Here is a 144,179-nt window from a genome sequence, read left to right as displayed (position 1 = left end):
ACCGTCCCTACGGTGAAGCATGGTAGCGACAGCATCATGCTGTGGAGATGTTTTTCAGCGGCAGGGACTGGGAGAGCGTTCAGGGCCTCTGACTGGGGCGAAGGTTCACCTTCCAACAGGTCTGAATACTATGTAATTGTGATATTTCCGTTACATATTTTTATACATTTGAAAAAATGTCTTAAAAGATGTTTTTGCTTCGTCATTATGGGGTATTGTGTGTAGGTGAGGAAAAAACATGATTTTAACCATTTTAGAATAAAGCTGTAATGTAACAAAATGTGGAAAAATTCAAGGCGTCTGAATACTTTCCGAATGCACTGTAGACTGACATTTCCTTTAAATAGAGGATCACTGGAAACGTGATTCAGAATAGATTACACACACACGCACAGGCACGCATTTACACACATATCCAGATAAGCTTTAGCTTACTGTACCACAAGTGCATTCAAAAAATCAAATCGCTACACCCGCAATAACATCTGCTAAATTTGATTTGAAAAGGAAGCTGGAAACCCAAGCATTGTAAGTTAATCCTCCTTCAAATTAAAAGTCGGGTAAAACCTCACCGTCCGATGAGGAAGTGTGGCAGAGCGATGATGAATGTTCCCACTGCCATCAGTACACAGCCCATTGCAATGATCTTGGGCCGATGCAGCTTTGCACCAAAGTAACTCACGAATGCTATCACCAACAGGTTACCTGGTAGGGGGATAGACAGACACAGAATTTGTCAATTCTCAAATTGACAAATCTGATGAATCGAGATTCAATTCACAAATTGGAAAAGTAACATGCATTTTCACTTAAGAGTTTTTCTGTTTACAACTCTATTTCGATTCCATTCCTGAATGCATTGTTGAATTGTCGAGTTGACATGGAACTGACCCCAGCTCTGACACAATGTCTGCTTGAATTTATTCTCAATCACAATGCCTAATTCCTCTCATTGATGTAAGTGTGTTGCCATGGTGAGTTTCAACATAGTGGCACTGTTGGTTTCCTAATTCCCACTATAGAGTGATTCCTCATGAAACCCAGACAAAAAAAGGACATTGTTGACATATATTTGTACCTAAAAGCATAATTTAGAAATAACGAATCAAAGTTGGTATATTGCTGACATTTTAGCCTCCCTTAAGACTGCATAATGTCTCATCTGCAAAAATTGGTGTCATGTGAAGCTTTATCGCTTGCTCTGTAATATGAGTAGTATTCTGATTTCAATAACACATTTTCTACAATAACATATTAATATAGAAAAATATAAACATGAATATACAAAAATGTTCCAATATATTGTTGAAAATAATATACAGTGCATTTGGAAAGAATTCAGATCCATTGACTTTTTCCACATTTTGTTAGTTTACAGCCTTATTCTAAAATGTATTAAATTGTCTTTTTCCTCATCAAACTACACACAATACCCCATAATGACAAAGCAAAAATGTTTTTTTTACATTGTTGACACACCTTTGGCAGCAATTACAGCATTGATTCGTCTTGGGTATGACACTACAAGCTTGACACACCTGTATTTGGGAGTTTCTCCCATTCTTCTCTGCATATCCTCTCAAGCTCTGTCAGGTTGAATGGGGAGCATTGCTGCACAGCTACTTTCAGGTCTCTCCAGAGATGTTCAATCAGGTTCAAGTCCAGGCTCTGACTGGGCCACACAAGGACATTCAGAGACTTGTCCAGAAGCCACTCCTGCATTGTCTTGGCTGTGTGCTTAGGGTCGTTGTCCTGTTGGAAGGTGAACCTTCGCCCCAGTCTGAGGTCCTGAGCACTCTGGAGCAGGTTTTCATCAAGGATCTCTCTGTACTTTTCTCAGTTCATCTTTGCCTCGATCCTGACTAATCTTTTTTTTATTTAATCAATTTTAGAATAAGGCTGTAATGTAACAAAATGTGGAAAGAGTCAAGGGGTCTGTACTCTACGGGCATATCAAAGTTCCAGAGTTGGATCTCTGCTAGTTTTAACGTTATGGCCCATTTAATAAAGAGAAATTGGCAAAGTAGGCAATGTAACCAATCACAGCCCTCCTTTTACTTATTTGGTGACCACTTGGAATCCATTTTCACATTCACTCTGTTGGGAATGCTTACAAATTGAATCATAAGAAAAGAAGAACCCTCCAAATCGAATGACCAAGGGCCAATTGAATGACTGTGCCGTGGCCTGGATAGAGAGAGGAGGGAGGGGGGTTGGGGTAGAGCGAGAGAGAGGGGTGTGTGAGTGAGAGAGAGAGGGGTGTGTGAGTGAGTGAGGGAGTGAGTGAGTGAGTGGGTGAGTGATAAAAGTGGGGGGGAGTTGAGAGAGGGAAACAGAAGGGGGGGGGGGAGGGAGAGAGAGAGAGAGAGAGAGAGAGAGAGAGAGAGAGAGAGAGAGAGAGAGAGAGAGAGAGAGAGAGAGAGAGAAAAAAAGGAGAGTGGTGGGCAATAAAAACTTTAAATGAGGTAAAAGAAAAGCAGCCATTTCATGATGGAACCAATTGTTGTTTTTCAAGGATGGAGGGATGACGTCCATTCCTTAAGGACCTCCATCCGCTCTCATTATTAAGAGGAGTGAGTAGGCTATTCTTCAAGGGTGCTGGATTTGGGAAGTACCACTTCAGAAACCTGCTGTAGAATGCCTAAACTTCCGAACTCCAGAAAGAACTGTTCTCTGACTAAGGCAAACCTAGCACTTGGAAATGCCAGATAGTTGAAGTGTTATTGTGACCCTTCGTTAGTTTAAAATACTGCTTAAGGAAAATAACTGTTTTGATTGTGCTGAGAGCTATTGTGCTGAAAACACCTGAACTGATGATCTCTGACTGTGAATGTGTTGATTTTTCCTTCATCCATTTAGAATACTGTGTGGACTAGAATAACTGCTTTGTTTGTTGCTAAGGGTTTCCCAAAAGGGAAACGTCTCTATGGTTGTAACAGGTCAAGAGGCACAGAGTACATCCTGCTATTAGAGAGTTGTTAAATAGAGAAAGGACTTCGAGGCTAGTCTATGGAGCTCTCCTGAGATGCTTCAGCACTTTCCTCTCTCCCTGTGGTTGGGGGCATTGGAGCCACGACAAGAGGCACACAGCGCATCCTACAGCAGGCTTCTCCAGGTTTCCATCTACTCTACGCAAAAAGGCCCTTGAGACGAGCTGAAGAGTGAAAAAAAAGATAACTAATGTAAAATATACTGTGTCCGTAAAATGTACATTCAGGTTCAGAACTTTTGTAGGTTCAGAACTTTTGTGAAACAGCACAGTTGGAAAATATATGGCAAAAAGAAATCAAAACGGGATGGTCTTCAGAGATAGATGTGAGGGGTTGAGGGTGAAGGATGGGACTAAAAACGAACTAAAGACAACTATTGTAAAATATAGTGTTTTTCTTTAGTTTTAATATTTTCTACATTGTGGAATAATAGTGAAGACATCAAAACTATGAAATAACACATATGGAATCATGTAATAACCCAAAAAGTGTTAAACAAATCAAAATATATTTTATATTTGAGATTCTTCAAAGTAGCCACCCTTTGCCTTGATGACAGCTTTGCACACTCTTGGCATTCTCTCTTGAAGGAGTTCCCACATATGCTGAGAACTTGTTGGCTGCTTTTCCTTCACTCTGCTGTCCAACTCATCCCAAACCTTCTCAATTGGGTTGAGGTCAGGTGATTGTGGAGGCCAGGTCATCTGATGCAGCACTCTATCACTCTCCTTCTTGGCCAAATAGCCCTTACACAGCCTGGAGGTATGTTGGGTCATTGTCCTGTCGAAAAACAAATTATAGTCCCATTAAGCGCAAACCAGATGGGATGGCGTATCGCTGCAGAATGCTGTGGTAGCCATGCTGATTAAGTGTGCCTTGAATTCTAAATAAATCACTGACAGTGTCATGCAGCAAAGCACCCCCACACCATCACACCTCCTCCTCCATGCTTCACGGTGGGAACCACACATGCGGAGATCATCTGTTCACCTACTCTGCGTCTCAGAAAGACACAGCGGTTGGAACCAAAAATCTCCAATTTGGACTCATCAGACAAAAGGACAGATTTCCACCGGTCTAATGCCCATTGCTCGTGTTTCTTAGCCCAAGCAAGTCTCTTCTTATTATTGGTGTCCTTTAGTAGTGGTTTCTTTGCATCAATTCGACCATGAAGGCCTGATTCACACAGTCTCCTCTGAGCAGTTGATGTTAAGATGTGAATGTTACTTGAACTCTGCGAAGCATTTATTTGGGCTGCAATTTCTGAGGCTGGTAACTCTAATGAACTTATCTTTTGCAGCAGAGGTAACTCTGGGTCTTCCTTTCCGGTGGCGGTCCTCATGAGAGCCAGTTTCATCATAGCCGCTTGATGGTTTTTGCGACTGACATTTTCCGGATTGACTGACCTTCATGTCTTAAAGTAATGATGGATTGTCGTTTCTCTTTCCTTATTTGAGCTGTTCTTGCCATAATATTGACTTGGTCTTTTACCAAATAGGGCTATCTTCTGTATACCACCCCTACCTTGTCACAAAACAACTTTGGCTCAAACGCATTAAGAAAGAAATTCCACAAACTAACTTTTAACAAGGCACACCTGTTAATTGAAATGCATTCCAGGTGATTACCTCATGAAGCTGGTTGAGAGAATGCCAAGAGTGTGCAAAGCTGTCATCAAGCCAAAGGGTGGTTACTTTGAAGAATCTAAAATATATTTGTATTTGTTCAACACTTTTTTGGTTACTACATGATTCCATGTGTGTTATTTCATAGTTTTGATGTCTTCACTATTATTCTAAATAGTACAAATAAAGAAAAACCCTGGAGTGAGTAGGTGTGTCCAAACTTTTGACTGGTACTGTATTTTAAAAAAGATATATTTTATATACATTACCCCAAAAATATATGGGGGATTGGAAATTATGCAGACAATTACATTGATGGAAGCCACAAGCTGATCTTATTGTTTTTGTTGCCGAGCTGAGCGTAGGGCAGCATGGTAAAAAAAATGCAGTACATATTGCTCATCTGATATTTCTTAATTTCTAGTTTTTGGGGGGCTAGAAACATAAGCATTTCACTGCACATGCGATAACATCTGCAAATCTGTGTACGCAACCAATAAACTTTGATTTGACAGTTTCTCAAAGAAGACACAATGGTAAGTTTGATAAGATTTCTGTAGAGGTGTAGGCAGAATGTGTTTCAGTGACTTTCAAACAAAAAATGCATGCCGCCTATAGTGAGTGCCACACACTGGCCGCACATTCTGCAAGATTGATTGTCTATTCAAACAATTTACATGCAAATGCTTCAGCCAACACTTCTAATCAAAAGACAAATTGTTGTTCAATATCTTGCTTATCAGTACATGATTGTGTTTAGATCTCTTGCCTTAGAATAGGCTCTGAGATTAAATAGGCTATGATGTCGCCCTCTTACCCCACAGCATTACTGTAGCCTACCCATATTGTCAAATATTTTAAGTAGGCTACCGGTCTATATACTTTTGAGCATGGTGCGCTATTGAATGAACGATAGATAAATGGTAGCCTAATATTTGTTCTGTAGCGGGAATAAACCAGTCATGTCAGAAAAAGAGAGACGCCCCACAATATGATTATGATTTAGGCTTATATAATAAAAGTTGAATAATTATATTAAGCTACATGCTGCTATGCAATCTTCTTACCAACAGCAAATGCATCTGTTTTATCATTAGGCCCACATTATAATGTTTTTATTATTCCCGTGCATCAAACACCATTTCCCCCATAAGAACAATATTTGCTTGCAATACAACTGATCCACCACTAGAAGTTGTGCGTACAAATGGTCTGAGCTGTACTTGGAGATACGCACACTTTCCCGCAAGTTCAAAATGGATAAATACCAACCTTTGTGGGAAATCTGGTGCACACAAGGTTTAGAGTTTTTTTGTGCACACACACCTTTGATAAATGAGGCCCTGATGACTTCCTGTAAGGCCTTGGTGACCCATTCATTCACATCTCTTCTCTTTCACAACAACATGGATAGAACGGAAGCCCAAAATAGCCCTGGGGATGAGGACGAGATGAGGACAGGGGGATGGGGACCTGTGACGCAAACACTTACTTACCTATCTCAAAGCTCCCATCGATGACGCCTGTTAGGTAACTGGGGATGTCAAAGCGCCTCTCCAGCTGGGTTATTGTGCTCTTCATGTAGCTGCCAGACAAGGCCTTGGCAAAGTAGGCAAACGATAGGGCCACAAGGAACATCTGAAGAGCATGAGGGGAGGAAGAAAGGAGAGGGAGGCGGCAGAAAGTGGGAGATAAAAGAAAGGGGATGGCGGGGAAGAGATATTGGTTATTAATAATTAATACATATCAGATTGTACTCGGATTGTATCCAGATTTTCATTGTCAGAGAGAGGGAGAGTTACCCTTGTGTTGCTCTGATGTACACCATAGCTCTACTCATTGGCTCATTAGCCTATTTTAGCTCCTGCTATCACATTTCCTATTTAATATTCTAACTAGGCCTACATCATAGAAGCACAGAGAGGAGGATAGAAGAGGGAAAGGAAAAGGGGGGATGGAGGATGATAGGGAAGGCAAAGTGTATCTGTAACTACAGGCTATTGAGGAAGACAGGGACAAAGAGAGGATTAAGAGTCTACGTCAGACTTAAGATGGCTCCTTATGTGAGAGAACGGTGACTCAACCCTAGCAACTGATGAAAAAAGGATTGGTTTTGACTAGGAGAAGGAACTTATACATTATGGATTGGCCTTCAGTCTTAGGGAAAAAAAGGTGCTATATAGAACCTAAAAAGGATCTTCGGCTGTGCCCATACGATAACCTACACGGATCCCAAAACGTTTTTTTCCTAGAACCCAAAAGGGTTCTACCTGGAACCAACAAGGGTTCTTTCTGGAACCCAAAAGGCTTTTACCTGGAACCAAAAAGAGTGAAGAACCCAGTGTGGGTCTCAGTCTGTTTCTGTTCTCCTTATGGAACTGTCGTGCCAAACATGTTTGGCGTGACAATTAGTGACAAGGTGTTGGCAAGATAGCACAAAAAGATTGGGGACTAGGCTAGGAAAGATGAGCTCTAGCATCCATTGCATCAGTCTTCCCACTCTGGGCCACTCACGACTAGCAACACCTCATTTCTCACAATGAGTAGGTTTGTCTTCTGACAGCGGCACGTCCACATTCCCATGGGCTGTTCCACATCAAAGACTAGCCCGGGAAACTACACGGTACATAAATATAAACGCAACATGTAAAGTGTTGGTCCATTGTTTATAAGCTGAAATAAAATATCTTAGAAATTGTCCATACGCACAAAAAGCTTATTTTTCTCAAATTCTGTGCACAAATCTGTTTACATCCTTGTTAGTGAGCATTTCTCCTTTGTCAAGATAATCCATCCACCTGACAGGTGTGGCATATCAAGAATGTCCACCAGAGCTGTTGCTAGAGAATTTAATGTTCATTTCTCTAACAACGTCGTTTTAGAGAATTTGGTAGTATGTCCAACCGGCCTCACAACCACAGACCATGTGTATGGCGTCGTGTGGGGGAGCGTTTTTTCTGCTGTCAATATTGTGAACAGAGTGCCCCATGGTGGCGGTGGAGTTGTGGTATGGGCAGGCATAAGTTATGGACAATGATCAAAATCGCATTTTATCGATGGCAATTTGAATGCACAAAAATATCGTTACGATATCCTGAGGCCCATTGTGTACCAGAAAGTACTCATTCGAGTCACATACTTTCCTGTTAAATAATCTACCAATACCAGTGGAAACAGTACGACGATATGCTAACGAGTAGAATATTGTGATATTTATTTATCAGAGCATTACAGTTCAAACAAACACCATAGAACCGTGAGCCACACCGTGAGCCACACTAACTAACAATCCTGAGAAACTGACCTTTTTCAACTTTGAACATACTTTAACAAACAATCTTATTTTAAGAGGCTTAGACACCATTGTCTCATGTAGCTTTAATCCTGAAGAATAACAAGCTGCTACTCTCTGATCTCTGAGGTGGATGTAAATCCTTTGTGTCAGGGGAAAGGATGTTTTTAGGCGATTAAAAGGCCCACTCCTTGATTCAAAAAACAACAAATTGCTAGCCCTTGCTGCCAATTGGTTTGCTATAAAGCTGAGGGATGGGGCTTCAAAATAGGTTGAAGACTCAGTGTTAATTTCGTCAACTAAAATAGTGACTAAAATATTCATCAAACACCTATTTTTCAGTGCCAGTTGACGAGACTATAACTGACTAAATAGAGCCAGAAAAACTAGAAGTAAACTAAAATGATTTTTCATTTCAGTTTACTAAAACGAGACGAGACAAAATTATCTCTGTGACTAACATCTGACTACTAAGTGTGGACTGGACAAGAGTTTTTGGAGAGATTGAGAGCTTTTCAATAATAATCATGATTAATATTAGCAGCACAGATGCTCAGTTCTGTTAAGCAGTGGGAAGGATGTGTCACACCCAGCAAACACAGCCTACATCAGCTGGTGAGCTGCTGGGGAGAAAGCGATGAGTGTGGGCAGAAAAGCAGACAGGCTCCGCTCCGGGTCCATTTATACACAAGGCGCAGGTGACTCTTGCTTCACTTTAGCTAACCAGTCACCACCAGCTTTCTATTTAGCTACCCTTTGCCTGGTTAAGAAACACACACTGCTTTACGGAATAAAAAACAATAGCAGCATTGAGTTTAATAGTAAAACAACAGTATATGTTTTTCTCTCCCTTGAGTAGGCTATAGAAAAGTAGGCTCTTTGAATTTGTAGTATTGCTCAACCCTCCCACTTTCACACTGCATTTCATATACAGGTTCTGTAGCCAATGTAGTCTCCCTCTTTTCCTGAGAGAAAATGGCTTGATTCTAGCCCTTAGGCTACTGTTCAAAGGACATGGCCCATAATACCACAGCTACATTTTTCTGTCCACTACGCTATATCTGACTGGGTAAATAACTTTATTTTGAGTTAATGTGGACCCAGTGGCTCAGACTTGAACACGTGGACCAGGCCTCAGACTTCAGCCATAGGGACTCGTGACTCGGACTCGATCCGTAGCTTATGCCTACCCATACCATAACCCCACACCGCCACCATGGCGCACTCTGTTCACAACGTTGACATCAGAAAACCGCTCGCCCACACAATGCCATACACATGGTCTACGGTTGTGAGGCCGGTTGGACATACTGCTAAATTCTCTAAAATGACATTGGAGGTGGCTTATGGTAGAGAAATGAACATTCAATTCTCTGGCCAAAGCTCTGGTGGACATTCCTGCAGTCACCATGCCAATTGCACGCTCCCTCAAAACTTGAGACATCTGTCGCATTCTGTTGTGTGAGAAAACTGCACATTTTAGAGTAGCCTTATAATGTCCCCAGCACTAATATGAGTCTAATATGTTAGTATTTGTTGCCTACTGCATGCATTTTTACTAAACAGTATGTTCTAAATTGTATGTAGTATGATAAGTACACAGTACGCAGTTTTAGTAAGTAATAGTAATAGGCAAGATAGATTTTTGTTTTACACGGCTATGGACTGTCAGTCTTTGCATCCACTGTGTCTATGAATTTGAGAGTGGCTCCAACATTTCCCCAGGCCCATTGCCTATCAAAAAGGCAGTTTTTATTAAAGGAATTTAAAGAGATCCAGAAAGAACCATCTGACTTGTTCCTAATGTGCTCTGTTGAGAGAGCAACGTCAGTCACTTTTCATGTTTCACTATGGCAACAACGTTCGTTGGCAGGTATTGGATTGACTGACATACTTTCCAGAGTGCTTCAGGAGAAAACAACAGAAATCCATCACCTGAGAGTGTAGAACTGAACTAATATCCTTGGGATATGGACCACTACATTGGCTCTCTCCGGATATATTGTCCCCATCCATACAGTCAGCGGGGTTCTCCGTTCATCGTGCGGACAGGAAGAAGGAACTTTCCGGGAAACACAAGAGGTGGAGGAGTATGTCTCATGATTAACAACATGGTGTGATTGTGGTAACGTACAGGAATAACCAATCTGGAATACCTCGTCAAATTCCGACCACATTAGCTCCCAAGAAAGTTTTGGGGGGTTATATTCGCTGCCTTGTATATTCCCCACCAAGCCTACACAGCGACGGCTCTCAATGAACTACACTGAACTTCGTGCAAACTAGAAACTGCATATCCTGAGGCAGCACATGCTTGACCATTGTTACTCTCCCTTCCGGGATGACTACAAGGCCCTCCCCACCCTGCCTTCTGCAAGGGAATGGAAACACTTCAGGAAGTGAAGCTGAGCAAAGAGATCTATTCAATCCACTAATACTAAACATGTGCTTGTATCATAGAAACATCTCTGATTTTAGTATTTTGATCTTGAACAATGTCTATTAGAGGTATGGGTAGCGCCATCTTGAAATGGCATAGTAATGACTGACACCCATGCGCCATTGGTAGGAGTGAGAAAATTGGGAATTTTGGCATGGAGACTGAAACTGAATGCTGCCACCAGGTGGCGCCTCACCTCTACTGGACCTGAACGGTTTCTCACAACTTGACAGCTTTGTCAGGACAACAATATTAAGGTAAGAAAATGCATACAATTCGTTTTTATGTTGGTAATTATAATATGTACATTTTAGAGTATTTTTCCAGATTGATAAGATGAGTCTGTGAAATGAAATTTTGATAACAAGCCGAGTAGACAATCAGCCAAAATGAGACAAGGTGGCTACTTGATTTAGCTCTTGTCTTGTCTTTTGGGTGTTAATGTTTTTTTATTGATAACTGTACGAAATGAAATACTCATATTGACAATTTGACGAGTTTTGTCTTTAGGTATGAGCTAGACCTAGCTAAAACGAACTGGCTAACGCTAGTGATTAGATATGAAAATAGCTAGCTAGCCAGGCAAAAGAGAGGGCTGCTGCATGATTGCTATTTTACCAGTAACATTTATGATTCCCATATAGCTAGGTAGCTACAATAATTATTAGCTCGACAACTAGCTCCATAGCTAGATATGTAGATATATTATGTTTCTTTTTTATCTGTGATAGCTACGATTCCTAAAAATAGTATGCCTGCTGGCTGTTGATTGCAGCCTGAAGCCTAACCCTGATAACTTGTACAATTGCCTTCCATTCATGATTCCTTTTTTTGTGCTGCAGGGTAATCGTTAACGTAAACTCACCCCATTCCGTACAAATGTGCGTAACCGCGACATTCAAACGAGGCTACAAAGAAAACTAATGGGACTGTAGCGACTGTGTTGACTTCAAAATCGGGGGTGTGAACTAGGTTTCTATTCAAGCATTGATCGACATGGTAATGGCTCTATAGTATTGGAGAAAAGTTGAAAAAACTGACCCTCCGTTACAACATGACGTGTCATGTCGTAACGTACAGCACGCATAAAGCAACTATTTCTGTCTTACAATCTCTCTCCACCAGGTGCAGCACTTCTCTCATCGTTTAAAAACAAGAAATGGACAGTGACGTGGGGTAAGGGGGGGATACCTAGTCATTTTTTTCCGTCATCATTGCATGCGATCATCATTCTCAAAGCCGCAGTTTACTTCTAAGATCACTTTAGCACCGCCCTAAAAACCCGATTCAAATTCGACACAAACCTTCAAATAGGTATGTAATGACACATTATATAAACTCTTTATAGTGTTTTATTTACATTTTAGAGGCTATAAGGTGATAAGTTGGATAGATCGAGTGAAAAAAGCAATTTTCCCACACGACATCTGTCCTTCTCACTATAACGCATTAGTTTCGCTTCCCCACCCGCCATTTTTAAAAAGACCCGAAGGGGATCATTGCCTGCTTGAATTATGCAGAAACGGGCAGTATTTAGGTCATGTAATTGATTTTGTTGGAAAGGGGAGAAATTGTGCTTTACAATGGTATTGACATTACAATTGATCTGGAAGTATTACGTTTTTGGGGCACTAAAATAAGGGCAATTGTACGGACCAAGGCGATGTACGAGTTTACGTGAGATTACGTTACTTGGGGAAGAAGAGGATGAGATTGAAATGGAGGAGCCGGAGGTAGTTTAGAAGCCACCACATGATGCTGATGCCTCTCAGCCAAGCTTTTTGACTGGAAGGTAAATGTCAATGATGTATTATTACTATGTACTATTAGGCAGGGGTGAAAGTAAATGTCACTTATTCCCGGTATGGGACCTCCTATTTGCGCATGCGCTTCTTAAAAACATGTTATGGTCCTAATCAAAGAATTACATATAGAATCCCCATTAATTTAATTAGATTTCAATGGGCCTAATAGTCAAGATTTGTCATTTACGTTTTACAATGTATTAGGCTACCTTTTAATGTTGCATAAACACAACCAGTCATGATGTTTTCATTGGATTGTCATTACTTCAAAAGGCTCATGTAGGCTACCTGCGCACAGTACTCAGCGAAAATGATTCTTAAGCCTCATTTAGATATTTTTCTGATTATCATTTCTGACATTTGGTAAGCTATTTGTTAGTCAACTTGTCTATAATTAGATGTTGCTTCTCTTCTGTCAATACTTGATGCTCATCTAGAATACTACAATAAAGCCTTGTTCACCAGAATGATGTCATAAATCGATAGAATGATCAATGCATCATTAACAATCTAGTTGACATCGGTAAAGTCTTCCCTTTAATTTCTGATTCTCTCACAGAGCAAGGACATTTAGGGACCAGGGGACCAAATGACATCACTTGGACCAGTTTTAAGAAAATGAAAAGCTGTGAAAACGATCCAACATGTTTCTGATATTATTTCAGTTCGTCTTGGATGCATACTGTTAGCTTTTATGTCGCTGAAAGAAATTGCACGTTTGGATACACAACAGGTCCCTAAGTGCGCATTCGCATTCCCTCAAGATGCTGAAAGAAAGAAATCATATACAGTATCTCCACTCCTGTTCCTGAGACAAAATTAACATTCTATAATTTTACTGTGAGTAACACTAAATTCTACAGGAGTGAATATTATAATAGGCTACATGTGAGGCCTACAGTCAGTGTCCAGACTTAAGTAACTATTCCAACTATTAGGCTAATCATTCTGGCATCTATACAGTGCAATTTGATAAGCGCAAAGAAACATCACTTACAAATCACCAAAAAGCGTTATGAATGACATTCGGTGATTGGCATTCATTAGGCCTTAACAAGTCTTATAACCTGAATTGATGCGTAGACTGCTGTCAGCGCACGTCTCGGGCTCCGCCACTCATCTCTGCCTTGGCATAAATTGCTCTTTATCATCAAACCACACCGCATTTTGGAGCGCATTCCACAAGTTTTCAAGTCTATTCGCAAATGTTTCATGCAACTGACATGCAGTAATAACAAATAGTGTAATAGCCTACAGTTGTCTTCTAATCTATGTTTTAATTACTGTGATAGGCTCATGTGCTACCTGTACAGCGTACCCGCACTATTTATTTTGACGATACTCCGTATTGGATCATTCCGGCTAACTTTCACCCCTGCCTATATATAAATGAGGTCTATATTTTTGTAAATACTCCCTTTTCTCTCACCTCTCTCTCTCCAGGACACTGTGGTGGACTGTCAGCTCTCAGACCTTTGTGAGGAGGACGACACTATAGACATGTCACCTGAGCTCCACAGTGACAAGGATAGGCAGGGGCTGGAGAGATTGAACAACATGCTACTGAGGCTGTAAACAGGGCTGAGGGACAATCACACCCTTACAGGACACATACATAGATATACATGCCATACATAGCTAGATACTAGTAAAAGGTATGTTAGTCTTCACCCAGTAGCTCAGATTGTCACTGGTCATTTCCCCGTTCTTGCATGCTTATAATTCTGACTCTTCGAGTATTAGGCTATAGGCCTAGAGGAATTTATGTAAGAAGAAACTGAAGTTGTAAAAGACCATCATTGTTATTTTAGTATATTCCTTATTCTTATAATATTTTGTAATTCCAGTTCAATTTTGATGACAATATCCCTGAGATGAATGTTGTATAAAATGTTATGGTTATGAAAGGATGATGCAACTTGCACCTTGTTTTCAGGTTTGAATAAGACAATGTACCCCCTTATCCTTATTCTTTCAATAAAGTTATTGTTTTATTAATATTATATTATTTGTGTATGTCTTTATCAAATGTAAGATTAAATGCCATTTGTAATATGTTTTAATGCATATACAGTGGATGCGGAAAGTATTCAGACCCATTGACTTTTTACACATTTTGTTACGTTACAGCCTTATTCTAAAATTGATTAAAATGTAGTTTTTTTTCTCATCAATCTACACACAATACTCCATAATGACAAAGCAAAAAAAGTTTTCGAAATTTTTGCAAATGCATAAAAAAACTGAAATATCACATTTACATAAGTATTCAGACCCTTTACTAAGTACTTTGTTGAAGCACCTTTGGCAGTGATTACATCCTCGAATCTTCTTGGGTATGACGCCACAAGATTGGGACACCTGTATTTGGGGAATTTCTCCTCCCATTCTTCTCTGCAGATCCTCTCAAGCTCTGTCAGATTGGGGGGGGGGGGGGGGGGCTGCTGCACAGTTATTTTTTTCAGGTCTTTCCAGAGATGTTCGATTGGATTTTAAATCCGGGCTCTGGCTGAGCCACTGAAGGACATTCAGAGACTTGTCCAGAAGCCAATACTGCATTGACTTGGCTGTATGCTTACGGTCGTTGTCCTGTTGGAAGGTGAACTTTCACCTCAGTCTGAGGTTCTGAGCGCTCTGGAACAAGTTTTCATCAAGGATCTCTGTACTTTGCTCCGTTCATCTTTCCCTCGATCCTAATTAGTCTTCCAGTCCCTACCGCTGAGAAACATTCCCACAGCATGATGCTGCCAATAACATTCTTCACAGTAGGGATTGTACCAGGTTTCCTCCAGACGTCACGCTTGGCATTCAGGCCAGAGTTCAATCTTTGTTTCATCAGACCAGATAATCTTGTTTCTCAAGGTCTGAGAGTCTTTAAGTGCCTTTTGGCAAACTCCAAGCGGGCTGTCATGTGCCTTTTACTGAGGAGTGGCTTCCGTCTGGCAACTCTACCATAAAGGCCTGATTGGTGGAGTGCTGCAGAGATGGTTGTCCATCTGCAAGGTTTTCCCATCTCCACAGAGGAACTCTAGAGCTCTGTCAGAGTGACCATCGGGTTCTTGGTCACCTCACTGACCAAGGCCCTTCTCCCCCGATTGCTCATTTTGGCCAGGAAGCCAGCTCTAGGAAGAGTCCCAAACTTATTCCATTTAAGAATGATGGAGGCCACCGTGTTCTTGGGGACCTTCAATACTGCTGACATTTTTTGGTACCCTTCCCCAGATCTGTGCCTCGACGCAATCCTGTCTCGCAGTTCTCCAGACAATTCCTTCGACCTCATGGCTTGGTTTTTGCTCTGACATGCACTGTCAACAGTGGGACCTTCTATAGACAGCTGTGTGCCTTTCCAAATCCTGTTCAATCAATTGAATTTACCACAGGTGGACTCCAATCAAGTTGAAGAAACATCTCAAGGATGATCAATGGAAACAGGATGCACCTGAGCTAAATGTTTTGTCTCATAGCAAAGGGTCTGAATACTTACAGTACCAGTCAAAAGTTTGGACACACCTACTCATTCAAGGGTTTTTCTTTATATTTACTATTTTCTACATTGTAGAATAATAGTGAAGACATCAAAACTATGAAATAACAGATACGGAATCATGTAGTAACCAAACAAGTGTTAAACAAATCAAAATATATTTCATATTTGAGATTCTTTGCCTTGATGACAGCTTTGCACACTCTTGACATTCTCTCAACCAGCTTCACCTGGAATGCTTTTCCAACAGTCTTGAAGGATTTCCCACATATGCTGAGCACTTGTTGACTGCTTCTCCTTCACTCTGCGGTCCAACTCATCCCAAAACATCTCAATTTGGTGGAGGTCGGGTGATTGTGGAGGCCAGGTCATCTGATGCAGCATTCCATCACTCTCCTTCTTGGTCAAATAGCCCTTACACAGCATGGAGGTGCGTTGGGTCATTGCCTTGTTGAAACACGAATGATAGTCCCACTAAGCACAAACCAGATGGAATGGCGTATCATTGCAAAATTCTGTGGTAGCCATGCTGGTTAAACGTGCCTTCAATTCTAAATATATCACAGACATTGTCACCAGCAAAGCATCCCCACACCTCCTCCTCCATGCTTCACGGTGGGAACCACATCAAAAAAACAAAAATCTCACAGTTGGACTCATCAGACTAGAGGACAGATTTCCACCAGTCTAATGTCCATTGCTCATGTTTCTTGGCCCAAGAAAGTCTCTTCTTATTATTGGTGTCCTTTAGTTGTGGTTTCTTTGCAGCAATTTGACCATGAGGGCCTGATTCATGCAGTCTCCTCTGAATAGTTGATGTTGAGATGTGTCTGTTACTTGAAGTCTGTGAAGCATTTATTTGGGTCGCAAATTCTGAGGCTGGTAGCTATAATGAACTTATCCTCTACAGCAGAGGTAACTCTGGGTCTTCATTTCCTGTGGCAGTCCTCATGAGAGACAGTTTTATCATAGCGCTTGATGGTTTCTGTGACTGCACTTGAAGAAACGTTCAAAGTTCTTGACATTTTCTGGATTGACTGACCTTCATGTCTTAAAGTAATGATAGACTGTCGTTTCTATTTGCTTATTTGAGCTGTTCTTGCCATAATATGGACTTTGTCTTTTACCAAATAGGGCTATCTTTTGTTTACCACCCCTACCTTGTCATAACACAACTGATTGACTCAAATGCATTAAGAAGGAAAGAAAATCTACAAATTAACAAGCACACCTGTTAATTTAAATGCATTCCAGGTTACTACCTTATGAAGCTGGTTGAGAGAATGCCAAGAGACGGATTACCAGGATGTGTACTCGGACCATGTGCGGACCAACTGGCAAGTGTCATCACGGACATTTTCAACCTCTCCCTGACCGAGTTTGTAATACCTACATGTTTCCAGCAGACCACTGTGCCCAAGAAAGCGAAGGTAACCTGCCTAGATGACTACCCCCCCCGTAGCACTCGGTAGCCATGAAGTGCTTTATAAGGCTGGTCATTGCTCACATCAACACCATCATCCCAGAATCCCTAGACGAACTCCAATTCGCATACCGCCCCAACAGATCCACAGATGTCGCAATCTCAATCGCACTCCACACTGCCCTTTCCCACCTGGACAAAAAGGAACACCTATTTGAGAATGCTGTTCATTGACTACAGATTAGCGTTCAACACCATATTGCCCACAAAGCTCATCACTAAGCTAAGGACCCTGAGACTAAACACCTCCATCTGCAACTGGATCTTGGACTTCCTGACGGGCCGCCCCCAGGTGGTAAGGGTAGGCAACAACACACCTGCCACACTGATCCTCAACACGGGGGCTCCTCAGGGGTGCGTGATTAGTCCCTTCCCTGTTCACCACGACTGCATGGCCAAGCACAACTCCAACACCATCATTAAGTTTGCTGACGACACAAGTGAGGTAGGCCTGATCACCGACAATGATGAAACAGCCTATAGGGAGGAGGTCAGAGACCTGGCAGTGTGGTGCCAGGACAACAACTTCTCCCTCAACGTGAGCAAGACAAAGGAGATTATCGTGGAATACAGGAAAAGTAGGGCTGATCACGGCCCCATTCACATCGACAGGACTATAGTGGAGCATGTAGAGATTTTCAGGTTCCTTGGTGTCCACATCACCAACAAACTATCATGGTCCAAACACACCAAGAATGTCATGAAGAGGGCACAGCAACTCCTTTTCCCCCTGAAGAGACTGAAAAGATTTGGCATGGGTCCCCATAACCTCAAAGTTCTACAGCTGCACCATCGAGAACATCCTGACCGTTTGCATCCCCGCCTGGTATGGTAACTGCTCGGCATCCGACCGTAAGTCGCTACAGATGGTAGTGCGTACAGCCCAGTACATCACTGGGGCCAAGCTTCTTGCCATCCAGGCCCTATATACTATTGTCAAAGACTCCAGTCCACCGGGGCCTCCCTACTGGCACAGCGATCTAAAGCACTGCATCGTAGTGCTAGAGGCATCACTACAGATCTAGGTTCGATCCTGGCCTGTGTTGCAGGCTAACGGGAGACCCATGAGGTGGCACATAATTGGCCAAGAGTCGTTCGGGTTAGGAAGGGTTTGGCCAGCTGGAATGTCCTTGTCCCATCGCGCTCTAGCGACTCCTTGTGGCGGCCGGGCGCATGCACGCTAACTTCGGTCGCCAGCTGTACGGTGTTTCCTCCGACACATTGGTGCGGCTGGCTTCTGGATTAAGCTAGCAGTGTGTCAAGAAGCAGTGTGGCTTGGCAGGGTCGTGTTTCGGAGGACGCATGGCTCTTGACCTTCGCCTCTCCTGAGTCCGTATGGGAGTTGCAGCGATGGGACAAGACTGTAACTACCAATTGGATATCACGAATTTGGGGAGAAAAAGGGGTAAAAAGTACCCAATTATTATTATTAAAAAAGGAAAAAGGCTGCTACCGCACAGCAAGCAGTAAGGCAGGTAGCCTAGTGGTTAGAGCATTGGGCCAGTAACCGAAAAGTTGCTGGATCGAATCCCCAAGCTGACAAGGTAAAATTCTGTCATTCTGCTCTTGAACAAGGCAGTTAACCCACTGTTCCTAGGCTGTTGTTGTAAATAAGAATTCTTAATTGACTTGCCTAGTTAATTAAAGGTTCAATTTAAAAAAGTGCCAAATCTAGTTCCAAAAGGCTCCGTAACAGCTTCTAGCCATAAGACTGCTGAACAATTAGTCAAATGGCCAGCTGGACTATTTGCATTGACCCCCCCTTTGTTTTTGTTTTTACACTGCTGCTACTTGCTGTTTTATCTATGCATAGTCACTTTACCCCTAAATACATGTACAAACTACCTCCAACAACCTGTAGCCCCGCACATTGACTCGGTACCGGTACCCCATGTATATAGCCTCATTATTGTTATTTTATTGTGTTACTTTTTTGATTTGTTATTTTTTTGTTTATTCAGTAAAAAGAATCTTAACTCTATTTTCTTAACTGCATTGTTGGTAGGGATAGGCGTCCCGTCAACGGGACAGTTGTAAATCATGCAGCGCCTTGTGTCACGATCGCAGATTTTAGAGAAACAACAAATGTTGGTATATATATAAGTGTCTTATATCGGCGGAAAGCTTAAATTCTTGTTAATATAACTGCACTGTCCAATTTACAGTAGCTATTACTGCGAAAAAATGCCATACTATTGTTTGAGGAGAGCTCCTAAAAAAACACTTTTTTCACCGCGATAGGTTTGATAAATTCACCTATGAAGGTGAAATATGTACTTATATTCTGAAATCTTGCTCTGATTTATCCTCCAAAGGGTCCCAGAGATAACATGAAGTGTCGTTTTGTTAGATAAAAATGTAATATCCTAAAAAGGTCCATATAGCATGCACGGTCGATTTTGTGTTTCCACTCGTTCAATTTGCAAAGAAAGGAATCTGTGAAAATCTCACCCTAAACATTGTTTCAACCAGTCAAATTACGTTCGTATGTATTCCTCAGAGATCCTAGAACGTAACCAGACTTCACTATATCATTAGGAGTGTAGTATATCCTATAGGACACCAAATTTGGTCAGAGAGCGATGCCTTCATGGCGCGCCGATGATGCGGGCAGTCTTCATTTGATTGACTGTAACTTTGTCAAATAAGCATTAATCGGAGAAATCCCGTAACTGTCGCACAATTTTGCTGCTAACCTTGTGCAACAGCAAGCCTTTTCCTTTTGGACAAAAATGGCAAGAATATGGAGAGTTATGAAGTTATGAAAACTGGATGTTTTGCAAATATTGAACTTACAATATGGCTACTAATACTGGAAAAGCTCAATCAAAGACCAAGTACACAGATTTGACAATATTCTTGTAGAAAAATGTTATTTCAATGTGAATGCGTCCTTCACGATTTGCCCAAATGTACCTGGGTGACTTCACACTAAATGTCATGTAGCTTGCTCATACTTCAAGTTATCAGTCTGAAATTTTGCACATACACTGCTGCTCTCTTGTGGACACCATCGGAATTACAACCAAGTGATGGCTGGATTTGGGACCATTCTGTTGCATTTTTTAAAAAATTGTTGTTTTTTTCTTTGTATTTTCTTCTACCAGATCTATTGTGTTATATTCTCCTACATCAATTCACATTTCCACAAATGTCAAAGTGTTTCCTTTCAAATGGTACCAAGAATATACATATCCTTGCTTCAGGGCCTGAGCTACAGGCAGTTAGATTTGGGTATGTCATTTTAGGCAAAAAAAATTAAAAAGGGGGCTATCCCTAATACCCTGACTACACCACTCGAGTCGTCTGCGCGAGCGTGGCAAAATACATTTCGAAATCTATATTACTCAATTATTGCACCCACACTGCTCGCGCTCGTCAACGAGCGTCTGCGTTGCCAAGGGCTAAAGTGAACCGACTGTCTCATGGTTCCAGTCTTCACTACCGACCGCTCTGGCCTCCCGGCTACAGCCACTATTAGCTCTCCCCCTCTCAGGTCCCCTTGTCCACTACTACAGCAGTGGCTCACCCCCTCTCTCTGCCAGTGATGACCCCTCCCCACCTCAGGCCCAGCCAGCGCATGACTGTTTCTCGCACAGTGACACACCCTCCCTCTCCACCAGTGACAAACTCCATCTTCGCCTCTGGTCCCACTCGTTCTGTGACCGCTACACTTGCAGTGCCTCACCTTCTCTGTCAGCGACGACTGCTCAGCCAGCTATATGTGCCTTCTGCTCTTGCTCCTCCAGCTGTGGCTTTGCCCCTATTCCTCACAGCTGTGACCTCTCAGTTCAGTGAGCCGATTGCCTCAATGTTCCAGTTTTCACTGCTGTCCGTAGCCCAGCCCTGCCCTCTTGCTCTCCATTCCCTCTTGACGGCAGACCTGGCTCTTCCTCCACCCAACACCCTCCACTTCAATTCAATTTGCATCCAGTCTTTTCCTCCCTTCGCCACGTGACCGCGGCAGCGTCTCTCCCCCTCTCTCTGCAAGTGAGGACCTCTCCTCAGCTCAGGTCCGTTCAGCACTATGAATGCTGCTCCAGCAAAGGCTCACCCACTCTCTGCCGACCACTCCCCACTTCAGGTCCCCCCGGCTTCCTCCCTGGCCTTCTTGTATTACAGAGACGTCGTCTGCTCAGCTCACCCTTCTCGCCGCTAGGATTTGGATGACTACTCCATTGTTATGGATCTGGCCGTTCGTTTTGGTGGCACTACAATCTACGAATGCCATTGCCTGTTTTTGATTGCCACTGCCTCCTGACAGAACCACAACAGTGTACCTGATCCGGCTAACATCTACCCTCAGCCCTTACCACCCACTCACTTACTTCCAACAGCTCAGACAATCTCAACATGCCTCTCCCTCCGATCCACTGTTCATCACCAAATCTGGTTCCATTCCCATCTGAGACATATACTATCACTGTATGGCTATCCTGCTGATCAATTCTCAGGACTTCTCCTTCCATGTCGGAGCTGCATCCATGGCAACTTCGACACAGCATGCCAGACCATACAACTTCTCGCACGCTGGTCCTCTCAAGCCTCTCATTCCTACATCTGCTCTGACATCCACATCAGGAGAGCACACAACATGCTCATCTCTCAGAACATGCATTAACTCAAGCACTGTTTTCTAGTCCCTGCCTCCTTTCACGGACACCATCTACCTCAAGCACCGACTCCTACCCAACCAGCCAAAAAATAGTTTTTTCCCCTTGCCACAGTCGCTTCTGGTTGCTCTTCTGGGGTCTAAGGTTGGATCATTCCGTGGGCATCTCATCCATACGCTGTACTACCTCAACTATATTGCCAACCATTCAGCACCTGCAGTCCAGAACAACTCACTTCCTGTCCAGGGTCTGACTAATTTGGAGTTCTTGTTTTGGGGATTGCATCACTACAGCAGGCTAACTACCATGGCCTGTTGTCTACAAACCAAACTTTACAGAGACCCCCCCCCCCCCCCCAAAAAAGAAATGTCTGGTCCTTAAACTCGTGCAACCCCTCTCTTTTTCGCCTGGTTCTGCATGTCATGGAAAAGTTCCCATCCCAAATCGGAAAGAAAGGCTATCGAGGCCCAATGTCATTAAACAACATGGTTAGCTAACAGGGTAGGAGAAACATGTAACATCCACACATGGTCTCACTGACTCACTTGGTCAAAAAACATCCCTTGTCAGGTGACAGAGTTCAGTATGGCTGCTCTTCCTGCCACAATAGAGATATAGTATACCTAGAGAAAGTTCCAGGTAGAAGGATATAGGGATATAGGATCAGCTTTACCCCCCCCCCACTAAATGCTAACCTTAACAGGAGAGGAGGTATGCAGAGAGGAGAGGTGGAGAGAGGAGAGGTGGAGAGGAGGAAGGAGGCAGAGAGGAGAGGAGAGATAGGACTCTATTCAATCTGTATTGCTGAAGCGGTACCAATTGTGTGATTAAAAATGTAAAGGTAATTTCCAATTGCACCGACATAAATGCAGTCTCGGCTAATGCGGGAACATTGCCTTTAAATTTAAATCGTGCTGTAACACTGAACTTCCGTAATAGGGTTTGAATAGAGCCCTTAAGTGAGTCAGAGAAAGTCTGAGAGAGTCAGAGGCAAAGAAAATCAGAGCGCGACAGAGGGAGGCCTAGAGATTCTGATCGTACCTTGAGGCTGGAGCAGGAGGAGCGTTGCTCCCTTGTAGAGGAGCTGCCTCCGTTCTCTGTCGTCCCTCTCTCCTTGGCCACCGGCTCCATCCTAGACAGACGGCTCTCGTTTTCCTTGGGCAAAGTTCCCCTAATGAAATTCCTTGGCATTGATGCATGCAACCCTGCAAATAGATCATTCAAGCATGTGACCCAGATCTCTTTCTATCCAGAAAATAAGTGTGTTTGCAGCAGCATTGCTCCAGTCCGAAGGCTAGGAAGGCCAGTGAATTAAATTAGTTTTAAGAGTTTTTAGAACTGCAGTCCACGGGCAATAAATAAATAAAACAGTATTTTATTAGAAAAACAAATGTTTTAGTAGCATATCATAGATTAAGACTATATATTGAGATTTGACACACTTTGGGCAACAACAACAAAATATCTAAAGGGGAGACTGCCTAAGTCCTAGAATCTTGCTCCTACTTCCAGGAATGTATTGATGAATCATTAATTCAACCAAAGAGCCTTATACATGAGAGAACTATGTGATCTAGACGCAACCTGTCCAGAGCACCCACCCACCTCTCTCTCTCGATCTCGCTCTCACACTCACTCACTCACTCACACGCGCAGACACTCTCTTTCTCTCATCCATTTCCCCCTCTTTCTCTCTCTCACACTCTCCCCTCCTTCTCCCCCTTCCCTGTCTCTCAGGAAGCCTACAACCTTATGAATAGTAAATAGCTTCCCCTCATCACACTCAAATGATCCAATCCAGATAGAAATATACTGTAGCTGCAAGCAGCCATGCTGGGGTTCAAGCTTTGGCCCTGCAGTGTAACCATCAGGACAAATTGGACACATCATTCTTGGATGAGCTACAATATATATATATATATATATATATATATATATATATATATATATATATATATATATATACACACATACAAAAGTATATATATATATATATATATATACACACATACAAAAGTATGTGGGCACCCCTTCAAATGAGTGGATTCAGCTATTTCAGTCACACCCGTTGCTGACAGGTGTATAACATCGAGGACACAGCCATGCAATCTCCATAGACAAACATTTGGCAGTAGAATGGCCTTACTCAGTGACTTTCAACGTTGCACCGTCATGGGATGCCACCTTTCCAACAAGTCAGTTCGTCAAATTTCTGCCCTGCTAGAGCTACCCCGGGCAACTGTAAGTTAAGTGCTGTTATTGTTTAGTGGAAACGTCTAGGAGCAGCTCAACCGCGAAGTGGTAGGCCACACAAGCTCACAAAGAGTAAAAATCATCTGTCCTCAGTTGCTACACTCACTACCAAACTGGAAAGCAATGTCAGCACAATAACTGTTCATCGGGAGCTTCATGAAATGGGTTTCCATGGCGGAGCAGCCGCACACAAGATCATCATGTGCAATGCCAAGCGTTGGCTGGAGTGGTGTAAAGCTCACCGCCATTGGACTCTGGAGCAGTGGAAACATGTTCTCTGGAGTGATGAATAATACTTAACCATCTGGCAGTCCAACGGACTAATCTGGGTTTGGCGGATGCCAGGAGAATGCTCATGTAGTGTACTTCTGTACTTCTTACCACGTTTCCCAAATAACAGAACTCAAAATCAAACAAGATAATCTAATATGCTTTTGATAGATTTTGGACCATTTAGTGATGTTGACTACTTGAAACGTCTTCTACTCGAGAACAGCTTGACCGATCTGCACCAATATATTCCAAGACTATAGTTCAAACAACATAGGCGTTTCAAGCCAACAACACCACCATGAGGCCAAACAGAACCAAACTCTACAGGTTTGCTAGACTCACATAGCTGAGCATGTGTGCCAAATTCCATGACTTTGTCAAACAAATCAAGAGATTGTTCTTGCATATGTTGAGTCTTGACAGTGTTGGGTACATGTGTATCACGTTTTGTTTCAATACGAATAACCATGTCTGATTTATATGCATTTATGTGTCAGGTCACACCCACTTGAATGTTTATTGGTCAGTACCTGCCATGTTGTTTGAGATGCTAGCCTGGAAACACATGCGTTGTGAGACCTTGGTCCATAGATGCATTGTGAGACCTTGGTCCATAGATGCCATGTGTCAAGCTTCGTGCAGATTGGTCATTCGGTGCCAGAGGAGTAGTGTTTTAAGTGTTTTTAATCAAATTCCAAATGGCGGAAAATTCCTCATGGTGGACCTTATGGGCAAATTTGTTATTTGTGAGTAGAGGGACTTATGTACAGAATTTCAGGAGTCTAGCTCAAACGGGGTGAGGGGCGTGAGCTTTCAAAGTATGCATTTTAAAATGCTTGTTATAACGCCACCATGTGGCCAATTGGCCTGGCATTGCATGAGAGGGTGTGACCCTTTAACCATCATGCAAGGTTGCAACCTCCTGGGCCTGACGATCTCACAGGAATTTGCTTTTTATTCACCAATTCGGCAGAAGAAGGGAAATTATAATCAACTCAACAAATACAGTAATGTTTCACCCAGCTTCGCTGCTTGAACCCCTAATTAGAGTCGACCAAGTAATAACCCACCCTACCTCAGAGGAAAAGCACAATGCTGAAAAACTGATAACCAATTACTGTTAGGTCACTACAGCCATCCCACCTCACTCTGTGTCCAAACACCACACATATTGGATCCTTAATGAAACCAAATAAGGCTTTCTGTCATTAAACATGTCTCATTATCTTGTCCGTTATCTGGGATGTAACATGGTCATTATTTGATATTTACATTAGCTGATGAAAATTGACATGGAGCCGGGGAGCGAGAGCGAGACCTCCCCATTAGTCATGTGAGAGCGCTATGCTGCATACAGCATGGTAAGTAGCTGCAGGGTGTCACTCAGCAGGCGATCAGAGCCTAGTGTTGATTGCAAAAGGCTTTTCTCTCTCTGATAAGAAAACAAATTCACTGGTAGGCCTACAGTGCTTACTTACAGGTCCTGATACAGACCTGGATAAACAGTCTGTATTTGAAGCTGTGGCCCACATTGAGTGAATTACTCAGGTTAGTCATGAAATTAAATCTTTCCAGCAGCGCTTTAATAAAGAAAAACAATATTCTACTTGTTGAGCAGGAGGGAGAAGAGACGCCAGCACACCACGAGTGCAATGATGGCTAGCCTGGAAGGTCATTCTCAAAGGAGGAAGATAATAGAGACAAACATAAATTGATTCACACCATGGTAACCTGTTACAGCTATCCTCCAATCCAATCTCTATCTGACTAACTACAGACTACAGAACTCCATAGACTGGAGCTCATGACTGCTTTACCAGATGGGCAGTTCCAGAGCACTCCTGTCTCCAAGGATAAGCTTATTATATTTCACCAATTTAGTAGATCCTCAGTGTTGTTACAATAGGATACATTAAGTCTGATTCACTTTGAATGAGATCTTATTAAGTTATAGGAACTTGGACCTTTTTGACATATTTCTGCCTGGCTCTCTGCATGCCTAACACTGAGTCAGGATAAAATGCTGCTGATTAATCCCTTATCGACAAAGGAATCAGAATTGAACAGGATTAGTAGCCTAAATTCTTTAATCATATTTGAGAAAACAGAACAGAAATGCTGTTGTTACTTATTTTCTCACTGTAACTGGTACTGGGTTCAATCAGTAGCCTAGCTGTCATTTTGACTTTCCTTGGGAAATAATCACATTGACCACTTATTGATTTTTTTCCTGCGGATGAACAAACCTGCTATGTAAACCAAAAAGATGTAAGCACAAGGTGTAGGGCACAACATGTGCTCATAAATCTTTCCATTATATATATTGTTTTATGCTGTTATAGGTCTTCCTTCTACAAGCATGGACATGGCAACGACTTTGTGTGCATTTGCTCACAGCAAATTGGCTATTGTTACCTAGTGTTGATTTTTCAGTAACATTTCTAGTGTTGATTCAGGAGTTAAATTAACTCTGTAAGAGTGTTATTTTACAGTAGTGTAAAATAACCCCAGTGTTGGTGTTAATAACTAGTGTTGAGTGAGAGTGTGATTGTGTCAGTTTTACTGTGGAGAGAAAAACGTTCTCATCAAAACCAAGCCCATCATCAGATTTTCCAGCATGCTATACTGCAGCTACACATTTTGGGGATTTTTTTAGTATCTCGGTTTTTGCATTTACATTGATTGATTGATTGATTGATTGATTGATTGATTGATTGATTGAATCTTATGCTACACAAAGATAACACATTTTTCTAAACCAATCCAATCAGTTAGTTAGATTTATTGCAGTTGTTCCAGTTTCAATGTTTTAGGTCGTCTCATCACAATGTCCCTAAACCTAACAGTCATTCTGAATGCAGGTTGTGGGAGAATAAAAATGCCAACTGTTGGATGGCCTAACATGCTGACCAAACCAGACGAAAGTGTGCGCCATCGCTCGCATGTTTGATTTTGTACCCCCACACCAGACACGATAAGGACACGCAGGCTCAAATATCAAAACAAACTCTGAACCAATTATATTAATTTGGGGACAGGTCGAAAAGCATTAAACATTTATGGCAATTTAGCTAACTAGCTTGCTGCTAGCTAATTTGTCCTGTGATATAAACATTGGGTTGTGATTTTACCTGAAATGCACAGTTCACTCGAAAAAGCAAGGCACACTGGAAAATTATATTGGAGGCGTGGTTTAGTGGGGGTGTGGCTTTCAATTCTTTGTTTTTAGCCACCTGTGAATGGAAGTGTTGTACCAGTCTAAGTGGTCTATGGTTATGTTAATTGAAAGTTTGAGCATGTCCACCGCCAGTCCTAAAGTCTTTGTAAATGCTAACATAACAGCTTTTGGCATTAAATATTTATAAATATTATTGTAATGTCCTTAATCCAAAACTAGTGATCTTGCCAAGAGGTCCTCTTCATGTAACGGTTAAAAATACTGCATAATGTACCACCATTAATGCAAACTATATTCACTTCCTACTGTTAAAAAGACGTATTGAGGTGTTATTGCTTTACACTAACAGTGTTAATTCCTTAACTGAGAAAGTGTAACAGCACTAAGCACAGTGTTAATTTAACACTGTAAAGTGTGGACTCGTATAGACATTTACCAATGTCAGTGTTGATTTAACACTGGGGAAGAGAGAGAGAGAGAGAGAGAGAGAGAGAGAGAGAGAGAGAGAGAGAGAGAGAGAGAGAGAGAGAGAGAGAGAGAGAGAGAGATTATGAGAAATGATGTCCAAACATATAGTGGTCCCTATAAACTTGGGGCTGCCATGAATTTGACAGTATCTTACAGGCAAAAAAAATTGTATTTCATATTACAGTACACATAATATAAATACAGTATCAAAACAAGTACTGTGTGATGACACACGGTACAATTCTGTAAAATTGTCTGTATTATACTGTGAAAAAGTAAATGCTACCGTAATCCGAATGAATGAATGGATGAATGAATATAATTAATTGAGGGGAGAGGTTTGTATTTTACTGTAATTACAAGGGATTGGTGCAAGCAGGTTGGCTACTTGATAAAGTGTTTACACATTACAACATATTAATGAATATTAGTTTTTTAAAATATCACTTGCACTTCTAGATGCTTAAACTGGCACCGACTACACAGCAAAACAGACCAAAAGGACATGGAAAAAATGCTCAACCATTTATGGTTTAAGACTTAATCTGCCACTCTAATCTGCCCCCTATACAGTGCTTCAGAAAGTATTCACACCCCTTTACTTTTCCCACATTGTGCTGTGTTACAGCCTGAATTTAAAATAGATTCCATTTAGATTTGTCACTGGCCTATACACAATAAATCAAATCGTATTTGTGAAATGCGCCGAATAAAACAGGTATAGACCTTACCGTGAAATGCTTACTTACAAGCCCTTAACGAACAAAGCAAGTAAGAAATTGATAAGAGAATTTTGTTCTCCAGGTACATAACCCAATTTAATTGTATTACTCAGTCTGCAAACCAGAATTTGTAAGATCCTGGTCGAATGAAACAGACGGAGGTCCAGCTACAATAGATAATCAAAAAGGTTTATTCACGGGAACGTCCTAAAGTCAGGAATACAAAACAATTCATTTTATACTGACTTCTCACGCCCACACATTCACACAACCATATGCACACACACACACACACACACACACACACACACACATGCATACAAACAGACGCACACACACACACACACATGCATACAAACAGACGCACACACATGTCCTGCTACCCAGCCGCCAGAGATTAGTGACCTTGTCCTTGAAACATATTCCCTGTTCTTCTCCCAAATCTCTAGTCAGGTCGGCACCAAGCTCAGACAGTCTGTGTTTATAATACCATAAAGACATATTGTCTTTACCCTAATTCTGACTAGACTACACATTTATTGATTATGATGTTATACATTCTAATCACTTCCATACAATTATATGTTTCAGGGCGGAATATTCTAATCATTCAATTAACCGATAATTCTCACCTAACAGAAACATTTGCTAAATAAACTAAAAGAAAAATAGTAACACAATAAAATAACAATAACATGGCTACATAAAAGGAGTACTGGTACCGAGTCAATATGCAGGGGTTTGGGTTAGTCGAGCTAATTGAGGTAATATGTACAGTGCATTAAATTCATTTCTTTACTCTTCAATCTACAATCAATACCCCATAATGAGAAAGCAAAAACAGGTTTTTAGACATTTTTGCAAATGTATTAAAAATGTTAAACTGAAACATCACATTTGCATAAGTATTCAGACACTTTACTCAGTACTTTGTTGAAGCACCTTTGGCAGTGATTCCAGCCTCGAGTCTTCTTGTGTATGACGCTACAAGCTTGGCACACTTGTATTTGGGGAGTTTCTCCCATTCTTCTCTGCAGATCCTCTCAACCTCTGTCAGGTTGGACGGGGAGCGTTGCTGCACAGCTGTTTTCAGTCTCTCCAGAGAAGTTCGATTAGTTCAAGTCCGGGCTCTGGCTGGGCCACTCAAGGACATTCAGAGACTTGTCCCGAAGCCACTCCTGCGTCGTCTTGGCTGTGTGCTTAGGGTAGCTTAGCATCCGATTCATCGGTCCACTTCCGTATTGAGCGCGTCACTAGTACTTCCTGATTGAGTTTTTGCTCGTAAGTAGGATTCAGGAGGATAAAGTTATGGTCAGATTTGCCAAATGGGCGACGGAGAGGAGAGCTTTGTGTGTGGAGTAAAGGTGATCCAGAGTTTGTTGTTTTGTCTCTAGTTGCACATGTGACATGCTGGTAGAAATTAGGTAACACTGATTTCTGTTTTCCTGCATTAAAGTCCCCGGCCACAAGAAGCGCCACCTCTGGATAAGCAGTGTCTTGTTTGCTTATGGCCTTATACAGCTCGCTGAGTGCGGTCTTAGTGCCAGCATTGATTTGTGGTGGTAAATAGACAGCTACGAAGAATATACTCTTTCGGTAAATAGTGTGGTCTACAGATTATTGTGAGGTACTCGAACGCAGGACGCAGCAAAACCTTTAGACCTCCTAATATTACAGATTGCGTACCAGCTGTTGTTGGTAAAGAAACACCCCCCCCCCCCCGATCTTACTGGAGGCTGCTATTCTGTCTAGCCGATCCACAGAAAACCCAGCTAACTGTATATTATCAATGTCCTTGCTCAGCCACGACTCTGTCAAATATAGGATATTATAGTTTTTAATAGGTACCATAGACTTGTATTGGATTTGTGCCACAAATATTGTACAATCCAGGTGTGCAAAATCTAGAGATTTGCCCAGTAAGACTCACAGCTGTAATTGCTGCCAAAGGTGATTCTAACATGCATTGAATACTTATGTCAGCAAGATATATTAGTGTCTTATTTTTCATCTATTTTTTACAAATGTTAGCATTTTTTTTCCACTTTGAAATTACAGAATATTTTGTGTGGATCATTGACCCCAAAAAATCACAATTAAATCAATTTTAATCCCACAACAAAATGTGGGAAAAAAATCTAAGGGTGTGAATACTTTCTGAAGGCACTGTACATTTTGAATTGATGAAGCACTTTAAATACATACGAGTTAAATTGTTGCAGCATCCTCACCCAGGGGTGCAACAAATATAGTCTCTTACAAAGCACAGATCAAAATATGTTAATGAGCCAAACGCTCTAACCACTAGGCTACCTGCTGCCATATATGGTAGGGCACTGTATTCGGTGGGGTGGAATTACAGTACCATTCGAAATACAGCAATTTCCCACAATGCACCATCATTTACAGTATGCTGCAGTGAAAGATTTCAGATTTTTTTTACTGTTGATAATACCTCAAATTACTGTATAATTTATAGTTTTTTTGTTACAGTGTAGGTAGGCAGGTTCCTCACTTAAATTCACTGTGAATCTTTGATGCATAAAAAGCTAAAATTACATGATTTGTGATGGGTACGAGTCATAGCTTTCCAAACACTGAATTCAAAACACACTCTGACTAAGTAGCCTAAATAAATAAACGCTAACTAAAATATAGTTGTCTTCCTGGTCGAACTATCTGACAGCTTCGGGTCTATTCCAGCTGTGATGCTCAGTATAAGTAAAGCGTCACTACAAAAGCTATCAAACACTTGTGTAGGAGAAAAAAATGTTGAGTCACTTACCAAGTCTACCATGAAACAATCGCCCTATATCTCCCAATGTGGTAATAGAACAACCTATGACAAAAACGCGCGTAATATTCCCGGTGGCAGAGAGTTTGGACAGCGCAGAGTGCGCGGCAGATGTCTCGAGCTCAGGGAAAACTTCTCATATGGATGAAGGGCAGTAAAGCCACCGGTTATTAAAGGTCATAGAAGAAGGTATTTCTCAAAAGTTCTTCTTCCCGCCTCTTGTCATCATCACAGTTCCAATTATCTAAATATTTGACCTCTATCAGACCGAGTTTTCACAACGTTCTCGCTGAGAAATTAAACAGTTTGGAACCTAAATGTGTTTGTGCAACCCTACACTGCTTGTAGAATTTAGCTCACGCACGTGATAACACTTGAAAGGGAGAGAAGCAGAGCGCGCGGTATGGTGATATATGTATCCTAGTTCCAGAATTGATTCGCTCCAACGCAAAGCTTCTCAATGGACAAAAAGACTAACGAAAATAAAACACCGTGCCGGGGTTATGTTGTTTTGAATTTGTTAACCGTTATTAGGTTGTGATTGAAAAGAGGTGAAGTGATGGTAAAGTCGTTCATTTTCAAAGGGGCGTTGCGGTGTTGGGCATGATCCTTTCACACAAGTTTAATACCAAAACATGTTCTAAGAATCCTAAATCATGCCAGACACTATTTAGCATGTGACGTCTGCAATGCAAGTTTGATGTCAGTGAGAGAAACAACAAGGCAAACAGATGTTATTGTGTGTAGAATTGTTACATAGAATTGTCACATAACAAGGCATAATACACCATAACAATTCTACTTATATAAAGTAGCCTAGTCCATATTATAATCTGGGTGGTTTGAGCCCTGAATGCTGATTGGCTGACAGCCATGGTATATTTAAGCAATAAGGCACGGGGGAGTGTGGTATATGGCCAATATACCACGGCTAAGGGCTGTTCTTAGGCATGATGCATTGGCCATATACCACAAACTCCTGAGGTTGTAATCAGTAATGTAACTTTTGGATTACCCAAACTCAAGTAACGCAATCTGATTACTTTGTTAGCTTTGGATTACTTTCCCATTAAGAATCAAAATCACCTTTATTCGCCAAGTACATTTACATATACTCAGAATTTTACTTGGTGATATGGTGCTGCTAGTGATAGACAACATTTAGAGACATACAGTTGTTCGGTATATGTCTCATCCCAAATCCTGATGTTACCAGGTTCTGACCACTAGATGATGCTGTTCCTGCTATTATCCCCCAACGTTAAAGGGATAGTTCCCCCACATTATGAAATTACATCGGTTTCCTTGCCATGTAAGCAATCTATTGACAAGTGTATGACAACAACCCATGCTTTGGTTTTGTTGGCCACTATTTCAAATGGTAACTTTTTTGCATTTGTGGCACAAATCCAATACAAGTCAATGGTACCTACAGTGCCTTCGGGAAGTATTCAGACCTCTTGACCTTTTCCACATTTTATTAGGTTACAGCCTTATTGTAAAATGTATAAAATCGTTTTTCCCCCCTCATCGGTCTACACACAACACCCCATGATCAAAGCAAAAATAATTGTAGACATTTTTGCTAATTCATAAAAAATAAAAAATGAAATATCATATTTACATAAGTATTCAGACCCTTTACTCAGTACTTTATTGGAGCACCTTTGGCAGCGATTACAGCGTTGAGGCTTCTTGGGTATGACTCTACAAGCTTGGCACACCTGCATTTGGGAAGTTTCTCCCATTCTTCTCTGCAGATCCTCTCAAGCTCTGTCAGGTTGAATGGGGAGCGTTGCTGCACAGCTATTTTCAGGTCTCTCCAGAAATGTTAGATCAAGTTCAAATCCGGGCTCTGGCTGGGTCACTCAAGGACATTCAGAGACTTGTCCCGAAGCCACTCCTGTGTTGTCTTGGCTGTGTCTTGTCCTGTTGGAAGGTGAACCTTCGCCCCAGTCTGTGGTCCTGAACACTCTGGAGCAGGTTTTCATTAAGGATCTCTCTGTACTTTGCTCTGTTAATCTTTTTCTCGATCCTGCCTAGTCTCCCAGTCCCTGCCGCTGAAAAACATCCCCACAGCATGATGCTGCCACCACTATGCTTCACCGTAGAGATGGTGCCAGGTTTCCTCCAGACGTGACGCTTAGCATTCAGGCCAAAGAGTTCAATCTTGGTTTCATCAGACCAGAGAATCTTGTTTTGCATGGTCTGAGAGTCTTTAGGTGCCTTTTGGCAAACTCCAAGCGTACTGTCATGTGCCTTTTACTGAGGAGTGGCTTCCGTCTGGCCACTCTACCATAAAGGCCTGATTGGTGGAGTGCTGCAGAGATTGTTGTCCTTTTGGAAGGTTCTCCCATCTCCACAGAGGAACTCTAGAGCTCTGTCAGAGTGACCATCGGGTTCTTGGTCACCTCCCTAACCAAGGCCCTTCTCCCCCGATTGCTCAGTTTGGCCGGGCGGCCAGCTGTAAGAAAAGTCTTGATGGTTCCAAACTTCTTCCATTTAAGAATGATGGAGGCAACTGTGTTCTTGGGTACCTTCAATGCTGCAGAAACGTTTCGGTACCCTTTCCCAGATCTGTGCCACGACACAATCCTGTGTCGGAGCTCTAAGGACAATTCCTTTGACCTCATGGCTTGGTTTTTGCTCTGACAGGCACTGTCAATTGTGGGACCTTATATAGACAGGTGTGTGCCTTTCCAAATCATGTCCAATCAATTGAATTTATCACAGTTGGACTCCAATCAAGTTGAAGAAACATCTCAAGAATGGTCAATGGAAACAGGGTGCACCTGAGCTCAATTTCGAGTCTCATAGCAAAGGGTCTGAATACTTATGTAAATAAGGTATTTCTGTTTTTTATTTTTAATACATTTGCACACGTTTCTAAACCTGTTTTTGCTTTGTCATTATCGGGTATTGGGTGTAGATTGCTGAGGAAATATTTGTACTTAATCCTTTTTAGAATAAGGCTGTGATGTAACAAAATGTGGCACTGTATATTAGCATTTTCAAGCTTCATGTTCAAATCATCATGAAAGTATCTAAACATTTATTGTGTAACTCAATCATGTTACTTATAGATGATTTGGAAATTAAGCAAAACAATGCTAATAAAGGTATCATTGACTTGCATTGGACAAAGTGGCCAGAGAAAACCAAAGCATGGGTTGCTGTCATACCTTGTCCATAGACTGCTTACAGGGTAAGGAAACCAATATGTCATTTTGTAATTTGGGTGAACAATCCCTTTAAAATTGAGAAGAGGGGGTTCTTTAAAAATCACCTAATAGCAGGAACAGCACCAATCTGAGATGGTGGGTGTCATGGCTTGCTGAAATGACATGGAACGACCCAGTAGCAAACAGACAGCACGGTATATTAGAAGTTGGATGTGTGTCATTATGTAATGACTGTATTATACTGTTAAAAAAAAAAAAAAAAAAAAAAAAGTAGATGCAACCATAATCAAAATGAATTAATGGCCATTTATTGAGGGGAGCGGTTTATTTTTCACAGTATTTTACTGTAATTACGGGGATTGGTGCAAGCAGGTTGGCTGCTAGGTAAAGTGTTTGCACATTACAGTATATTAATGAATATTTGGTGATTTATATCACTTGCACTTCTAGAGGTCATAACAAATTATTCCTAACTGGCAGCTACTACAGGGCAAAAACAGACCAAAAGGAAGTGGCAAAATGCTCAATCATTTAAGATTTAAGACTTGCTGCCACTCCAATCTGTCTCCTACACAAATTGATGGGGCGCTATAATCACATACGAGTTAAATTGGTACAGCATTCTCACTCATGGGTGCAACAAATACGGTGTATCCTCTTACAAGACACTCCTCAAAATATGTTAATGAGCCAGAAACAACAACACCATGCACCTAGTGGTCAAAAGGTTTTTGGTGCTCTAAAGATACGGTACGGTACTGTATTCTGTGGGGTGGTATTACAGTACCATTGCAAATACAGCAATTCTATGCCCGCCCACAACCTTTTCCCACAACGCACCATCATTTACAGAATGCTGCAGTAAAATGTTTCAGGGTATTTTAATGTTGATAATACCCCAAATTACCATATCATTTACAGTCATTACAGTGTAATCAGATTACATGTAATCAGTTACTCCCCAACCCACACACATCTTTGTTTTACTATCCTTGTGGGGACCAAAAAATGTATTCCCATTAAAATCCTATTTTCCCTAACCCTAATTGTAACCCTAAACCTAACCCTTTAAAGGTGTGTATCAATTTAACCTTTAGTTTTTTGGAAATTATTTCTTGCTGATATGAAAGATAAGGTCCTTATGCTTCCAAAACTGTACCGCAAGCTTTGCATGTCAATGTTCAGACCGAGTGTTGGGGCTTTAACAAAACTTTGTACAAAAGACTCTGTCCAATATAATGGAACGGAGACTCATGATCAAGGGCCAATTAAAAATTAGCTAGCAACAGCAAGCTAGCTAAATGTCCATGAATGTTTCATGTGTGTTTCAACCTGGCCCAAATTAATAGTTGGTTCACAGTTGTTTTTTGTATTTTAACCTGCGTGTCATGAGAACATCTGGAGGGGATAGGCAAAAATCAACATGTGCACGATTTGGTCAAGGTGTAAGCCTAAAGTAGCCTTTTTCCTCATGGGAACCAGCGAAATGTCCCCACTTGTCCTTGCGAAGACTTCTGGTCCCCACAATGATAGTAAAACCACACACACACACGCACACGCACACGCACACGCACACACACACACACACACACACACACACACACACACACACACACACACACACACACACACGGGTCTAATGGTGTTTCCTGTGTTGTCGGTATGTTATGCCTTATCATTAAACTGATTGACAATGCACTGCACATTCATGGGATGACCCTAAATGTAATTCACCTCAGTATTGTAAAGGACATGTAGGGCTTACTCATGCTGGAGATAAATGACATTCCTGAACTTCGACTCAATGAGACGTGTCTGGAAAATGTGTCTACAAAGCAACTCTGACGTCAATGGGACCAAGCTGAAGAAAATGTGAAATAGATAGAGGTTCTAAATGGGCCTAGATATTTGTTCCTAGCAAACAGAAGCATTATTCATCTCCTGGTCATTAATCTGCAGTCATCTGCATCTGATCTACCCATGTCTTGAACATATCCCCTACATGGTTCTATGTCTACCAACATTGTATGTAGACCAAAAGACTGTCTCTGAATTGTGCTGAAGGGTGCTATACCAGGTGCTCTATAGGCTTAGTATTTACAACTCAATCACACCTACAGCGTCATTGTATTTTGGTACATCAGAAGGTCATTTATTTCCTAGGGAATGCTGCATTTGCCTTGCAACATTGCGTAGCATAGGCAGTTGCAGTGCGTTCTGTGTGGTGCGTATGTTGGATTGATCGAATGCATGCATCAAACTGTATGCTTAGATGGCTTGACAGAAATGGTAGCAGAAGGTGAATGTTGAATTTTTGTTGCACATACAGTACCAGTCAAAAGTTTGGACACCCCTACTCATTTACGGGTTTTTCTTTATATTTACTATTTTAAACATTGTAGAATAGTAGTGAAGACATCAAAACTATGAAATAACACATATGGAATCATGTAGTAACCAAAACATTTAAAAAAAGATTATTCAAAGTAGCCACGCTTTGCCTTGATGACAGCTTGGCATTCTCTCAACCAGCTTCATGAGGTGGTCACCTGGAATGCATTTCAATTAACAGGTGTGCCTTATTAAAAGTTCATTTGAGGAATTTATTTCCTTCATAATGAGTTTTAGCCAATCAGTTGTGTTGTGACAAGGTAGGGATGGTATAAAGAAGACAGCCCTGTTTGGTAAAATACCAAGTCCATATTATGGCAGGAAACAGCTCAGATAAGCAAATAGAAACAACCGTCCATCATTACTTTAAGACATGAAGGTCATTCAATGCAGAACATTTTAAGTACTTTGAAAGTTTCTTCAAATGCAGTTGCAGAAACCATCAAGCGCTGTGATGAAACTGCCTCTCATGAGGACCGCCACAGCAAAGGAAGATCCAGAGTTACCTATGCTGCAGAGGATAAGTTAATTAGAGTTACCAGCCTCAGAAATTGCAGCCCAAATAAATGCTTCACAGAGTTCAAATAACAGACACATCTCAACATCAACTGTTCAGAGGAGACTGCGTGAATCAGGCCTTCATGGTCAAATTGCTGCAAAGAAAACACTACTAAAGGACACCAATAATAAGAAGATAATTGCTTGGGCCAAGAAACACGAGCAATGGACATTAGACCGGTGGAAATCTGTCCTTTGGTCTGATGAGTCCAAATTTGAGATTTTTGGTTCCAATGTCTTTGTGAGATGCAGAGTAGGTGAACGGATGATCTCTGCATGTGTGGTTCCCACCGTGAAGCATGGAGGAGGTGGTGTGATGGTGTGGGGTTGCTTTGCTGGTGACACTGTCAGTGATTTATTTAGAATTCAAGGCACACTTAACCAGCATGTCTACCACAGCATTCTGCAGCGATACACCAGTGGCACCGTCATTTGTTTTTCTAAAGGACAATGACCGAAAACACACCTCCAGGCTGTGTAAGGGCTATTTGACCAAGAAGAAGAGTGATGGAGTGCTGCATTAGATGACCTGGCCTCCACAATCACCCGACCTCCACCCAATTGTGACGGTTTGGGATGAGTTGGACTGCAGAGTGAAGGAAAAGCAAGGTCATTACATAGATTCACCTTGTGCTGGGGACAATAAAAGGGCACTCTAAAAAATGTGCACTTTTGTCACACAACAAAATGCCACAGATTTTTGAGGGAGGGTGCAATTGGCATGCTGACTGCAGGAATGGCCAACAGAGCGAGTGTTTCTGTCTACCATATACCGCCTCCAACGTCATTTTAGAGAATTTGGCAGTACGTCCAACCAGCCTCAAAACTGCAGACCACATGTAACCACGCCAGCTCAGGACCTCTAGGTCCGGCTTATTCACCTGCGGGATTGTCTGAGGAGGGGGCGTTCTGAGGAGTATTTCTATCTGAAATAAAGCCCTTTTGTGGGGAAAGACACATTCTGATTCTGATTGGCTCCCCAGTGGGTGAGCCTATGCCCTCTCAGGCCCACCTATGGCTGCATCCCTGCCCAGTCATGTGAAATCCATAGATTCGGGCCTAATTCATTTATTTAAATTGACTGATTTCCTTCAATGAACTGTAACTCAGTAAAATCTTCAAAATTGTTGCATGTTGCATTTATAGTTTTTGTACAGTATACCTACTAACACATATCAATTAAATTGTTACAGGACTCTTACTAACGGGTGCAACAAATATAGCCACTTACAAGGAACGCCTTAAAATATGTTAATGAGTCAGGGATTCTTTCTCCTCCCATAATATTTCTCCACAATGCACCATCATTTACAGTATGCTGCAGTAAATATATAGCAAAACAACTATACAGTACTTTATTTATGAATTGTATTCTAAATGAATTCAGCAATTGCTAATAGTGAATATTTAACTGTATATTACAGCATGCCAACTGATATTGCAAATTAGGCCTTAACAAAGGCTTCTAAACTGACAGTGACTACAGAGCAAAAGGATATGGTTTGCTTAAAGGTTTGAGACTTGCTGCCTCTCTGATCTGTCTTCTACATAAATGTAATTGCTAGGGAACCACTACCACATATCACTTTAATTGGTACAGCACTGAAGTGTACAACAAATATAGCCTCTTACAAGACGTCTCAAAATATGTTAATAAGTGAGAAACAACAATACCACGCACCCCCTACTGTTCAAAAGGCACACAAAAAATGCGGTATGGTACTGTATTCTGAATTACAGTAAATCACTGGCAGCAATTGGCCAGTAACTTACTGTAGAGTTACAGGACAATATTTGTAGAATTCCAAAAATATAGTATATTACCGTATTCTGTGGGGGTACAGCATTCTCACTCACGGGTACAACAGATATAGCCTCTTACAAGGCACCATTATACCAGGGGCCCTATTCAATCTGTATCGACCAAGATGGCGTAGCAGTCGGACGTGTGTTTGTCTTGTCTTGTCTTGTCCCGCGTAAATAGTCCTCGTTTTTTTTCCGTATGCATTTCGTATATATTTTAATTTCACTTTCCATTTAGGAACTGAATATACATTCCGCCTCACCCAATGTGGTACGGATCTGCTATTTCTTTTATACTTTAGAACCGTAACCCCAATCAGAAGCTAGCCAGATAACTAGCTAGTAGTCAGTTAGCCACTGCTGCGGTCTTCACCCTTAACTCGGACACCAGCCAGCTTCAGCTCGGGCCAATACCTGCCAGTCTGCAAGCGCGATATCAACCCAGAGCATATAGGACTGCTTTTTCACTACCACATCACCGGATTTTTTTTCTACTTCATCACCGGATTTCAGCCGCAGGCTCTGGACATTTGCACCTTGATCTCGCAGCTAGCTAGCTGCAAACCGTGTGACTATTGGCTTACGTCGATCCCGGAGCAAACGTAATTTATTCCGGAGCCAGCCAGCTGAGGAGTTCCATCAGCCATTCCTGGGCTACAGTCACCTATCCGGACCCGTTTCTTGTTGTTGTTGTTGTTGCTGCAGATACGGAGCCCCACCGGGCCTTCACGACTGACTGGCGGCGTTATCTGCCCGAGGGAGCTATCCAACTGGCACCCCCGTCCCGACGTTACCTGAACGCTCATCTGGGGCCCGCTAATCGTTAGCTGTCTTATCGGCTGCTATCTGAATAAGTATATCGGACAATTATTATTATTATTATTTATTTATTTTATTTTTTTCTTGGGTCACTATATCTATTTTGCCAATTTGGATTGATCCCCTCTACCACACGGAACCCCACTAACCTACCGACGGAAACGCACGAGGTATCTACAATTAGACCTCCATCCTATGCTATCTTGCTACCGATAGCCATCTACCCGGCCTGCTGTCTGGATCGCCGTGACCCCAACCAACCTCTACTCACTGGACCCTTATTGATCACTCGATTAAGCATGCCTCTCCTTAATGTAAATATGCCTTGTCCATTGTTGTTCTGGTTAGTGTTTATTGGCTTATTTCACTGTAGAGCCTCTAGCCCTGCTCACTATACCATATCCAACCTCTCAGTTCCACCACCCACATATGCGATGACATCACCTGGTTTCAATGATATTTCTAGAGACAATATCTCTCTCATCATCACTCAATACCTAGGTTTACCTCCACTGTATTCACATCCTACCATACCTTTGTCTGTACATTATTCCTTTAAGCTATTTTATCGGCCCCAGAAACTTCCTTTTACTCTCTGCTCTAGAAGTTCTAGACGACCAATTCTCATAGCTTTTAGCCGTACCCTTATCCTACTCCTCCTCTGTTCCTCTGGTGATGTAGAGGTGAATCCAGGCCCTGCAGTACCTAGCTCCACTCCTATTCCCCAGGCGCTCTCTTTTGATGACTTCTGTAACCGTAATAGCCTTGGCTTCATGCATGTTAACATTAGAAGCCTCCTCCCTAAGTTTGTTTTGTTCACTGCTTTAGCACACTCTGCCAACCCTGATGTTTTAGCCGTGTCTGAATCCTGGCTTAGAAAGACCACCAAAAATTCTGACATTTTCACCCCCAACTACAAGATTTTCAGACAAGATAGAACGGCCAAAGGGGGCGGTGTTGCAATCTACTGCAAAGATTGCCTGCAGAGTTCTGTTTTACTATCCAGGTCTGTTCCCAAACAATTTGAACTTCTACTTTAAAAAAGTCTCTCACCGTTTCCGCCTGCTATAGACCACCCTCTGCCCCCAGCTGTGCTCTGGACACTATATGTGAACTGATTGCCCCCCATCTATCTTCAGAGCTCGTGCTGCTAGGCGACCTAAATTTGAACATGCTCAACACCCCAGCCACCCTACAATCTAAGCTTGATGCCCTCAATCTCACACAAATTATCAATGAACCTACCAGGTACCACCCCAATTCCGTAAACACGGGTACCCTCATAGATATCATCCTAACAAACTTGCCCTCCAAATACACCTCTGCTGTTTTCAACCAAGATCTCAGCGATCACTGCCTCATTGCCTGCATCCGTAATGGGTCAGCGGTCAAACGACCTCCACTCATCACTGTCAAACGCTCCCTGAAACACTTCAGCGAGCAGGCCTTTCTAATCGACCTGGCCGAGGTATCCTGGAAGGATATTGATCTCATCCCGTCAGTAGAGGATGCCTGGTCATTTTTTTTAAATGCCTTCCTCACCATCTTGAATAAGCATGCCCCATTCAAGAAATTTAGAACCAGGAACAGATATAGCCCTTGGTTCTCTCCTGACCTGACTGCCCTTAACCAACAGAAAAACATCCTATGGCGTTCTGCATTAGCATCGAACAGCCCCCGTGATATGCAACTTTTCAGGGAAGCCAGAAACCAATATACACAGGCAGTTAGAAAAGCCAAGGCTAGCTTTTTCAAGCAGAAATTTGCTTCCTGCAACACAAATACAAAAAAGTTCTGGGACACTGTAAAGTCCATGGAGAATAAGAACACCTCCTCCCAGCTTCCAACTGCTCTGAAGATAGGAAACACTGTCACCACCGACAAATCCACTATAATTGAGAATTTCAATAAGCATTTTTCTACGGCTGGTCTGTTTGTTGACTTGGCTTTCGAAGACCTTAGAAAGGCAGGGTAGGATAGATATAGGTCTGTAGCTGTTAGGGTCAAGAGTGTCCCCCCCCTTTGAAGAGGGGGATAACCGCAGCTGCTTTCCAATCTTTGGGAATCTCAGACGACACGAAAGAGAGGTTGAAGAGGCTGGTAATAGGGGTGGCAACAATTTCAGCAGATAGTTTTAGAAAGAAAGGGTCCAGATTATCTAGCCCGGCTGATTTGTAAGGGTCCAGATTTTGCAGCTCTTTTAGAACATCAGCTGACTGTATTTGGGAGAAAGAGAAATGGGGAAGGCTTGGGCGAGTAGCAGAGGGGAGGGCAGTGCTGTTGTCCGGGGTGGGGGTAGCCAGGTGGAAAGCATGGCCAGCCGTAGAAAAATGCTTATTGAAATTCTCAATTATATTGGATTTATCGGTGGTGACAGTGTTTCCTGTCCTCAGTGCAGTGGGCAGCTGGGAGGAGGTGTTCATATTCTCCATGGACTTTATAGTGTCACAGAACTTTTTTGAGTTTGTGTTGCAGGAAGCAAATTTCTGCTAGAAAAAGCTAGCCTTGGCTTTTCTAACTGCCTGTGTATATTGGTTTCTAGCTTCCCTGAAAAGTTGCATATCACGGGGGCTGTTCGATGCTAATGCAGAACGCCATAGGATGTTTTTGTGTTGTTTAAGGGCAGTCAGGTCTGGAGAGAACCAAGGGCTATATCTGTTCCTGGTTCTAAATTTATTGAATGGGGCATGCTTATTTAAGATGCTGAGGAAAGCATTTAAAAAAATAACCAGGCATCCTCAACTGACGGGATGATATCAATATCCTTCCAGGATACCCCGGCCAGGTCGATTAGAAAGGCCTGCTCGCTGAAGTGTTTCAGGGAGCGTTTGACAGTGATGAGTGGAGGTCGTTTGACCGCTGACCCATTACGGATGCAGGCAATGAGGCAGTGATCGCTGAGATCTTGGTTGAAAACAGCAGAGGTGTTTACATCTACCCTAAAAGGTACCGAATAATAAAATCTGCGATATGTGTACCTCAAAGTACATTATGTATGTGTATTTAGATCTTTTTGTATACCTGCGAACAATACTCTACACCAACCATACCTTTTTTCTGAGAGTGTATGTTGTTATGTATCTTATACATACAAACCAGTCACCACATATGAAGTTAACTCTTAGGAAATAAAAGTTATTTATATTGAATCACATAGGGCTCACCACCTTCTAATAATTTATCAGCATATTATTATAATATTTTTTTTAACCTTTATTGAACTAGGCAAGTCAGTTAAGAACAAATTCTTATTTACAATGACGGCCTACCCCGGCGACACTGGGCCAATTGTGCACCGCCCTATGGTACTCCCAATCACAGCCGGATGTGATGCAGCCTGGTTTCAAACCAGATACTGCAGTGATGCCTCTTGTACTGAGATGTGGTGTCTTAGACCACTGCACCATTTGGGAGTATGCATACTTACTGAGATTAATTTCACTCAAACTGTCATTTAAGAAGTAGGGACATGACTTAAAACAACCATAGGAGTTGGCAAGAGAGCACAAACATATCTGGGACCACCATCCCATGCTACTGTAGGCAGGCCTATAGGCATCACACTCAAATACTTGTGATTTATTGTTTTGAACCAGAGCTGTTTACAGAACTTTCAAGGATCACATAGATGCGGTATAGAGGTAGCCTAGTGGTTAGAGTGTTGGGCCAGTAACTGAAAGGTTGCTAGATCAAATCCCCGAGCTGACAAGGTAAACATCTGTCATTCTGCCCCTGAACAAGGCAGTTAACCCACTGTTCTTAGGCCGTCATTGTAAATAAGAATTTGTTCTTAACTGACTTGCCTAGCTAAATAAAGGTTAAATAAAAAGAGGTCAATGGAAACTTGTAGGGGAAAGATCCTGACTATCCTCACTGCCCCCCAGCAAAATGTGGCTATTGTTTATATGTGTATTTCATACTATGTTCAGGTAAAAATAGGACCGACGTTGACTACCACCACTGATTTCGCTAAGCTACCGGCTTAATCGAATGGGACTACTTCTACATGTTATGCATCGAAAACAGCCAAATATATCAAAACTGGACTTTAGTAACCACATTGGGCCTGTTACAATAAATCAATCATGACGGATTTGACAAATACATCAGTTTGTTGAATGTGCGCCAAACCGGCATCCTTCTGTCCACCATGGTCTGCGATCCGTTGACCTCTTTACCGCATCTATGGAGTTGCAAGTGTGTCCTGTGTTTCTCTGCTGCCATGGTGACCATGAGTGAGAATTTGTGGGTTGGAATAAGTGGGTCTGTCTGATTGCATAGGATGCATTTCTGTTTCTGCCAATCCATGATCATCACCCTTAAAGTATTCACTGACTCTTATCCATGTTGGCCCATCTTTACGATGCCAGGTTCAGAGGGGAAAAGCATGATATGCAAAGCTGTATTCAGGGCGTGCACCGGTGTGGCTATAGTTGTGTGGTTATCAAGGCGCCCTGCTGTGCATTAAGCAGGGATCCCTAGAGAGGGATTTGAGCAGAGATTAAACCTGTCAAGCCTCTCTCTTCTACAATACACTGGAGGAATAACCTCCCCTCAGCCAGCAGCCATACAGAAGAAAGCTAATTTCCCACCCTACTCCGCTCCCCTCTGTGCTTTCACTCAACGTTGAATTCTGACAAGGATGTAAGTCATTGTCTCCTACTGACAACACTACTAATTGTGGGTTATTTAACTGATTGCTAAAATCCGACAAGGATCTTTCTATATACTGTAGTGTAATTTGTCTCCTAGAGATATAGCCTATTCTTCATACCTTGCAGACAAATCCAAATTATTAGATACGTACAGGTTTCAGCGCATACTGACTGAATACAAACTCTATGTTAAGTGAATCACCCCTGATCAAGCTGCAAATTGTCATCTTGTTGCCAAATACTCCCATTCACCATACTTGGGTCCAATAGATAAATCAAGTGCACCCCAAGTTTTTGAAATGAATTGTATTTGACCAAGTTCTATTATTCATATAGCATGATAAGCTCAATATGTTCGGAGTTCCAGTTCACTCCCACTTCCTCCACATATGTTGCAAGAGAAGGGAAGCATCTTGGGCCCCTTGTGTTTTACAGTATAATGGCTTTCTGTGGGGGACAATGACGCTCTGTTCCAGACAAGTCAACAACCACCTTCTGTCAGTACTGTGGTTTTTCTTTCTTTTTTTCCTTCTTCTTTTTTTTAACCCACCGCCACCACTGCCCTTTTCCGGACCACAACTTCATTAGTAAATGCTTCGTATCTCGTTACAGAGTGAACACGAGGATCTGGCAAGCGCACGTGACATTTAGTGCACATCTGGAGATGACTATAGGCCTATGCTCAATCAGGTGCGTCTAGATTATTATGGGATGGAAACCACAGGCGGCTGGTGGCACCTTACTTGGGGTGGATGGGCTCATAGGAATGGCTGGAATGGAATAAATGGAATGGCATCAACACATCCAACACGTCGTTTCCATGTGTTTGATAGCATTCCATTAAGTTCATTCCAGTCATTATTATGAGCCATCCTCCTGTGGTGGAAACCGAATACCTATTTGACCCAGGTCTGAACAAAAACTCTTAGAAATTTGATGTTTTTATTTGACCTTTATTTAACTATGCAAGTCAGTTAAGAACAAATTCCTATTTACAATGACGGCCTACCCCGGACGATGCTAGCCCAATTGTGCACCCCCCTATGGGACTCCCAATCACGGCCAGATGTGATAGAGCCTGGATTCAAACCAGGGACTGTAGTAACGCCTCTTGCCCTGAGATGCAGTGCCTTAGACCGCTGCGCCACTCAGGAGAAACTTCTAAATTTGACAGTTGGAGAATGTGGATGAAAGTCTAATTCTGCAGCGAGATAAATCTTGTTGGCATAGGTGGGTGCAAGTGTGTGTGCGGCCATACATGTGTGGGTGTGCATATGTGCTCTCCTCCGTACATGAATGTGTGTGTGTGCCTTCGGAAAGTATTCAGACCACTTTACTATTTTCCACATTTAGTTATGTTACAGCCTCATTCTAAAATGAATTAAAGAAAAGTTTTCCCCCTCATCAATCTACACACAATACCTCATAATGACAAAGCAAAAACACGTTTTTATAAATTTTTTGCAAATGTATAACAAATAAAAAACTGAAATATCACATTTACATAAGCATTCAGACCCTTTACTCAGTACTTTGTTTGTATTTGGTATTTGGTATTTTATTAGGATACCCATTAGCTGTTGCAAAAGCAGCAGCTACTCTTCCTGCGGTCCACACAAAACATAATACAGAATGACATAATACAGAACATCATTAGACAAGAACAGCTCAAGGACAGAACTACATACATTTTTAAAAAGGCACACGTAGCCTACATATCAATGCATACACAAACTATCTAGGTCAAAGGCGTTGTGCCACGAGGTGTTGATTTATCTGTTTTTTGGAAACCAGGTTTGCTGTTTATTTGAGCAATATGAGATGGAAGGAAGTTCCATGCAATAAGGGCTCTATATAATACTGTACGTTTTCTTGAATTTGTTTTGGATTTGGGGACTATGAAAAGACCCCTGGTGGCATGTCTGGTGGGATAAGTGTGTGTGTCAGAACTGTGTGTAAATTGTCCATGCAAACAATTTGGGATTTTCAACACATGAATGTTTCTTATAAAAAGAAGAAGTGATGCAGTCAGCCTCTCCTCAACTCTTAGCCAAGAGAGACTGGCATGCATAGTATTTATATCAGCCCTCATTACAATTAAGAGCTAAATGTGCCGCTCTGTTCTGGGCCAGCTGCAGCTTAACTAGGTCTTTCCTTGCAGCACTGGACCACACGACTGGACAATAATCAAGATTAGACTAAACTAGAGCCTGCAGAACTTGCTTTTTGGAGTGTGGTGTCAAAAAAGCAGAGCACCTCTTAATTACGGCTAGACCTCTCCCCATCTTTGCAACCATTGAATCTACAGTTGAAGTTGAAAGTTTACATACACTTAGGTTGGAGTCATTAAAACTAGTTTTCAACCACTCCACAAATGTCTTGTTAACAAACTATAGTTTTGGCAAGTCGGTTAGGACATCTACTTTGTGCATGACACAAGTAATTTTTCCAACAATTGTTTACAGACAGATTATTTCACTTATAATTCACTGTATCACAATTGCAGTGGGTCAGAAGTTTACATACACTAAGTTGACTGTGCCTTTAAACAGCTTGGAATATTCCAGAAAATGTCATGGCTTTAGAAGCTTCTGAAAGGCTAATCGACATAATTTGAGTCAAATGGATGTGTACCTGTGGATGTATTTCAAGGCCTACCTTTAAACTTAGTGCCTCTTTGCTTGACATCATGGGAAAATCAAAAGAAATCAGCCAAGACAATTGTAGACCTCCACAAGTCTGGTTCATCCTTGTGAGCAATTTCCAAACACCTGAAGGTATCACATTCATCTGTATAAACAATAGTACGCAAGTAAAACTCCATGGACCACGCAGCCGTCATACTGCTCAGGAAGGAGACGCGTTCTGTCTCCTAGAGATGAACGTACTTTGGTGCGAAAAGTGCAAATCAATCCCAGAACAACAGCAAAGGACCTTGTGAAGATGCTGGAGGAAACAGGTACAAAAGTATATATATCCACAGTAAAACGAGTCCTATATCGACATAACCTGAAAGGCCGCTCAGCAAGGAAGAAGCCAGTGCTCCAAAACTGCCATAAAAAAAGCCAGACTACAGTTTGCAACGCACATGGGGACAAAGATTGTACTTTTTGGAGAAATGTCCTCTGATCTGATGAAACAAAAATAGAACTGTTTGACCATAATGACCATCGTTATGTTTGGAGGAAAAAGTGTGAGTCTTGCAAGCTGAAGAACACTATCCCAACCGTGAAGCACGGGGGTGGCAGCATCATGTTGTGAGGGTGCTTTGCTGCAGGAGGGACTGGTGCACTTCACGAAATAGATGACATCATGAGGTAGGAAAATTATGTGGCTATATTGAAGCAACATCTCATTACATCAGTCAGGAAGTTAAAGCTTGGTCGCAAATGGGTCTTGCAAATGGACAATGACCCCAAGCATACTTACAAAGTTGTGTCAAAATGGCTTAAGGACAACAAAGTCAAGGTATTGGAGTGGCCATCACAAAGCCCTGAACTCAATCCTATAGAAAATGTGTGGGCAGAACTGAAAAAGTGTGTGTGAGCAAGGAGGCCTACAAACCTGACTCAGTTACACCAGCTCTGTCAGGAGGAATGGGCCAAAATTCACCCAACTTATTTTGAGAAGCTTGTGGAAGGCTACCCAAAACGTTTGACCCAAGTTAAACAATTTAAAGGCAATACACTCAATTAGTTTTTGGGTAGCATGTGAACATCTGACCCACTGGGAATGTGATGAAAGAAATAAAAGCTGAATTAAATCATTCTCTCTACTATTATTCTGACATTTCACATTCTGAAAATAAAGTGGTGATCCTAACTGACCTAAGAGGGAATTTTTACTCAGATTAATTGTCAGGAATTGTGAAAAACTTAGTTTCAATGTATTTTGAAGTTCCGACTTCAACTGTATATGTTTTGACCATGACAGTTTACAATCTAAGGTAACGCAAAGTAATTTAGTCCCCTCAACTTGTTCAACAGCCACACCATTCATTACCAGATTCAGCTGAGGTCTAGCACTTAAGGAAGGATTTGTACCAAATACAATGCTCTTAGTTTTAGAGATGTTCAGTACTAGTTTATTTCTGGCCACCCATTCCAAAACAGACTGCAACTCTTTGTTAAGGGTTTCAGTGACTTCATTAGCTGTGGTTGCTGATGCGTATATGGTTGAATCATCAGCATACATGGACACACATGCTTTGTTTAATGCCAGTGGCAGGTCATGTAATCGCTGCCAAAGGTGTTGAAGCACCATTGGCAGTGATTACAGCACCGATGCGTCTTGGGTATGACGCTACAAGTTTGGCACACCTGTATTCAAATCAAATCCAATTTTATTGGTCACATACACATTGTTAGCAGACATTTATGCGAGTGTAACGAATTTGGGGAGTTTCTCCCATTCTTCTCTGCAGATCCTCGGAAGCTCTGTCAGTTTGGATGGGGAGCGTTGCTGCACAGCTATTTTCAGGTGTCTCCAGAGATGTTTGATCTGGACCACTCAAGGACATTCAGAGACTTGTTCCGAAGCCACTCCTGTGTTGTCTTAGCTGTGTGCTTAGGGTCGTTGTCCTGTTGGAAGGTGAACCTTCGCCCCAGTCTGAGGTCCTGAGCACTCTGGAGTAGGTTTTCATCAAGGATCTCTCTGTACTTTGCTCAGTTCATCTTTGAGATGGTTGTCCTTCTAGAAGTTTCTCCGATCTCCACAGAGGAACTCTAGAGCTCTGTCAGAGTGACCATCGGGTTCTTGGTCACCTCCCTGACCAAGGCCCTTTTCCCCCGATTGCCCAGTTTGGCCGGGCGGCCAACTCTAGAAAGAGTCTTGGTGGTTCCAAACTTATTCCATTTAAGAATGATGGAGGCCACTGTGTTCTTGGGGACCTTCAGTGCTGCAGAAATGTTTTGGTTGAATTTACCACAGGTGGACTCCAATCAAGTTGTAGAAACATCTCAAGGATGATCAATGGAAACAGGATGCACCTGAGCTCAATTTTGAGTCTCATAGCAAAGGGTCTGAATACTTATGTAAATAAGGTATTCCGGTTTTTGCATTGTCATTATGGGGTATTGTGTATAGATTGCTAAGGATTTTTATTTTTTAATCCTTTTTAAAATAAATATTAAATAAAAACATGAACAGTTTTCCAAAATGTGAAAAAAGATCAGAGGTTGTGAATATTTTCCAAAGGCACTGTATGTGTGAGTCCTTAATTACCAGGCATATGTGATCTTATGACTGATGCTCCCATCTCTCAGTCTCTCTACATCTCTTGCCGGGCCCATTCCCATGGTCATTAACAGTATTTCTGCTAGATCTCAAGAGGGGAAGAGATTAGAGCAGAGGATGAAGTGAGGAACACAAACTATCTGAGAGTGAGAGAGAGTGGGGGAAGAGAGGAAGGGAAAGAAAGCAGCAGGCTACAGAGTGAGAGGGAAAGGGGGTCGGAAGGGTGAGAAAGCGAACAGGGAGAGAGAAAAAGAAAGACAGAGAGAGAAGAGGGTGCGAGAGGGCAGGGAGAGCAGACCAGAGAGAGAGAGAGAAGAGAGAGAGCTAGGGAGAGAGTGGTAGACAGAGAGTCATGTGATGTCTCACTGCAGACTAAATTTGATTGTCAGACACAGCTTTCATTATTCCACGTTCTTCAAGAATAATTACGTTAACCCTAGAAGCTAATCTTAGCTCAGGCTTGCTCACCCCCACCCTAATGGTTAGGGATAGGAATTGGGGATTGTAAACTGATCCTAGATCTGTGCCAGCTGCCTGACATGCTGACCAGACCAGACCAGACACCTCGCGTGCGGGAGCATCGCAAAATACATTTAGAAATCCATGTTATTCAATTATTGCACCCACACTGCTCGCGCGCGTCTGCGTTGCCAGGGGCTAAAATAGAAGTAATTCCTATTTCTGACGCAGATCGAGCTGAAAGTCCTGCCTCTCCCATCTCCTCATTGGTTATACCCACGTGGGTGATTGAAAGACGAACTTTGTTGCCGGTTGTCGTGGTAATACAATGAAAGTTTAGATGCGATCACCATATAAGTTCAAAGATGAAAAAGCCTGGAAGGAGGAGAGATGACTAGAAACGATTCGGTGTGCCGTTTTATGTGTGGATTAATTGTCAGAGTAGAGGTCCTTATGCATTTCAGGTAAAATAACAACTCAATGTTTATATCCCAAGACAAATTAGCTAGCAACCGCAAGCTAGCTAAATAGGACAAATTAACGTTAGCTAGCAAGTGCAAGCTAACTAGCTAAATTGCCATAAATGTTTAATGCTTTTCGACCTGTCCCCAAATTAATGTCATTGGTTCAGAGTTTGTTTTGATATTTTAACCTGCGTGTCGTGATCGCGTTTGGTGTGGGGGGACAAATGTATGCACGATGCGCACGCGCGCAGCCGGTTTGGGTTCCGTGTAAGGGCTTTACCTAACCTCTGGGAAGTCCTCCAGTGAGTGTCAGGCAGGGCAGCACAGCCAGTAACATGTCTAGATAATTACTTTTTAGTTACCAAAGTAATTACAGAGCAATTACAGTACCAGTCAAAGGTTTGGAAACAGCTACTCATTTCAGGGTTTTTATTTATTTGTACTATTTTTTACATTGTAGAATAATAGTGAAGACATCAAAACTATGAAATAACACATATGTAATCATGTAGTAAAATATTTGAGATTCTTCAAAGTATCAACCCTTTGCCTTGACAGCTTTGCACACTCTTGGCATTCTCTCAACCAGCTTCATGAGGTAGTCACCTAGATGCATTTCACCTAGATGCATTTCAATTAAGAGGTGTCCCTTGTTAAATGTTATTTGTGGAATTTCTTTCTTCCTTAATGCGTTTGAGCCAACCAGTCTTGTAGGTAGGGTTGGTAGGTAGGGTAGGGTTGGTATACAGAAGATAGCCCTGTTTGGTAAAATACCAAGTACATATTATGGCAAGAACAGCTCAAATAAGCAAAGAGAAACGACAGTCCATCATTACTTTAAGACATGAAGGTCAATCAATCCGGTACATTTCAAGATCTTTGTCAGTCGCAGAAACCATCAAGCGCTGTGATGAAACTGGCTCTCATGAGGACCACCACAGTAAAGGAAGACCCAGAGTTACCTCTGCTGCAGAAGATAAGTTCATTATTTTTTTATTTAACCTTTATTTAACCAGGTAGGCCAGTTTTTACAACTGCGACCTGGCCAAGATAACTCAAAGCAATGCGACAAAAACAACAACGCAGAGTTACACATGGGATAAACAAACATACAGTCAATAACACAATAGAAAAATATATGTAAAGTGTGTGCAAATGTAGTAAGGTTAGGGAGGTAAGGCAATAAATAGGCCATAGTGGCGAAATAATTACAATTTAGCATTAACACTGGAGTGATAGATGTGCAGATGATGATGTGCAAGTAGAGATACTGGGGTGCAAAAGAGCAACAACAACAAAAATAACAATATGGGGATGAGGTAGTTGGGTGTGCTATTTACAGATGGGCTGTGTACAGGTACAGTGATCGGTAAGCTGCTCTGACAGCTGATGCTTAAAGTTAGAGAGGGAGATATAAGTCTCCAGCTTCAGTGATTTTTGCAATTTGTTCCAGTCATTGGCAGCAGAGAACTGGAAGAAAAGGCGGCCAAAGGAAATGTTGGCCTTGGGAATGACCAGTGAAAAATACCTGCTGGAGCGTGTGCTACGGGTAGGTGTTGCTATGGTGACCAGTGAGCTGAGATAAGGCAGGGCTTTACCTAGCAAAGACTTGTAGATGACCTGGAGCCAGTGGGTTTGGAGACGAATATGTAGCGAGGGCCAGCCAACGTGAGCATATAGGTCGCAGTGGTGAGTGGTATAAGGGGCTTTGGTGACAAAATGGATGGCACTGTGATAGACTACATCCAATTTGCTGAGTAGAGTGTTGGAGGTTATTTTGTAAAGGACATCACCGAGGTCAAGGATCGGTTGGATAGTCAGTTTTACAAAGGTACAGTGGGGAGAACAAGTATTTGATACACTGACGATTTTGCAGGTTTTCCTACTTACAAAGCATGTAGAGGTCTGTAATCTTTATCATAGGTACACTTCAACTGTGAGAGAAGGAATCTAAAACAAAAATCCAGAAAATCACATTGTATGATTTTTAAGTAATTAATTTGCATTTTATTGCATGACATAAGTATTTGATACATCAGAAAAGCAGAACTTAATATTTGGTACAGAAACCTTAGTTTGCAATTACAGAGATCATACGTTTCCTGTAGTTCTTGACCAGGTTTGCACACACTGCAGCAGGGATTTTGGCCCACTCCTCCATACAGACCTTCTCCAGATCCTTCAGGTTTCGGGGCTGTCGCTGGGCAATACGGACTTTCGGCTCCCTCCAAAGATTTTCTATTGGGTTCAGGTCTGGAGACTGGCTAGGCCACTCCAGGACCTTGAGATGCTTCTTACGGAGCCACTCCTTAGTTGCCCTGGCTGTGTGTTTCGGGTCGTTGTCATGCTGGAAGACCCAGCCACGACCCATCTTCAATGCTGTTACTGAGGGAAGGAGGTTGTTGGTCAAGATCTCGCGATACATGGCCCCATCCATCCTCCCCTCAATACGGTGCAGTCGTCCTGTCCCCTTTGCAGAAAAGCATCCCCAAAGAATGATGTTTCCACCTCCATGCTTCACGGTTGGGATGGTGTTCTTGGGGTTGTACTCATCCTTCTATTCCTCCAAACACGGCGAGTGGAGTTTAGAGCAAAAAGCTCTATTTTTGTCTCATCAGACCACATGACCTTCTCCCATTCCTCCTCTGGATCATCCAGATGGTCATTGGCAAACTTCCGACGGGCCTGGACATGCGCTGGCTTGAGCAGGGGGACCTTGCGTGCGCTGCAGGATTTTAATCCATGACGGCGTAGTGTGTTACTAATGGTTTTCTTTGAGACTGTGGTCCCAGCTCTCTTCAGGTCATTGACCAGGTCCTGCCGTGTAGTTCTGGGCTGATCCCTCACATTCCTCATGATCATTGATGCCCCACGAGGTGAGATCTTGCATGGAGCCCCAGACCGAGGGTGATTGACCGTCATCTTGAACTTCTTCCATTTTCTAATAATTGTGCCAACAGTTGTTGCCTTCTCACCAAGCTGCTTGCCTATTGTCCTGTAGCCCATCCCAGCCTTGTACAGGTCTACAATTTATCCCTGATGTCCTTACACAGCTCTCTGGTCTTGGCCATTGTGGAGAGGTTGGAGTCTGTTTGATTGAGTGTGTGGACAGGTGTCTTTTATACAGGTAACGAGTTCAAACAGGTGCAGTTAATACAGGTAATGAGTGGAGAACAGGAGGGCTTCTTAAAGAAAAACTAACAGGTCTGTGAGAGCCGGAATTCTTACTGGTTGGTAGGTGATCAAATACTTATGTCATGCAATAAAATGCAAATTAATTACTTAAAAATCATACAATGTGATTTTCTGGATTTTTGTTTTAGATTCCGTCTCTCACAGTTGAAGTGTACCTATGATAAAAATGACAGACCTCTACATGCTTTGTAAGTAGGAAAACCTGCAAAATCGGCAGTGTATCAAATACTTGTTCTCCCCACTGTATGTTTGGCAGCATGAGGGAAAGAGGCTTTGTTGCGAAATAGGAAGACGATTCTAGATTTAATTTTGGATTGGAGATGTGAGTCTGGAAGGAGAGGGGGATTTGAAATGGTCGATGATCTGTTTGTTAACTTGGCTTTCAAAGACTTTAGAAAGGCAGGGCAGGATGGATATAGGTCTATAACAGTTTGGGTCTAGAGTGTCTCCCCCTTTGAAGAGGGGGATGACCGCGGCAGCTTTCCAATCTTTTGGGATCTCAGACGATAAGATGGAGAGGTTTAACAGGCTAGTAATAGGGGTTGCAACAATTTCGGCGGATAATATTAGAAAGAGAAGGTACAGCCCAGCTGATTTGTAGGGATCCAGATTTTGCAGCTCTTTCAGAACATCAGCTATCTGGATTTGGGTGAAGGAGAAGTGGGGGGAGCTTGTGCAAGTTGCTGCGAGGGGTGCAGAGCTGTTGGCCGGGGTAGGGGTAGCCAGGTGGAAAGCATGGCCAGCCGTAGAAAAAAATGCTTATTGAAATTCTCGATTATCGTAGATTTACCAGTGGTGACAGTATGTCCTAGCCTCTGTGCAGTGGGCAGCTGGGAGGAGAAGCTCTTATTCCCCATGGACTTTACGATGTCCCAAAACTTTTGGGAATTAGTGCTACAGGATGTACATTTCTGTTTGAAAAAGCTAGCCTTAGCTTTCCTAAATGACTGTGTATATTGGTTCCTGATTTCCCTGAAAAGTTGCATATCGTGGGGGCTATTCGATGCTAATGCAGTACGCCACAGGATTTTTTTGTGCTGGTCAAGGGTAGTCAAGTCTGGAGTGAACCAAGGGCTATATCTGTTCTACGTTTTTTTGAATGGGGCATGCTTATTTAAGATGGTGTGGAAAGCATTTTAAAATTATAACCAGGCATCCTTTACAGTCGGGATGAGGTCAATATCCTTCCAGGATACGATTAGAAAGGCCTGCTCGCTGAAATGTTTTAGAGAGCGTTTGACACTGATGAGGGGTGGTTGTTTGACTGCGGGCCCATTACGGACGCAGGCAATGAGGCAGTGATCGCTGAGATCCTGGTTGAAGACAGCAGAGGTGTATTTAGAGGGCAAGTTGGTCAGGATGATACCTATGAGGGTGCCCATGTTAAGGGATTTAGGGTTGTACCTGGTAGGTTCCTTGATCATTTGTGTGAGATTGGGGCATCTAGCTTAGATTGTAGGACGGCTGGGGTGCTAAACATATCCCAGTTTAGGTCACCTAACAGTATGAACTCTGAAGATAGATGGGGGGCAATCAATTCACATATGCTGTCCAGGGCACAGCTGGGGGCTGAGGGGGGTCTATAACAAGTGGCAACAGTGAGAGACTTATGTCTGGAAAGGTGTATTTTTAAAAGTAGAAGCTTGAACTGTTTGGGCACAAACCTGGATAGTTTGACAGAACTCTGCAGGCTATCTCTGCAGTAGATTGCAACTCCGCCCCCTTTGGCAGTTCTATCTTGACGGAACATGTTGTAGTTGGAGATAGAAACTTCAGAATTTTTGGTGGCCTTCCTAAGCCAGGATTCAGACACGGCTAGGACATCAGGGTTGGCGTAGTGTGCTAAAGCAGTGAATATAACACATTTAGGGAGGAGGCTTCTGATGTTAACATACATGAAACCAAGGCTTTTACAGTTACAGAAGTCAACAAATGAGAGCGCCTGGCGAATAGGTGTGATGCTGGGGGCTACATGCTGGGATAACCTGTACATCACCAGAGGAACAGAGGAGGAGTAGGATAAGGGTACGGCTAAAGGCTATAAGAACTAGTGCTTTGGGAACAGAGAATAAAAGGGGCAGAGTTCTGGGCGTGGTAGAATAGATAGAGTTACCAGAACAGAGTTCAAGTAACAGACACATCTCAACATCAACTGTTCAGAGGAGACTGCGTGGATCAGGCCTTCATGGTCGAATTGCTGTAAAGAAAACACTACTAAAGGACACCAATAAGAAGAAGAGACTTGCTTTGGCCAAGAAACACGAGCAATGGACATTAGACTGATGGAAATCTGTCCTTTGGTCTGATGAGTCCAAAGTTGAGATTTTTGGTTCCAACCGCCGTGTCTTTCTGAGATGCAGAGTAGGTGAACGGATGATCTTCGCATGTGTGGTTCCCACTGTAAAGCATGGAGCAGGAGGAGGTGTGATGTTGTGACAGTGCTTTGCTGGTGACACTGTAATTTAGTAATTTATTTAGAATTCAAGGCACACTTAACCAGCATGGCTACCACAGCATTCTGCAGCAATACACCATTCCACTTGGTTTGCGCTTAGTGGGGCGATCATTTGTTTTTCAACAGGACAATGACCCAGCAGACCTCCAAGCTGTGTAAGGGCTATTTTACCAATAAGGAGAGTGATGGAGTGCTGCATCAGATGACCTGGCCTCCACAATCACCCGACTTCAACCCAATTGAGATGGATTGGGATAAGTTGGACCGCAGAGTGAAGGAAAAGCAGCCAACAAGTGCTCAGCATATGTGGGAACTCCTTCAAGACTGTTGGAAAAGCATTCCAGGTGAAGGTGGTTGAGAGAATGCCAAATGTGCAAAGTTTTCCTCAAGGCAAAGGGTGGTTACTTTGAAGAATCTCAAATATAAAATATATTTTGATTTGTTTAACACTTTTTTGGTTACTACATGATTCCATATGTGTTATTTCATAGTTTGGATGTCTTCACTATTACTACAATTTAGAAAATAGTAAAACAAAGAAAAACCCTTGAATGAGTAGGTGTGTCCAAACTTTTGGCTGGAATTGAACATGTGAGGGTAACTTGGTGTTAAGTGCTGCCTCAATCCCTTTGTCTTTGAGTCGAGACAACACAACCGCATTAAAAACTGCCAGATCACCATTATTTTAGATTAGTGAATGAGGAAATGAAGGGGTTACAGGTCAGGGTTCAACCCATGGCTGGCTGATCTGGCTGATCCCTATGGTGGAAGTGAGACCTGTTGATGTTAATTACCTTCAGCTCCACATAGCTCAGGTCTCAGGATCAAAAGACAGAGACCAGTGTGTTCGGCAGACCTGGGTTCAAATTATGTCTGTTCTTTTTCAAATACATTAGCTGAGTTTGATTGAGCTTGCGTGATGCAATGGAGCCAATGAAATAGTCTCAAAAGTGCAAACCCACCCATATGGCATCTCGCACTCCAGGCATACTCAATCTAACGATCAAAAAAGTACTTGACAGAAAACCAATACTGTTGGAACCCAGGTTGGTCTGGTGGATGGTGGCTAATCTGGTATAGAACGTGTTAAACCCCGGGCGTCAGAGTATAAAGCTACGCTTTAAGACAAATCCTCAACTAATGAGTCAGGCATAAGCTCGTAACATAGCCATCTTTTTTCTCTCTTTTAATCCCTCCATACTGACACGTCACTACTGTTTATATCTCAATAACATCTTATAACAGGGTGGGAAAAGAATGGGATCTTTCTAGTGTTAGTGTTACGTTCGTTGTCAATTGAATGAGACCAAAGCGCAGCGTGGAAAGTGTTCATCGTACTTTATAGATGAACACCAAAAAAACACCAAAATATAAACAAACGTAAAGATCTGTAGCACTAAACAGCAACTATACAAAGACAAGATCACACAAACTCAGGTGGAAAACAGGCTGCCTAAGTATGATCCCCAATCAGAGACAACGATAGACAGCTGCCTCTGATTGGGAACCATACCCAGCCAACAAAGAAATAGAACACCTAGATTGCTCACCCAAATCACACCCCGACCTACCCAAAAAGAGAAATAAAGAGACTCTCTAAGGTCAGGGCATAACAGTTAGGTTCTAGTTTTCAGAGTACAAACTCAACAGACACTATGAAAGCTTTAAACCAAGTTTATTCTGCCCAGAGGGTCAATACAGCTGCATTAGACAAAGCCATGGTGTCACCCGTGGTAGTGTATACATACCCCACCTTGGGTGGAGTCTCCTCCTCATCGCTACACATTGGATCCTTATTGCTAAGCAGGGAGCTAAGAGATCTGGGCCTTAAACGGTTCCTCCCCTTATCAGTACTGCCACATGTGACCGTTTTCCCTGCACTCAGCCCCTCCCAAACTTCATTTATGGCACCCCTCATGTCTCCTTTTATAACTAATGGTTAATAATAGTTAAAGCTCAAAAACCAAACCTATCACTAGTATGCTATGATGTTGCCAAAATTCATTTATTTAACTAGGCAAGTCAGTTAAGAACAAATTCTTATTTACAATGATGGCCTACCGAGGAACAGTGGGTTAACTGCCTTGTTCAGGGGCGGAACGATTCTTTTTACCTTGTCAGCCCGGGAATTCGATCCAGCAATCTTTCCGTTACTGGCCCAACACTCTAACGACTAGGCCACCTGCCACCCCTAATCAACTATGACTGTTGGCTTATCGGGTAGGCATAAATCAAACAAAATATTGAATGTATCAGTAACCTTGAGGACGTACCTGAGAAGTTGAAAGGCATTTACATACTTCATGTTGACATAGTTATATGAAATAGATAATGATGAAAAGATAAATGGAAGTCGAGGCAAAGAGACCACACATACGATTACCACAGCATTTAACTCATGTTATTCAGTATTCACATTACAACATCCACATTGTTCAGCTAGTGACAATTTCTAATTATCTCAATATACTGTATATTTACTTTGTAATACATTATACCAAGAGGCACTTTCAGTAATTCTGGCCAAAAAGAAGCTACAGTATAGTGTCTAAATTACAAAAACAGTAAAAATAAATTAAGTTTATCTAAAAGACTTTTGTTGTCGTTTTAATTTGTTATATCTGTACAGCATGTATTTTGTACAAAATGGAACAATAAACCAGTAATAAAATGAAATACTTCACAAATACTGGTGAATCACACGTCTGTTTTCCCCATCCTATAGGTATTGCTACATGTGTTAAGTGCAAGATACAAGAGAGAAGAAACAGTAATAATTATTCAGTTTGTGAAGTGTCGCTAAAGATAAATATATAAAACAAATCTCGTATGTCTCATTTAAGAAGGTGTAAAGCTCGTTTGGTTCTCGTTGTGGCTAATATGTGAGCCGATGAAGATTATGGTAATCAGACATATGCCCACAAAGAGAGAGACATTTTGTTCATTCCCAATGGCACCCTATTCACTATACTGTATAGTGCACTACTTTTGACCAAAGCCATATGGGCCCTGGTCAATAGGGAGCCATTTAGGACACACACAGAATCTGGCAATAGCCTGAAAAAACATCACACAGGACAGAGTTAAAACATGAAGCAAAGGCAAAGTCTGCGGAAGGATGTTGGGCTTCAAACCGTGCCTGTTGTTGTTTAAACCACGGGAGGCTCAATGCTTTCAATGCCCAATTGCCCATGTTTGGTTCCTATTCTAGAGTTCCTGCTGCCCACTGATAGGGTGGAATTACGGGAATAGTAGTACTCTGAAAGAAATGTCAACAAGAGCATGTGACCACTATCACGTCCTTGTCAATTACTAAATGCCAAGATGTTATTCTTAATTTAAGGTTCGGTTCTGAATAGGATGTATTATGACCCACTTTGGAATTGCGTGTGAGCTCCCCTAGACAATTGCACATGACTTTGTAATTGCACGAGGCAGTCTACAGTTGGTGTGTGTGCGCGCATGTGTGTGTATGCGCGTATGAGTGTGTGAGCCCCCCCCCCCAGCTCAGACAGATGGAATCAGAGCAAACAGAACTAACCTCTCCTCTTGATAGGTGGTTACATGAATAACCGTGTTCTCACACACATATAACCGCGACACATACTGTAGAATCTCCATCACATACCAGTTACATAGCTGACCTTTGCAAATTAGGAATAAACACAGCCCTTCGGTAATACCACAAAACAAAAATCCCTACATAACTAACCTTTACAGAAATGTGAAAATGTGATCAAAACAACTCAATGGAAACATAAGTTTAAAATATAAATCCTGGGTGTGTTTTGAACAACACGCATGTAGAAATAGAGGGATAAAAAAAAGAGAGATGAAGAAGGAAGAAATGTTCTGGAGGACAAACATTTGGAGGGTTTTTGTCTTTAGGCGCTCAGAGGACTGTCAGACCATGCTGTCAAGCTGGCAAACACACACACATAGGGTGCCATTTGAGACACAGCGAGTGTCACTTAAAGACAAACCAATTATCCGCTATGACACACAGCCCTCTCTCATCTCTCTCTCTCTTCTGCTGCTGTCCCTCCCTTCCCTCTCCCGCTGCCTCCCTGCACTGTATCCGTGTGTCAGGGACGCACAGTGCTGTTGCCAAGGGTCATATCAATCCTGTGTTTACCGATACAGAGGGAAGCTAGCATGCAACAACAGACGAGAAGGCGGGAGGTAGAGGACAAAGTGTAAAGGATGAATCATTGTTCCAAGACCCAGCATCTGAAAGGCCCTCACCATATTTCCCAACATGTGGACTCCTTTTCTCCACAGCTCAATTAAGGAACAGCGTAAAATTCCAGACTCTTGTCTCTCTCCATCTCCCATCCACCTCTAGTCTGCATGGAAACCAAGCAGTGGGGAAACGGATGTTTCTAGAAATCCATGTTGAGATATATACCACTCCAAAAGCTATCTGAAATCACAGTTGGTGACGGAACTCATTGGTTAGGTGTTGTCAGACTTGAATAGGTACAGTGGAAGTGTGGTCACATCGAGGAATTAGAGATGGACTAGTCATACATACTAGGAAGAGCAATATATTGCTGTCCTACCATAGTAGCTTATTAATGTTGGCCACCAAATCACATTCACAATACCCCTTGAACAATTGCTCCCGCAGAACAGGCACGCATCCACACATGCACGCACACAGGTCATCATAGGCTGTGAATATTGCTTTTGCATTCACTCCATTGCGTCTGTTACTGTTCAGTTCCCCCTAGGCCACGCTGAAATCGTGAAAGGCCTTATTCAGATGAGGCAGTGACTCAGCAGATGTATAGGTCAGGGGTTGACTAGCAATGTCTGATTCCTCTTCTCTGTATCGTTTAATATGGGCCAATAACTATTTTAACGATTCACGCAACCACCTGGCCCCTAGCCCATCACAAGATGTTATGTCAGCTACAACACTAAATGCTACTGTTAAATAATGACCCATAACAGATCACACAACAAAGAGGTTGGTGTTTGAGAGAGAGAGATATAGAGAGAGATCACGAAGTGCAACTCAAACGCTTCAGATACAGATTAAGTGTCAGTATTGCTTTAAACATTGTCATCCCACAAATAATTTTTCCTGATAATATTACCGGCTACAACAATCTGTTAAGGGTAGAATCTTCAAGGAGAACCAGACAGGCAGAAAGACGGAGGGACAGACATACATTTTAATTGGCTCCTCATTCAAAGTGCCGTTTTCACAGAGACCATCAGTGAACAGAAAAGAGACATCTGACCAACCTCAGAAAACCCCACAAACGCTTCTCTTCCGCCCCTCTTCATCTCTCTCTCTCTCTCATATCCTCTTCACTTCCCTCTCTCCTCTCCCGTTTCCTCTACCTTTCCCTCTCATCCTTCTGTCACCACCAATTTGTCTCTCTCTGGATATCAAACGGGGCTATGGAGCAATGGACAGCCACGGGGAGCCCAGCACTGACTGCAGCATGCTGCCTGGCTCAGGCTGGCTGGCTAGTCCACCTGGGCTGTGTCCCAAATAGCACCCTTTTCCCTATATACTGCACTACTTTGACCAGGGTCCATAGGACTATGGTGAAAAGTAGTGCACTATATAGGGAATAGGGTGCCTTTCCGGTCACACACCTGCTTAGGCCTGATCTGCCTGGTCATGTCATGGGAGCTGCCCTGGGCTAGGAGCTGGATGGATAGGGAGAGATGGGATAGCTGCAGGTAGATGTATCATCTGATAGCTACAATGGGGTAGCTACAGTTCAACCATGTTGGCCTTCTTCGACAGGTGCTTGAACCAGTTGGACCTATGGTTGAAATGTTGAAACTATCAGAAAGTTAATAAATACATCACTTATTTGTGGGAGTCAGCAAACACACACTAAGCAGACATCGGCCTTTCTTGGTATGGATATTTTTACTGCATTCTCTTTCTTCACACTTTTGTTTGCTTTGCATTCAGCCCCATGCGTGATTCACCATGTTCTATAGAGCAGCACAGTCTCTCTGTGGGTATGTGGAGTATATCTGTAACCGTGTTCTCTTGGTTGAACCTCAGGGCCCCTCCGCATCTCCTTCAAGGCTTTCCAAGGGCCACCCAGCAATTAACTTTCTTTGATCACTTGACTAGCTGAAAGCTATTCCAAGGCCTGTTATCATTTCAGCCTGATGGAGAAAAAGATGATATCCCAGAGTTCAATAGAAAATGCCGGGTTATGACTGTAACCTTGGTTCTCCGAAGGAACTGAGTGAGACAGCTCACTCGATGGGGAATTATGCTCGCTGAAGAGACTGAGAGAATCTGTGTACTTTCGACATTGCCTCTCTTGGCTGAACTGCCTGTCAAGGTATTGGGTGGTAGATCCCATTGTGAGAGAGCACAGAAACACAGGCTAGAGGTCAGTGTCCTGTCAAAAGAGTTTTACGAGAGAGTTCTACAAAATAGTTTATCAATGAAGACGGCTGTAGAGAACCTTTCAAAAAGGTGAATCTCTTTTTCAGTGTCATGGTCAGATTGACTTCCACAGATGAATCCAAATATGAATGCTTCTTCTCCAGCGAGGTGGTACACGTACTCATCTACTGGGTCAAAAGGCTATGAAGAGAGAGAAAAAATCTGCACTTATTAAACATCTTACATTGGAATACGTAACTAGGCTTCTGAATAATAGAAAGATCGAACTCTATAAGAAACCGTGTGATTCAGATTCAAAGTGATTCCCTTTGTAGTGTGCAGATAATCAAAGTACAGGGTACGTAAAATAAGAAAGGCAACACAATAAAAGTCCCGCGCCATATTTAAAAAAACACAAACGCCACCGAGAGTGAATATCTTACGGCAAATGTTAATAAAAATAAGAACGCAAAACCACAAACCAATAAAACAAATGAAAGAACAATCACTTGTGTTGGTTGAAGCAACAATGACAAAGGGTACAAGGACACTGTGATGAGGGCTCTGCGTTGGGTCCCATTGGGCAGACGTCAATTCGATGCCAATTTCACTGTGGCTCAACGTAATTTCATTGAAACGACGTGGAAACAACATTGATTCAACCAGTCTGTGCCCAGTGGGGCGTGTCAGTGTTCCTGAGTCCTGTGGAACTGCGTAGGAGTGAGAGGAAAGAAAGAGCCTGAATGACTGACACAAAAGTGAAGAGAGTGAAAGAAAGAAAGACAGAAAGAAAGAAAGAAAAAACATGGTAAAATTGGGAACGAGGAGAGAGATGAAGAATGTGATGAAACACTGTGCTGTGGATTTTTCCCATGACTGAGTATAAAGCTTTTTTCAGAGCTACAGGGTTCTATGTTAGACTTCCCATTCCCTCTTCCTGGGGTAGCTAGCAAATCTTCTGATGGGTTTGTGTGTGTGTGAGTGTGTGTTTGCCTCCATGCGTGTGTGTGAGCACACTCTGTATCAACACTGGCCCTCCTCTCCCCAGTCCTCAGTCCTCTCCTCGCTCCCTGAGAACCAACACAGAGCGGACACAGCTTTTTCCCGCACTTTCATCTCATTGTCCTCAGGAGCTAGTGTTTGTACTGTCTATTCAGTACAGTCCACTTTGTACACCTTGGTTCTGTGAGGGCGGTCAGGTGGATGCGGACCACTAGTATGGCCGGCTGTGTCTTGAGGCTGGCAGTGGGGTCAGTGTTCTGTGGGCCCGTATTGCGTTGTGGGCACCTCGTCAAGGAGAGGGATTCTGAAATGGAAACCTGATCCAATATAGTACGTATGTAAAACAATAAATCCCAACTCATCCTCAGCTTCCCCTCCCTCCACCTTCTTTTCTTTAGGCACATGTTACTCCAAACTTCTACAGTGTTGTGTCTAAGTGATTTCCTGGCAACCAAATATCAGGGGCTGCGTCTCAAACAACACCCCGATCCCTGTATAGTGGACTAGTTTTGGCCAGCTAGTGCACCACATGGGGAATAGGGTATATTTTCTGACAAGAGTCAGAAAGTCTATTTGGGAGAGGGTATGAGTTTGTATAAATGTTCCATTTCCTGATCTTCAAGGGTCAAAGATAATCCTCTCACTCCAACTCCTCCTCCCTTTTCTCTGCAGTCTCTGATTGCTCGACCACTTCCTCTTCCTCCGCAAGCCCCGTCTCTTCCCCTTCTGTCTCCTCTCCCTGGCCATCTATTGGCTCCTCCTTACTGGCTGGCTCATCCTCCTCCTCGTGGATGGCTGTGATTGGCTCGGCGGGGTTGCTGAGGCAGTTAGGCGCCTCTCTGTCCGGTGTGTCCCGGGTTTCCGAGGCGATGACTCTTGTCCACATTTCGTGGTTGTCCAGAAGGTGCTGAGTGATGGGACAGAACACTCTCCTCCTGCTCTTCTTAAGCTTCACCACGTGCTTCTCTGTAGGGGGAAAAAATCCCTCAGAACAAAACCTACTACATCTCTACCCCCTTATACTGTACATGCAAACCCTTATCAATACAACCTCTGGACAGGGGTTACAAAGCAGGGTCTGATAACCTGGGAAGACCAAATACACTTAAGGCAGACCAGGTAGCCTCGTGTATTTGAGGCTTCTGCATCTACTGCTAATTACAAACCGGGTCGTTTGGGTCTTGGATGCTTATTGGCTGACTTGGTTTACTGTTCTATTAATGTTGGTAACCAGCTTATAATAGCATTACGGCACCGCAGTGTTTGTGTTATATGGCCAATATACCACGGCTAAGGGCTGTATCCATGCCAATATACCTTATTGCTTAAATCCACTACATGCATTATTGATGGGCACTATATCAACAACTCAATACCTGGGCCATTTCAAGCTGAGCTTTGATTTCAACAGGTTTCTGTTAACGGAGTTCTTTCAACTCAAAGAAGTTCAACATGAACGTCAACATGCTCTTACGGGAACTCTCAGAGCTAGTCGACGCATCCTCCTCTGCTGTATCCTCCTCTTCCTCCTCTGTCTCTCGTTCCCCCACCTCCTCTCCCTCCGTCCTCCGTGCGTCGGCGGGGTCGACCCAGTTCCCCGGCATGAGGGCGGCGGAGTCGTAGGAGGAACAGAGCGGCCCCACGATGTGTGTGATGAAGGACTCCTGGAGCTTGGCGAGCTGTGGCGCAGAGCGGTCCATGAAGGGGCTGATGGGAAGGCCCAGACTCGACTCCTCATCGCCCTGAGGAGTGGTGCATTATGGGTAAACATGGCAGAATGTTAGATATAAGCGTCTGAAAACCCACCTCTTCACAGAGTATTTTGATTAATCCCACAGCACCCCCCTCTCAACCCCACACCCCCCAAAAAATATAATAACCTTGATTTTATTAAACACTTGTACTTGTCTTTTCATACTAGCACGGACTTTTCTGATAGCTACTTTACTGAGAAGAAATGTACTTACATTGACTGTGATATATGGTTGTTTCACCTAGCTATCTTAAGATGAATGCAGTGCACTAACTAAGTCGCTCTGGGTAAGCACTTCTGCTGAATGACTAATGTAAATATAATATGAATGACCTCTTTACGTCACCATTTGGCACTGAGGAAAGTCAATCAATCAATCAATCAATCAACCAGCCAATGACATGAGGGAAATTAGACTCAAATGCAGGGCGTCACAGCTAAGGTACTAATACACAGAGAGAGAAAATGACCTTCAGAAATGATGTAAAACTACATTCAACTGCATTCTAACTGATGGTCGAAAACATATCAACATTTGTAACTCTCTCATTTTGTTCACCAGCCCGTCTCAGTCTCTAAGCTGGTAAACCAACGGCAACCGCCAGCGCGCAGAGCCTGTGGGATTAGCTACTGAATAATCAAAGCTTCAAACTGGGTCAAGAACATAAACAGCAAAACACACACGTCTATCCAGCTAGAGGAAGCCTACAAGTTCATCTATAGGTCCAGTATTGGCTGACTGACAAGATCACGTATACACATGTATAGCAAAGTAATATATAGCCGGATACATATATATGTGTCTGTTGACGTCAGGGGCTTATACACATCAAAGTGGACCGCAGCAGGCAAGGTCTCTTGTTGCCATAGTAACCAGCGGAGCTTTCGTCAGTCAGTGCAGTGGACTGAAATGAGTGTCTGAAGTGAAGAGGGAGAGAGAGAGAGAGGGGGAAAAAGAGAGAGAGGTGCTACTCTAGAGCAGAGGGGCGTGTTGAACCATTAAAACATCTTCTAAAGACAGGTGTCAAGGAGAAGGTAAAGTTACAACTTAACCACTGATACAGGGTCAGATCTTTAAGATGTTTTCACTGTGTTAATGGTCAGCGTTAGGATTGTGGGTATTCTCCAACTGACCTTAGTGTGTGTGTGTGTGTGTGTGTGTGTGTGTGTGTGTGTGTGTGTGTGTGTGTGTGTGTGTGTTCCCCTGTGTGTTATTCGTGTGCATGTCTTGGCGTATAGTGCAGTCAGTGCAGTTGAGTGCTCTGTGATCTGATGTGTGCCTGCTGCTGCATCTCTGTCTGTGTGAATGACGACTGTCACTGATGACACAAGTAGGTCAGCTGAACTGCAGTACAACAACACTTCCTCTCTCTATCTTTTTCTCTCTCTCCTCCCCGTCTTTCCCTCTCTCCCTTTCACTTCCCTGTCTTCGTGTCTTTCCCTCCCCCTTTATCTTTCTCTCTCTTCCTCCCTCTCTCTCTCTCTCCAAGGACGCAAGCAGGTCTGACATTTGAACGAGGGTTTGGGTTTTTATCATTGAGTGAGCTCAGGCGTTTGAAGAGACAGACAGACTGCGCTGTCAATCACAGTAGCACTGATTATAACCTACACCCTTGGTGCTCCTATCACTGTAGAGTGACATATTGTGCATTTTGTTTGTCAACACATCAACAATCTAATTGTCTCTCCATCAATGCCAGGGATCCCATTTTGAATAGATGATGCATTATGCAGTACATTGCCTACATACAAGGACGGTATGTGTCACATCAACACTACTGATAAAGAAACAGAAGAACAAAAGTAATTCAACATTTCACATTATTCCTCACAGTCAATTAATAAAACCTCTCATTGAGTTCCCCCCAACCAGTCCACGTATTATATGGTCAACTAATCATCAAGCCACTCATTAGTTAAGTGTTAGTTCTGAAATACATCAAATAAGTGGACTGACTTGGGGTACCCAAGGATAGGTCTGGGAAACACTGGCATAGAATATTCCGGAACTGGTAGACCCAGTATGGCCACGATTCCACATCAGAGAACTTTGATTTGAATGGGAGTATCCATTGGTTCTATCTATTCTGATGGGAATCGTATTAACGGCCATTGTTTACGTTGCCCATGCATCGTCAATGGGCCACGTGGTGCATTCTGGGCAATTCTGGGACAAGAAGAGCACTCCTTCAATGAGTGAATGGGAGACAATTGGGCGCTAGTTCAAAACCCCAACGTAAGCATTAATTACGTAAACAATAAGTACAACATTACAAATCTTTCCGAGATGTGAGATAATTTACTTTGTCTCTGCAATATCGTATAGCTTTGGAATCGTGACATTAGGTACTTTTGAGGAAAATAGGCAGGTTTCTCGACTCATACCCGGACTTTTAGAAGGGATTGCATGACGATTAGCTTAGCAACCACGTGACACAGCATGACAATGTGAACGCGATTGGTCGACAGTCTGCCGGGTGGGGCGTTATACGCTCCTCCATTCATTGCCCAATGGGATTCCTATCTCCTCCTTTCTCTAATACAGTGGGGCAAAAAAACGTATTTAGTCAGCCACCAATTGTGCAAGTTCTCCCACTTAAAAAGATGAGAGAGGCCTGTAATTTTCATCATAGGTACAAATCAACTATGACAGACAAAATGAGGAAAAAAAATCCAGAAAATCACATTGTAGGATTTTTTATGAATTTATTTCCATATTATTATGGTGGAAAATAAGTATTTGGTCACCTACAAACAAGCAAGATTTCTGGCTCTCACAGACCTGTAACTTCTTCTTTAAGAGGCTCCTCTGTCCACTCGTTACCTGTATTAATGGCACCTGTTTGAACTTGTTATCAGTATAAAAGACACCTGTCCACAACCTCAAACAGTCACACTCCAAACTCCACTATGGCCAAGACCAAAGAGCTGTCAAAGGACACCAGAAACAAAATTGTAGACCTGCACCAGGCTGGGAAGACTGAATCTGCAATAGGTAAGCAGCTTGGTTTGAAGAAATCAACTGTGGGAGCAATTATTAGGAAATGGAAGACATACAAGACCACTGATAATCTCCCTCGATCTGGGGCTCCACGCAAGATCTCACCCCGTGGGGTCAAAATGATCACAAGAACGGTGAGCAAAAATCCCAGAACCACACGGGGGGACCTAGTGAATGACCTGCAGAGAGCTGGGACCAAAGTAACAAAGTCTACCATCAGTAACACACTACGCCGCCAGGGACTCAAATCCTGCAGTGCCAGACGTGTCCCCCTGCTTAAGCCAGTACATGTCCAGGCCCGTCTGAAGTTTGCTAGAGAGCATTTGGATGATCCAGAAGAAGATTGGGAGAATGTCATATGGTCAGATGAAACCAAAATATAACTTTTTGGTAAAAACTCAACTCGTCGTGTTTGGAGGACAAAGAATGCTGAGTTGCATCCAAAGAACACCATACCTACTGTGAAGCATGGGGGTGGAAACATCATGCTTTGGGGCTGTTTTTCTGCAAAGGGACCAGGACGACTGATCCGTGTAAAGGAAAGAATGAATGGGGCCATGTATCGTGAGATTTTGAGTGAAAACCTCCTTCCATCAGCAAGGGCATTGAAGATGAAACGTGGCTGGGTCTTTCAGCATGACAATGATCCCAAACACACCGCCCGGGCAACGAAGGAGTGGCTTCGTAAGAAGCATTTCAAGGTCCTGGAGTGGCCTAGCCAGTCTCCAGATCTCAACCCCATAGAAAATCTTTGGAGGGAGTTGAAAGTCCGTGTTGCCCAGCAACAGCCCCAAAACATCACTGCTCTAGAGGAGATCTGCATGGAGGAATGGGCCAAAATACCAGCAACAGTGTGTGAAAACCTTGTGAAGACTTACAGAAAACGTTTGACCTCTGTCATTGCCAACAAAGGGTATATAACAAAGTATTGAGATAAACTTTTGTTATTGACCAAATACTTATTTTCCACCATAATTTGCTAATAAATTCATAAAAAATCCTACAATGTGATTTTCTGGAATTGTTTTTCTCATTTTGTCTGTCATAGTTGAAGTGTACCTATGATGAAAATTACAGGCCTCTCTCATCTTTTTAAGTGGGAGAATTTGCACAATTGGTGGCTGACTAAATACTTTTTTGCCCCACTGTATATCTGCCTACACGCTGATCGCTTTCTGACCTCTTAGAGTCGCTCTTCCTGATCAGCGGTGTGGTTGCTAGGCACTCGTCCATCTCTGACCAATGAGCAGCATTGCTACTGGAGAGTGGGCTGTTTCCAGGCACCTGTACCTCTTCACACTGGGCAGAACTGTGATGGACTCATGAAGTGGCCCGCCTTCTATTTTAGTCCCAAGTGGAACACATTTCAATGTAATTTGATGGAGAAATATAATGGCCCCTCTACACCCTCTCAAGTCTGTCATAGCTATTTATGCAGAAGGTAGTGTAATGACCATTTCATGATCAGGCAGAAAACTATCTGTATTTCAGTCTTCTCGATGAAGCATTGTGGACAAAGGTCAAATTTGGAGTACAGTATCCCTTTCCTGCATTGAGGTATGTTTTCTGATGCACATCTCACGCCGGCTCCACGGTGTCTTACTGTAACCATGATTGCATTCTGACCCCAGTGCAGCTCAGTGTAAACAAGCGTAACGGTAGGGTCGGTATCTTCTGGCAAACCTAGACCTAATAGATGTACCTGTTCATAGAACTCATTGACGATGCCCTCGGTCCACTGTAGATGCAAGTCCTTGTGTTTCAGTGGGCCGTTGATGTCCGCCAGTTTGATGCACATCTGACACACCAGCAACCGGTCGTTCTCATTGGACCAGTCAATTCCCGAACAGCCATCATCACCCACCTGGAGAGAAGCAAGGGTTAAATGACTCAAATGTCTTTCCTTGTGTTCTCACATCCTCTATGCCTACTTCCTTTCAACCTATCAGAGAGAAGCAAGGAGAGCATAAGAGGAAAAGTTCTGAGTAAACAAACCTCAGATCTTCTCCTACAGGCTTGTTACTGACATACTGTAAGTTGTCAGTCACCAGAGAAAATGACACAGTGCTTCAGTCCATTCAGCTGTAGATACGTTGTACATCAAAGAGAAATGTAGAGATTAGAAGCTCATGACCATTTGTTGTGTTTACCTTGGCGTTGAACTCCGCCAGGAAGTCAAAGTGTTTCTTGAGGTCGGTGGCGAGGATGGCCTCGATGACCAGGAAGCGGAAGCGTTTGAACTCCACATGCTCCAGGTTGCCCAGGAAGTTGTACTCTGGCCGGGACATGAACAGGTTCCAGGCCGACGCAGCGTGGTGGTTCTCTAACACCGAGCGGTCGTTATATAGCACGGCCTACAGGGGGAGACAGAGAGCAACATGTCACTCATTAGTTATCATTGGTGCATCTCAGTGGTCCCTTTGTCTTCCTACATTTATCTCTTCAGTGATCTGAGAAGAACACAAGATATGAAAGTATTATTGGTGGACATCTACCGGGACTTTGCTTTCACCTTTCCAGTTCCTTTAGTTAGATCCATCCATCCATCCTCTCCCTCTCTTCTTCCTCCCTCCTTCCCTCTCTCCCTTCCTACCTGAGGAGCGCTAGTCGCCACGAGGAAGGCGTTGGTCCGTCCAGGGTGGTCGTAGTCGTGCATGGCTGCAGCCACATACAGAGCCATGAGCTCCAGTGACGGGATGAGGCCAGACAGACATCCATAACCCTCCTCCATCACCGCAGACATCTTAGAAACCAGGAACCCTGTATGGCCTATATGGCTGGGGGTGAGGAGCCCACTGTCAGAGTCTGGGGACACACACACACACAGGGATAGAAGGGTCAGAGAGATAAATGAGGTGAGGGGTGATGGACATTGTCATAACAAATCAGAAACTTTAGCACAAAACACTTGGGTCAATGGGTGTTGTGTGTGCGTGTAAGTGTGTGCGCACGTTAGCGTGCTAATGTGTGGGCAAATGTGTGTATGGGATGACATGAGCATCAGAAAACAACATGAATGACAGACAGCCAGCCACCCTGCCCCTCAGCCATCAGAGTAGGCCGTCTGCCAGCCCAGTCAGACAGGTTGTGTAAAGAACAAACAGGTCAAGACCAGCGTGTTGACATTGGTGTCTGTTGTATTCCTCTGGAAGAGATAGGCTTCTATGGAACAGCTCTACATAGAGAACGAGAGGTAAAAGAACTGTCGATGACCATGAACTAACGGTCATCTGATCTCACTGGAAACATTGTTCTGGGAACTTCCACAGCCTCCGGTCTGCAAACTGTACGGCTGATGTAAGACAATATTATGCCATTTCACATAAGCTACTGATGTGGTTGGTGTGTATGAATTAATACACAGCAGCTAATTGAGCCCCAGAAGGATGCCATCAGCAACAAGCATACAACAGTAGGCTTATAGACATAGGATATTAGCCTCCGTTGGAACACAAAGGAATGGAGAGTGGAGGAAAGGAGTGTGCACACACGCGTGTGTGTGTGTGGTTGTGTGTGTCCGTGCATGTGTGTACGCTTGTATTTGCATATGCGTGTGTGTGTCCTCACCAGAATCTGAGCTGTGGTCTGTGAGGTGGTTGGGCAGGCCTGGCACGGCCTGGGTGGTGAGGTACCACACGGCATGGAGCACGTCAGTGGCATGGATCCTGTTGTGGTCTGCATGGAGAGGGAGAGGAGATGCCAACTGTAATACTAACTTAGTCCACTGGATGATAATGAGACCTCACAAACCATACAGAAACAGGTGGCGGTAGAGGGAACAGAACGTGCTGTGATTGCATTGAGAAAGCCAACACCTCCCTCTTGTGGATAGAATAGGCAGTGCTACCGCCACAGCTGCACAGAGTTTGGATTACGGTAGTTTCAATTAAATGTTTTTGATATTCTTGAGTACTTGATGTAACTGTGTGTGCATTTTCAAAGCATATTCTCATAGATGATTGATGGTAACGTTTGCTCACATGGGATGTCCCTGTATCCGTTCTCCAGAGCATGGAAATAGTTCATGAACTCCTTGACAGGAATCTTGAACGTCTCAAACAGTTCCGTGTCCTCAAACAGGCGGTAGGAAACCTGGAACACACATAGATCAGCCTTATCCCATCCACCTAGTTAGTCTCTTCACACCTGAAGCTGTGATCTGCTCATGGGTCTTTCCCCGAAATGAGTCCCCTTTGTGTCACTTTGATATATTAAGTAGAAATTGTGCACCAATATTGAATTAAAAGCCTGTTATATTAAATCAAGTGCACTTTAATATAGACCAAATGGAAAATTCAATACATCTGATTGTTTTATACGATTAAAGACTTTCTGCAAAATTCTGCATTTTGACATGTCCCTCTGTGTATAACCGTGTGAGAACTTTGGGTCGACAAGGGAGGGGTGGGTGGAGAAAGTGATTTTTTCCCACGCTACAGAAGGCTATATAGGTCCACTAATACAGGACTAGTAAAGGCCCAGTGCACAACTCCAGCACCCCTACTTCCTGCGGCTATGCCTCTGTGCACCGTCTGTGACTTCTAGCAAGATTTTAACTCACTTAATCCCAAAATGTTCACCATCATTGTAAAACCGTAGTTACTTTGTCGCTTCGATAAAGTCATTTCTAAAGCTTATTTTTTATTTCATGTGATTAAGGTCAGCCCTGTTAAGTGAACTGAATTCTCGTTTTAATATGGTAAAAATATTCCTTTTAAATATTTGTTTCAAAAGAAAAATTTAATAATCAAATCATAGTGTAAAAGTAACTTTCCAGTGAAAAACTCATTTTTAAATGTATAATCTGTTTCCTCATAACCGATCAATGTTGTTGACTCATCCTATACTCGTATTTGTGGCCAAAGCATAAATTGGAGAAGAAAAACACATCGTCAACCCTGTTACGGTCAACCGTGTTACGGTCAACCCTGAAACAGTCAACCATGTTACGGTCAACCCTGTTACTTTATTTGGCACTTAATAAAGTTATTATCTATGCATAGTCACTTTAATAACTCTACCTACATGTACATATTACCTCAACTACCTTGACACCGGTGCCCCCGCACATTGACTCTGTCCGGCACCCCCTGTATATAGCCACATTATTGTTATTTACTGCTGCTCTTTAATTATTTAATTCTTATCTCTTACTTTTCTTTTAGGTATGTTCTTAAAACTGCATTGTTGGTTAAGGGCTTGTAAGTAAGCATTTCACTGTAAGGTCTACACCTGCTGTATTCGGCGCATGTGACAAATACAATTTGATTTGATATTATAGTAATTTTTTTATGAACCTCTTGAGATGAGAACATGTTTTTTATTAAGTTGAACATGTGCTATTCATGACAGAATGTTAAAATTAGGTGAAATAGAAAGTTGTTTGAACTCATTTCGTGGAACGACCCTAATGCCGTCTTGGTTTACAGTACACTGCAATTCCAATTACTTGTAACTACTGTTTCAACCAGTAGATGGGAGTGTAATCCCACCCATATCTCACAGTGCTTTATTCACAGGCATCCCTCCATGGACAAATCGGTGAGCGGATTCCTCTGTCTATCAAAGCCCCTAAGTTATGGAATAGCTGTTCCTGTCATGTAAGAGGGGCAGACACCATTGAGGCTTTTACATCACGTTTAAAACCCCACCTTTCTAGCTTGGCCTTTAATCAGTGACTGTTTTAACATCATATGTGTTTTATGTTCTTTTTATTCATACTTTTTACTGCTTCCTGTTTGCTTTAACTATTTTTCATTGCATTGTCATAATGTATTTTCTTAATTGTGTTGTGATTTTAAATGCATTTTAAATCAAGTTTGATTTCAAGTCTGAGCCATTCTCTCTTGGTTCACGATGGACTGTTTTCACCACAGTATTCTTACCTGTTCACCTATCCATACCTGGATGGGTCTGGGTTTTTCTCACTTGGCTCTACAGTAGCTAACCTTACCTGGCTGAGGATGCAGCCTAATCTCCACCCGGTTGAAAACCGAACAGATGTGCTGTTCTCACCTGTACTCACTGGTTGTCACCTGGCTGTAGCCTGTTCTCACCTGGCTGAGGCCTGTTCTCATCTGGCTGAGGCCTGTTCTCACCTGGCTGAGGCCTGTTCTCACCTGGCTGAGGCCTGTTCTCACCTGGCTGAGGCCTGTTCTCACCTGGCTGAGGCCTGTTCTCACCTGGCTGAGGCCTGTTCTCACCTGGCTGTGGCCTGTTCTCACCTGGCTGAGGCCTGTTCTCACCTGGCTGTGGCCTGTTCTCACCTGGCTGTGGCCTGTTCTCACCTGGCTGTGGCCTGTTCTCACCTGGCTGTGGCCTGTTCTCACCTGGCTGTGGCCTGTTCTCACCTGGCTGAGGCCTGTTCTCACCTGGCTGAGGCCTGTTCTCACCTGGCTGAGGCCTGTTCTCACCTGGCTGAGGCCTGTTCTCACCTGGCTGAGGATGCATCCTGAGCGGCCGTGTGTTTTCTCCACCAGGTTGAAGATGGGGAAATTCCAGCTGTTGAGTTGAGTCATCAGAGGATCCAGCTCTGACATCACCAGAGGCTCTGGGGCCAGGATAGACTGTGTGTCCTAGAGGTCAGTGGTCAGGATCAAGGGTCATTTCAAGTGGCTATGGCTAATAGTATGTTACAAGTAGGGTAGTGCACTATATAGGGAAATAGCGTGTTATTTGGCATTTGCTCTTCGAATCAAATGCATCATTTCATAATGTGTTGATTGATTGATATTGCAGCCATGAAATGTTTAGCATATTTGTAGACCCATTTTCATTCCACTCAATGCATTTCTATAGAGGAACCTACTTCTGGAGGTGGCATTAGGGGTTGCAGGACGATGCCCTCAGGCTGGTACGACCTGCACCCGTCCTGGGTGTCCGAGGGCTTCTTGGCCCCCTCCCCGTCCTCCTCGTTCTGTGCAAAGTCACTGCTGTCACTGTGGTTGGTCTCGTAGGTGCTCTCACAGTCTGACGACGCCACTGCCGGGTCATCTTATAGGACAGGACAGATCAGGGGTCAGGGGTTAAGTCAGGTGGCTGGCACGCTCACGACGTGGCAAATAGAAATGTAACACTAAGAGAGAAGACAGATATGGAGACGTAGAGACGTGTCCTTTTACTACTTACCAGGGTGGGGTATTCTGTCCCCTTTGTCCATAGATCCCTCCCCATGGCTCAGCCTGCTGTACGGTCTACCACAGCTGAGAGAGGGACAAAGGACAGATACATGAAGGATATTCAAAACATGTAAACAACTACAATGTGAAAAAAGGCTCGACATTTATATCTACTGGGAGAGGAGAAAAGAGAACAAGATCCGTAGCGTTAGAGCAGGGGTGTCAAACATACGGCCCGCGGGCCGGAACCGGCCCCCAAGGAGGTTCGATCAGGCCCGCAGGATAATTTGAAAGTGGAAAAAATGCATAAAAGACATGGAATTAATATTTTTAATTCGCTGCAATTCATGGATTATCCGCTAAGGGGCGCACTCTTTCCATCAGAGTAGAAGACAAGCCGCATCACTGAGACAGACTGAAAACAGCAGACGGTATCAATGCGCCATCTGCTGCTTGTTACGACGTTGTTAATACCTTGGTCTCTACCTCTCCGCTACACCCTCATTAGCCAAAATGTCGTTATCCAAACGGAGAAAAGTAGATAAGGAGTGTAGAATTTTCAAAGAAAAATACAAGTCCAGACTAGACTAACACCTTTAAAATGCTGCCTTAGATACTGTTTGCATTGAAAGAATACAGCTCTGTGAAGATGAATCCTTACTGTGGTGATTTAAAAAATGTGCACTTTAATGTTAGTCAGCAGCTTCAAAACAAAAGTTGTGTGATGGAATTCTACTGTTCATACAACTCCATAAATTTTCAGTATGTATTGTATGTGTATGTATGTTTCATGTATGAAGTTTACAGATTTACAGGACAGGCGAACACTTTCTTCATTACACATTTAAAATCACTCTCCTTAGTTTGTAAGGTGTACGCAGGGATTACATTTAGATTTTATATGCGTATGTGTAAGTGGTTTAAAAATTCCTTTCTTTAAAAGTCTCATTTAATCTTAAAGTGCATTACTATATTTTTCAGTACCAATTAAAGTTTTGTGCCTTTGTACAATCAGTGGGATCAGTTGCAATGCATATTTGTGAATGATAAAAGTAAATTGCACATTTGTCTAAGGAAATATGAGGTGTTTCATGAAATGTTTTGTAAAAGGATAGTTCATTAAATTTCAATATTTTCCTAATGTTCTTGTGCTTCTTTACACCAAAACAAAGGAAAGACATGATATTTTGGTTATTTATAGCAGAGTATGGTATAATTTTAATGGTCCGGCCCACTTGACATCTCCCTAGGCCGTATGTGGCCCACGATGCGAAATGAGTTTGACACCCCTGCGTTAGAGGAAACACGGCCAGATAAAAGGCCAAAGAGTCCAGGTCAGTGATCACTTCTCACATCATCAGACCAGCTGTTCTAGCTGAACCAGGATCAACGACATTATTCCTCTGAACACAGCCAGAGCCAGGGGTGTATAGTTGTATTTATTAAGGATCCCCATTTGCTGTACTCTTCCTGGGGTCCAGCAACATAAAGGCAGTTATATACAAAAAATATATATTACATGACATTACATTTCATAAAAACTTTTCACAACACATTAAGTTTGTGCCCTCAGGCCACTACTCCACTATCACATATCTACAATACAAAATCCATGTGTACATGTGTGTTTGTTATAATGTTTATCTGTTTGCGTGTGTCTCTGCCTGTATTTGTGTCTCTTCACAGTCCCCACTGTTCCATAAGGTGTATTTTTATATTTAAAAAAAATCTGATTCTACTGCTTGCATCAGTTACCTGATGTGGAATAGAGTTGCATGTAGTCATGGCTCTATGTAGTACTGTGTGCCTCCCATAGTCTGTTCTGGACTTGGGGATTGTGAAGAGACCTCTGTTGGCATGTCTTGTGGGGTATGCATGTGTGTCCGAGCTGTGTGCTAGTAGTTTAAACAGACAGCTCGGTGCATTCAGCATGTCAACACTTCTTACAAAAACAAGTAGTGATGAAGTCAATATCTCCTCTACTTTGAGCCAAGAGAGATTGACATGAATATTATTAATCTAGGCACTCCATGTACGTTTAAGGGCCAGCTGTGCTGCCCTGTTCTGAGCCAATTGTAATTTCCCTAAGTCCTTCTTTGTGGCATCTGACCACACGACTGGACAGTAGTCCAGGTGTGACAAAACTAGGGCCTTTAGGACCTGCCTTGTTGATAGTGTTGTTAAGAAGGCAGAGCAGCGCTTTATTATGGACAGACTTCTCCCCATCTTAGCTACTGTTGCATCAACATGTTTTGTTCATTACAGTTTACATTCCAGGGTTACTCCAAGCAGTTTAGTCACCTCAATTTGCTCAATTTCCACATTTTTCATTACAAGATTTACTTGAAGTTCAGGGTTTAGTGAATGATTTAACCCAAATACAATGCTTTTAATTTTTGAAATATTTTGGATTTATTTCTTGCAACCCATTCTGAAACTGACTGCAGCTCTTTGTTAAGTGCTGCAGTAATTTCACTCCCTGTAGTAGCTGATGTGTATAGTGTTAAGTCATATGCATACATAGACTTTACTCAAAGCCAGTGGCATGACATTAGTAAAGATTGAAAAAAGTAAGGGGCCTAGACAGCTGCCCTGGGGAATTCCTGATTCTACCTGGATTATGTTGGAGGGGGCTTTCATTAAAGAACACCCTCTGTCTTCTGTTAGACATCGATAACGTCAAAAGTAGCACTGAGGTCTAACAAAACTGCTCCCACAATCTTTTTATCATCAAGTTCTCTCAGCCGATCATATCCACTAGTGCAAACCGTAACAAAACGTTTCACAATGGAAACGAGAGTTTCTATCGGACAAGTTCAGGTACAGTAGGTCCCTCCCCGTTTGTTTCCGTTTGGTTCCTAGTGAATACACCCCAGTACTCCCTTACCATGTCAACAACACAGCCCTGGTCTCCATTACTTACTTTATGGTTTCCTTTATGTCCACCATCTCAACACTTATAACCCTCCCACATTCAGCCATTCATTATTGTCTTTATGTATTTCTTCTGTGGTGGACTTTTCTTCCTTAGATCACTCATCTTAATAACTGAACATCTTGTCGATGCCATAAAGACAACCTATACTCCTTATCCACGTCCTCTTGTCTTCGAATATTGCAGCGGGACCTTCTCTGTGACTCTCTGGCGTGAGTCCATATGCCTCAGAGGAAGTATTTTTCTATCTATTTCTCTCTGATCTCTCTCTCTCTCTGGTGTGAGTCCATGTGCCTCAGAGGAAGTCTCTTCATCTCTCTCTTTGACTCGCTCCCCCTCTCTCTCTCTCTCTATTTGACCCTCTCTTTCTTTGACTCTCCCTCTCTTTCTTTGACTCTCTCCCCCTCTCTTTCTTTGACTCACTCTCACTCTCTCACTCGCTCCCCTCCCTCTCTCTCTTTGACTCTCTCCCCCTCCCTCGCTCTCTCTCTGACTCTCTCTCTCTTTCTTTGACTGTCTCACTCATCTCTCTCTCTGGCGTGAGTCCATGTGCCTCAGAGGAAGTCTCTTCATCACTCTCTTTGACTCTCTCCCCTCTCTCTCTCCCCTTGACCCTCTCTTTCTTTGACACTCTCCCCTCTCTTTGACTCTCTCCCCTTCCCTCGCTCTGACTCTCTCCCCCTCCCTCGCTCTCTCTCTTTGACTGTCTCACTCATCTCTCTCTGGCGTGAGTCCATGTGCCTCAGAGGATCTCTCTCACTCGACGTGACTGGTTACTCATCTCTCGTCCTTTGTAAGACACGTGCACACAGAACAGAAACACACACAGGACAGTGAAGCCGCATGATGCCGTTAAACAACGTCTCGTCTCCGATTCAGCGAGGCTGAGCTTATAGCTACATGCACGACTTCCTCAGTCTTTGCTTCAGTGTCTTCTAGACAGCGCTGCCAATGATCAGTGAATTAACGGGCAAGAATGCGACGTTCAAGCTTTTCTCTGTGTGTATGTTCTATATATGGTACCTCTTTGTGACAGCAAAAAGAGCAGTATCTGTTTAGTGTATATCTGTAAGTGCGTGTATGCTACCTGCTGCAGAGAGATGGTGGCCCCCAGTGCGGTGTGGTGGAGCTAGGTGCACTGATGCTGTGTGTTAAGGCTCTGTGTGGGACCTGGGGGTCCACAGGCCTCTCTCCCTGGCTGTCCACAGGGTCCGGTAGGTCCACAGAGCAGGACTTGGTGGTGGGGCTGGAGACAGGGGTCCCCTGGACCGGAGGGGAGTGGCAGGGAGAGGCCAGAGGTGATATATTGGAGGGGGGGTAACCTGGAGAGAGAACAGGGTTATTAGGAGGGAAGACTCGTTCAACGAAATGTAACAAATCAGATCACGATTTAAACAAAGACAAAATAGAAATTGCACATACTGCCAACACACAGGCACACATGCACCGACACAGGCACACACTGAATGGACAGAGAATGGGTTAACCCGTCTCTTGCATCTCTTACATGGCCCCATAACATTTGAATCATTCTAAATGACCTGTTCTGTTCTGATGGACTAAAATATCACTCTCTGTTTGTCACTCAAAGTGTCTACACACACACACACACTCACTCACACACCTGGTCTGGTCATTCGTCTGTTGTAGAGGTGGTTGGAAGTGGCTGAAGCAGAGTAGGAGGCAGACATGGAGCGACTCTTCGAGATGGTGAGCATTACAGAGCTGTTCCACGACTCACTGTTCACCGTGCTGGAAAACACACGGGATATCAAAACCTCAGTAAGACCCAATACTCTAACACACAGGATATCACAACCACAGTCTGTCTGCACTGTCTGTTGAATGCTGTTATGGTGAACTGTGTTGCCTTTTCGCTATTAAACAGAGCATCTATTCAACTTCCATTGTCCCTGAAGAGTAGCAGATCAGACACTATCATAATACCATCACCTCCACAACATGAACCCTCCACTCTTAGAAAAAAGTGCCATCTAGAACCTAAAAGGGTTCTTCCACTGTCCCCATAGGAGAACCCTTTGAATAACCCTTTTGGGTTCCATGTGGAACCATTTCCACAGAGGGTTCTACATTGAACCCAAAAGGGTTCTACCTGGAACCAAGAAGGGTTCTCCTATGGGGACAGCCGAAGAACCCTTTTTCCTAAGAGTGTACTTGGTGGTGACTCCAGCAGTATTTTACGCCTGCTCTGACACACAGGATAAAAATCTCCCTGGGACATTTATTCTAGAATGTTTAGTCTCCAGGAAGCCGCCAAAGAGCCAGACTGAAGTCTGCAGATACCGATCTGACTTCAGGATTAACTGTTATACTCTGAGCTTCAACCAATATCTCAAAAAGAGGAACAATTTAGATGATAAATAATAGCACCAAAAGGGATGTTGTTTTGGCCAGAACAACACAGATTGGGCCCCGGAGAGTACAGCCAGTTCTGAGTCTGACACAGAGTGGAAATGTAAGGAATCGCAAAACTGGTGTGCATTATCATCTGTATGTCTCAAACAATCCTATCATCTCAGGTTAGGTGGTTTATTCTGCATATTTCTTACACATATCCAAATCTTTAGGATCTACAAAGTGCTAGGAGGTAGGGGTTAGAGAGTATAGGGTAGGAAGTAGAGGACTAGGGTCAGTTTAGGATTGGGCAACAGACCCTGGATGCTAAAATGCAGCCTCTGTACAGATGAAGGCCAGCTGCCGTGGAGGAGCACTCGACAGGACTGAAGCCACAACCAGACCACAAACGGTCTCCTTCAAAGACAGGCATACACATATAACATCGTACATTCTCCAGTTCAAACTTCCACATGACCCATCCATCATTCACGACTTAAGAAAATATATTGCACGTGACGGGCCATAAAGGAGGAGGGTTTGCAGCTGGGGAGGGCCTTATGAGGACCGCTGGCCTCAGGATGACCCCTACGAGAAGCTACTCGAGCAGCAGGAAGCAAGTCTGATGTCTGGATGTGGAGAGAAATAAAGACGAACAGAGAGAGAGAGAGAGAGAGGGAGTCTATCGAGGAGGAGAGGGGCTGCTACCTGCACGGTGGTCGTCAAAAAGGGAGAAAAAGAGGGAAAGACGAGAGGGAAATGTGTGAGAGAGAGATGGAGAGAAAAGGGTAGTGGAGGATAGTGCATGCTACCTGCATGGTGGACTGTCGTGGAGGGGTTTGATGCTGGCAGAGCGGTCTCTGCGTACAGGTCCTGGCTCTATGGTGGGAAGACCTGTAGCTGAGGTGGTGGTGGTCCATGTAGAGGAGATCCTTCTCAGCAGGCCTGGAGGCAGGCTCCGTCGCAGACGCTACAACACACACAAAGTTGCGGGTCAGGTCCAGCTCTCTGAACAGCTAATCAAATCAAATGGTATTGGTCACATACACACATTTAGCAGATGTTATTGCGGGTGTAGCAAAATGCATCTACTTGTAAACATTTGATTCTCTACTGTGCACCAACAACATCCTGGACGGGAGACCCGAGGTCAACCACTACAGTACAGACATTATGAAAGGAGAAGAACATTTGAGGCAGGCAGATGATGGTTTTCCGGTTGATAAGGGAACGTGACAGATGGAAGACCTGGAGGAATGTCCTCAGAATCATTTGGTTGGAAAAGTGTTACTCTTTAACCACAGTAAAATGTGGCAAAAAAAATCTGTGCCAGGTCAAATCTTCCAATGACTGCATGATTCATTATCATAAGTTCAAATAACATGCTTGAGAGATTAGTTTGAATTAATTTTATTTTGTGATGATACAAAGCATACGGGTTAGTCTAGTATCAACTTAATCTTAATGAAACTAATTTTATCCATAATTTGGATAGATATGTTTTAAAGTAGTGGATAAAAGCACCATTGTACATTGACTAAAGAGAGAGAGAACAGAACCAGAGAAAAGCCTTGCTGACAGGAACATTAATATTTCACTCTTTCCTGTGTGTGTGTGTGTGTGTGTGTGTGTGTGTGTGTGTGTGTGTGTGTGTGTGTGTGTGTGTGTGTGTGTGTGTGTGTGTGTGTGTGTCTCCCAGCATATTAATCCATCTGAAACACACACACCCTGTGCACACCCTTATTTAGTCTCACCTCCGCACTAAGTGCCTGCATGCATTTTGAAGTGCTGGCCTTGTAAAATATTAAAAGCTTTCTGTGGGAATGTCTGTCAATGCTCACTACATTATAGGGTCTTTCCAGCATGGGGAGGTGAAATGGGGATGTATGTGTGTGGACGAGTTTGAGAGGAGTGTGTACTGTATGTATGTATGTATGTATGTATGTATGTATGTATGTATGTATGTATGTATGTATGTATGTATGTATGTATGTATGTATGTATGTATGTATGTATGTATGTACAGTTGAAGATGTAAGTTTACATACACTTAGGTTGGAGTCATTAAAACTCGTTTTTCAAACACTCCACAAATGTCTTGTTAACAACCTATAGTTTTGGCAAGTCGGTTAGGACATCTACCTTGTGCATGACACAAGTAGTTTTTCCAACAATTGTTTACAGACAGATTATTTCACTTATAATTCACTGTATCACAATTCCAGTGGGTCAGAAGTTTACATACACTAAGTTGACTGTGTCTTTAAACAGCATGGAAAATTCCAGAAAATGATGTCATGGCTTTAGAAGCTTCTGATAGGCCAATTGACATAATTTGAGTCAATTGGAGGTGTAACTGTGGATGTATTTCAAGGTCTACCTTCAAACTCAGTGCCTCTTTGCTTGACATCATGGGAAAATCAAAAGAAATCAGCCAAGACCTCAGAAAAAAAGTTGTAGACCTCCACAAGTCTGGTTCATCCTTGGGAGCAATTTCCAAACGCCTGAAGGTACCACGTTCATCTGTACAAATAATAGTACGCAAGTATAAACACCATGAGACCACGCAGCCGTCATACCGCTCAGGAAGGAGACGCGTTCTGTCTCCTAGAGATGAACGTACTTTTGTGCAAAAAGTGGAAATCAATCCCAGAACAACAGCAAAGGACCTTGTGAAGATGCTGGAGGAAGCAGGTACAAAAGTATCTATATCCACAGTAAAACGAGTCCTATATCGACATAACCTGAAAGGCCGCTCAGCAAGGAAGAAGCTACTGCTCCAAAACCGCCATAAAAAAGCCAGACTATGGTTTGCAACTGCACAAGGGGACAAAGATCGTACTTTTTGGAGAAATGTCCTCTGGTCTGATGAAACAAAAATAGAACTGTTTGACCATAATGATCATTGTTATGTTTGGAGGAAAAGGGGGGAGGCTTGCAAGCCGAAGAACACCATCCCAACCATGAAGTACGGGGGTGGCAGCATCATGTTGTGGGGGTGCTTTGCTGCAGGAGGGACTGGTGCACTTCACAAAATAGATGGCATCATGAGAGGGGGGAACTTATGTGGATATATATTGAAGCAACATCTCAAGACATCAGTCAGGAAGTTAAAGCTTGGTCGCTAATGGGTCTTCCAAATGGACAATGACCCCAAGCATACTTCCAAAGTTGTGGCAAAATGGCTTAAGGACAACAAAGTCAAGGTATTGGGGTGGCCATCACAAAGCCCTGACCTCAATCATATAGAAAATTTGTGGGCAGAACTGAAAACGCATGTGCGAGCAAGGAGGCCTACAAACGTGACTCGGTTACACCAGCTCTGTCAGTTAGCGATGGGCCATAATTCACCCAACTTATTGTGGGAAGCTTGTGGAAGGCTACCCAGGAACGTTTGACCCAAGTTAAACAATTTAAAGGCAATGCTACCAAATACTAATTGAGTGTATGTAAACTTCTGACCCAATGGGAATGTGATGAAAGAAATAAAACCTGAAATAAATCATTCTCTCCTATTATTCTGACATTTTATATTCTTAAAATAAAGTGGTGATCCTAACTGACCTAAGACAGGGAATTTTTACTAGGATTAAATGTCAGGAATTGTGAAAAACTGTACAGTTGAACTCGTACGTTTACATACACCTTAGCCAAATACATTTAAACTCAGTTTTAAACTCAGTTCTTCACAGTTGGGATGGTGTTCTTCGGCTTGCAAGCCTCCCCTTTTTCCTCCAAACATAACAATGGTCACTGGAATTGTGATACAGTGAATTATAAGTGAAATAATCTGTCTGTCAACAATAGTTGGAAAAATTATTTGTGTCGTGCACAAAGTAGACTTGCCAAAACTATAGTTTGTTAACAAGAAATTTGTGGAGTGGTTGAAAAACGAGTTTTAATGACTCCAACCTACGGGTATGTAAACTTCCGACTTCAACTGTATGTGTGTATGTGTATGTGTGTGCCTCCCAGCATATTAATCCATCTGAAACACACACACCCTGTGCATCCCGGGACAGTCTTGTCACCCTACTCTTTCTAAAGCCTCTCTCTCAGGACCATGGATTAGTATTTCCATTGGTTATAACATGAGTACAGTCATTGTCGTCCTTATGACATTCCTATGACCTGATGGTGAGATGGACACAGTGTGATTGGCTCACAGACTCAGAGGCTTGGAGCAGGATTCAAAGGGTTGCAGAGATCCAGATGTCTGATGCTATCGAGGTGAGCCATGTCTCTTCCAGTTACTCACAAAGACAGTCTGTGTCACAGCCAAGGGGGAGGGGTCAAGTCTCGTCCTATCAGGGTCTGGCCCACTTCCTCATATCAGCCCTGGTTTGTGTCTAATGGGCTCTAAACATTACCTCATTGAATCTACTCTGTAATCTATCTGGGTCTAAAAGCATGTCAATACTACTTTGCTATGCATAAGGTTCTAGTGAATTCAACTTTATTGAACAAAAATATAAACGCAACATGCAACAGTTTCAACTATTTTACTGAGGTACAGTTCATATTCGGAAATTAGTCAATTGAAATCAATTCATTAGGCCATAATCTATGGATGTCACATAAATGGGCAGGGGCACAGCCATGGGTGGGCCTGGGAGGGCATAGGCCCATCCACTTGGAAGCCAGGTCCACCCACTAGGGAGCCAGGCCCAGCCAATCTGAATGACTTTTTCCCCACAAAAGGGCATTATTACAGACAGAACTACTCCTGAGTTTCATCAGCTGTACGAGTGGCTGGTCTCAGATGATCCCGCAGGTGAATCCGGATGTGGAGGTCCTGGGCTGGCATGGATGTGAGGCCGGTTGGACGTACTGCCAAATTCTCTTAAACAATGTTGGAGGCGGCTTATGGTAGAGAAATTAACATTACATTCTCTGGCAACAGCTCTGGTGGACATTCCTGTAGTCAGCATGCCAATTGCCTGCTCCCTCAAAACTTGAGACATCTGTGGTATTGTGTTGTGAGACAAAACATTTTAGAGTAACCTTTTATTGTCACCAGCACAAAGTGCACCTGTGTAATGGTCATGCTGTTTAATCAGCTTCTTAATATGCCACACCTGTCAGGTGGATGGATTATCTTGACAAAGGAGAAATGCTCACTAGCAGGGATGCAAACAAATTTGTGCACCACATTTTAAAGTAGTAAGCTTTTTGTGCTTATGGAAAATTTGGGGGATGTTTTATTTCAACTCATGAAACTCATGGGACCAACACTTTATATGTTGCGTTTATGTTTTTGTTCAGTATATTTAATACAATTCATACATTTTCTGGTGAGATTTTCCATATTATGTCATTGTGATATACGCCTGGGATGCTGTTTTTCACTACAGTCTTATACAAATCATTGGTTTGGCTGCATTTGTCAGAGGAAAAGGTTTTGGGGGGAATTGAAGCATAAATAACTTCTCTAATCTAACACCATTATCATCAGAGGTACACAGTGTGAGCAAAGCAGCTTTTCCTCTGGACTGCATTTAGCTAGTCTCTCTCTGTCCCAGGCCCTCAGACTGAGTTACCACACACACTTACACACACACACTTACACACACTTACACACACACACACACACACACACACACACACACACACACACACACACACACACACACACACACACTTACACACACACACACACACACACACTTACACACACACACAACACACAAACACACACACCACACACAAAACACAAAACTCCAATATTCCGGAGTAGCACATCTCTTCTCTGGAATTTCAGAAAGTGTTTTGTCTAGCAGACTGAACGTCGAAACAGCTTTTATACAAGAAACAGAGATGGAACTGCACAACCAGACATCCCCTAAAACAAACCAGTATTCTGATCCAAGGGAAGAAGGAAGGAAGTAAAGGGGCATTGTGGACTGGGTAGCAGATGTAAGGGCCTCACCTCCTCACTACGACCTTCTCTAAATTGTGTTTTGATTACTTTTAACCATCAGAGAGAGTAAGAGAAAGTTGGACGGACACGGTTTTATTCACATGGACTCTGTGTTGACACAGCTGTGGAGAACCCCAGATAAAACAGCAGCAGCTCAGGAACCAGATGCTCTCGGTGGTGTTTGTCTGCACTCAGAAACAGACAGAATGTCACCTTTAATTCACAGGCTGAGAGTCTAGAGTGAGTGGAGACCAGGAATGTGGTCAACAGTCTAGCTAGGAGAGTAGAGCCCTACAGTATCAGATACAGTAGATGGTGAGATGAGACAGAGGGGTTAAGGAGTAGTGGGGTCTAGACTGCTGATGTAAAGCTAAACACTGGTGTGGGTAGCAGTTATAGGGAGTAGGGTAAGGGTTTGGGGACCGATACACGTGATATAAGGAGCTATATGTCTGTAAAGACGTGGCTGTTAAGATATAATGACCCCAGAGATGTAATTTAATGGGTACACAGTAGAGGTCGACCAATTAATCGGCATGAGTGTTTAATTCGGTCCGATTTCAAGTTTTCATAACAATCGATAATCAGTCTTTTTGGACACCGAATATGGCCGATTACATTGCAATCGGCGAGGAAACTGCGTGGCAGGCTGACCATCTGTTATGCGAGTGCAGCGTCAAAAGGACCTTGTGGCTGCAAGTAGCCAAGTTAAGTTGCTAGCTAGCATTAAACTTATCTCATAAAAAAATCTATCAATCTTCACATAATCACTAGTTAACCTAGTAATATCATCAACCATGTGTAGTTAACTAGCTTGTCCTGCGTTGCATATAATCAATGCGGTGCCTGTTAATTTATCATCGAATCACAGTCTACTTCAACCTCGCCAAACGGGTGATGATTTAACAAAAGCGCATTTGCGAAAAAAGCACCATCGTTGCACAAATGTACCTAACCATAAACATCAATTCCTTTCTTAAAATCAATACACAGAAGGATATTTTTTTAAACCTGCATATTTAGTTAAAAGAAATTCAGTTTAGCAGGCAATATTAACTAGGGAAATTGTGTTACTTCTCTTGCGTTCAATGCAAGCAGAGTCCCGGTATATGCAACAGTTTGTGCCGCCTGGCTCGTTGCGAGCTGTGAACTAATTTCCAGAATTTTACATAATTATGACATAACATTGAAGGTTGTGCAATATAACAGAAATATTTAGACTTAGGGTTGCCACCGATTCGATAAAATACAGAACGGTTCCGTATTTCACTGAAAGTTAGTTTTTTTTCGAAATTACAGTTTCCGGATTTGACCATATTAATGACCAAAGGCTTGTATTTCTGTGTTTATTATATTATAATTAATTCTATGATTTATGATTTGATGTTTGATAGAGCAGTTGGACTGAGCGGTGGTAGGCAGCAGCATGCTCGTAAGCATTCATACAAACAGTACTTTACTGCGTTTGCCAACAGCTCTTAGCAATGCTTCCAGCACAGCGCTGTTTATGACTTCAAGCCTATCAACTCCCAAGATTAGGCTGGCAATACTATAGTGCCTATAAGACATCCAATAGTCAAAGGTATATGAAATACAAATGGTAGAGAGAGAAATAGTCGACGCGTCATAATTCCTATAATAACTACAACCTAAAACTTCTTAACTGGGGATATTGAAGACTCGTGTTAAAAGGAACCACCAGCTTTCATATGTTCTCATGTTCTGAGCAAGGAACTTAAATGTTAGCTTTTTTACATGGCACATATTGCACTTTTCTTTTCTTTTCCAACACTGTGTTTTTGCATTATTTAAACCAAATTGAACATGTTTCATTATTTATTTGAGACTAAATAGATTTTATTTATGTATTATATTAATTTAAAATAAAAGTGTTCATTGTTCATTCAGTATTGTTGTAATTGTCATTATTACAAATATATGCATAAATATCGGCCGATTAATCGGTATCGGCTTTTTTGGGTCCTCCAATAATCGGTATCGGTATTGAAAAATCCTTATCGGTCCACCTCTAGTACACAGCATACACTATGCATTATGACTATGTTCATAGTTGACTAGCCACAATGACTAATGCAATGCTTGGGTGTCTATGAGCCATGCCACGAACCCAACGTTTTTCCCTGATCTGAAAACGTCACCTGACAAGGAAAAACTGGGCCCGAGTTACAGCCTACATAACCCTAACTACATCAGTGGAATCCATAAAGAGTTCAATGAGGCTGTTTAACTTCTTGCAACTATAGGGGGTGCTGTTCCGCATTAGCATATTTGGGTCTCCAAATTAAACTGCCTCGTGCTAAATTCTTGATCATACAATATGCATATTATTGTTATTATTGGATAGAAAACACCTTCTAGTTTCTATAGAAGTTGGAATTTTGTCTCTGAGTGGTACAGAACAATATCTACAGCACTTTTCATGACAGGGGTCAGATTTCAGAAATTTTTACCCCTGATCTGGAGTCTGTTTTTAAGGCGACAGTGAATGCTATGAAGAAACCGACACTGCCTACGTCTTCCTCTGGGTGTCTGTACGTCATCACGTTTTGAATGGAGTCTATTGCACAATCCCAGCCATTATAAAACCACAAAATGTATAGGGACCGCCCTTTCTCGTCGCGCGCCTGAAGCGTGAAGGACATCGGACTTGCCTCATTCCAAATCCTTGTCTAACCAGCAATATTTCTCCGGTCATGTTTTCAGTCGTTATAGTTGTTAAAAACATCATAATGTAGTTAATTTGAACCGTTTTATAGCAATTTATATCCGTTTAGTGCGATTTTGAGGAATTTCTTTGTTGTGCACTCTGAAACTTTGGACACGTTTTGGGGTCCCGTTCGATCGTTAGTGGATATTTCGAAGGACAGAGGACATCTATCGACCAAAAGACGTTTATAACATAGAAAGGATACATTGCCCAAGAATCTGATGGAAGAACAGCTCAAAGTAAACAATATTTAATATGATAAATCGTTGTTCTGTCGAAATATTTTAAACGCATATTTCGCCATTTTGTTTGGTATAGCTTCACTTGGCGAACCCTGTATTGAAAAGTAAGGATAATTTTAAAAATGTAAATCAGCGGTTGCATTAAGAACTAATTTGTCTTTCGATTCCTGTCAACCCTGTATTTTTTAGTCAAGTATATGATTAGCTTTCGATTAAACTAGATCACTCTGAAAGCTGACGTTCCTCATTTTGAGGCTTGAGTTGTGACTATTTCCATTGTATAACCACGGTTTTGTATGGCTAAATATGCACCTTTTCGAACAAACTGTATATGTATGTTGTAAAATGATGTTACAGGAGTGTCATCGGAAGAATTCTGAGAAGGTTAGTGAAAAGATTAATATATTTTGGCGGTGATTACGTTATAGCGCTCTTTGGCTGGAATCGATGCTCTGGTAACGTTTGCACATGTGGTATGCTAACTTATCGATTTATTGTGTTTTCGCTGAAAAACGCTTAGAAAATCTGAAATATGGTCTGAAATCACAAGAACTGGGTCTTTCCATTGCTATGCTTTGTCTATTTTTATGAAATGTTTTATGATGAGTAAATTGGTCATACACGTTGCTCTATCTAGTAATTCTAGTCGATTTGTGATGGTCGGTGCAATTGTAAACTGTGATTTCTACCTGAAATATGCACTTTTTTCTAACAAAAACTATCCTATACCATGAATATGTTATCAGACTGTCATCTGATGTTTTTTTTTATAGGTTATTGGCTATCAATATCTTAGTTGAGCCGAATTGGTGATAGCACCTGAAGGAGTAAGAAACTGATGGAGTTAGAATAGTGGTGTATTTTGCTAACGTGTTTAGCTAATAGATTTACATATTTTGTCTTCCCTGTAAAACATTTAAAAAATCTGAAATGGTGGCTTTATTCACAAGATCTGTATCTTTCATCTGGTGTCTTGGACTTGTGATTTAATGATATTTAGATGCTACTATCTACTTGTGAAGCTATGCTAGCTATGCTAATCAGTGTGTGGGGGGGTGGGGGGTGCTCCCGGACCCGGGGTAGAGGCTCGTTAGAGGTTAAGCTTCTCTGGGTATCCTGCATAGCATCACACGCTTTATTTAGTCTCACCTCTGCACTAAGTGCCTGCATGCATTTTGAAGTGCTGGCCTTGTAAAACATTAAAAGCTTTCTGTGGGAATGTCTGTCAATGCTCACTACATTATAGGGTCTGTCCAGCATGGGGAGGTGAAATGGGGATGTACAGTGGGGAGAACAAGTATTTGATACACTGCCGATTTTGCAGGTTTTCCTACTTACAAAGCATGTAGAGGTCTGTCATTTTTATCATAGGTACACTTCAACTGTGAGAGACGGAATCTAAAACAAAAATCCAGAAAATCACATTGTATGATTTTTAAGTAATTAATTTGCATTTTATTGCATGACATAAGTATTTGATTACCTACCAACCAGTAAGAATTCCGGCTCTCACAGACCTGTTAGTTTTTCTTTAAGAAGCCCTCCTGTTCTCCACTCATTACCTGTATTAACTGCACCTGTTTGAACTCGTTACCTGTATAAAAGACACCTGTCCACACACTCAATCAAACAGACTCCAACCTCTCCACAATGGCCAAGACCAGAGAGCTGTGTAAGGACATCAGGGATAAATTGTAGACCTGTACAAGGCTGGGATGGGCTACAGGACAATAGCCAAGCAGCTTGGTGAGAAGGCAACAACTGTTGGCACAATTATTAGAAAATGGAAGAAGTTCAAGATGACGGTCAATCACCCTCGGTCTGGGGCTCCATGCAAGATCTCACCTCGTGGGGCATCAATGATCATGAGGAATGTGAGGGATCAGCCCAGAACTACACGGCAGGACCTGGTCAATGACCTGAAGAGAGCTGGGACCACAGTCTCAAAGAAAACCATTAGTAACACACTACGCCGTCATGGATTAAAATCCTGCAGCGCACGCAAGGTCCCCCTGCTCAAGCCAGCGCATGTCCAGGCCCGTCTGAAGTTTGCCAATGACCATCTGGATGATCCAGAGGAGGAATGGGAGAAGGTCATGTGGTCTGATGAGACAAAAATAGAGCTTTTTGCTCTAAACTCCACTCGCCGTGTTTGGAGGAATAGAAGGATGAGTACAACCCCAAGAACACCATCCCAACCGTGAAGCATGGAGGTGGAAACATCATTCTTTGGGGATGCTTTTCTGCAAAGGGGACAGGACGACTGCACCGTATTGAAGGGAGGATGGATGGGGCCATGTATCGCGAGATCTTGACCAACAACCTCCTTCCCTCAGTAAGAGCATTGAAGATGGGTCGTGGCTGGGTCTTCCAGCATGACAACGACCCGAAACACACAGCCAGGGCAACTAAGGAGTGGCTCCGTAAGAAGCATCTCAAGGTCCTGGAGTGGCCTATCCAGTCTCCAGACCTGAACCCAATAGAAAATCTTTGGAGGGAGCCGAAAGTCCGTATTGCCCAGCGACAGCCCCGAAACCTGAAGGATCTGGAGAAGGTCTGTATGGAGGAGTGGGCCAAAATCCCTGCTGTAGTGTGTGCAAACCTGGTCAAGAACTACAGGAAACGTATGATCTCTGTAATTGCAAACTAAGGTTTCTGTACCAAATATTCAGTTCTGCTTTTCTGATGTATCAAATACTTATGTCATGCAATAAAATGCAAATTAATTAATTAAAAATCATACAATGTAATTTTCTGGATTTTTGTTTTAGATTCCTTCTCTCACAGTTGAAGTGTACCTATGATAAAAATTACAGACCTCTACATGCTTTGTAAGTAGGAAAACCTGCAAAATTGTCAGTGTATCAAATACTTGTTCTCCCCACTGTATGTGTGGACGAGGTTGAGAGGAGTGTGTCTGTGTGCGTGTGCGTGTGTGTATGGAGTGTGAGTGTGAGTGTGAGAAGTGCTAACTAACAGAAAATATGAACATTCAGGGCGTTCTCATTGAAAATGTAGTTAATTAAAATCGACAGAATAAAAATGTACAGGTTTGTCATGCACGCACAAAACCTGTGTGCATGTATGTGTGTATGCGTACATACTATACATACGTACACGTGTTTATAAAAGTACAGTAGCCTTTACCTTTGGGATAGCCAGTTTCTCTCTCTCTGGCCAGTCCTCGGAGTCGGAGCAGGTGTGTGTGTCGCTGAGTGACTGCAGAGGGTTGCTTCGAGGCCGGTGCAGCGGCTGCAAACTGATCTGGGTACTGAGCAGGTTACTGACAGCCCGCAGGGTACTGCAGGTGTTGGGGGGCAGAGAGGGGTCCGCCAGCAGGTCTGAGATCAATCCATGGGCTTCCCCCATCACCGCTATGTCCACCACCACACTGGTACCCGACGACTTTAGGTAGAGAGAAGGAGAGAGGGAGAGAGAGGGGAGGGGGGGTGGAGAGAGAGGGGGAAGGAGAAGGGACAAGAAGCAAGGGAGTGTAGGGGAGAGAAAGACGGTGAAAGAGAGTCAGTTAGCGCATCTCCTGTTCAGGAAAGCTGACGCGGTGCAAAGGTGACGCTATCACTATGCTAGGCAGACGTCACCGCATGCTGACGCACACCGATTCTGCCTCTGCCCTGATACGTACTGTACCTGTGTGTGGGGGGAGGGGGAGATTGCAGAGGAGGAGAGACAAAGAGGGCCAACAATGAGTTTAAGAGAGAGGGGGGGAGAGATATGAAAGGGAGTAAGGGGAGAAGAAGGGGACATGATATCCTCCTTTAACTAATTTAATCTCTGTGTCAGAGAAAACACAACCAGTGGGTAAGGAGGAAGGCTGTATGAATCTTTGTGATTCATCCTGCCATTCCTTGGAATCCACATTCATCCCATACATATCCCAGGAGAGTGTGTGTGTGTGTGTGTGCGTCTGTGTCACTCCAGCTCCCATTGAAAACTGTGTATTGGCAAGGCCATGATAGAATAGACAGACCAGTGGTTGCTGTGGCAACAGACTAGCTTCTGTGGGTCACACACACACTAAACAAGCTGTTTGTGACAGGGGCCTCGATGTTTTGGCAGCCAGATGCATCCACTCTGACATCTGACATTAAAGCAGACAGGAAGCCATGTCGGGGAGACAGTTTCACAGCAGGACACTGCTCTTCAATGGGATGTCTTTGCGTCTGCAACACATTATCCATTTTGGAGTCCATGGAGGTGGGATCTTGCCAGTGTAAAGCCGGAACTAACAAAGACAGCTAAAGCTCAATACAAAACTATTGCTCAACACAGAGACACATATAAAGAAAGTGCATAAAACGTTCAGACCAAAAGCCAGGCTACCACACTAGTGCTAGCACTAGTAAAAATAATATTTAGATACGATAGATCTCTTATTAAGATGATGGAAGAGCAGCTGACAATGTTTAGTCTCTAAGAATGGACGCAGCTAATCTTATCCAAGACAACTCATAACTCCATACGAATCAATACAGCTGTGTGTACTGAGGCAATATAGCTCAAGCATCCGTTTGAGGGTCACACACACACACACACGGGCACGCACGGGCACGCACACACACACTGTTTTTTTAATCGCTTTGGTGCAAGTTTGTGGTACATTTTCACAACTCTTAGCACAAAACTCAAAACAGATCAACAAACATTTTTTTTCTAAAAGTACAACACGAAAAAGTATACAGTCATCTTTTCGCCTAGACTTAGTGTTTCATCTAGAAATACATGTTTCACATAGCAATACATGTTCATACAATGCTCACATTATTTTTATGACTCTTCTCTTTTGTTAAAATACATTTTACTATTACTTAAGGGGCTTTCACACCAAATTGGTTTGATGCGTTTTAAACTTTAAAAGAAAAATCTCTTAGTTTGGTTGGTTTGGACTGGTGTGAGCACTATCCACACTCGGGAGTGCACTAAACAACGCACAGTGGTTCACTCCAAAAGGGTTGTCTCGGTCCGATTCAATTCGTACGGTGGTGCGGTTCACTGTAGTTGAGAACGCAGTCTGGACCAAACACAGGATAAGAACCAAAGTTCCGCATTATTATTGGTTGTTTGACTGCGAGCATTTGATGAAACACACACATCATAAATTGAGATCTCGGAAACATTCTGCTAATAGCAGGGCATTTATGAGCGCATCCCAGCTAGCAATGAGGAATTGGCCCAGAAGCGGCCCTCTTCTGGGGGTCCAGACCTGATTGACAAATAGTCAAACTCTGATTCGAACTATAGCTCAAAACTGTGTGTGAAACACCGGTAATCCGACTGGTAAATCGATAGAATTTGACATGTAAAATGTTTTTTTTACTACAGATTTTGAGAACTACATAATGAAAATGTATGTTTAGTAGAAACGAGTATGATACATACTCGAATGTACTACTATGATGATGACTATGATTTTACTTCAAAGTAAGTATTAAAAAGATCAACGATGTGCCGTATGTAACAAATCAAAATCACAGTTTATTGGTCACATACACAGACTAGCAGATTACAGTAGGTGCAGCGAAACGCTTGGTGTTTCTAACTTCTACAGTGCAGTAATACAATATCAACCCAATACCACTATGCAAATAATCCAGAATGTCCAAAACAAGAAAATTGTTTTATCTCCTATACAGTAAACATGTATCCAAAGTATAGCATGCTTTAATAAAACTGCATTGGCTAACGCAGTACTGTAATATATGCCATTTACGTAGCAGACAGTTTTACCCAAAGTGACAACAGTCCACATATTTTGGTATGTGACGCCATTGGGAATCGAACGAACAATTATGGTGTTGTTAGTGAATGAACTGAGTCACGTACAGGTCCCACTACCTGCCATCCCCATGAGTGTACCACCCTCCTTATTTAAATAGGCAAATCAGTTAAGAACAAATTCTTACTTACGATGATGGCCTATCAGGGAATAATGGGTTAACTGCCTTGTTCAGGGGCAGAACGACAGATTTTTCAGTTACCGGGCCAACGCTCTAACCACTAGGCTACCTGCCGCCCCATGAATGAGGAATGGAATGATATCAATTCAGACCTACAGTATGTCAGGCTTCGATTCGCCAAGCCAAAAGGTTTTTCCCCAGGTGCATAACCAATGAGGATATTTACTGTGATTTCGAAGAGAACCTATGGCCAAATGCTCAAGACGACTTGACGCAAACTAATGCCTGCTAAATATGATGTTTTTCATTTGATAACATTGCGAAATACATGTCTTCAATGATCACACATGGGATATACATTTTGGAAATTTGATGTTCAGTCAATTTTAATGGGCAGTGCTATTGTATTGCCTAATGTGAAAACAGTGCAATGTACTTTAATTTACAGTACTGTAACATACTACATTCAAAGGGTCATTTTTTTTTGCTATTGGATTAACTGGTTGTTAAAATAACTACATTAAGAAGATATCATTATGCTGTGTTTTGGTGATTAAACCAATGTACTCGTTATATTTCACAGTAAACATATTTTGGATCAATGCTTGTGTGATGAAAGATGTCTGCAAACAAAATGAATGCACAATGAAAGGGTTTGAATGTAAGACTGGCTGCGTTACAAGTGCTACCATTTTGGAGTTTAGAACAATAAAGAAACGATGATTACCACGACACACAGCACGGCCTCCCGTGTCTTTCCACTTTGATAACAAAACAACTGTACTCAAAGTAACACTCAATTGTTCTTAAGGGGATAATATACTCCAGCTAGTTGTGATCACAGTAGTTAAAAATATATATATATTTAAGGAGGCAAACCCTTCCCTAAACCAGACTACGCTGGGCCAATTGTGCACCGCCCTATGAGGCTCCTGATCACGGCCCGGTTGTGAGACAGCCCGGGATCGAACCAGGGTCGGTAGCGACGCCTCTAGCACTGACATGCAGTGCCTTAGATGGCTGCGCCACTCAGGAGCCCCGGGAGTAAGAGAGTGGTGTCACTGGAGTCACTGGAGACTAGACTAATCTAACACATCATAACAGTACACTGTTAAGAGTACTGATCATTGCTGCCTGGAACATCTCCGGCTTTGTGACCATGCCTCTGTTGCTGTGTGTGTGTGTGTGTCCGTTTATGTGTGTGTGACTGCTCTAACTCCTACAGAGGTGATAATTGTATAAATAACCTAGGGAGTGATGGGAGAGGATGAGAGCAGCCTGGATAGCAGTGACCATCTCAATCACACAGGGACAGTAGAGGGAGTCACAATAACACAACATGACAACTCCACAGCAACCTGTGCACCGCCCTATGAGTGTTGGTGAGACATTCAGTGGAAGAATGGAAGAGCTGGTGTCTTATGTCGAAACCCCCTGTATCTGTCACTTGTGCATTCTGAGGGACCACACAGCAACATCTCATGCTAGGACCGAGGGTTGTGGAACTCTGTTCTATATATCACAAATATGACAAGAGGGACAGATGGTGTTTTTTCTTGTTTCAGACGTTAGACAAAACTTGACAATAAATCCATGTTGAGTTTCCGATCAATAAGCAATGGAGCAGAGACCCACATACCACTGTGTGTGTGTGTTCCTCTCTGTGCGTGCCTGAGACCACCCGACAGCATTCGCCAGGACGGATCAATGTATTGACCTATTAACCAAAGCACACACTTCATGTAAAAAGGTCATCCAAGCCATGTCAGAGCAGACCCATGATGGGCACCTCCTGTCATAGCAGAGTTGGGCCATAATGGACGCCTGAACGCCAGTTGCCTGTCAACGTCAACATGCCGCTCTCGCTGCAACAAGATCTCATAGTTTCCCTTCGAAATTCAACGTATTATGGATGAACGTCTTTTTTTTTTAATATAATTTTATTTTATATATATATTATTATAAAAAAATAATAATAATAATTACCCGCTTTTTCGTGGTATCCAATTGTTAGTAATTACTATCTTGCCTCATCGCTACGACTCCCATACGGGCTCGGGAGAGACGAAGGTCGAAAGCCATGCGTCCTCCGAAACACAACCCAACCAAGCCGCACTGCTTCTTAACACAGCGCGCATCCAACCCGGAAGCCAGCCGCACCAATGTGTCGGAGGACTGCACCTGGCGACCTTGGTTAGCGCACACTGCGTATTCACACACAGGATTCGCTGGCGCGCGATGAGACAAGGATATCCCTACCGGCAAAACCCTCCCTAACCCGGACGACGCTAGGCCAATTGTGCGTCGCCCCACGGACCTCCCGGTCGCGGCCGGCTGCGACAGAGCCTGGGCGCGAACCCAGAGTCTCTGGTGGCACAGCTAGCGCTGCGATGCAGTGCCCTAGACCACGGCGCCACCCGTGATGAGGCCCTTGATGAACGTCTATTTTTGAAGCGTTAATTCCACGTGGTTATAGGGTTAAAACAGAAACAACTCAAAGGGTAACAGTTTAGCCTGCTGGTTTTCTGTTCTACCTGATCATTAATTGCACAGTCCCTGATTAGAGGGGAACAATAAAAAAAAATTGAGGTCCAGAGTTGAGTTTGAGGTGTTTAGGCATTCATTCCGATTGGTTAAGGTTAGGGCTGTGGTTTGGGGAAGATTTAAAACAAATCATTAAAAACAACGTGCTATTACCAGGAAAACACACACATGCACACACACAATGGTATGTGGGTATCAGCTCTTTGCTTCATTGATTCGGGCTCCCGAGTGGTGCAGCGGTCTAACGCACTGCATCTCAGTGCTTGAGGAATCACTACAGACACCCTGGTTTGAATCCAGGCTGTATCACAGCCGGCCGTGATTGGGAGTCGCATAGGGCGGCGCACAATTGACCCAGCGTCATCTGGGTTTGGCAGGTGTAGGCTGCCATTGTAAATAAGAATTTGTTCTTAACTGACTTGCCTAGTTAAATAAAGGTTAAAAATGTTTAAGTATTCTCACGGCTTGCTAGAACATTGTGAACTGCAGTGGCGCAGCAAGCTCCAGCCTCATGAGTTTGCACCCAGTGCTGGGCAATCACTTTTAATCTTTTTTGTGAGTGTAGAGGAAGGCATATATCGACGTTCTCAGGATCTTTTCAAACGTCCGAAATGGAAGTTTATTTCTAGTGATCAGGCTGCTCTCCAATCTTCCTGGCCCCCTACAGCTATTTTGCTTCTCTTTCTTTTCAGTCCCGTTCCTCTCCTCTCTACTCTCTGTTTCCGGTCTGTACCCATTCAGCAGACGTGTTAAGTGTTAGGGGAAAAAGGTTTAGTTTAGTAAAAGGCACGTCCACAGCAATAGGCTAAGCTCTTGGATGTCGATTAAGGCTGCCCTCCTCACACCTCTCTGATTCAGAGGGGTTGGGTTAAATGCGGAAGACACATTTCAGTTGAATGCATTCAGTTGTACAACTGACTAGGTAGCCCCCTTTCCCTTTTCTTTACTGTACAGAGCAAAGCTGGAATTACTGTAAGCAACATCATTAGAATCAGTTCCAAACACCAAGAATCACTCTCCACAGACCTGGGCAATAACAGACACAAAAACACACATACTCCCCTAACAGCCTTGGTAAATTACACAGTGCTCAGGGAAAGCGTCACAACATTGGTATTTGGTATTTCCTTCCCTGAATTACTGCAAAAACACAAACTGTAGACTTTCTTCCTGACCACTGATTCCTCTGGAACTTTTTTCACACCTTTGCAACTGAGAGGAGAGGTTTTTAACCATTCATATTTCATAGTGGAGCCATTTCAACCAGGGAATCTGTGAAAGTAAATAGCCACAATAAACTGTGCTTCATAGGGTGAATCTCAATTGTCTAAAGTGGTATCCTTTCCATATCTACTTTCCTTCCTACAGATGTTGGATTTTAATGTGACCTATATTGTCACAGCAAAATAAATCCTGCAACAACCGGATTTGAACGTGTAGTCGATAAATGTTGCTTGATTGGTGGATAGGCTATGCCAAAGGTATGATACATGAAAAGTGCAATACTGTTAATATAACCGTGTCTTAGTGTGGGTTTTCATAGAATGTATGTAAATCACAAATTGTATGACTTTGTCTACGTGTGTCTGTGTGTTTCATCACAGGCTTCAGAGTCAGATGTGGCCAAACGTAAGAGAGCTGACAGTAACTCTATATTGAGTGATTTATTTTGAGCGAGAGGAGAGAGAGTAAGTGGACGGGAGACCTTGCAACTCCTTTGTGTGGGAGGCTTCCGCTCGCTCCATCTCTCCTCCCTCTCTCTATCTCTCATGTCTCTGTCGGCCTCCAATAATACTCCCTCTTAGTGCTCGGTAAACAGAGCAGCATCATAAACAACTGACCGCAGCAGAGCACAGGACAGACATTTCCCACATTCTCAGGTCAAACTGCTGTGTGATCAGATGAGATACCAGATAAATAAATACACAGACACACACGAACATGCATGGACACAGCCAGGAGAGTACACACACACACACACACACACACACACACACACACACACACACACACACACACACACACTCTTTCTCGCTCTCTTTAGCAGTACACACACACAGATTCAAAAACCGCACTTTGGAGATGTCTTATAGCAGTTACAGAGAGTTGAAACAGGGATAGACACCAGTGTCCCACTGCTGTACAGAAACTCTCATGTATACAGTACAAATGATTCATCATGACCATCTTGTTTACTTAAACACCTCGTATTAACTCCTCAAACACTGGAACCCTGATGACTGACTCACCAAACAGATCTAACAGCAATGCAGAAAGAGAGAGCTAATAGATTCCTCAAAGTAGCCTGATGCTCTGATACAGATAGATGTGGAACAGCTAGGGTATGGGCCCCAATTGGCACCCTATTCCCTATGCACTACTTTCGACTAGAGCCCTGTAGGCCCTGGTCAAAAGTAGTGCACTACATAGGGAATTTGGTACCATTTGAGACGCAACCTCGCTCTATTGCTGTGCGAAATCAGCTCAACCTGAACAAAACCCATTAGAGTTCTCTTCACTCAGGTCTTTACGACATCCTGTGGTTGTGACATTCAACCATTACCTGGCAGTAATGGACTCCGTGTGGTTGGCTCATGTCCCTGGGAGAGAGAAAGGGGGGGACGGAGGGAGAGAGAGAGAAAGATACTGTAGATAACAAGGTAGAGAGTGTGGGCCTGTGTGTATCTTCTTTACGTGAGTACGTGTGTATTTAGGCCAAGCAAGTGATAGTGGGAGCCGTTATAGCGGAGACAGAGGTCAGGGAGTGGAGAAGTATTGATCTTGATGGGTTTAAAGACCGATCGCAAACAGACCAAGAACACAGAGAGGAGTCATTGAATGTGTGCACGCGCACACACACACACACACACACACACACACACACACACACACACACACACACACACACACACACACACACACACACACACACACACACACACACACACACACACACACACACACACACACACACACACACACACACACACACACACACACACACACACACACACACACACACACACACACACACACACACCCACCCACCCGAGAGACCCAAGGTAACAGGGTGTCAATATCTGTCATTGATGGAACAGCTTTAGGGTTGTAGAAGTAGTACTGTAAACCCGGGCCCTTATTTCACAGTAACTACGTTACCTATGTGATCTTGCATACAGGTTTAAAACCGCATACAGAGGGGAAAAAACTATGCAAACTAGAGGAATCCATTTCCAGTACACCATAGAGCAACTTTTGTTCTTTCCATCGAAATGGGACGTGTTCTCTCTCTTTTTTTTCCATCCCTTCTCCTCCTCAGAGACACTGAAAGGCACATGAGACCAGTTCAAGCGTAAGCACGGTTGTGTGTAATGTGTGAGGTTGTTTGTGTACATGCATGTGTGTGTTTGTGTGCACGCGTGCGTGTACAGCTGGTGAGCTGAGTCCACAGGCAGAACTGAGTTAGCCAGGTGGAAAGTGAACAGCCCAACAGTTACAGACTGCCTGACATCCTCACTGCAGCACTCCACTATTGCTACTGTCAACAATACACTAATACGGTATTATCCCAGTACTCTACACTATTGCTACAATCAACAATACTCTAATACAGTATTACTACAGTCAACAGTACTATAATACAGCATTACTACATTAATCTACCCTATTATTACAGTTAACAATACTCTAATACAGTATTACCACAGCACTCAAGTCTACACTAAAACTACAGTTAGTTTTAGTTTTAGTTTTTTACATAAGAGTCGTGCCCTCTTCACGACTGTCTTAGTGTGTTTGGACCATGATAGTTTGTTGGTGATGTGGACACCAAGGAACTTGAAACTCTTGATCTGCTCCACTTCAGCCCCGACGATGTTAATTGGGGCCTGTTCGGCCCTCCTTTTCCTGTAGTCCACTGTAATCTATGTGTTACTTTTTGATTAGATTTTTTTACTTTAGTTTAATTAGTAAATATTTTCTTAACTCTATTTCTTGAGCTGCATTGTTGGTTAAGGGCTTGCTAATAAGCATTTCACACGTGACAAATTACATTTGACATTGTGTATGTTCATTTACACAGTAATTATTCAATGTTTCCTTACCAGGGATTTGAACTCACAATCCTTAATCACTATGATAAATATAAATCGTTTTTTCTTGAGTTTACTTTTAACAGAGCTGAAATTCACTTTGAAGTGCAAAGTATAGGAATACAGGTGAAACCAGTCATTGATACAGACATGGTGGAGTAGCAGTAAGCTTGGAATGCTATGAACCAAGTGGTTGAGCGTTCAAATCCCAGGTGAGGATGTGTTGAATAATAACATGTCTGTAAATGAAAGGGCACAAGGTAATCACGTGTGTCAAATATGTTGAAACCATTCGATGTCAAAAGCACCATTTTAATGCGTGGGTGTCCATAACCTAAGTTCTCAAGTTGGAGCTGAGTTTGGGCCAACCAAAAATGTTATGTTTAGGTAACACTTTGACCTAAAAGTTTAGTAAACTATAAAAGACTGTTACTAAATCATAATTAGTTGAATCAACAACAACAAAAATTGTGTACACAGATGAAAACATACATGCTGCCTTACAACGTACAGACTGGTAAAGAGCCCACCTGTTTGGGAGGATGGGTGGTCTCCTGATAGCGTCTCATGGTACACGATGTGTACCCCTTGTTCATCATAGCCACAATGCACACAACCAGCGACCAATGCTTAACATCAAACACCTGATACCCGACTCCTATCTCTTCCTCTCAGCCGCAGTAGCTGTCTTCCTATGGTGCCTGTCCTCCCTCCTCCTCAGAAAGTAAACGGTCACTCCTCTCTTCACTCCCTCTCTCTTTTCCTTCCTCTCTCACACCCTTCTCTCCTCTGCTCAACTGTACCACATAGGCAGTCAGTCCCAATAACCCTCTGGCCCTCGCCTGCTCCTGCCTCAGCCAATCCTGTGAGAGAATGCTCCTAGGTGCCCCTCCACCCGTCGAGGTGGGCAGACAGACAGGAAGCATTTATATAGAAAATAGCCTGTTGCTAGGAGACGCAGGGGCAAAGAGCAAAGTGAGTCCTACACAATAAATAGTTGTTTGGGTTAAATTGGATGCAACAACGCATCATCCCGTCCTACGAGTTTCCCTTTTATTATTAATAGTGTGAAAAGACAGGAAAGAATAGAAGTGGGTTATTTGTATTAGTACAGTGCTACCCACACATCACAGTAGTCTCAGTAGTCTAAATTCATCCTCGCCTCGTGTCCTCTCTCTTTCATCTGCAGTGACACTGAAGACAGCTGAGAGGAATGGGACGAGGCTTTCACCAGCTATTTGCTTTCACCAGTACAACTCTTTCTCGTGAGTAAAAAATGAATAAGGAGGAGTGATGAAGGAGAGGATATGAGCAGAAGAGATGAGGAGAGGAAGCCACGTTAGACTATTGAGAGCATGGCAGTGCATTCATCAATCAAATGTATTTTATAAAGCCCTTTTTAGAGCAGCAGCTGTCACAAAGGTCTATACAGATAAGACTTCGCTATTCAACTTTTTTCCAGGTTTAGGAATTCATTCCGAATGGGTACGGTAAGGGTTAAGGTTCGGGCTAGGGTTAAAAAAATATGTATAAAAAAAAGAATAGTGCCTAGTACTGGGATTGAACACACGACCCTCAGAGCCAGAGCTCGTTGGTTACGCCTATCCACTATCCCCATCCGCAATGCCCTAGCAAGCCGCAAGTCTACTTAATGGTAATAGTGCTTACTGTTGCTCCTAGTGGCCGGTTTTGAAGGCATCTCCCGACGCCCTGGGGATCTGGACGAACGTCAAATATTGCCTTGGATCTCGAGTGACCTGGCTGGACACCCAACCTAAAACACCAAAGAGCAAGCAATGCAGATGTAGAAGCACAGTGGCTAAGAACAACTCCCTAGAAAGGCAGGAACCGGGCTCCGAGGGGTGGCCAGTCGTCTTCTGGCTGTGCCGGGTGGTGATTATACGAGTACATGGTCATTTAGGCAAGATCGTTGCTTAAGATGTTCAAATGTTCATAGATGACCTGCAGCGTCAACAGTTTTACACCTCAGGACTAAATGTCAGTTGGCTTTTCATAGCCGAGCATTCATATCAGGGACTGAAGAGACACGGGGGGGATGAGTGATACATTCTCTTCTTCCCCTGAGACCTACTCTTGCTGAACTAAAATAGACACATATACACACGCTCCCATTCCCAGATGGGACAAGAATGGAATAATGTCAATAACTCAATATTTACCTCCTTACACCCGTTTCCATTGATAGAATTTTGGGGGGAATGTATCCCTATAAAACCAATGAGAGGTGCAGAACCAAGATGTTTCATGCACATGTTTATGCACATACACACACATTGTTCAGCCAGTGCTAGTGTCATTGTTCCTGCTATCAGTACCAAGCCTCCAGATTCTACAAGGGCTCAATACATTCTCCTCCTGCCAACACAATCTCTCACAGACACGACACATTGTGGAAGGTTGTGATTGACTGGTCGACCAGTGTGTGCATGTCTGTCTGTCCGTGTGTGTGTGTGTGTGTGTGTGTGTGTGTGTGTCTGTGTGTGTGTAAAGGCTTTGCTTCTCCTACAAACTGTAATCAGTCTGAATGTATCATACAGTGCCAGCATGTCTGTACACTATAGAGAGACTTAAGAAAATTAAAACGTTTTTTTTTGTGGTGTGTGTGTGTGTGCGCACGTGACTGTGTAAGCCACTGTCATAGCAATCTTTCCAGAAATAAGATACACGATCTACAGTATTTTACCCACAATTCTGATCAATTCTGATCTGTCCCCTCTAGAATAATCTCCAGTGATTCACCATTTACTGCAGTCTACAGAGTTCCATAATATCCTACTGTATACCTATAGCGTCACCATCATCTCTAATAATAACTAAGGAAAGGGGGATACCTAGTCAGTTGTACAACTGAATGCATTCAACCGAAATGTGCCTTCCACATTTAACCCAACCCCTCTGAATCAGGGAGGTGCGGGGGTCTGCCTTAAATCGACATCATCGGTGCCCGGGGAGCAGTTGTTGTTGGGGGTTAACTACCTTGCTCAAGGGCAGAATGGCAGATTTTTCCAATTTGCCAGCTCGGGATTTGAACCACCAACTCTTTAGTTACTGAGGTTGACACAGATCTAGAATGGAGTTTATCCTCCCCTAATCCTAACCTTAACCACGAGGGGAGAAAACCACCAACCTTAGATCATTGTTTAGGGATGCAATTTTATATTACTCCTTAATTGCCTGGGTCTTAAAGGAAAACCAGCCACCTAAAAGGAAAGTATTTCCTGATCAGACAGACAGCAGTAGCCCCATCTGACCAGGGGAGAGGGGGAGGGAGAGGTGAAGAGGGGGAAAGGAGGAGAGGGGATACGCACACAAGCACTGGTCAGTCAGGTGGAGAAGTTAGAAGTAGCTTTATTGATTTCTCGCTCCGTCAGTGTTCATTCAGTACGGTTAGAGAGAAAAGTAGCATCCCCCCTCCTCCCTCCCCCTCCCCCTCTCTGTACTGACCTGAAGTGTTCATTCAATAAAGGGTTAGAAAAAGAAGCATGTTCCCCCTTTCTCCCCTTCTCTGCCCTACCTGGGATCCCCGGGCACCCCTCTTGTGGTCCCATTCAGTCTGTGAGATCATCTGGGGACGAGAGGGAGACACCAGTTTAGAGGAGATTCATCTCCAGTCTACTACAGTATCTTTAAGCTTTCTTCTCTATCATCCTCCACTATCTCTTCTCCTCCTCCTCCTCCTCCCCCTCTCCGCCGAGGGCTAAAAATAAATACGAGGCGGTGCTGGTGAATGAAAAGAGTGCATCCCCTACACTTGCGGGCTTCATCAACACATCCCTCTATCCCCCTCTCATTCCTCCCCTTCTATTCCTCTCTCCAACCCTTTCTATTTTGATCAACCATGCTAGGCTGTCATGTAATTTCACAGTGAGGCTGGGGCGTACTGAGCCTTTCAGCACAGCATAATGGCCTCTGCCAGGCTCAAACTTTAATCACTCTAATTAGCAAATAAACAACATACAGTACTAACATAGACATGCACGTACACACACTAACCTCCATCCCGAAGGCACGCCATGCTAAGTGCAGGCTCGTTTACACTCGCCGTCGCCAGACAGGAAGCATCGCAGGATCAACATCACAGCATTAAAGCATCATTGCCATTTTGGACACACATTGCAGAGACTAGTTTACCCTGATCTTCATGGTAAGGCAGGGGCAGGAGAGGAGGGAATCCACAAATGGACTGAAATGTACAGTAGCTTGAATATTCTCATGGTTTGAACTGATGTACAACAAATTGAAAGAGTCCCTCTAAAATCAGTGACATTGTCTCTGATTTGAGTTTCTGCTTTTCTGAAGAGTGTCCTAGTATTATACAGTAAGTGTCCAGTCTTTTACAGTCTGATGGGGCGACTTAACTCAGCTGTTGAGAATGAGTCCTGCATTGACTGGCTGACACTCTGTGGGCAGCTGGCTGTATGTCACATACGGTAACATTACGTAACACTTATTGGTGGGGTCCTCACCCAGATTCCCATTGAGCCACAAACTCAACCATGATTATTTTTAACACAACCTTTTCAAAGAGGGAGAGAGAGGGAGTCAACGGAAACATTATTTATCTATAAAAGGATCATTCAGATCATTTTTCTCTGGGTGTTTTTTTTGTCTCTTCCCCTCTCTCGTCCTCTAGCGTAGAGGAGAGGATGGTACTGTAGTCGTCGATGGTACTGTAGTCGCCACCACTCAACATCCTGGTTAACTAGACAGGTGTTGTATGTACTCAATACAGCTGAAAAAAAAGAATATTCTGATTCTAGTCCACATGTGTTCTCTCCCTCTGACCACACTGTAGTTAGCTGCGTATGTCGTTGCAATATATATATACACATAGGTTTTAATACCATGAAACATACAGAGAGGCTAATGATCAGAGAGAGAACCTCCTGATCTTCTCCATGGTTGGATGGTGAGTCTCAGCCAAGTACCCATTAAGTTAACCAAGTCTACAATGTACGCTATGTCCGACAGCTTTGAGGTTCTCTCAAAAGACTTCTCTCAAACGTCAACATTGTTGATGGCTATTTTCCTGAGCTTCCATTAAAAACCTACAGGTCTATATGTTATATTATGGTCTGGCTGGGCTGTTTTCCTAGAAGTACAGCAAGAGCAACTTTAAGTAAAAATAGAGGCCCGGGGCTGTACCTTTCATTTTATTGAGTTCTCTGGTAAAATCATTAGAGAAGTCGCATTTGAAACGGAGCAGTGTTCCTTTCCATGGTTCAGGATCTTAAACGGTTTACAATTTTATCCAGGGACAGCTTTAATGTATCATATAAATAACAGTCATTTAGGAGACACTTTTATCCAAAGTGACTTATAGTTGACACATGATACGGTAGCCCACTAAGGAATCAAACCCACTCTACTCCAGTGATAGAGACTGTGTACTAGTCACTACACGCTAATCAACTGAGCCATCAGAAGCACTCAGTTCTAAACAAGTTACCAGTAACAGAGTAACTGGGTCCCGTGTGGCTCAGTCTGAGTCCCGTAATGGTAGAGCACGGGCGCTTGCAAAGCCAGGGTTGTGGGTTCAATTCCCACGGGGGACCAGTAATGAAAATGTATGCACTGACTATTCGCTCTGGAGCACGTCTGCTAAATGACTCAAATGTAAAAATAAGTCCCTGGGCAGAAGAACAGGATGAATCGGACCACCACTGAACCAGAGGGGAGTGAGTAAGCGGTGAGTGTACAGCTCATGAAAATCTAATGAGCAAACGGAGAGCCTGATATGTCCTCCTACTAACTAACTCTCTGTGTTTTGTTCATTTAGATAGAAAGAGAAAAATAGAAAATGTAAAAACTCTCAGGGAGGATGACAAAGGATGAAGGGAGCATGATAGAGGATGACAGAGCTGCAAACCAGAACTCTGTCTGTGTGTTATTAAATGACAGACGAGGCAATCTCCTTAATAAGGGGATGATGATGCAGTGTGTTTAATTTACCATGAATGAAACACCGCCACTGGAAATGCCTCTCTCTTCTCTCTCCAGTCTCTCTCTCTCTGTGTGTCTACAGCCTCAAATCTCAATCTCTCTCTTCAGTAGCTCTCTTTCTTCAGTATCTCTCTCTCTCCCTCCAGTATCTCACTCTCTCTTCAGTATCTCTCTCTCTTTCTCCAGTATCTCTCTCTCTCTTTCTCCAGTATCTCTCTCTCTCTCCCTCCAGTATCTCTCGGTCTCTCTCGCTCTCTTCAGTATATATATAAGTTACCAGTAACAGATATATCTCTTGAGTATCTCTCTCTCATCTTGCGCTCTTCTCTGTGTGTCTTCCTTATCTCTCTCTGCCCTGCTCATTGGTGTCATATACAATAGTGATGCGGGGTTAGACTCATAACCCTCATATCGCTCTCTTTCTCCAGTATCTCTCCCTCTTTCTCCAGTATCTCTCCCTCTTTCTCCAGTATCTCTCCCTCTCTCTCTCTCTTCAGTATCTCCCTCTCTTCAGTATCCCTCGCGCTCTCTCTCGCTCTTCAGTATCCCTCGCGCTCTCTTCAGTATGTATCTCTCTCTCATCTTGCCCTCTTCTCTGTGTGTCTTCCTTATCTCTCTCTGCCCTGCTCATTGGTGTCATATACAATAGTGATGCGGGGTTAGACTCATAACCCACAATCACCGTGGTTATATCGAAGGGTGGGTGGACGAAGGGTGGGTGGACGAAGGGTGGGTGGACGAAGGGTGGGTGGACGAAGGGTGGGTGGACGAAGGGTGGGTGGACGAAGGGTGGGTGGATGAAGGGTGGGTGGATGAAGGGTGGGTGGTGGGCGGGTTGAACAAAGAGAAAACAATGCATTCAAAATCCATAAATGTATAATTCTCCGCAATTAATATCTATAGGTTACATTTAGGTTTATAATTCATTATTTTTTATCTTGCGTTAGTGCGTAGCCTAAGCCTAATCTTTACGGCCTAACTTTACGCTCAACAAATACGCGCCAATTGCTTTTGGGAACTTGGGCAGAAAGAATTCACGTCGATCCACCTGAGAGACAAAAAGGACAATGCCGGAGTTGAATTCAATAAGAGAAAAGCTGCGAAATGGAGAGTTGAAAAGAAATAGATGGAGGGCCAGAACAGTAGCCTGATGTTTGGGAAAGATTTAATGAAGTAGTAAAAGAGGATGGTAGCAGTGCTGGCTATGTTATGTGTGATGATTATGAGGTGCTATACAAAACTCCACAGTCACAAGACGGGGACTTCACAATGGCATGTCGAGGGAACTGTAGGCTACTGTTCAGATGGGTTAAATGGAATAGTAACTGAAATCTAGAAACTGACTGTAGGTCTACAACCTCTCACATAGCCTAATATAATATTAACTCCTGCAGAAGTAAGCATTTCTTACAGTAAAAGTATACACAAAATGTACATTTTGACTCGGGAACAAGAGTGGAGAAATATGATTGACTTATTTCAGCATCTTGAAAGAATACAGGTCTATAAAGGTGCTCTCTTTATCAGCATCATAAAAGCTGATAGTACTATCAAATACATAAAATATGCATACAAGCCGAAATCATATCAGAAACATGTTGGGTAGTTTTCACAGCTTTTAATTTCTCTAAAACGGGTCAAACTGATGTCATTTGGAAATTTTGCACGAAAAATTGTTATTGCATTTTATCCCCGGTCCCTAAACATCTTTGTAGCGTGAGAGAAGCAGAAGGGAAAACTTTACCAATGTCAACTAGATTGAATCATTCATTCATTCTATCAATTTATGACATTATTCCGGTGAGCAAGGACTCATTTAGTATTCTAGGGCAACAAGTAATGACAGAAGAGAAGCTGCATGCATCTAACTACAGACAAGTTGACTAACAAACAGCCTACCAAAATGTCAGAAATCTGAAAAGGCACGTCAAAACATCGCTTCGTCATCTCTGACTGTACAGCGCATTTTCCATATTAGCGGGATAGCGTCGTGGCATCAGATTTTCACTTGATCACATATAGTTGGGTGTTTGCGGACGGGTTATTAGCAATTGCAGTTGGGTGTGGGTGAACAAACAGCTGACCCACACATCACTAACACACACACCTCCACCTGGTCAAACCTGTATGTAGGCCCTCCACTCAGCCCCACTGCTCCCTCAGATGGCCTTCATTACGGCTCTAATGCACTTTTAATAATGTAAAGATATGGGAGGGTAGGAAACCACTGGGGCCTAAATGCAGTGTTATGCCAGATTACCATTCATAGCTCTCTGATTCATACATAACCAGCATAATAGTTGTTTTATGATGACCGGGGCCACGGTACTATCATGCTCTATCGATAGCTTCATATCAATGTAGGCTCCTTGACTGTCCAAACTCATGGCGATTACATTGTCACTTCCAACCTAGTGCCAGCAGGGATAACTACCCCTTCATGACTTTGCCACTCACTCACTCGTCTCTCTCTCTCGTCTCTCTCTGCCTCAGCGGTAATTTAAGCTCTGGTTTTCAATCAGTTCCATTCCAGGACTTGGGACGACTTTCTACCTACTTTTTTAGTTTCTCCTCGTTAGGGGAGGTTGCTAACGATGTGGGGTGCTGCTTTTCACCTGCAAGTGGAGCTGTTATCCTGACCTGGGCCTGTAGTCTAGGATCCGTTTAGCATTTTATGAATAACATTAAATGGACAGGTGGGTACCTGATCCTAGATCAGAGCTTATACTCTGAGATGGTTTATGAATGCGTGCCCTGGGCTGTATTAGTGTAACAGTCAAACACTCCTCTGACCCAGCTTGAAAACAACACAGAAAGCAGGGAATTTGCTGCCTCTTTCCAGACTCCTTCTCAGGGCGTTAGACAATGTAAACTACCCCTGTATTTCAGCGAAACTCCACCCCAGATAGTCGAGCCCTCCTCTCCTCTCTCTGTGGACTCTGGAAAAGACCAGTCACGGACCTGAGTCTTGGACCGCATTTCATTCCAGATAGTCGAGCCCTCCTCTCCTCTCTCTGTGGACTCTGGAAAAGACCAGTCACGGACCTGAGTCTTGGGCTGCATTTCATTCCAGATAGTCCATCCCTCCACTCCTCTCCTCTCTCTGTGGACTCTGGAAAAGACCAGTCACGGACCTGAGTCTTGGGCTGCATTTCATTCCAGATACTTACTCCCTCCCCTTTCACCAATCCAGTCATCTTAGATCTACAAAAGGGATGTGAACGAGGGCAAAATCTACAATCCAACAAAACCTTTTGCAATGAAATGCAACTCAGAGCTCACAGACTCCCTCCACTACCTGTTATTGTAGAGAAAGGCCAACTGGACACGGAATTGGACGACAGACGCTGCCAGTCAATCCCCAGGACCCTCATCAGGCCTCCTTGCTCCAGTGAGAATTGGGCCTGAAGCCTGAAACGTTATAGGAGGGAGGAAGAGAGACGGGGCTGTTGCTGCTAGACTCCTGGCATAGATTCATTAACTCTGGTCAGGGGGGTGGGGGTGGGGGGGGGGGCAGGAGAGGAAAGGCAGGGCTGCTGGAGGTTTGCTTTTAACACTTTTGGATGCTATATGATCAGACTCACATTCAGACACACACACAGGTGCACCTGCGTTTGCATGGGCACACGCACAAACACACGCACAAACACACACCACGAATCTGGAGGTAGTTTTAACAGTGTTGGCTGCTAAACAGGATCTAGATGCCTTGCTAGTAACCCCCCCTGAGAGTTTCAAGGCCTTCCAAGCCCATTAAGAAATAATGGTACATTCATGCTGCCCATAGAAAATACTTAGCGTGACAGTAATTGCAACCATGGGGCTGGTGTTTCTGTGACTCACACATATCGGTCTTGTCCAACACTTCCCTGTGTGAAAATGCAACACGTTCAACTGGTGAAGATGATGACAAAGTTGTCGGTTCGATTACCGCATGGGTCACACGTACTGAATATATATCAAATGAATACGAGTCCCTTTGAATAAAACAGTCTGGTAAATGACAGTTATAAATGTCTCATAAATGAGAGGTGAGGTTGATCCCAATATGTCTGCCATGGATTTTCTAGCAGCTCACATACATGTTATGAATATTGACACATTCCACTGTGTTTACTACAGTCTGCTTCCATGCACACACACACACACACACACACACAGACACACACTACAGGCCTGTGTGTTACATTCCCAGTGTAAATCTTTTACAGCACCAGCAGGTCTGACTGACTGCTAGTATATCCTGTATCGACCAAGACCTTTAAAACCAACCAGTGGTTCCATACAGTAAATGTCCATGCAAAAACACTCAATGAAACGCAACTCTGAAAGGGACTCCATGTGTTTTCCTCAATTTCACCATTCAACAAAATCAGTGGCACCACAGCAGCATTCACACACACCACATGATTACATGTTGGAGCGATGGGTGAACAATGGAAATCCTGAGGGAAGAGGGACCACATACATTGACAGAGGTGTAAAACACGAGGAGACATACATGCTGCAACAGCACAACCCTGCCTCTGTTACACCAGCCACTGGACAGGAAAACCCACAGACGACTACAGAGAATGGATGGACGACAGTACTCGGACCGTGGACACATCAATAAAACCTGGTTGCTGGAAGCCCAGAGTCGGGACTGAGGCTGAAGCTGGAGAAATAAACTGGGGTATATGTGACTGGAGATAGGGCTGGTGTATAGGGGAAGGGACGAAACAAGGGAACAGGTGTGTCACCCAAATAAACAAGTCCTTGTAAGGAATAAAGGCCTTGGAGAAGAGGGTATATGTTGTGAATGGCCAGCCCCTGTATGCGTGTCTTTAGACTGTTCTGAAAGGACCCCTGGCTGAATGACATGACCGACGGGCCTGCGTCACACCGCACCCGCACGTCACGACTACACCACTACACTATGGAAGAACGAGAGAGAGTGTGTGTTTGTGAGAGAGGGAGTGAGCGAGCGAGCGACAGAGAAAGCGGGAGAGAGAGACAGACAGATAGAGCCCTTGGCTGAGTGACAGACAGATAGCCCTCACTCCCTCCCCTCTGCCCTCCCTGCGCGTCACGACTGGACCACTCTAGGCCTGAAGAGGGCCCAGGGCTCATCTGCATAACGAGGTGAGACAAAGCCGGCTGGCCAGCAGCTGCTACGAGGGGCCTCAGCTGTAAACAACAGACACAGGGCCAGGGAACATTTACATCATCATGTACATCAGACATCTAGCTACATCTCACGAGCGCAGTTATTAACCAATTAAGGTCTCAAGTAAGACTAGCTTTCGCCATTGGCGCAGGCTGACGGGGATCCTAATAAATCTAAAACCCGAATAAATCTAAAACTTTGATTCACTGCCACATTGACTCTGTACCTTAAGAACATTATACGCCACAGGTCTCATCCTTTATTTACCATCTGTCTAGGGCTCCTCCATCCTCTGTCTCCCTGCTCCATTCTTCAGTGCAGTGCGTTCTTATCTAATCATGTGTGTGTGTGTGTGTGTGTGTGTGTGTGTGTCTTTCTGTTGGTTTCGTTCCAGGGTCAAGATTTTTCTTGACAGAGACTGAGGGGTCCCAAGAAAACATGTACCACTGGGAGATGCCTTCCTAGAAGCTGGCATCGCCATTGACCTCTTCTGAAGAAGAATACATCTTATATCTCAGCCACCCCTAGAGAGGGTGAGAGTGAACAGGGGACAAGAGGGAGAGAGAAGGGAGAGAGTCTGCAGAGAGGCAGCACTCGGTGTCCCCGGTGGGATTATATAAAGCATTCTTCTCGCTGGAGGAAACACCTGATCCTGCACAGCTGATCTGGGTTCAGTCATCATGCTGGAACACCTACTCACTACATCACAACTCCTCTCCATCGATATTCCCCCTCTCCCTCTCTTACTCCCCCTGTCCTCCACACTCTCACTCAATCTACACTCCCCTACCTCACGTTCACATCATTTATGTCACTCTCTCTCTTCCTCCTCCTCCCTCACTCTGCATCTATTCCTTCTCACCATCACTCTCTCACTCACAGTGGAAGTCATGTTGATGGGTTGCGTAGAAGGGACCCTTTGGACCGGGCTGATGACTCACAGAGAGAGACCACTCATCTACGTCCCCACGGGCCATCAGCTGTGCTTACTGATGCTAATTGTGTCCGGCCGCCTGTCCGTCTGTCTGTCGATCAGTACGGAGCCTGTTCTGGGATTGCTTATTGATCACATTATCTTCCTGCGTCATTCAGTACCTCACAGACCTGCTGTGTACCGGGGGAGGGAGGGGAGAGGTGAGGGTGACAGTGACTGAGGGAAGGCGGAAAAGAGACGAAAGAGATGGAAAGGTTGGAGAGGACGAAGGGGTGAGGTGAGGAAGAGGGAGAAGGGGGTGTGAAGGGTGAGGTATAGGGGAGAGGTTGGTATGACGGAGGGAGAAGGAGGAGGAGAGGTTGTGGGAGGGAGGAGTGGGTAGACCACACGTTTGGAGCATGTGGATCTAGGTAAAGCATCTGTTTGGTCAGAAGAGGCATTAAACTCAGAGCCTGAACATCAGATCGTAATCATCGGTCTGTGGTATTTACAGTTTGAAAACCTACCAACCTACAGGCCCATTAAACTTGAATGATTCTCAATCAATGTTCTGAATTAGTATAGTGTCAATACCGTAACAGGCTGCTAGAGGTGGAACATTGACAGGCTATTTTACTACAGTATAAATCAAATTTACTCTACAGAATTAAAGAGACGTTTGCGTGCAAAGTGCATCTGGTGTGATTTTCCTGACCTTGCCCGCCAGTTAAAATTACCCGTACGAGTGTATTTCATTTCTTTCTTACATTTTCTCTGAGGTAGTGAACTGCAAAGTACGCAGTAGGCAGACATTAGAGGGCAGCTTCCAATTGGCTCATTCATCCCTGCCTCCTCTCCCCTGTAACTATTCCCCAGGTCGTTGCTGTAAATATGAATGTGTTCTCTCAACTTACCTGGTAAAATAAGGGTAAAATAAAAAATATAAATTAATTTCAAAACATATCCAGGAAAAACGCACCAAAATTTGACATATGGGCTCGTGCCCACATTAACGTTGTAAAGACGGAGGCCACCCTGAAAGAGGCATATTTGGGCAAGTGGGCACCTTTTTCCATCTGGGAAATGTTCACTTTTAATGACAGAGGGTATTACTCCACAGATGAATTTAACAGAACCAGACAAATCACTGGCTCTTAGTGCTCCATGAGAACCGTGATGAACCAGAGACAGAGGTCAGATCACTACACACGGACGGACGGACGGACACAGACAGACAGACAGACAGACAGACAGACAGACAGACAGACGCAGGTTAAAAGTCTGCTATTTGGCACTACTCCCATTGATGTCTGAAATGGAACTACTACGTTAGAAAAACGCCTGGATTGACACGAATGTAGTGTACTACCATGGACAGACAGACAGACAGAGAGTCGTACACAGAGAATAGGACAAACCCCTTTTAAGCAAGGAACACGCGTCTAGACAAGACACAGGAACATTTGAAGTATAGTGTGCACTAAAACAGACATGTAAAAGTATCAAAGCTGGGTGAACCAACGGAAGAGGATGCACTGTAGGTGCTTCACTCTCTGACACTGGCCTGACTCTCTATCCCCCTTTAGACCATGACTCATGTTGTTGCTTCCTGTGAGTGAGTGTGAGTGACATCAGTCTCGTGTGTGTGTGTGTGTGTGTGTGTGTGTCTGGAAGCCCTCTGTCCCTGTCCAGTCCCCTGGGGCAGGTACAGTCCCTGTGGCAGGGCCACTGAGAGGGGCAGAGAGGGACTCTGGATGACTGTGATTGGGTTAGAGCAGGTCTAATGGCCTGGCTATTGAGGAGCTACATTAACCCTTCTTACCCCTTGCCTGGACACACCACTGATTACATTGGGAGCGGTAATAGGGACGTGTCTGGTGTCCTAAATCACTTCCATCGGGATGAGCAGACACCCAAGCAGCGGGAATCAGTGGTCTACAGGGACGAACACACTGACAAACAGTCATTATCTCAGCTCCAGATACGGATACATCAGTCTAAACTTAGTCCAAAGATAGACTTTCTGCCCTCTGGTTCAAAAAGTGGTTTCTGTTTTCATCAGATTTGATTTGGATTAATTTCCATGACAATGCTGAAAAACACCTAAAGTAGACAGACTCCCTCTGGTCCTATATAAATCAACTACATATCCCATGGTTCCGCCCTCTCCCAAGCTGCCTGCGTCATCAACACCAGTCCGACTGTGCATCAGATGCAAACAATTACCCTCCTGACCTCAGAAACACAAAGAATGAGGTTGGACTGTGTAGTCGGCCCCATCTGCTGCGGTGCACCACATACATACGTCAATGGATCGTTTCTCACTTGTCACAGAACAGTCTGAATCACAGTTTAAACATCTTTACACAGACCAAATGAAAAACACACAATCCCACAATGCAGTAAGGAGTTGAAAAACAGACCTGCGCATGAGGAAGGTAGAGAAAAGCAGGTTATTGTTTTTCGTCATGTTCTGGAAGCAGCTCTGCAGTGGTCAATAGCTGGCAGCGCCACAAACTCGGATTTTAAATGTAACCCAAACGTTAACCCTAACCATACTGCTAACCCTAATGCCTAACCTTACATTTTTGTTTCCATGAATATTTACAATATAGCCAATTTTAACTTTGCAGCTGGCCTATCTAAGGGGAAATCGCTTAGTTCTGCCTCCAGAACAAGACTCATGACAGCAAACATAAATCTGCTAGAGAAAGAGGGGGAAATGAAGAGAGAGAGAGAAACAGAGAAAACAGAGACACAAACAGACTAGGGAGAGTAAGTGAGAGAGAGAGAAGGAGAGAGCGATTGACAGGGGGGGGGGGGGGAAGGGGGAGAGAAAGGTCACCTTCAGTAAACTAGGGAAACCTGGTTTGCTGACCATGATGAATTGTGTGTGGGCTGAGGTCACAGCCTCACGACACAACTCCTATGGGGAGACTGTTCCGTCTCTATAAGACAGGGAGCGCGTGCTTACATGGTACATGATTATGTACTCTACCGTGCACCTTAGAGACTGCTGCCCTATGTACATAGTCATTGAACACTGGTCACTTTAATAATGTTAACATACTGTTTTACCCACTTTATATGTATATACTGTATTCTAGTCATGGCTCATCCTATATAACTACTACTGTACACACCTTTTCTACTCATATACTGTCCATACCGTGCCACGCGTGCTCCCTCTCCTGCCTCTAGTTACTCGCATAATGACACACACCTGGACTCCATCACCTCCTTGATTACCTGCCCTATATATGTCATTCCCCTTGGTTCCTTCGCCAGGCGTCATTGTTTCTGAATCTGTTTCATGTCGGTGCGCTGTTTGTTTAATTTATTTATTAAACGTATTCAGTCCCTGTACTTTCCCGACTCTCAGCGCACTCGTTGCAGAATGACGCCTCACCAAACGGAAGCATGAGGGAGTTTTTGTGTTGAAGGTGATGTCGGGTCCGGGTGTCATGACCGAGGTAACCGGGGAGGTCTCAGCCGGCTCATCAGGCTCTCGTTCCGTCAGATTTCTGTGCCTCAGCGGAGGCGACCGGTCCGCTCCTGCTCCCCGGGATCGTCCGTGTGGTTGGCGTCCTGCGGCTGGAGCCGAACGCGCCGGGGAGTGAATACTGTCACGTACGCTCTCTCCGGCGCGCTAAATCGACATGTTCCCGCGCCTTGGCAAGGGTGACCGGTCTGCTCCTGATCCCCGGGGTCGGTGTCCTGCAGCTAAGGCCGCGCGTCGGGGAGGGAGGTACTGTCAAATGTGCTCCCTCTCCGGTCTCTAGTTACGCGCATAATGACACTCACCTGGACTCCATCACCTCCTTGATTACCTGCCCTATATATGTCACCCCCTTGGTTCCTTCCCGAGGCGTCATTGTTTCTGTTTCTTGTCTGTGCGTTGTTTTATTTATTAAAACACAATCCCTGAACTTGCTTCCCGACTCTCAGCTCACTCGTTGCATGCTGTCTATACACCATTCACATATACAGTACAAGTCAAAAGTTTGGACACAACTACCCATTCAAGTGTTTATTTATTTTTACTATTTTCTACATTGTAGAATAATAGTGAAGACATCTATGAAATAATACATTTGGAATCATGTAGTATTAAAAGTGTGAAACAAATTAAAATATGAGATTCTTCAAAGTAGTCACCCTTTGCACACACTTGGCATTCTCTCAACCAGCTTCATGAGGTAGTCACCTGGAATGCATTTCAATTAATTAACAGGGTTGCCTTTTTAAATTAATTTGTGGAATTTCTTTACTTAATGTGTTTGAGCTAATCAGTTGTGTTGTGACAAGGTAGGGGTGGTATACAGAAGATAGCCCTGTTTGGTTAAAGACCAAGTCCATATTATGGGTAAGATCATAGCACTTGAAGAAACTTTCAAATTCTTGAAATGTTCTGCATTAACTGACCTGCATGTCGTAAAGTAATGATGGGCTGTCGTTTCTCTTTCCTTGAGCTGTTCTTGCCATAATATGGACTTGGTCTTTTACCAAATAGGGCTATCCTCTGTATACCCCCCTACCTTGTCACAACACAAGTGATTGGCTAAAACTTATTAAGGAGGAAAGAAATTCCACAAATTAACTTAAGAATGCACACCTGTTATTTGAAATGCATTCCAGGTGGCTACCTCATGAAGCTGGTTGAGAGAATGTCAAGTGTGCAAATGGTGGCTATTTGAAGAATCTCAAAATTAAAATATAATTTTGATTTGTTTAACACTTCTTTGGTTACTACCTCTACAATGTAGAAAATAGTCTAAATAAAGAAAAACCCTTGAATGAGTAGGTGAGTCCAAACTTTTGACTGATACTGTATTTATTTATATTCTGCACTCTGACATTGCTTTTTCTTTATTTTACTTTTGGATTACATGAATATTGTAATTGTATTGTGAGACATTGCTGCATTGTCGGAGCTGAAAACATAAGAATTTCGCTGCACCTGCAATAACATCTGCAAAACTGTTTGCGCGACCAATAAACTTTGATTCGATTTTGTGCACAATTACATACAAGTCACCACTGTGCTGTGATGGTCACCCGAGGGTGAGTGGGACCTACGCGTTCTAAGTGTGCATTGCGTGTCTTTGCGCCTGCGTTGGCGTGTGCATGCATAGATGTACACTACCGTTCAAAAGTTTGGGGTCACTTAGAAATGTCCTTGTTTTTGAAAGAAAAGCACACAAAAAATTGTCCATTAAAATAACATCAAATTGATCAGAAATACAGTGTAGACATTGTTAATGTTATAAATGACTATTGTAGCTGTAAACGGCAGATTTATTATGGAATATCTGTGTGCTGTTCTGTGAAGGGAGTAGTACACATCGTTGTACGGGATCTTCAGTTTCTTGGCAATTTCTCGAATGGAATAGCCTTCATTTCTCAGAACAAGAATAGATTGACGAGTCTCAGAAGAAAGTTCTTTGTTTTTGCCCATTTTGAGCTTGTATCTGATGCTCCAGATACTCAACTAGTCTAAAGAAGGACAGTTTTATTGCTTCTTTAATCAGACAACAGTTTTCAGCTGTGCTAACATAATTGCGAAAGGGTTTTCTAATGATCAATTTGCCTTTTAAAATGATAAACTTGGATTAAGCTAACACAACGTGCCATTGGAACACAGGAGTGATGGTTGCTGATAAATGGGCCTCTGTACGCCTATGTAGATATTCCATTTTAAAAATCTGCCGTTTCCAGCTACAATAGTCATTTACAACATTAACAATGTCTACACTGTATTTCTGATCAATTTGATGTTATTTTAATGGACAAAAATTGTATCTAGCGTGTAAAATGTATGTATGTGTTAGAATGTTGCCATTTGGAAAAGGTCCTGCTCTTCCATCTAAGAGAAATTAAAGGTCTGTTAAACATTGGCCCTGAATCAGTGTTATTTTCATAGAAAATGCCAGACTGGAGATGATAGAATCATGATGCGTTGTTTCCGCAATGTGCACCCCTTCACTTCATTTGCCAAGCCGCATTAAGAGGCAATCCAATGGCTTCATGCATCCAATGGCTTTATGCACACACACACCGTTCCTTCCACTGGTTCCCTCTAAGTGGAGCGTTTCCCATGCTAATGGCAAGCCAGTCTTAGGATACTGGCGTCGCGTAGCTCTTTACTGCCATTACTGCCATTACTGTCAGAGAGCATCACATCACGTGCGTCACGGCTCGCGAAAGCGGCATCCTCCGTGACGTTCGATCCCCTTTCACCGCCCAATGATTGATGTGGTATGTGGCGTGAACGTTAGTTGAGTAATTGACTTCTCATGTAAAGTGAAGATTGAGACACAGGAACTCAATTTCCTTTATTATCCCTACTGTGTTGCATGCTTCCATCTCTGAGAAGAATGGATGAAAATCTATTCCATAATGTAGGCCCTATTTCCTTTTGCTGCAAAATATTATAATCATAATATTATGAATTATCAAAATCCATCAGTAGATGAATAAAATATCTCCAAACTCCATAGTCCAATATCATCCAGCATATTTACTATTGAAATTATAACAGTTTGTATTGAAGGGTTGTATGGGTGCTTTCTGACTGTACTTTTTGCTGTTTGTTCCTGTTTTATAAAGAACACAGCGTCACTGAAGTCTGACAGCTGTTTTAGCCGACGTGGAGGGAAGGATATGTTCTTGATTATCTAAATAAACACAGAACGCGCTGTGTTCAGAGGAAGAATGGCTCTTGGACAATTTGTGCAGGATTGGAAGTGTCAACATTTTAACTGGGGGCGTGTGGGTCTCGGTGGAACAGCCAGAGTTTAGCCAGGCATTATACAAACACTCTGCCTCTGTTTTCTTAGATCGCTGGAGGAGAGGGAGGGAGAAACAGAAGGGGGAGTGAGAGAGGGAGAAACAGAAGTGAGAGAGAGAGTGAGAGTGGGAGAGAGAGAGTGAGAGAGAGTGAGAGAGAGAGAGAGAGAGACGAGGGAGATGGAGAGAAAGAGAGAGATAATTCACCCAACCCTGAGTGAACTCATTCAGTTTTCTTACAGTCCTGAGAGAAGCTTAATAAGACACAGCTGGAAGCTACACAGACACACACAAAACTAATATAAACAGAATTTCTGCACGATCACTGTGCAGTGTTCATGGTCGTTTTTAAATCGTACTGTACACACAGCTCATGCAGTGGCTGCATTGGAAAACTGTATACAAAAGACAACAACCAACTCATGTTTCATATGACAGATTGATGTGCATACAATCAATCAGTATCTTTAACCTAGTTGTTAGAATGTTGGGCCAATAACCGAAAGGTCGCTGGTTTGAATCTCTGAGCCGACAAGGTGAAAAATCTATGTGCCCTTGAGCAAGGCACTTAACCCTAATTGCTCCAGGGTCGCTGTTGATAATGGCTGACCCTGGCCATGACCCCTCTCCAAGGGTGTCTCGGGAAGAGTTGGGATATGCAAAAAAACATATTTTCAATTCCCACTTGAAATAGGACAAATATAATCACCCACCAAATTCTTAGCATTATAGCAGCATACTGGTCTGAGAGACAGAGAATAGAATGATACACTAGCTTAGATGATTAGATCATTGTTACATGGATGAAACAACAGGCATATAATCGTCTCTGCTAATATGCTTTCACTCAGACAGTGGGTGAGCACCCAGAAGGTCAAGCAGCCCAAACCATTCATGGAAAGTGTTCATGCTTCCTGGAAACTGTGTGTACATTAGAGGTCTTCTCGGATCCAAAAAGTTGGACACGTTACAAAATGGACCCGGCACATTCCTCCCCGGACCCTACCCGAATAAAAAAAAATATGGAAACCTGATCCAAACGGACCAGAGAACAACCAGACCCGGCCCTGTAAAGACCCAGTCGGGTCCTACCCGAGTGAGGGAAGCAGCAGAAAAGCAATTGTTTTGAGCTACCTTATTAACTGAAGCTGTTAATGCAAAAGCAGAGGGATAGGGAAACAGGAGCTCTAGCAGAATGCGGGGGAGGGACCATGTGGTGTTTGAGTGGCGCAACATGCAGGCATCAGGGAGGAAGGAGAGCAACAAGCTTTCACAGTCTCACTGCAGAATCAGATGTCCAAACCCTTATGCATAAAAGTCACATTTCTGCACTAATTCTAAATGATTAAGTTAAGGGTTAAGGTTTGGGATAGGGTTAAAAAATATATATACAATGAGTGCCTAGCACTGGAATTGAACATGCAACCTTCGGAGCTCACAGCTTACGCCCATCCACCATCCCCTTCCACAACACCTTAGCAAAACCTCAAGCATACTTGATGGTAATAGTGCTCACTATTGCCCCTAGTGGCTGGTTTTGATGGCATCTCCTGACCTCCTGCTAGGTTATTTATCATTCAATCTGATTACATAGTACCTATATTGACTGTAACGAACTGAAAAGAGAAGGAGGCTAATTGAGGCTACATAGGCTGCACTTTCCCCCATCCTACACAATTACATAAACTCCATAGAGTATTATCAGCCTACCTGTTGGCTCTTGGTGGTTGAAACATCCTAATTTAACTTTTAATTGCATCTTCCATTGATCTTCTAACTTGCTTGCCACGACACACACAGAGCCAGAGGATAGTGGCGCTTTGATGACTCGTGATTGGCCGACAACAACAAGCTACACGCGGTACTCTCGTGAAAAGCATGAGCAGCAGCATGAGTCGCATTCGGGTCTGTATGGGTGCTTACCCATACAAATCAGACCCGTGACAATCAAATCAGCTCCGAGGGTCAACTACAGAATTTCGGACCCAGCCCGGTCGGGACCCGGGTAATCGGGTTCAGGTGGACCCGTGAAGACCTCTAGTGTACACTGACTTCCCTGACCACCATTACAGCTCTCCTGGACCTCTCCATGTAATAGTACTCTCTCTCTCTCTAGATGCCATTACGGGTCTACCCCTGCTCGCTCTCCCTGCTGTGACCATGGACCAACCAGTGCTCAGCCAACCCAAGGAGGCTTTCTCCACATGTCAGCACAGCAGGAAACTCCATCACCACCATCACTCTACTGGACAAAACACACCGTACTTATCTCTCTCCCTCTAGAGTTTAGACTGTGATTATGTGTGTGTGTGTGTGTGTGTGTGTGTGTGTGTGTGTGTGTGTGTGTGTGTGTGTGTGACCCCTGCAGGGTTGGATCTAATGGCGCTAACGGAGGTTCTGTGTTGTGGTGCTGAGACCATAGGCGTTGCCTGTCTTTGTCCTCCAGGGGCCTGTTTGTTGAGTGTTACAACTCAGAGCTTCGACTTCAGAGTCAGAGTGTTGTCCTCAGGGGGCACAAGAACAGCACAACCACAAGAGACATGTTGGTGAAAAGATTTGAGCAGACCTGTACATAGAGTACATATAAAACTGGGTAAAAGTGTAACCACATCATGAGCTCAAGTGGGGAAGAGGTTTCCTTTTCCTGTATAATTTGCATACATGAATGAATGAACATCCAGTTGTCTATTGTTTTCATTCAAATGACGGCTCACACAAAGACAAGTAATATCTACTCAACAAACAAAAGGTCTATGAAAAATATTACATGACAACCTGAAGCTTATTGAGAATAGCTGAAACAGGAATATTCAGAAAATCTAAGCTGAACCACGCTAAAAATAAGGTTTTTAGAAAATGTATTACAAATAAAAAAATATTCAGACCCTTTACTCAGTACTTTGTTGAAGTACCTTTGGCAGCGATTACAGCCTCGAGTCTTTTTGGGTTTGACACTACAAGCTTGGTACATCTGTATTTGGGGAGTTCGTCCTATTCTTCTCTGCAGATCCTCTAAAGCTCTGTCAGGTTGGATGGGGAGTGTTGCAGCACAGCTATTTTCCGATTTCTCCAGAGATGTTCGATTGGGTTCAAGTCCGGGCTCTGGCTGTGCCACTCAAGGACATTCAGAGACTCCTGTGTTGTCTTGGCTGTGTGTTTAGAGTCGTTGTCCTGTTGGAAGGTGAACCTTCGCCCCAGTCTGAGTTACTGAGCACTCTAGAGCAGGTTTTCATCAACGATCTTTCTGTACTTTGCTCCGTTCATCTTTTCCTCGATCTTGACTAGTCTCCCAGTTCCTGCAGCTGAAAAACATCCCCAAAGCATGATTCTGCCACCCCCATGCTTCAGGTTTCCTCCAGATGTGACGCTTGGCATTCAGGCCAAAGAGTTCAATCTCGGTTTCATCAGACAAGATAATCTTGTTTCTAATATAGTCTGCGAGTCCATTTGATGCCTTTTGGTAAACTCCAAGCGGTCTGTCATGTGCCTTTTACTGAGGAGTGGCTTCCACCGCCCCACTACCATAAAGGCCTGATTGGTGGAGTGCTGCAGAGATGGTTGTCCTTCTGGAAGGTTCTCCCATCTCCACAGAGGAACTGTGGAGCTCTGTCAGAGTGATCATCGGGTTCTTGGTCACCTCCCTGACCAAAGCCCTTCTTCCCTGATTGCTCAGTTTAGCTGGGCAGTCAGCCATAAGAAGAGTCTTGGTGGTTCCAAACCACTGTGTTCTTCAATGCTGCAGACATTCTTTGGTACCCTTCCCCAGATCTGTGCCTCGATACAATCATGTCTCGGAGCTCTACGGACAAATATTTCGACCTCATGGCTTGGTTTTTGCTCTGACATGCACTGTCAACTCTTGGACCTTATATGGACAGGTGTGTGCCTTTCCAAATCATGTCCAATCAATTGAATTTACCACAGGTGGACTCCAATGAAGTTTAATAAACATCTCCAGGATGATCAATGGAAACAGGATGCACCTGAGCTCAATATCGAGTCTCATAGCAAAGGGTCTGAATACTTATGTAAATAAGATATTTCTGTTTTAAAAATATATATATAAATGTGCAAACATTTCTACAAACCTATTTTCACTTTGTCATTATGGGGTATTGTGTGTCAATTAATGAGGGAAAAAAACAATTTAATCCATTTTAGAATAAGGCTGTAACGTAACAAAATGTGGGAGAAGTCAAGGGGTCTGAATACTTTCCGAAAGCGCTGATCATTTTCCCGGTTCTGATTCTGTTCCTAGAAAAATTACGTTATTTTCCGGTTTTCGGTTCTGTTCCCTGAACCGGTTCCAACCCCTGATAAAAACAGCTTTTCTAGGAAAACTGAACTCCCCTAATCCTTTGCTTCCGAGTAATACCACCACCAGACGCCCCAACGCCCATCACAACAACATAATCCAATATAAGAAGGGCTTCTGCCCTGAATGAGACTGGAGCAAGAGGGAGAGGGGGAGGGGGGAGACAGAGAAAGAGAGAGGGGGGGATAAACAGAGAGAGGGGGATAGAGGGAGAGAGAGAATGAGAGAGAAGGGAGAAATAGAGAGGAGGGGAGAAAGAGAAGGAGAGAGAGAGGAATTAGGAGTGACTGGATGGCTGGAGGAAACAGTGAATGGCTGGTGAATGGACGAGAGAGCCATCATGCCTGGAGGACCACACTGACATAAACACAGACAGTAACAGGCCCCACCGTGCCAAACAGCACAGCTAACCACATGATCTTGACGATTGTGTGTGTGTTTGTGTGTGTTTGTGTGTGCTGTGTGTGTGTGTGAGGAAAGCGCATGGTGTGTGTGTTCTGTGTGTGTTCCCCTCCTAATGGCCCGTACAGACGTCAGAGCCGTGGTCTGTCCCCTGGTCTGTTCCACAGATGAGCACTAAGGATGACGCTCCTTGCCTCTCACAATGTCTTCCCACAGCCACAAAAACAGCAAAAAAGAGAAGAGGAGATGGAGAGACAAACGAGAAGACAAAGACGGAGAGAGAGAGAGAGAGAGACGGAGAGAAGAGAGAGGAGTTCAGAGAGAGGTAACTAAGGATAAAGAAAGTGTGAGAGGTGTCTCCTTTGAAGGGTATGAAAGTGCGAAGTGTGTTGCTTGTTGGATTGGGTGATTGGGTTTTGACGCTTGTCAATGTTCAGTGTTCGCAGAACGTAAACTCACACCACACAGGCAACCATAACAACCACGAGTCAACCAGAGTGGAACACCAACCCGGTGGGCCCAAGTGATCACCTAAATAGGCTCAAACATCTCGGCACACGTCAAGCTAGGATATGCTCCAGTATGATAGCCCACCACAGCGCGCGGCATTTTGGACCACCTTGTTCTGCTTCCCATAGGGATGCACACACTATGCTTGACATTACAGGGTGAAAGGCAGTGGTTAACTACAGCTGGTTATCCAACCTGACAACCTCTGGGACCACTGTTTAACCCACGGAGGCAGGACAAATCGCCTGGGTGCATATGTCGATCATGACTCGAGCCATGAACACACACACACAGGGTGTGTTTTGCAGGTCTGGTAGGGATTACTAGTGTCACTGCTCCTGTGTTTATTTGACCAGGCCAGCCCTCCCGTTGGCTGCCCGCCTGCCTTGTACGCTCTTCTGCACGTCTGTTTGAAATGTCAGATGGGCAGAAAACGAGGGAGGGACGAGAGCGGTGTGTGTGTGTTCTGCCTCTGAGCTGGACATGAAACATAAACCAACAGCTGCAAAGAGCAAATGTCCCCCTTTTACTTGTCAAGAGATGAAAAGAGCTTTCTCTTTGTTTATGAGAGAACGATGCTCTTTTATGGCTCCTTCATTATTTAGAGAGCTTGGTAACACCGTTTTTACTGAGCAATGGAGTATAACAGCAGACCAGACCAGTGAACTTACTCATCTAACGGACAAAGCTTACATCAGTCAGACAGACAGACACAATAAGTATTCTAAAACAATTTCATCCAAACCAATTTGAGAGGCATTGAATTTGGTGGCTGAACATCCTACCTGCAGATGGGGCGATGGTGTCAAAGCCAACTCTCCAGTACATGCCCTACGATGAGCCCTCCCAGGCCCGGGGACCTACTAAGTGATTGGATTAGCCTAATGTTCTGACTAACGAGATGTATTGACAGTGTATATTTATATCATCAAATCATCCTTTCTGATAAGATCAGAGCAGTAGTGGTAATAAAATAGACTACAGGATAAACCTTGTAGATAGGATTTATGGATAAATGCTTTTGCACACAGCTAAAGCACAGATGAAGAAGGTAGCTAAAGTGGGTAGCATGAAGCACAGGTCAGGTGGATGGATCTGCCAACTATGTGGGTCTCCTGTGGGGGTGGCAGGGAGGGACCGTGAACAAAGTTACGGCCCAGGACACGGGCTTTCAGTACTTTGAGAAGCATGAGTATAAAGAGTGTATTTCTAAACACAAACGACCATCCTCCACCCCAGCACCACATGATGGCCCGTTCCATCACAGACACATCGGGCAAATCAGGCCAAAATGAATGCGTGCGAGCACACACACACACACACAGAGATCTGCCTTACGTAACAGCTGAGGACACCACTCCCTCTCTAACTCCATATTTCAGAGGACACCTGGCATCTGTCCTCTGAAAGATGGACTGAGAGAGAGAGTTAGAGAGAGAGTTAGAGAGTGAGTTAGAGAGAGACACAAATCTACAGCTTCGCATGCAGAGTGAGATGTAGAGGGACAGGACATTGGGTCTTATGTAATGACCAGTGCAGTTTCTGTGGGTTGGTACAGGGCCTTTCCTACTCTGGTTGAAGGCAAGGGGGAGAGATGGTTGGCTCTTAATTTCATATCAGTCCCCATCTCCCTGTGTCACTAGAGTTAACACGTTACCCTGTGTCACTAGAGTTAACACGTTACCCTGTGTCATCACTGCCAGAGACCTCTTGCTGCTCAGACAACAGGTACTGTACCTTAGTGTCATGGAAGTGTCATCGTCACCTCAGAGAAAGGAGGAGAAAGAGGAGTAGGATGGGGTTCTGGGGATCTCTCCAGCTCAGGGTCTTGGAACAATGACACCTCCCTTCACAAATGTCACATTCCCACTTTCCTTTTCACACCCCTAGCCGGACTCGCAAGCTCCCTCTGTCACACGTAACACACTTGTAAAGTGTTTACTGTTCACACAGTACATCACACACACTCCCTCTCTCTGTGTGATACACACAAATAGACATGCTGTGTTGTCCCAAGTTTTTGTTATTTTGCATTTATAAGCAAATTCTGCACAGCGTCATCAGCCCAGCAGCTGAGGTAACGAGCCACCAGTCAGCCATCTCTCTCTCTCTCACACACACACACACACACACACACAATTGTTATTGTAGAGCATTCATCTGGCCTGGGTTTTAAAGCGACTCTCCTTGCTCTGGAACCCATTAGGCCTTCTGGAAGTAATTAATGGGGGGTGGTTTGTGTTTGTGTTTGTGTTTGTGTGTGTGTGTGCGCGTGTGTGGCAGCTGGGACACACCTGAGGATGCAACGCACCCCCCCCCATCCTCCACACCAAAACAACCGACACGATAGCTACTCCGGTTGAAAACCTGGCAAAAAAAAAATGTATAATCTGGTTTATCCCTTTGGCCTCATAAAACATATCCAGTGAATGAAAAAGCTGAGGAATGCAGTGTGTCGGCAAATAAAAACAAACAAATATAAAAAGGCCTAATGTTCACCAGCATGATGAGGTCATCTTCAAGCGCCTTCAGTCACTGTATTCAGTCCCTGCATACGTCCGTGTTCAGAATGCCTTGACTTGTGTACACAAAATTACCACCCAGATACCAGGGAATAACTACTTCTCCAACAACACAGAACAGAGCAGGTCTGGCAGGCTGGCTGGAGGATAGGGCAGAGTGAACAGCCACTGTCTTAGTGCTTTCTCTACTTCACTCTGTGCATTTCAGGCCTCGCATACAAAACATACAGTGTCTTCAGAAAGTATTCACATCCTTGACTTTTAACCCACATTTTGTTGTGTTACAGACTGAATTTAAAATGGATTCCATTGAGATTTTGTGTCACTGGCCTACCTCATAATGTAAAAACATTTTTACAAATTCATAAAAAATTAAAAGCTGAAATGTCTTGAGTCTATTAAGTATTCAACCCCTTTGTTATGGCAAGCCTAAATAAGTTCAGAAGTAAAAATGTGCTTAACAAGTCACATAATAAGATGCATGGACTTCCTCTGTGTGCAATAATATGACTATGTCTACCTCATCTCAGTACCCCACACATATAAGTATCTGTTTTTAATTACACTTTGGATGGTGTATCACTACCACCAGTCACTAAATAAATACAGGCATCCTTCCCAACTCAGTTGCCAGAGAGGAAGGAAACCGCTCAGTGATTTTACCACGAGGCCAATGGTGACTTTTAAACAGTTACAGAGTTTATTGGCTGTGATATGGGGAATGGGTCAACAACATTGTAATTACGCCACAATACTAACCTAAATGACAGAGTGAAAAGAAAGAAGCCTGTATAGAATAAAAAATATTCCAAAACATGTATCCTGTTTGCAATAAGGCACTATTTTATTTAAATGTTTTATTAAACCTTTATTTAACTAGGCAAGTCAGTTAAGAACAAATTCTTATTTACAATGACGGCCTAACAAAAGGTCTCCTGCGGGGACGGGGACATGGGATTAAAAATAAAAAATAAACGGCAAAGAAATTAACTTTATTTCCTGAATACAAAGCGTTATGTTTGGAACAAACCCAACACAACACATCACTGAGTACCAGTCTTCATATTTTCAAGCATGGTGGTGGCTGCATCTTGTTATGGGTATATTTGTCATTGGAAAAGACTAGGGAGTTTTTTATGATAAAAATTAATTAAATAGAGCTAAGCACAGGCAAAATCCTAGAGGAAAACCTGGTCCAGTCTGCTTTCCACCAGACACTGGGAGAGAAATTCCCTTATCAGCAGGACAATAACCTAAAACACACAGCTAAATATACACTGGAGTTGTATAGTTGCTTACCAAGACGACCTTGAATATTCCTGAGTGGCCTAGTTACAGTTTTGACTTAAATTGGCTTGAACATCTATGGAAAGACTTCAAAATGGCTGTCTAGCAATGACCAACAAACAACCTGACAGAGCTTGAAGAATTAAAAAAAGTATAATGTGCAAATATTGTACAATCCAGGTGTGCCAAGCCCTTAGAGACTTACCCTGAAAGACGCACAGCTGTAATCACTGCCAAAGGTGATGCTAACATGTATTGACTGAGGGGTGTGAATAATTATGTGAATTCAACATTTCTGTATTTCATTTTCAATACATTTGCTAAAATTTCAAAAAACATCTTTCACTTTGTCATTATGGGGTATTGTGTGTAGATGGTTGAGGGGGAAAAAAAGTTCATCATTTTTTAATTCAGGCTATAACAACAAAATGTGGAATAAGTCAAAGGGTATGAATACTTTCTGAAGGCTCTGTACATGTACAGCGCATTCGGAAAGTATTCAGACCCCTTCCCTTTTTCCACATTTTGTTACATTACAGCCTTATTTTAAAATTGATTTAATTTTTTTAAATTAATTGTCATCCTTGAGATGTTTCTAAAACTTGATTGGAGTCCACCTGTGGTACATTCAATTGATTGGACATGATTTGGAAAGGCACACACCTGTCTATATAAGGTCCCACAGTTGACAGTGCATGTCAGAGCAAAAACCAAGCCATGAGATAGAAGGAAATGTCCGTAGAGCTCCGAGACATGATTGTGTCGAGGCACAGATCTGGGGAAGGGTACCAAAAATGTTCTGCACCATTGAAGGTCCCCAAGAACACATTGGTCCCCATCATTCTTAAATGGAAGAAGTTTGGAACTACCAAGACTCTTCCTAGAGCTGGCCACCCGTCCAAACTGAGCAATCGGGGGAGAAGGGCCTTGTTCGGGGAGGTGACCAAGAACCCGATGGTCACTCTGACAGAGTTCCAGAGTTCCTCTGTGGAGATAAGAGAACCTTCCAGAAGGACAACCATCTGTGGAGCACTCCACTAATCAGGCCTTTATGGTAGAGTGGCCAGACGAAAGCCGCTCCTCAGTAAAAGGCACATGACAGCCCACTTGGACATGAGAAACAAAATTCTCTGGTCTGATGAAACCAAGTATGAACTCACATCTGGAGGAAATCTGGCACCATCCCTTCGGTGAAGCATGGTGGTGGTGGCAGCATCATGCTGTGGGGATGTTTTTCTGAAGCAAGGACTGGGAGACTAGTCAGGATTGAGGGAAAGATGAATGGAGTAAAGTATCGAGAAATCCTTGATGAAAACCGGAAAAACAGGACCTCAGACTGGGATGAAGGTTCACCTTCCAACAGGAAAACGAACCTAAGCACACAGCCAAGACAACACAGAAGTGGCTTTGGGACAAGTCTCTGAATGTCCTTGAGTGCCCCAGCCAGAGCACGGACTTGAACCCGGTTGAACATCTCTGGAGAGACCTGAAAATAGCTGTGCAGCTATCCAACCTGACAAAGTTTGAGAGGATCTGTAGAGAAGAATGGGAGAAACTCCCCAAATACAGGTGTGCCAAGCGTCATACCCAAGAATACTCTAGGCTGTAATCGCTGCCAAAGGTGCTTCAGCAAAGTACTGAGTAAAGGGTCTGAATACTTATGTAAATGTGGTAGCAGTTTTTTTATTTGTAATAAATTAGCAAACATTTCTATCCTTTTGCGTCCACAGAAATAGTTAGAACCCATGACCTTAAAGATATCCAGGGCCAAAACAGCTTCCGTTAAGAAAACCATCAAAGTTTACCTATATACTATTCAATGTTTTTAAGATGATGCATCTGAGCAATATCCCTTCATCCATACACGAAGCTGAGCTAACTTATGACTCATTAATAGTTCCAAGACATCTGCATCCAATACTAGTACATTGTTGCCTTGCCAAAACAAGACAACTTCTTGGCTTAAGCAGAAACAGGAAAGTAGCCTACTGTCCCTATCCAATCCCAGACCCATTTCTCATGATAAAGATCTGATCCAACCTAGCAGCAGGTTCTCTTTGGCTCCAGGAACAGACAGCTTCGTGCAATTCACTGCATTGCGCACGTCTCCATTGTGTTGTGCGTAAAAGCAGCATTACACAAGCAAGGAGAGTAATGGAAGTGAAAAAACACTACCAGCTGCATGTGATGCAATTACGCTGGCAATTACCTGATAGACAACCACAGCACCAGGCACTGTGGAGCCTTAGAGGAGGCAGGGAGGGAGGCAGGGGTCAGGCAGGGCAAACACTGCCGCCCAGCAGACTGATGACAACACAGAAGCACTGGGCAACTCAGAGGGCTAGCCTGGAACCCTCTTGGTCCACAGAAAGCTCAATTAAGAAATGCATGAGATTTTATTCCGACGCATCAACAATCTGCAATGTCAATTTTTCAAACCTTTATTTGGCCAGGTAAGCCAATGAGAACGAATTATATTTTACAATAAAGACCTGGTTATACAGTATGAACATTTATAAACACTCATCGCTCAAACACACACACCGAACCCAATAACGCTGCATGTTCAACTGGGCCATAGTAATCAACCACAGTGACGTGATCGGTGGACAGGAGCTATGGTTTATGAGGACTCCTCTATGGTTTATGAGGACTCCTCCATGGTTTATGAGGACTCCTCGATGGTTTATGAGGACTCCTCCATGGTTTATGAGGACTCCTCCATGGTTTATGAGGACTCCTCCATGGTTTATGAGGACTCCTCCATGGTTTATGGGGACTCCTCCATGGTTTATGGGGACTCCTCCATGGTTTATGGGGACTCCTCCATGGTTTATGGGGACTCCTCCATGGTTTATGAGGACTCCTCCATGGTTTATGAGGACTCCTCCATGGTTTATGAGGACTCCTCCATGGTTTATAAGGACTGTAGTTCTCTGGAAGGCTTCTTCAAGGACAGTTCTCCAATGCTGCTGATATAGGGGCTTGAGCCATTATAACAGGACGCTATTGTAGACATTTAGAGAAATCTATCATATTTTATCATTACACTTATGATTCATCGGAATTCACACAATTGATCACATTAGCTGTCTGTCCCCTCCAATGAACAGAGAAAAACACCCGTTGCATAATTATTTTAATAAACGCCCCCGTTTCAACAACAAAAAATCTGACCATGCATCAGTCCACCTCCTCGTACGCTGACTGAGACTCCACGCCTCTCCTCCTGAACATGGCATTGTGCTGTGCTGTGTTGCACGGCAGCATTTAACCCACTTCTCTCTCTAATTAAAATAGACTCAGAGAAAACAAACCCTGCACCAAAATCCTTCAACCTTTTTCTCTCCAGCCTCTCCCTCCCTGGCTCTCACTCGTTTTCAGACGGACAAACAGATGTACAGACCTGGTTTCTGTTAAAGGCTGGCTTTCTTCCCCCCCCCCCCTCCCCATCTGCCGGGCATATTTTCAAACTAAAACACACCATTGAGTGGGTAACAGTACGCTCCTTGTCTGGGGCCAGGGGCTCATATGGCTGGCCAGCAGGGTAGCCACTCTGTATATGGGGAGAGGGGAGCACGTTGAGGGGAGAGGGGAGAGAGGAGAGGCTAGCAGGGTGAGGGGAGTAGGAAGTTGGGAGCAGGGATAGGGGAGCAGGGGAGAGAGGAGGAGGGGGTAGGGAGCAAGGAGCGGGGGAGATGGGATCTGGGCAGCGGCCAGTCCAGGTTAAAAAAACAAGCTGCCTCTCAGCAGTGGGCTTAGTAGCCCTACAGCTAGTTAGCTAGTTGGGGCTCGAGCTTTCTCTCTCTCTTGCTGGTACACTCATACACACAAATTCTCAAAAACGCACACAGATGCACAAGCACACATCCACATGTGGGTACACAATTATGCATACACATTTTGCACACACCTTGCGTAGGCACACACAAACCGTAATGTGGGCAAACCAGTATGGTACTGACGCACACATATGTGGACACACACACAAACGCGCCTTCACAATCATGCATGAACACATACGTGGACCACACACTCAGCTGCCCAGGCAAGCATACAGACACATCCCGTCCCTCCTGTTTCACATGTGAGTGATGTTGACGTGAGGCTGATAATGAACTCCTAATGAGGAGGATAAGTCAGACTGTGACAACCGGAGGCAGAATCTCTCTTTGGGATGACTCTGGTCTCTAACTCCCGACACAATACTGGCTTTTCATAGGCTACTGTGAGACTATGCAGGCATCTGCTATGTTTCACTAGTGAATGGAAAGAGAAAACAACTTCAATCCTAATGTACCTTCAGGTACTGGATAGAAAAAAACAAGTACATGGAAAAGAACCATTGCCTATATAGGAGACACTGCCTTGGCAGCCGCGGCAGAAACTGTAGAAATGTTTAAGTGTTTGGAGTGAGTGTGTGTTAGTATTTGAGTGTGGTGTCTGTTAGTGTTTTGGTGAGCAGAGCGGCGCTGTGGTGTGTTTATAAGAACAGTGGTGAGGTTTCACAGGCCAGCTAGGCTGTTGTCCTGTTACGACTGACATCTTTGGTAGACTTGGCAGGAAACTGTTCTCCCTCCTCCCTGTCTCTCCATCTCTCTCACGTCTTTCACCTCTCTCCATCCCCATCCTTCTCTTCCCCACTTGCTCTCTGCCGTCCATTCCTCCCTCCTTCTCCACCTACCTCTGGCCTGAATGAGGGGTCCATTCATTCTTTTTTTCTTCATAAGAGCTACAGCTGCACACCTGGTGACAAAAGGCCACGGCTCTCTCTTCTCTTGCTCACTGTCTACCTTTCTTTACCTCTCCTATCCTTTACCCCTGCCTCTGTCTATCAATCTACATCTTCCTTTGTCGCTCCCTCTCTGCAACTCTCTTCTTCCCCTGCATCTCTCTATACCTCTATACACACACATACCTCTTCCTCTCCAGGACCGTGTACTGGTGGTGCTGTTCTCTGAGACTTGGGTCGCTGTGCAGCGCTGTTTTGTTTTTTATATGAATGAGGTTTGGCAGCCGGCGGCCCCATCAAACAGCTGAAGCTACACATTCCTCGGACGCCCTCTCACAGTCGCAGCTAGGCCCCTCTCACTCACAACCAAAATAAGGTTGGCCGTGCTGAGCTTGTGTGTGTGTGTGTGTGTGTGTGTGTGTGTGTGTGTGTGTAAAAGATCCCTCTGTCCATTCACACACAGACAAGCTCAATTAAACAGAGAGGGCTAGGCAGACTAATAAAGTCAACATTCAGCATGTCTAGTCATCAGGTAGAAAAGACACCCTCTCTGCTTCCGACAAGATGAAAACAGGTGAATGTACACTATGACAACATGTAGAGGAATATGCTCAACACACACACAAGCTCGGCACGGCCAAGCTTATTTTGTTGGTGAGTGAGCGGCCGAGCTGCGACACACACACAAGAAGCCACTACGTTAAGTACAAACCGGTTCTAAGTTAATCTGTTTTTGTACAGATGTAGGATCTTAATTTGAGCCAGATTGCTACAGCATGAAAATAATCCTGCAGCAACAGGAAATGTGAATTATTATGTGGATTATAATTCATGTACATTTTTGTAGGGGTTGATACATTTTTCTTAAGGGAAAATCAAGTCTGGAATTTCAAATTGAGATCTACAAATTTCAGAAGCCTTTCTAAACCTCAAATACATTACAAGCTTTACAACGTTCTCCTGCAACAGGGGGATCAAAATAAGATCCTACATCTGTGCATGATCCAGGCCCTTTTGGGGACTATAGTCTAAACCTATGAGGGCAGATAGAATAGTCCAGCCTACTAACCTTGTATCAGTGGCACAGAAATTCAGGAATCTATGGCACAGAGCGTAATGTGGTGGGTCTCTGTGGGAATGAATGTGCGTCATTGAGAGAATAGTGTTTCCCTCAAATAGATTCTCGCTGCACCCTTTTCTCCTTCAAATTTAACTGAATCACACCCTCTCTCTCTTTCCTTTCTCTCTCTATCTGTCATTCTCTCTCTCTCTGTCATTCCCTCTCTCTCTCTCGCTGTGGCATAGAAATATTAAGACGTTTGATAATTAGGTAATATACAGTTCGAAAATTGAACAAAATTCAGAACTGCTTGGACTGTTGGAGCCCCATTCCCCAACTCTTTTCAAACATTCAACTATTTTAGCAGAAGCATTGTTATAATGTATGGCATTGTATAATATACAGTCCTCTGTGTGTGTGTGGGTGGGGAAAATGAGAAGGAGAACCAAGGCAGAAACTAATCTCATAAAATTGAATTTTTAAATGTCCTACTTACAACTTCTCTATTCCTGAGCCAACGTTTGGACTGAATCCGCCCCAAACTCACTAGAAAAGGCTATTTCCTCGAATCATATCCCTCTAGAAGCCTCTGCTAAAACACAAACAACTTTTGCAGCTAGCTAGTCCACTGCAGCGCTGCCACAGAGCTACTCACACTGTCTCTGCATCCACTCAGTCTAAAAGGAGATTTATATCATGATATGTTATTGGAAGTGCTCTAACTCTAAGAAATCCCCTAGAATTCATTAAAAAGCTATTTATGAAGCAGCAATCTATCTGAAACGGTTTCATCTGACATTACAATGTCTTCCTCAAACTATACATGCTATATTATACAGATGGTAATGATTTACTAAGAACTGAATGTTCATAAAGCCTACCTTACACATTTATAAACGCATCGTAAACGTGACATTATGGCTACATTGAGCAACACAATGGAGACAGGAGAGTTTGAAGTAGCAGTGGAGGACTTCTTGGAGCTGTTTGATGCTGCAATGTAAAGCAAGAACACATTCTGGCAGGCAGTCAGAGGAGGCTGGCTCATAAATACTGCAGGAGGTCAGGTTTATGAAAATCTATGCTTCTCTGAGTTGAGCGAGAACTGCACCCAGAGGAGAGCTGCACACACACACGAGATTAGTTTTTTTTTAACCCTTGGGAAAAACATAAGGCTGCTTCTCAAATTATACCCTGAATCAATTTCCATTGCACTAAAAATCCATTCACTATAGAGAATACAGAATAATGTCCTACCATCATAGGTGACATTTGATAATTTCCTATACTGTACAGCACATACAGTGACCCTGGTGACCGGCGACCAGGCCCTGTTTTTCAGACAGACTTGTTTTGATCCAGCCAGCGAGCCTCTCCTGGTGTAGCTAGACTTCTCTCTCAAGAGGCTTATGCAACTCACTTCAAGGAGACGCCTGTGGAGGACAGGACACGCTGCCTGGCCTGCCACTCCGCACAGCACTCACCCTGACCAATCGCAAGGCCTCTTGAGTATCAAAGCTCCCGAAACCAGGTCCTCTGAGGGGGGCCAATTTGTCAGACCTCGTGTCGTTGTATGTTGTTAGTGAGGTTGATCAGCATCATTGAACATGATTCGATCAGACGACCCATCGCTAACACACTGTGTACAGTTCAAAAGGGATGTGCCCAAAGTCACTCAACAGTCAACACCAAAACACATGGCCTAAACAAGTTGCATTAAACATCCGTATGAAGCTATGGGCCAGCTCGGGCCTCTTACTTAAAAATAAGTCATTATATTTAAGACTTTGGACAGCGTGCTCATCCTGAGTACAAAGTAGAATATCCTTGTGGATATCCATGTGGATTTTATATGTTCAATGTTGTTTTTTATGCTCCTTCGCTGCAAAACCAATTTCCCTCTGGGACAAATAAATGTGAAACCTTTTGAAGAGTGTCCGGTATCTCGTCTTTAATAGTGGGACACGCCTTCTGCCAACACAAAACGTCTGCTTGGATATTATCTCAACTTGGATACCTTTTTATTTTTGTTTTATTCTAAACTATCACCAGAGGGCGTAACGTCAATGGGAGGCAACACAGTAGTAACTGCTGAGGTGTGGAGGAGGTAGAGCTGTTGTGAAAGTTTTACCCTTGAAGATCAGGGACAGCAAATCTAACATTTATGAGATCAGTCGTCGTTGATTCACTTTGTTGTAGAATTCACAGTTGAGATGAAGCATTATGAACACTACCCACAGGTCTGGTTGACATACTAGAGTACCTCAGCTTCATATGGATGTGTTCATTCACATCATACATGCTGAGGAGGATACAAAACGTTGCCAGCAGTACAGCATGTCTTCTCTGTTGTACAGCTTATAAAGGCTGTATACTTGGGGAGTCCCACACACAACACTTGTACATCTGCATCTAAAATGTAGCAGATGTACTAACTTTGGATTGCAATTCAATGATGAAAGAAGATTTCAGGTAGTATTAAAAAAAAGTCCAGCATTGCACAAAATCTGTTCTTAAAGACAGGAAACCCTTCTCAGGATACACAGTGTCCTTAGACATTAAATAAACAAAGCACGAGGCTGAATAAAACAATAGGCAAGGTCAGTAAATGCACTTGAATACAATAAAAAGATACTCTAGAATGTGTACCTTCACATTTAAGATTAATTTCTTATTCATATAAATTCAAGCCGGTCTGTAGAACACATTTCCTGGTAACTACCGTATAAAAAAAACATGAGTTACAGTAAACCGTGCAGAAATGTGTTTGATATCAGTCTCTAACTACTGATAAACTTTTAAAATTGGTGTGAGCTGACGTGTAAGCCATTCCTCCGAGCCAGAGCCACCCGGCCAGGTCAAACAAAAGGCCGGGTTTGAGGGCTGGTTATCAGCCCTGACTCTGTCTCAGGTGACCCACCCTGGCATGACTTACTACCTGAAGGGCAAAGCAATCCATACACATACGTGCCATTTGAACAGTGGCCTACATTACAATAGAACAGAAAAAGGCAGCCAGGGTTGGAACATGCATGCAGAGAGTATTTCCCTTTAATAGCGTAGATAAAGTGCTCATGATAGAACCAGCGCAAGTAAACACACGTGTTCTATATTCAGAGTAGCCTATAGGAAAACGTGTCAGAGAAGAAGCTAAGCTTTGAGGCATCCCGCAAAGTAATTCAAAGGACCCTCTAATGTAATAATAATATGCCTAATAATAATAACAATACTAGTCCTAATAATAATACATTTGGGCACAATGCATAAATTGTGGGCACATTTTTGTGTCATTCCCTTGCTCTAACCCAAACGAAAAAAAAGCCAAACATTCAAATTATAGCTAAGCTTTTACCTGTTCCCGTGGAATGCATGGGAGCGAGGTCCTTCGGTGGGACTTGCTGTTGCTGTGACTGTGCGCCATGTCTGAAGAGACCACTGAACTGGACATCCGTCGCCTTTTAAACACGGGAATGATATTCTCTTCCTTCCCGGCTGTCACGTAGCTACAACCCGCCCCGAGTGGCACTGAGCCCGTCAGGAGCCGGTCAGCATACCTCGCTAGCAGGACTCCCAGCACTCCTACCAGGTACGCCAGGTAGGGTCTCCAGCTGGCCCGGATCTTGTTGAGGGAGATGAGAGACACAGTTCTGATGATACTGATGAAGATGATGACGGAAACCCCCTGTCCGAGTCTGACCACCATCAGCGCCCCGACGGCTAGACAGGACAGAACCACCACCGTGGCGGTGAACGACAGCAACTGGTCCTCCGCACCGTGCAGGAGAGACTGCGCCGCGGCTTCGCCGAAGTGACACACTGCCAACAGAAACACGGCGGTCCGGATCAGCACCCCGCAGCGGATCAGGTACAAGCCAACCCAAAAGAAGGCACATACGAGAGTGAAGACGGGGGACACCAGGTACCAAACGTTCAACAACAGTTCCACCACACAGGTCGCCACGAAATGAACTAGAGATCCAGACTCGCCGTTATTCTTGCTGTTACTGCTGCAACTCTGCTGCTCCACGTCCCAGTCCACCAATCTGACCAGCAAAGCAAGAATAACCGAGACAGAGCCCACACACACCGCGGACGACAGTCTTAGGGAACTCCATATATCTGTGAGTCTCAGCCACGACTGGCAGCCCGCGTCCTGATACAGAGGGGTGACACATGTTTTCACATAGCCGTTGCGCTCCACCGCCCGCGGGCATTTCTCATGAGCCCTCCTTGATATACCTCTGCCGCTGTCAGCTTCCACTTCCATCGTCATCACACAGGGGGGGGCGAAGGAAGCGGCGTGAACTATATATTCGCAGTGTGTAAATGTGAAAGGTTCAGTGCATTTTCATACACCATGTTTGACAGAGAGAGCCATAACGCGCGGCAGTGTGTGGGACTGTGCGCTACTGCTTGCGCGCTTCGAAATTATTGACCCATTTCTCCCCAAAACACACATAAAGTAGGCCACATAAAAATACTGAACACGAATGAACGAAAACTCGTACTGGAAAAAGTAACGTTTCACTGTGTAGCCTTCAACAAACCACATAAAACATCCCCATATTTTCTATAGTCCTCCCTGCGCGAGAGCAGCCTCCATCCAGTGAACCAGAAAGAGCAACTCTTGACGATTCGCACATCTAGGCCACTGCCTGCATCTCCTCTCATCTCCCTCTATCTCGCCCTCCCGCACAACACTCTCCTCTCTCCTTTGTGCCGCTCCGTCTGTTCCTCTCTCTCCGTATTATTTATCCCTCACATTTCTTCTGCTCTTCATAGGCTAGGCTACTACTCTCCTCTTGAAGAAACAGCAGCGGAGTTTGCCGAAGCGTGGCATACTGCTGCCCGGACGTAAACCATGTTTACATAGAGATTTCCTGACGTTTTTTATTTTTTTAAAGGAGATGAAATAGAGCCCCGGCTTGGTCCGGTGGCTCGAGAGGCGTCACAAAACAAATCAATGATGATGGTGATGGAATTTATTATAATTATGATAATGAATGCAATAGAATTAGGTCTATTTCCACAAACATCAATTATAACATTTTCTGTAGGCTATGCTGGAAATAAATACCATGATGTCATGATAGTCGAAAATGGCTCGTGAGATTCCCAGTGCCGCTGGCAGAATATCTCACGTTTTTTCTATGGAAGGTTGAATAATGCATATTAAAGTCACTTGCATCATGGGCCACGTCATCCAATCCATATCCTGAAAATATGAGCTCAACTTACACCTCTTCTCTCATAGCGTATTTTATGAAAGCAATTAACTTCAGAGGGTAACTATTCGGCTATCTTTCTCTTTTGATGATCTTATCAAAGTAATTGATTTTAGGGTATAAGCCAAATAAATTTCTTTTCATGAAAGAGGAGTCCAGGCAGGTGCAACTGAAGGACAATTCACATGATGTAAGACTGGATCTGACGTTTGTGATATGGGAAGAATGGCACCCTATTCCCTATGTAGTGAAAAGTAGTGCTTTACATAGGGAATCTGTGGCATTTGGGACCCAAGTTAGATTTTGTATATAAACTCCTCACCTATTTTGGTAGAATAGAACAGCTTTTGTAAACAGTGTATTCAGAGAGGAAGGTGTTTCAGATTGTGTTTACAGTATGTCACAGGTAGCAGTCACACATCCAACCTCCCTCCCTACCAGCTCTGTGTTGTCACATTGTACCTTGTTAATGCTTGACCTTACATGTACTTTTTATTTAACCCTTATTTTAACAGGTAAATTGACTAAGAATACATTGTCATTTATAGCAACAACCTGGGGAATAGTTACAGGGGAGAGGAAGAGAGATGAATGAGCCAATTGGAAGCTGGGGATGATTAGGTGGCCATGATGGTACGAGGGCCAGATTGGGAATGTATCCAGGGCACCAGGGTTAACACCCGCTAAGTGCCAGGTCATCTGGTCCAAATTCACCAAGACAGTCGTGAAGAGGGCACAACAAAACCTATTCCCCCTCAGGAGGCGATTTGGCATGGGTCCCCAGTTCCTAAAAATGTTCTACAGCTGCGCCAACAAGAGCATCCTGACCGGTTGCATCACCGCCTGGTATGGCAACTGCTCGGCATCTGACCGTAAGGCACTACAGAGGGTAGCGTGTACGGCCCAGTGCATCACTGGTGCCAAGCTTCCTGCCATCCAGGACCAATATAAATAGGCGGTGTCAGAGGAAAGCCCATAAAATTGTCAGAGACTCCAGTCACCCAAGTCATAGACTGTCATAGACTGGAGCGCCAAGTCTAGGACCAAAAGGCTCCTCAACAGCTTCTACCCCCCCAAGCCATAAGACTGCTGAAGAATTAATCAAATGGCCACTGAACTATTTACATCGACCCCCCCCATTTGATTTGTACACTGCTGCTACTTGCTGTTTATTATCTATGCATAGTCACTTCTCCCCTACCTACATGTACAAATGACCTCAACTAACCTGTACCTACGCACACTGACTCGGTACCGTTACCCCCTATATATAGCCTCGTTATTGTTATGTTATTCTGTTACTTTTAGTATTTTTTACTTTAGTTTATTTGGTAAATATTTTCTTAACTCATCTTGAACTGCACTGTTGGTTAAGGGCTTGTAAGTAAGCATTTCACGGTAAGGTCTACACTTGTATTTGGCACATGTGACAAATAAAGTTTGATTTGATTTGATCTTTAGTGACCACTGAGAGTCAGGTCACCCGTTTAACGCCCCATTCGTAAGACGGCACCCTACACAGGGCAATGTTCCCAATCCTTGCACTGGGGCATTGGAATATTTTTCTAGACCAGAGGAAAGAGTGCCTCCTACTGGTCCTCCAACACCACTTCCAGCAGCATCTGGTCTCCCATCCAGGGACTGACCAGGACCAACGCTGCTTAGCTTCAGAGGCAACATTGTACATTGGCACTCAGGTGTTATACAAAAACACTCAAATACGAACTGCAAAGCCCTGCTCTCCAACTTAACCTTAACATGTTTATTGGACAAAAGACAGGAATAGGCCTGGGCAGATGGATCTCACATGGCAAGGACCCTTTCTCAAAGCAAACAGCTCTGAGCAGTCCAAGATGAAGAGAGTGTGATGTGTCAAACAGAGTCCACCGCTAATATACCCAAGCTAAAATAAACATGTGACTGACTCCAGATCAGAACATACAAGGAGGTGTGCACACACAGACCTCTGTACATTTTGTGATTAACCTGAGTGTTTCGGTCGCCTAGTTTTATGAGTGTTACACCGGAGCCCTACCACAAAGGCTGAAACCATCTGTGTTCTGGACCTGTTAGTTGTTTAGCACCCCCTAGTGGCAGTTTAAGTTCAGCAGTCTAGAATTTACCTGTTTGTGTCATGTGACAGGAATCAGTTTCAGAAGTGAAGCAATGTGTAAGATGTGCAAGTGTGACAGAGTAGTTACAATCCTTCAACATCCTTCTTTTAGCTTTGTATGACGTAATGTCTGTAAGTACATTTGTTAATAACACAAGAAAAATGTTTATCACATAGAATTTTAATGTTTCTGTAAAACCCATGAGAGAGGAACCTCCGCGTGGAGCAACAAGGATTAAAGAGTCAGCGGGAGGTCATCTCGGTGCAGAGCAAGCCATCACGACATCGCCAGTTTAAATCTTCAACCTACGTGCCACACTTACCTCACATCATCATGGCAGAAAGTAGTAAGGAAAATGCTACGCAGCGGGACGAAAACATTAAAGAGAAACATTGGGGCATTTGATGCACAGTCTAAGTTCTCGCTCTTACAAATCAGTCAGTCAGTTCGAGGTTGTCAGCCAGTTCAAGGGCTTGTATAGTCATCGCCCAAGCAACTTATGCGAAGAGAGAGATAGACATTAAGTTTGAGAAGGCACTCCATTGAGAAGGCCCAGCTCCATGGAAGTTAAGCTCATCCCCGTC

The 144,179-nt window shown here is 43.4% G+C and overlaps 2 protein-coding genes across 4 annotated transcripts in view; both read right to left on the bottom strand.

Moving 5' to 3' along the window:
* LOC139534217 (solute carrier organic anion transporter family member 1C1-like) overlaps positions 1-31,962 on the bottom strand; it is a 61,559-nt gene extending 29,597 nt beyond the window's left edge. For 2 of the 3 annotated variants that reach the window (XM_071333154.1, XM_071333155.1), the window contains exons 1-4: positions 31,412-31,962; positions 22,774-22,937; positions 6,112-6,253; positions 573-705 (exon numbers count right to left, since the gene is read on the bottom strand). In XM_071333154.1, coding sequence (XP_071189255.1) covers positions 573-705; positions 6,112-6,253; positions 22,774-22,923 — 425 coding nt within the window. In that variant the 5' untranslated portion in view covers positions 22,924-22,937; positions 31,412-31,962. Of the gene's footprint in view, positions 1-572; positions 706-6,111; positions 6,254-22,773; positions 22,938-31,411 lie in introns of those variants that run through there. The other variant, XM_071333156.1, reaches the window with a different exon arrangement.
* Positions 31,963-58,294: 26,332 nt separating this feature from the next.
* LOC139534208 (cGMP-inhibited 3',5'-cyclic phosphodiesterase 3A-like) lies at positions 58,295-141,104 on the bottom strand. The gene is made up of 15 exons (XM_071333121.1): positions 139,609-141,104; positions 93,211-93,468; positions 81,986-82,143; positions 80,443-80,570; positions 79,906-80,140; positions 75,894-75,967; positions 75,574-75,758; positions 75,200-75,340; positions 72,746-72,857; positions 72,333-72,440; positions 71,359-71,570; positions 70,916-71,119; positions 70,468-70,629; positions 65,486-65,753; positions 58,295-64,977 (listed from the first exon to the last, which is right to left on the bottom strand). The coding sequence occupies exons 1-15, from the start codon at positions 140,527-140,529 to the stop codon at positions 64,652-64,654; spliced, it is 3,492 nt and encodes a 1,163-aa protein (XP_071189222.1). The 5' UTR covers positions 140,530-141,104; the 3' UTR covers positions 58,295-64,651.
* Between the last annotated feature and the right edge of the window lie 3,075 nt (positions 141,105-144,179).

Source organism: Salvelinus alpinus, chromosome 11 (genome assembly GCF_045679555.1).
Source record: "Salvelinus alpinus chromosome 11, SLU_Salpinus.1, whole genome shotgun sequence".
NCBI classification, from domain to species: domain Eukaryota; kingdom Metazoa; phylum Chordata; class Actinopteri; order Salmoniformes; family Salmonidae; genus Salvelinus; species Salvelinus alpinus.
The sequence above is the reverse complement of the archived record's forward strand: the minus strand, read 5'-3'. Positions and strand labels throughout refer to the sequence as shown.

Bases quoted from the DNA above. Each gene is read 5' to 3' on its own strand.
- LOC139534208 (XM_071333121.1), bottom strand. From the start codon at position 140,529: ATGACGATGGAAGTGGAAGCTGACAGCGGCAGAGGTATATCAAGGAGG. The intron at 75,341-75,573 runs GTAGGTTCCTCT...ACTGACCTCTAG, and splicing joins CCCTAATGCCACCTCCAGAA to GACACACAGTCTATCCTGGC. The intron at 70,630-70,915 runs GTAAACACAACA...GCTTCTCTCCAG, and splicing joins TGGCGGAGTTCAACGCCAAG to GTGGGTGATGATGGCTGTTC.